This window comes from Notolepis coatsorum (assembly GCF_963971535.1).
Source record: "Notolepis coatsorum genome assembly, chromosome: 15".
In the NCBI taxonomy this organism is placed as follows: domain Eukaryota; kingdom Metazoa; phylum Chordata; class Actinopteri; order Aulopiformes; family Paralepididae; genus Notolepis; species Notolepis coatsorum.
The window spans coordinates 33,307,216-33,451,394 of record NC_140179.1 but is presented as its reverse complement, the minus strand read 5'-3'; the positions used below and the strand labels follow the sequence as shown (position 1 = coordinate 33,451,394).

Below are 144,179 nucleotides of genomic sequence, written 5' to 3'. Positions count from 1 at the left end.
TCGGCTATCATTGTTTCAAGGATTTCCACGGACAAAAGATTTCAGAGAGGCATTGTGTTTCTCGCAGTACCTCGCCTGTAGTAATAGTTGGGAAAGTTACTTTTAAAGTGTAATCCGTTATTAATCCTGTAATCCTGCTCACAATCAGTAATGTAATATACTGGAGTACACCTACTCAGTAACACAATCTGATTACTTAATCAGTCTAGTTTTGGATCATTTGCCTCCGAAATCCATAGAATATGAACCTCAACAGATAATTTATTCCAATTACATTTAGGTTTAATTCTAAACAGACTGCAGTAACACTAATGTCATCCTAAGCAGTAACATAAACACAATCCTAATTTCAAATGATAAAATGCCATGTTTACTTTGTGTCCCTATAATGGGTCACAGTTACTTTCTTTATGTAATCAAATTGCTATAATGCTGTTAATGTGTTCCTCCCCAACCCTGCAGACAAGGTTAAAAGACTGCACTATGCTGGGAACTAGTGTTTGCAGGGAGACTCTAGGGAAAATCCAATTACAAATCTATTGATGTGCTAAAATGTGATATGAAGCACCTCGTTCTCTGAATCACGGAGTGGCCTTGTTCAATGGGAACGTGGATGTTTGCGGTCAAGTGTGTGTAAAATCCATTGGCAATCTTCGAGTCTGCCAAAGCGAAGGCATCAGAAACCACCAGAAGAATTGTCTCTTCATGGTTTTCCTTAGAATCATCTCCCTGTTTGTTCTGCTGAGAACTTCACGGCTGGATTTGTTGAATATTCCCTTCTAATCACACATTCCACACACACACTCACAGTATTTCATCAGAGGTCAGAGCGCAGGGTCGCCTGCAGTGCAGTGCCACCTGGAGTGGTTTGCGGGTTCGGTGCCTTGCTCAACGGCACTGCCAGAGATGACGGGCACCTATGCCTTGTTTCCATTAGCTACATGTATGTTCAGCCTGGCTGGGGCTAGCCACGGCCAGGTTTGGTATGGTTGGGTTTGCGTCTCCATTGCGTTTCTTGTAAACTCTCCAGTTGCTAGGCAACCTTTCAAACTTCACAAGATTCAAGATTCAAGAGGTTTATTCATCATATGTCTTGTGTATGTGAAGAATAAACCTCTTGAATCTTGTGAAGTTTGAAAGGTTGCCAAGAGTTTACAAGAAACGCAATGGAGACGCAAACTCAACCATACCAAACCTGGCCGTGGCTAGCAACTAGCAACAACAACCGGTACACAAGCTAAACCATGATGACACAACAGTCCGAGCCAGCTTAGGTGGCACGTTGGTGTAGTGTGGTTAACACTGTCGCCTCACAGCAAGAAGGTCCTGGGTTCGATTCCCGCTTGGGGACCAGGTTGCTGGGTTGCCAGGTACCCAGGCGGGGTACAGTATCTCCCGGGCCTTTTTGTGTGGAGTTAGCATGTTCTCCCCTACAGTTCTACAGTACCACCAGTGGCTATTAGGATGTTCGATATTGGCCTTTTTACCCATATCCGATATACCGATATTGTCCAACTCTTAATTTCCGAAACCGAGATCAACCGATACCGATATATGCTGGGTTCCCCCCCCCCCCCAAAAACTTAATAATTTCAGGTAATTAACATTACATATCTCTTGTTGTGGCATTAACACAACATTATGCATACTTTTGACAATAAATAAAATAAGAATTTGTTCTTACTTGCTTGCCTGGGTAAATAAAGGTTAAATAAATAAATGTAAAAAAAAATATATATATATATATATATATATATATTTTTTTTTAAACTACCGATATTTTCCGATATTACATTTTAATGCCAATATCGGACGATAATATCGGACATCAAAGCCAAAACCACTATGAAAACGGGGCAGTCGTACTATAGCCTCATCATAGACTGGTTCACGTGGGGCAGCCTACTTTCTGACCTTCGAACCAGAGAACATGGGGGTCCCCTCACCTGTCAAGATAAGAAAGCCAAGGAGGGCCTGCAGTCGACACAAAGACATGGGACCAGGTCCGTCTGGAAACCAATTTGATAAGGATGCGTATGTCTAGATGGACAACAACGTGAATTACATTATTAACCGGATGCACCTTTACTTGTGGGTATGTGAATTTCAGTATATTCACACATATACTCATCAAAGAGCACCTGTCCTTTCCCAGTGTAGTGCTCCGGTTCTGCTGTACTTTAATACATTTTTGGAGAATGAGAAAAAAAAAGTTGGGTGCTATAATGGCAATGCTATACTCCCACCCCCTTTATAAGGAGCACGTTCAGCCATAGACTTATCCCCCCACGACACACCACAAACTGCCTTGGACAGTCCTTCCTGCCAGTAGCCATCAGGCTCCACAACCGTGGGCACGGACTGCTGGAGAACTAACGTCTGGAGAACTTGAGAACTGTTAAAAATCGGACTCTTAATAATAAACACTGTTAGGACTATCTGACTCTTAATAATAAACACTGTTAGGACTATCTGACTCTTAATAATAAACACTGTTAGGACTATCTTACTCTTAATAATAAACACTGTTATGACTACCTGACTCTTAATAATAAACACTGTTATGAATGCCTGACTCTTAATAGTAGGGGCGGCACGGTGGTGTAGTGGTTAACACTGTTGCCTCACAGCAAGAAGGTCCAGGGTTCGATTCCCGCTTGGGGACCAGGCTTCCGCAATGCCAGTTACCCAGGTGGAGTATCTCCCGGGCCTTTCTGTGTGGATTTGGCATGTTCTCCCCGTGCTCGCAAGGCCCCCCCCCCCCCCCCCCCCCCCCCCGATAAGACAAACCCAATGGAAAAACATGCAAAACAACAGATTGCTAACGCTGTCGTGTCCGTGACGAAGACGGGCAGGAGCACTTGGATGGTCCCCGGGCGTGGCTCACGTTGCGCCTGTCTGCTCCCGGCTGCCCTTGGGGGGGAAGGACGACGGGATGGGTTAAGCGCAGAGGAGTATCGCATCGGCGATCCTACAAAAACAATGCATGTGTGTGTGCTAACCGCTAACATTGAGGATAATTGCATGCCAATTAAGAGTCTTTAAAGACCTCTGCGACAGGTCCTGCATTATTTTAATTATAATAATAATAATAATAATAATAATAATAATAATAATAATAATAATAATAATAATAATAATAATAATAATAATAATAATAATAATAATAATAATAATAATAATAATAATAATAATAATAATAATCACTGTTAGGACTATCTGACTCTTAATGATAAACACTGTTAGGACTGTCTGACTCTTAATAATAAACAGTTAGGACTATCTGACTCTTATAATAAACACTGTTAGGACTGTCTGACTCTTAATAATAAACAGTTAGGACTATCTGACTCTTATAATAAACACTGTTAGGACTGTCTGACTCTTAATAATAAACACTGTAAATATTATGGTTCTGACCGTCTAAAAACACACTTCTTCAATCAATATCTGAAATGAATAATTAAAATAATAAAAACACTAACCTTCTTACTGTCTTATACTATCATGCACTCATCCTACTATACTACTATGCACTCAACACTGCAGCACCCACGTTTCAGCACTGTTTGATAGTGTTACTCAGCTGAAAGAGTTGTACGTACCCTTCCTGCTGACTTGTCGTACAGAACTTGTAAGTCGCTTTGGATAAACGTGTCAGCTAAATTACTAAATGTAATGTAATGTAAATGGGACCATGTACTGTATACACAGTACATTTTGCAGAGTACATTTTACTCAAACTGAGTACAATTTTAGAGACCCTATGGCAGTAATTCATGATTCATACTCATCTAGAAGGGTGGATTATCCCTACTTTATGAGAGTAGATGTACACTGTCACCAGGTAGTGGGAACGCAGCAGATCTGGGTCCGGCTGAGTCCCCGACTGTAGTGCAGGAGTATTAGAGTTGAGATTTAGCCGAGGGAGTGGATGGGGCCTAGGATTTACTAACCTAGGGGTGGTGCGCTGGTCCTTCTTACCCTCCAGGGCGACTCGCAGTAATTCCCCACACACCCACACTTCCCCTAATACTTCCCGCACCCTCCCACACCCGGTGGCAGTAGTGATAGATGATATTCTTTCTCCCCAAAGCAGTACCTTTCCTTGTTGACGAGCAGAGACCTGTCCCAATGATGCATAGGCCGTGGGTAAGAAGGGGTTAACCGATAATATACCTTACCCAAAAGGAAGGGGTTAAACAAGACAACACATTAACGGACACGCACACAGTGATCCCATTTATACGCCTCTCTTTTATATCTCTTAGGCATATATTTACACAAGGCACAATGAATAAAGCTCTTCCCACTTACACAAGGCACAATGAATAAAGCTCTTCCCACTTACACAAGGCACAATGAATAAAGCTCTTCCCACTTACACAAGGCACCATGAATAAAGCTCTTCCCACTTACACACACGTGCGGTCTACACACCTTTACCGCACAACACATTTAACCAAAAATACAGTGAGCCCACAATCAAAACAAAAGTCCTATCTAAGCCGGCATTCCCCAAAATAACAAACTTCGGGGTGCCCCTAGTCTCTGGTACCAGTGGCTGAAAGTATCTATTCTCTTCGCCCTTAAAGGGCACGCTCTCGAAAAGAAGAATGTTCGCTGATAAAGTTCCAGCGCTCGGAGCGCTAACTGTACCTGGCTTGAGTGTACCAACCAAGTGCCGGCCTGCTCTCGTACCGAACGTACGTGTGGTGAGATGGCCGTCGAACTGTCCCGTGCTTGTCACCTGTGACAGCAAGAGGCGGGCTGGGTTGACGTTAGGCAGGTGACGGCTGGAGGTGGGTGTAGTCCGGCGATGTCTGTTGCGGCGTCCGCTGCGGGGCTGGGGAGGTGGAGCGACACGTGGGCTAAACTGTGGTGCTAGGCCTAACTGAAGCTAAGCTGTGGGTCGGGACGACCCCCTGTCCTGTCGCTTATACTTTAACTAGAACGCAACGTGTGCAATATCTACAGCATTCTTTGGCAGTAGCACGTCTGCTTCTTTGTTCACAATGTCTCTTTAGCATTAACTGGAAGCTAAGCTATCGCATACTACATTACTAACCCGCCTCGTGACTGGGTTTATATTCCGCATGCTTAATGTCTAGAGCTCCGGCTCTACGCGACCGCTTGCTTCTGTGGAAAAACGATGAAGAGGAGGTCCCGCTGTAAGAGTTCCACCTTCACCCAGCCACTTCTTCACCTGTTGTCTCCCCTGCCCAACGTCGCACCAGCTCCCCCTGGCGGCAGTCCAGTATCATGTCCCACTATTAAATGTCAATATTAGGAGGTGAGTTTACACAACGTTATCCTGAACACAGCAGAGTACAAGGAATTAGGTTAGACACATTGAATTATTGTTAGACATATTCAGGTGCAGGGACGTGCACAGGACTTTAGAAAGGCAGGTGCCCGATATTTCATAAAAGGGCATTTATTAGCAAATGTAATGCGAGCGCGCGCAGCGTGCGAGCGCGATTTTTGGGGTTAATACAAGTCTATCATGGTACATTCAGTTTCACCGATAGATGCCAACAGCTGCGGGAGAGAGAGAGAGAGAGAGAGAGAGAGAGAGAGAGAGAGAGAGAGAGAGAGAGAGAGAGAGAGAGAGAGAGAGAGAGAGAGAGAGAGAGAGAGAGAGAGAGAGAGAGAGAGTATGCTGCGTGTTTTCCTGCACTAGCAGCAGGGAGGGAGGGGCTGGGGACTGGGGAGGGCTGATCTGCCGACGTGTTTCACGAAAATATACAGTGCACTGCAAACCCGACATTTTATTTTGTTGGGCAAATACCTTACCTGATGTGTACTCTTGCTTTGTTTTAGTTGAAATAGTAACTGTAAAAAAAGAGGTCTCGACTCGAGTGTGAGGGCACTGTGAGCTCAACAACAGCTGGATATCAATTTCCTGTTCAGTGCACTTGATCATCCCCACCCACGTGCTGCTATGCCTATGCGTAATAGGTCCTTCAAGGCTGGAAGGACCTATTATTTACGAGAGGGGTGGCATTTCTCTCTCTTTCTTTACCTAATATTTAGATTCTATCGTGACATCTTTCATTTGGAAGGGCAGGGCAGTATATATATATGTGCAACAGTAAAAAAAATAAAATAAAAATAGGGTGGCATAAAAAGGGCACTTTCTAATGAGAAATGAAAAAGGCAGGTGCCCGGGCACCCCTTCACCCCTATGTATGCACGTGCCTGTAATCAGGTGTCTACACTCAGTTTGAGTAAAATTACTACTGTATGATTTAATCCTGCCACTCACTATATGCACTACTACAGTACTAACTACTACTGGTATCGCTACTTTTGCACTTTGTTCTATTGTTATTGAGGGGGGGGGGCTATCATGGTCCGATGATGTAATTCCGGGTCTCCTATAATAAACACATCATAATGCATCCCTTCCGTTTTAGAGCGTGTCATCAGGACCCTGTACGGTAAATTCGGTTCATCCACCGCCGGCCCACGGTTCGTCCACAGCAATTTGTGTTACGTCTTGTTTCATTTTCTTTCACCCTGAAAACGTGTTAATGGGTAACTTACATCCTGCAGTGAGGAGATGAGATCGTGCTTGTAATGGCAATAGGGTGACCAGATGCAAAAAGTCCAAAAGCAGGACAACAGTAAGATTTTGGTGGGACAAAGTGGGACAGATAGATAATGTAAATTTGTTTATTAGAATAACTTGTCTTCACCGAATAGATAAAGGTTAAATCAAAATAAATACAAATTAAATACAGAATTATATCTCTCCACATTCATCTTGGCACTGGCAGCCGGCTTGTTACCACCTAACATCTGTTTTAAATATTCAAACTTTATCACTTGACAGGAATGTCTTGTGTTCGATTTAATTTTTTTGCTTCGAAAAGAGGGACATCCTCTCAATATGTGGGACGCGGTCTCAAATGGTGGGACAGTACAACCAAAAGGGGGACACCTGGTCACCCTAATTGGCAATGGTGAGGCTGACGTCGAGTCGAGAGCTGTAAGCCTTTTCCTATCAGCACACCGCCACCTGCTGGGCACATACAATAGACAAGCCACAAGCCGGTGACGTCAGGCATTTTTATTTATTTATTTCGCACCATTTCAGGAAAAACAGTAAAAAAACATTGACCATGACAGAAAGTGTATAAAGATGCTGAGTAGAGGCAAGAGACCCATATGGGCCTATACGGGGCCTCAACTCATTAAATCATTGGATTAAAAAAAACACAAAAACAAAAGTAAAGTGAAATAAGTTCATAAAATAATTTTCATAATATTAAGATAATAATAATAACAATAATAATCATCATCATAATTTATTTATTTGTACATGGAATTACCACAGTCCAACAGTACATATTCATATAATTCACCAAATCCCATGGCCGAAAGGAACAGGAAGAAGAACAATTCTTTATATATACCTGCCCCTACACACACACAACACACCGATAGACGTATTGCGTAAAACCAAACAGAATATACCCATTTTGCAAAATGCACGCACGCACATACACACACACACACACACACATATCTATACATTTATCAAATCAAATCAAATCAAATTTATTTATAGGGCCCGACAACACACGTTAATGTCCCCATGGGCCGTACAGGTCTTCTTTAAACAAGTCAAGAAGACAACATAACAATAAGTCAAGAACAGAACAAGAACACCATAGGGTCCAAACATTTTTTAGATGAATGCAAATAAATGAAAGAATGCAAGCACTCCCAGACATACCCCACGCGAAGGTAAGGAAAAACTCACTAAAACCTAACAATAGGGAAAAAAGCTCCACAGGCAATGTGGAGGAGAGAAACCTTAGAAGGGCCGTTCAAGGGGGGATCTCCCTTCTTAGATGTCGGTGATAGTAGTGTTGCAGACGGACAGTTGGTAAGCATGCACTCATGTGTGTGGTGAAACACAGATGAGTGCATGCAATAGCAACTGTACATTTTGAAAAATTAAAGATAGAGTTGATAGCGGATCTATTTGAAGCACAGGGGCGGCGCAAGAGGGTCACGTCCTCCCCGTCTTAGTCACGGGACATTCAACACTCCGGTCGTTGCTCAGGGACAGCCGGAGACAGGGGGAAGGGGGGGTGGCACAGAGAGGGTCGCGAACTCCCCGACATCATCGCGGGACATCCGGCACTCCGGTCACCACTACGAAACCTCCGAAGACAGGGGGGCACGCAGAGGGGGTCGCAATCTCCCGGCCTTCGTCACGGGACGTCCAACACTCCGGTCAACACTCCAGGACAGCAAGTCATAGGAAGACAGGGAGACGGGACAGGCGTTAGACAGCTCATGAGATTGTAGTAGGCGGACATAGCAATAGATACAAGTGGTAGGCATATATGTGAATGGAGTAGATATATGAAGTAAGCGTATTATGTGAATAGAATAGAAGTACTTAACCCAGCAATGAAACCGCGTTGACTGTTAATCTGTTAACAGTCTGTTAATCAGTTGACAGGACCACGGACAGACGGCGGTGAATAACTGATCCAATGCCTCGGAGGTGCATGTAGAGCAGTCACTACAAGCTTGGCCAAGACCCCGAGGCATCCATCACCTTGGTCAGCGCCAGGAGACGGGTACTCAGAGAGAAGGGGGAGAGAGAAGGGGGAGGGAGAGGGGGGGGGGGGGGGAGAGGGGGGGGGGGGGGGAAGAGTTAGAGAGTTCCCATGTTTGTGGTGCTGCAAAGGAGCAGACATGTAGTACCCTGTAGTGCCATGTAGTACCCCGTAGTGCCATGTAGTACCCTATAGTACCCCATAGTGCCATGTAGTACCCCGTAGTATCCTGTAGTACCCTGTAGTGCCATGTAGTACCCTGTAGTGCCATGTAGAGCTGTGTAAGCCATGTAGTACCCTGTAATGCCATGCAGTACCAAGTAGTACTCTGTGGTACCATGTAGTACCCTGTACCCTAACTAAACTACCCTATAGTAAACTACCCAGTGGTACCATGTAGTACCCTGTACCATAACTAAACTACACAGATTAATCTAAAGGTCAGTCCCCGACCAGGTGAGATCAAGGTAGGTTGAAGGAGAGAGAGAAAAGATGAGTCTTAAGCAGGGATTTAAAAGCTTCGACAGAGCAGGCGCCCCTGATGACGGCAGGTAATTTGTTCCACAGGTAGGGAGCGCGGTAGACAAAGGCTCTGTGGCCGGCGGATTTCTTTTTAACCCTAGGGGTCGATAGAAGCCCCGCATTTTGTGAGCGCAGAGCACGAGCGGGCGAGTATCGGGAGATGAGATCAGATAGATAGAGCGGTGCAAGCCCATTTAAAATTTTGTAGGTGAGGAGTAGCACTTTAAAGTCAGAGCGGGCTTGGATAGGAAGCCAATGTAGGGCGGACAAAACTGGTGTGATGTGATCAAATTTTCTAGTTCTAGTTAGTATCCGTGCAGCCGCATTTTGCACGAGTTGAAGATTTTTGATGCTTGAATTAGGTAAGCCTGAAAAAAGTGCATTACAGTAGTCCAGACGTGATGAGACAAAAGCATGAATCAGGGTTTCAGCATCAGCCAGAGTTAAAATGGGGCGTATTTTTGCGATATTACGAAGATGGAAGAATGCAATTTTGGTGACGTTTTTTATATGTGCATTAAATGAGAGGGAGGAATCAAAAATGACTCCGAGGTTTTTTATGGTGGAGCTCTGGGATACATGACAGGTATCAAAGTTGAGGGAGATGTCCTGAAACAGGCCTCTGTGGTTTGGGGGGCCAACAATTAACATCTCAGTTTTATCTGCATTAAGGAGTAGAAAGTTTTGCGACATCCATTTTTTGACGGCAAGCAAGCAGGCCTCAAGGTTTTGTAGTTGGGAGGAATCATTTGGCTTAATAGGTATATATAATTGGGTGTCATCAGCGTAAAAATGAAAGTTTATGCCAAATTTGCGTATGATATCGCCGAGGGGTAGCATGTAAATCGAAAATAGCAAAGGGCCCAGGACAGAGCCTTGTGGGACACCACATAGCACTGGGAGGGTCTCAGATGTTAAATCATTATAGACCACGCAGTGTGTTCTATCAGTTAAATAGGATTTAAACCAAGCTAGTGCGAGACCCCGAATGCCAACATGGTTCTCAAGCCGACCTAGAAGAATCGAGTGATCGATAGTGTCAAAGGCTGCACTGAGATCAAGTAATAAGAGCACAGAGGTGAGGTTTGAGTCAAGAGAGAGCAGTAAGTCATTTGTGACTTTGGTAACCGCCGTTTCGGTGGAGTGTAAGGCTCTAAAGCCAGATTGAAATGATTCATTAAGATTATTGTTTGATAAATGGTCAGTAAGTTGCGTTGCGACGATCCGTTCTAACACTTTGGATAGGAATGGGAGATTGGAGATAGGTCTGTAATTTTTCAAGATTAGAGGGTCGAGGTTCGGTTTTTTAAGTAATGGTTTAATGACGGCTGATTTAAAGGCCAGGGGCACCACGCCAGTAGACAAAGAGGTGTTGAAGATATTGAGTAGGGCAGGGCCTAGAGTTGGGAAGAGTTTTTTGATGAGAGTTGCTGGGAGAGGGTCAAACAGACAGGTTGAAGGTTTAGCCGCGCCAACCAGTTTAGAGAGGGCACTAAGTGAGACGTTTTCAAGGCAGCATAGCGTATGACTGGAATCAAAGTCAGGGGGAATGCCCGTCAAAGGTTGGGAGGGACTCTGATTGTTGAGTAAAGCAACAATTTCATCTCTAATGAGGTCAATTTTCTTGGTAAAAAATGTCATGAATTCGTTAGCCGAGAACGCATGGTTTAGGGCACTTGGTTGTTTCTGCGTAAGTTTTGCAACTGTGTCAAACAGAAACTTTGAGTTGTTTTTGTTTTCATTTATGAGCCTGGAAAAATAAGAGGTTTTGGCAAGTGAGAGTGCCTTTTTGTAGTTACGTAAACTATCATTCCAGGCGAGGCGGAATACTTCGAGTTTGGTCGAACGCCATTTATGTTCAAGTTTGCGACAAGCCTTTTTAAAGGAGCGCGTTTCCTCCGTAAACCAGGGAGTTAGTTTTTGCGGAGCACGTTTAATTTTAGGTTTAAGGGGAGCGACAATGTCGAGGGTGCTACGAAGGGCGGCATTAAGTTTGTCTGTAAAGAGATCAAGGGGGCCAGAGTAAGAGAGGAAGGGAGAGAGGGTGTCTGGTAGGCAGTTAACTAGAATTGGGACAGTTGAGGCGTTAATACGACGGCTCATGTAGGATTCTACACTGTCTGGGCGAGAAACCGTCAGATCAATTTGAAATTTGATGAGGTAGTGGTCTGAGAGAGCAGGAACATAGGGGGAGACGGTCAAATTTGACACAGTGAGACCGCGGGCTAGGACTAGGTCAAGGGTGTTCCCACCACTGTGAGTGGGTTGGTCAACGATTTGAATGAGACCGACAGAGTCAATGATGTCGGTAAAAGCCTTATTTAGGGGATCTAGAGTTTTATTGGAATGAATGTTAAAATCACCAACAATTAAAATGTTATCTGAGCGCATAACAAGCTCAGAGATGAAAGTTGAAAATTCATCTAGGAAGAGGGTGTAAGGGCCTGGGGGGCGGTATAGGACAGCCATTACAAAGGATGCAGTGGAGGTAGGAATCAGACCGCCACACTTTCTGTTGGGTGGAGAGGGATGCAACAGGAGCACCTCAAACGAGGAAAACGTACAGTTTGCGTCGGATGTAAAGTTGTGCTTAGAGTCATAAATTAGAGCAACTCCGCCTCCTTTCTTGGAGGTGCGTGCGATGTGGGAGCTACTAAAATTAGGGGGTGAGGCCTCGTTTAAGGGCAGAAAATCATTAGGTTTAAGCCATGTCTCAGTGAGGCCAAATAGGTCGAGACTATGGTCTGTTATCAGTTCATTTACCAAAAGAGCTTTGGTTGGCAGAGAGCGGATGTTGATAAGGCCAACCTTCACACTCTCTGTATACTTAGCAGCGCGGTTTTCAGCCATGCGGGTAGGTTTAATCGCAATTAAGTTGGCATGGTTTATCGCACAAGGACGAGCTGGGTAAAGCGGAGCGTAACGGGATATTCTAGTTTTGATTGGGTATACAGGTTTAGGGGTAGAGATAGAAAGAGAGGAGTGGGGAGCCTGGTGGAGGAGGGACCGAGCAAGAAAGGTATAAGGATTGGCAGGGTCCATCAGTTTAGCATGACTAGCAGGCTCGCTAAGAGCCTGCACCCTGGCATGCTTGTGGGGTGGCTGTCAGCCCGAAGCTATAATCTTGTCTATATTGCGAGATAAGAGAGAGGCGCCTTGCATGTTAGGATGCACGCCGTCCTTTCTCAGCAAGCCAGGGTGCCCCCAGAAAGAGGACCAATTATCCACGATCCCTAAGCCCTGTTCTTTACAGTATTTTTCCAGCCATCGGTGTAGAGAAGCTGTCCTACTCACGAACTCATCATCATGCCGGTTTACAGGCAGGGGGCCAGAGAAGATTACTCGATGCCGACTCATCTTTCTGGCGAGGTCAGAAAGCCTAACTATGTTGATCTTTGTGACCTCAGAGACTTTCATCCTACAGTCATTATTTCCGACGTGTATAACAATATGGTCGAATTTATCTTCAGTGGGTGTGATACGTGGGTTACCTTTTGCCTTGACTATGCTATTCGCCAGAAATCTCAGGTTGGCTTCAATGTCGGTAGCTCTGGCTCCCCCATAACATTTGATCTCGGCTGGCTTGTCTAGCAAAATATGCCGGGTGATGGAGTCGCCAATCACAAGGACGGAACGACGGGGTTGCAGTGGAACCGGCTGCGTACTGGGACCGGAACCCGCAACACGTGTAAAATCATGTTGCGGAGCAGGTGCTGTTGAGGCCGAGGCCGGGCGGTTACACTGCCGCTTCGTAGTGGGCGCAAAGGCCTTGTCCTGAGCACTATGTCTGGGACTCTCCAGACGAGAAGACCCCGCTAGAGGCTCCTCAGAAAAGCCTATAGTGTCCAAGACGTCTAAAGCTGACTGTTTTCCTGACTCAAGTTCAAGGACACGACTCTCTAACAGAGTTAACCTTTCTAGGAGAGAGGGACAGACAGGACAGACAGAACACATAGCCATGCTTACACCAGGTAGAGCAGGAACAAATAAAGATACGAAGTACTATGGATCAACTGCTAAAGGCTATGTGTATGAAGCCGATTGAAGGTTTAGCTAATGAGCTAAAACCAGTGGGTCGAGTAAGTTGACAAGCTAACAAGGCAAGACCAGAAAATGCAGGTACAAAGGAGTGGCCTGCTAGAGGAGGGCAGGTGAGGGGCAGTAGATACTCTAGTGCACTCGGTTGCCTCCTCGGAAAACTCCAGCAGGAAAACTCCAAGTCTTTGTCTGTCTTAGTCGGTCGCCGGCGCTCTGCTGGCGCTTCGATAGACTACACTTAAATCCCTATTGGCTGATTGGACTAATTACCACAGGCTGCTCAAGTCAAACCCAATGGGGTTGCACAGAGCCTGATTGATTAACAACAAACAATTATCAAAATATACAATGGATTGAGTAGTAACTTACATTACTCAGCAAGAACACAGTGAAGTCAGCTCAGGTTTTAGAGAAATGAGTGCACAGGCAAATGTATTTAAACAAGCTTTGCCTCTGACTGATTGGACTAATTACCACAGGCTGCTCAAGTCAAACCCAATGGGGTTGCACAGAGCCTGATTGATTAACAACAAACAATTATCAAAATATACAATGGATTGAGTAGTAACTTACATTACTCAGCAAGAACACAGTGAAGTCAGCTCAGGTTTTAGAGAAATGTGTGCACAGGCAAATGTATTTAAACAAGCTTTGCCTCTGACTGATTGGACTAATTACCACAGGCTGCTCAAGTCAAACCCAATGGGGTTGCACAGAGCCTGATTGATTAACAACAAACAATTATCAAAATATACAATGGATTGAGTAGTAACTTACATTACTCAGCAAGAACACAGTGAAGTCAGCTCAGGTTTTAGAGAAATGTGTGCACAGGCAAATGTATTTAAACAAGCTTTGCCTCTGACTGATTGGACTAATTACCACAGGCTGCTCAAGTCAAACCCAATGGGGTTGCACAGAGCCTGATTGATTAACAACAAACAATTATCAAAATATACAATGGATTGAGTAGTAACTTACATTACTCAGCAAGAACACAGTGAAGTCAGCTCAGGTTTTTGTTTACATTTATATAATGTATTATTCTATATTATACTTCTATATAATTTCTATTTTATTATAATATAACTAAATCATACTATTTATACTACACCATATTGGTGCAGTATTATACAATATTTTAATATATTATTATTCTATGTTACGCTGCTATATACTATAATACTGTACTCATACTGGCCTACACTGCCATCTCTCTTGTCCCCCAACCAGGACGGATGAGAGTAAGTGAGCAACACTGGTCTTTTTGGGGCAAACAGATTCATACCGGCTGCAGTATCCGAGCGAATAGGGAGGGAGAGAAGAGGGAGAGATGGAAGAGGGGAGAGTACTGTCCAGAAAGATGTATTTTTTAATAAATACAGAGGATGTATTCATTATTAGCTGTTATACAACTATGTGGCATTTATATAAATATACTCCCAACTCTATATCCTCCTAACTCTGTATGATATCATGTACAATAGGGCTGTATACGTTACATTTAAATATTTACATTTATATATATATATACAGTATATAATTTTTCTTACCATATATATCTATCCACATCTGTCTGTAGCCTACATACCTGCATATAATCCGTTTTACATATCTGTAGATATCCCTTACCTCTTACTGGTTATGCTGCTGCTGGCCAGTATGAATTACTGCCATATGTCTTTATACCTGTATCACTGTACATATTAATACTACAACTCTGTACATACATCTGCACTATTAGTTACTTAGTAGTACTAATTTATATATTGTATACCCAGTTTAATCACCTGTAGGCTACATTGTATAATTGAATGTCAGTGTGTTCAGTTGAAAGTAAGCCTCTATAGCCCTACATGGCACTTCACTGGGTGACATAGCGCTGTGTCACACTGTCCTGCTAGTCACTGTCCTCTAGTCACTGTCCTGTTAGTCACTGTCCTCTAGTCACTGTCCTCTAGTCACTGTCCCCGAGTCACTGTCCTCGAGTCACTGTCCTCCTAGTCACTGTCCTCTAGTCACTGTCATCTAGTCACTGTCCTCTAGTTACTGTCCTCTAGTCTCTGTCCTCTAGTCACTGCCCTCCTAGTCACTGTCATCTAGTCACTGTCCTCTAGTCACTGTCCTCTAGTCTCTGTCCTCTAGTCACTGTCCTCTAGTCACTGCCCTCCTAGTCACTGTCCTCTAGTCACTGCCCTCCTAGTCACTGCTCTGATTTTATTTTATTATGGATCCCCATTAGCTTGTGCCATAGCAACCAGCTAGTCTTCCCGGGGTCCACACAAAAAAAACAATTATTATTGCAAAACAAAATGATTAAAAGTCAGTACTCAACACACAATGCATAATGAAACTAACAATTAAGATGGCTAAAATTACATGCAAGAAAACAAAAAAAATAAACAAAATACTTTACAGTGTCAAATACAATTTAAGATTATTTTAAAAAGTGAATCTACTGTAAATGCAGCAGAGTTTTTGAGGCAGGTTATTCCAAAGAGTTAATGCTCTAAAAATAAAATATCTCCTTAAAGCGTTGGTTTTTGGGCCTGGCAAATCAAGCTGCCCACTACTGGAACCTCGAGTCTAGTGTAATGCTGCATGCACACTGCACAGTATTACTAAAAACAATCTGTTTATGTATAAGAACCACCAGGGTAAAAAATCGCGCTGAGCCGTGGATGCACTCCGAAATACTGGCCGCTATGAAAACCTGAGACAAAAAATGAGTTTTGTAAAAGTCAGTCAAAGCTTACCAAAAGCACGAGCAGTGAACTCTAAGCCCACGTGACTGAACTCAAACTGGAAAGAAACAGACTAAGAAACGACGTAAACTCCATGATCAAAACTGCAAAAAAGAATTTCATCAATGTCAAAACTGAGGAAAACAAAAACAAACCACGTGAACTTTGGAAATGACTCAATAATCAACTAGGCTGCAGTAAAAAACTTAAAACCAGATTCTCAAACATAAACATAAAAACGGACAACACGCTCATCACAGACAAGCTAGATGTAGCCAATTACTTAAAAATTTTCTTCACAAACATAGCCACAACACTGGTAAAAAACTACCCTCCCACTCAGGGCTTTATGGGGTAGAACACATAGTAGCTTACTACAAAAACCTAGGGGTCCACAAGGACGACTTCAAGCTGGAAATGGTAACAACAGATGAGGTACTCAAAAAACTGAGCGTCCTCCAACCTAACAAGGCCACTGGCCATGACAACATCCCCTCCAAATTCCTCAGAGACTCAGCAGCCGCCATCACCCCAGTCATCACACACATAATAAACCTCTCCATAAAACAGGGACACGTCCCCAAGGACTTAAAAATTGCGAGGGTAACCCCTCTGCACAAAAAGGGCAGCAAATTAGACCCAGGCAGCTACCGCCCTGTTTCTATTCTCACCTCCATCTCGAAAGTCATGGAAAAAATAGTCTACGAACAGGTCGAAAAGTACCTAGCGGAAAAAATCGAATCTACGAATTCCAATCTGGCTTCAGAACATCCCACTCCACTGACACATGCCTTCTCTATTTGAACGACCACATCAAACAAGAGGTGGATGCGGGCAAATACTGCGGCATGGTCATGCTGGACCTACAAAAGGCCTTCGACACTGTCAATCACTCCATTCTGATTGACAAACTAAAAGCAATTGGTTTTGATAGTCTATCAGTGAGCTGGATGCAATCCTACCTTGAGGGGAGCGAACAGATGGTGGAGGTAAACGGTACCCTATCCCCCCCCCCCCTCACAGTGAGCTGTGGTGTTCCACAAGGAAGCATACTAGGACCGCTACTGTTCCTAATTTATGCAAATGACATGTCGTCAGCTTGTGACTGCAACTTGTTCCTGTTTGCGGACGACTCAGCCCTGCTGGTCTCTGACAAGAACAAGTTACAGGTTGAAAAAACCCTCAGCTCAGAACTAGGCAAAATCTGCATATGGCTCGCTGATAACAAACTATCATTACACATGGGCAAAACAGAGTCCATTCTCTTCGGTTCAAATAACAAACTCAGCAAGACCAACGGCTTCTCAGTTACAGTGGGTGACAATATTGTCACAAGGAAAGATGAAATTACCTACCTGGGTTCCATCCTAGAGGCTAATCTCTCCTGTGACAAAATGGCATCCAATGTAATAAAAAAAAGTCAACCAACGAACTCGATTCTCTGGTAAACAAGAATACCCTGAAAACTCTGGCAGGAGCACTCATTCAAGGGTACTACGACTATGCTTGCACCTCATGGTACCAAAGCACCTCAAAGGCGCTAAAAACAAAATTACAAATATCTCAAAACAAACTGGTCAGACTACTGCTTGACCTTACTCCTAGAACCCACCTCACCCCTGCCCACTTTGACAACCTAGGATGGCTTAGAGTAGACGACAGAGTACAGCAACTTGCAACTTGCCTGGTCTACAAGATACACTACACGACCAAGGTACCAATGTACATGTTAAAATACTTCCCAAAGGTCAGTGAATACCACGATCACAACACCAGAGGGAGCTCCACAAATCATGTTAAACCCAGATTCGGCTCAAACAAGGGACTAAACACGTTTTGCAATTATGCCACATCAATGTGGAACGCCCTACCCAAAGCTGTAAAGGAATGTGAATCTCTACCCACTTTCAAAACCACTCTCAAGGAACACCTACGGGAGACTGCAATTAGAAACTGGCCCCTGTAAATGTCCTAACCCAACCCCCTCCAATGTACAGTAATTTACCTAGTATGGTTGTCAATATTCCAATGTACAGTTTTGCTTGTTTGTACAGTGTTTCCCCCGCCCCCAACCCCCTCCAATGTAAATTACCTAGTATGGTTGTCAATATCCCAATGTACAGTTTTGCTTGTACAGTTGTACAGTGTTCCCCCCCCCCAACCCCTCCCTACCCAACCCCCCCCCCACACAACCCCACCCAACCTCCTCCAATGTACAGTTTTTACGTCAAATGTATATACTCCCTTTTCTGGACTATTTTTGTATCACAAACAGTACTGTATTTGCAAATCTGGTATGTCATAAATGTATAGATGTAGCAGTACTGTCTATCTGTATGTCATGTATGTCATATATGTCCTGATGAATTGAAAATGGGGGACCCTGATGTAAACAAGACGAAAGTCTTTCTCTGGTCTGCATCCCCTTAACAATTGTGTGTATTGAGCTGTACTGTATTGTACCCATTCTGCAATCTGTTAATAAAGTTTCCAATCAATCAATCAATCAATCAATCAATCAATCAATCAATCAATCAGGAGCCTTTCACTACAGTCTTGATGCAACCCCCCCCCCCCCCCCCCCTCTGTTTCTTCGTATGTGGCGCCCTCTTCTGGTAATACATGGATGTAACTTATTGAAACACTTCAGATACCATTCAGAGAGAACATTTGAGACAACCAATGAATAAGGATTTCAAAACAATAGGGGAAACAAATGTATCTTATGCTGTTAAACTTTAATTTAGTTAAATGTCATTAGGCCTAAAATTGAAAATGTTGACGCGGTGCTGCTAATCGAAACGGCCACACGACGTGCGGAACTGTATGCACGAGCAACTGCATTGCACGGGTTTTTTAACAGGAACGGACCTTTGGTTGGCGTTAGAATCCATCTTCTACAAGTACAACAGCAAGGGCATCATTTTATTTACATGTGCATTGACAACTACGTTGTAATTATTTGATGTACATAAATGCGCTTACATTTAAAAAAGCATATGTACTACATATAAAACAATCATATGTACAATTGATTTAAAGCATAAAAGACTTAGACTTAGTCTTAGACAGCTGGCCAATCAACCTTTTGGAAAATGCGTCATGCGCACTAAAGCTTACTTTCGGTGTATGCGATTTAACACTGCGTCAACGGCGTGTGCGTGAAGGTTAGCTAACCTCCTTATAAGTTATAACAAACATAACAGTCAATCAAATTAAGGATTTAGACCATTACGTTTCCCTGAAATGTTACATACTGTAAATGTAAGTGTCTTGACCCTTGTATAACTGGCTACAATCATCTCGGGATACAGGTATGTGTCATCAACTCGCTGTTTCTAAATTTCTATAAACCCTGTCACTCATGCAATTCTAAATTGAGACCGTTACGATATTTCTGTGGCTGGCTAAACGTTTTTTGTTTTTTTTTGCAATGCAATGAATCCTTGGTACACCTATTTAAAACATAGGAAAATGCCGTAGATACAATATTACCGCAGCCTCAGAGCCAGGTCCAGCAGGCTCAAGGACTCGTACTTTCATCAAGCCACCAGACTTTAGTCATTCAGATTTGATTGTATATTTATGTATTTTAAGTACTTTACGTTGATTGTATTCTACAGTTGCACTTTTTATTAACCACTCAGCACTGTCACCCTTTTCATACATCATTAATTATTATGCTTGTTTCTATTGTGTTTTTGCTGATTGGATTGTTCTATTGTTTATTTTATTGCCATGCTGTAGGTCGAGGGGGCAATACCCAGGAATCTTGCTCTTTTTTTGTACGAGAAATATGACAAAGATGCAACAATAAAGCTGAATCTGAATTTTCAGAGATGGCCAACCTCTCCAGTTACGCTATCCGCATGGGGCGTCTCAGTGCCCGCATCTTTGGGGAAGTTGTACGTCCAACGGATTCCAAATCTATGAAGGTGGTCCAGCTGTTCAAAGAGCCTCCCCGGGCCCAGCGGAAGGAGGTGTACGACTGGTACCCCCAGCACCAGATCTACTTTGCCATGACCCAGAAGTTGAGGTTCCTGGGTCTATTTAGGTAACCATATTATGCAGTTGTTGTAATGTTATTTCAATGTTTTCAAACCCCATGGTTGCAATTCGTTTTGTGGATATCTAGAAAGATCCATCACATCTCGGCCAATAGGCATCAGATTTGCTATATTACAACTTAAATGATAGGACAGTCTGTTGACTCTGTTCTTGCCGTCAGTGCAGGTGCAGCCTGCAGGTACAGTACCTGAATGAATGAATGAATGAATGAATGAATGAATGAATGAAAACATTATTTAACAGATTGCAGAATGGGTACAATACAGTACGGCTCAATACACACAATTGTTAAGGGGATGCAGACCTGAGAAAGACGTTTGTCTTGTTTCCATCAGGGTCCCCCATTTTCAATTCATATAGACATTTATGACACACAAAACATACATGACATTTATGGCATGGGGACATATAGGTATTTAGTACTGATACATTTGACATAAACGGTATTCAAATATACAGTACTGTTACCCCTAGATCCTGACAGAGTATATACATATGATGGGGAGGGGACTGTACATTAGGAGGGGGTGGGCGGGTGGGAGGGAATATATACATGCGGTGGGGAGGAGACTGTCTATTAGGAGGTGGTGGGGGTTTTGGGCATTTACGGTGGCCAGTTTCGAATTGCAGCCTCCCGTAGGTGCTCTTTAAGAGCGGTTTTGAATGTGGGTAGGGATTCACATTCCTTTACAGCTTTGGGTAGGGCGTTCCACATTGATGTGGCATAATTGCGAAACTTATTTAGTCCCTTGTTTGAGCCGAATCTGGGTTTAACATGATTTGTTGAGCTTTGGTGTAGTGGTTGTGGTATTCACTGACCTTTGGGAAGTATTTTGACATGTACATGGGTACCTTAGTCGTATAGTGTATCTTGTAGACCAGGCCCATTGCAAGTTGCTGTACTCTGTCGTCTACTCTAAGCCATCCTAGGTTGTCAAAGTGGGCAGGCAGGGGTGAGGTGGGTTCTGGGGGTAAGGTCAAGTAGTAGTCTGACCAGTTTGTTTTGTGATGTTTGTAATTTTGTTTTAAGCGCCTTTGAGGTGCTTTGGTACCATGAGGTGCACGCATAGTCGTAGTACCCTTGAATGAGTGCTCCTGCCAGAGTCTTCAGGGTATTCTTGTTTACCAGAGAGGAGATCCGGTACAAGAATCTAGTTCGTTGGTTGACTTTTTTTTATTACATTGGATGCCATTTTGTCACAGGAAAGATTTGCCTCTAGGATGGAACCCAGGTAGGTAATTTCGTCTTTCCTTGTGACAATATTGTCACCCACTGCAACTGAGAAGCCGTCGGTCTTGCTGAGTTTGTTATTTGAACCGAAGAGAATGGACTCTGTTTTGCCCATGTGTAATGATAGTTTGTTATCAGCGAGCCATATGCAGATTTTGCCTAGTTCCGAGCTGAGGGTTTTTTCAACCTGCAACTTGTTCTTGTCAGAGACCAGCAGGGCTGAGTCGTCCGCAAACAGGAACAAGTTGCAGTCACAGGCTGACGACATGTCATTTGCATAAATTAGGAAGAGTAGCGGTCCTAGTATGCTTCCTTGTGGAACACCACAGCTCACTGTGAGGGGGGGGGGGATAGAGTACTAGTATCATTTACCTCTACCATCTGTTCTCTCCCCTCCAGGTAGGATTGCATCCAGCTCACTGATAAGCTATCAAAACCAATTGCTTTTAGCTTGTCAATCAGAATGGAGTGATTGACAGTGTTGAAGGCCTTTTGTAGGTCCAGCATGACCATGCCGCAGTATTTGCCCGCGTCCACCTCTTGTTTGATGTGGTCGTTCAAATAGAGGAGGCATGTGTCAGTGGAGTGGGACGTTCTGAAGCCAGATTGGAATTCGTAGATTAGATTTCTTTCCGCCAGGTACTTTTCGACCTGTTCGAAGACTATTTTCTCCATGACTTTCGAGATGGAGGTAAGAATAGAAACAGGGCGGTAGTTGCCTGGGTCTAATTTGCTGCCCTTTTTGTGCAGAGGGGTCACTCTCGCAATTTTTAAGTCCTTGGGGACGTGTCCCTGTTTTATAGAGAGGTTTATTATGTGAGTGATGACTGGGGTGATGGCGGCTGCTGCGTCTCTGAGGAATTTGGAGGGGATGTTGTCATGGCCAGTGGCCTTGTTAGGTTGGAGGGCGCTCAATTTTTTTAGTACCTCATCGGTTGTTACCATTTCGTGGTCATCTTTTTGGACCCCTAGGTTTTTGTAGTATGCTACTATGTGTTCTACCCCATAATGCCCTGAGTGGGAGGGTAGTTTGTTTACCAGTGTTGTGGCTATGTTTGTGAAGAAGATGTTTAAGTAATTGGCTACATCCAGCTTGTCTGTGATGAGCGTGTTGTCCGTCTTTATGTTTATGTTTGAGAATCTGGTTTTAAGTTTTTTACTGCAGCCTAGTTGATTATTGAGTAATTTCCAAAGTTCGCAGGGTTTGTTTTAGTTTTCCTCAGTTTTGTCGTTGATGAAATTTCTTTTTGCGGTTTTGATCATGGTGTTTACGTCATTTCTTAGTCTGTTTCTTTGAATTTTTAGTTCAACCACGTGGGCTTGGAGTTCACTGTTTGAGCTTTTGGAAAGCTTTGTCTGACTTTTATGAAGTTCAGAGCATTTTTTTCTCTGGTTTTCATAGCGGCCAGTATTTCAGTGTGCATCCATGGCTCAGCGCGATTTTTAACCCTGGTGGTTCTTATGGGTGCCATGTTGTTGAGTATTGCTGTGAATTTTGTTTTGAATCCAAGCCATGTTTCTTCAACCTGTGTACCACTGAGTTCATCTGACCAGTCCAAGCTCCCCAGTTCTAGGTTAAAGGCCTCTCTAGAGTAAGTTTTGAGGTCTCTAGATGTGACTGTTTTGTGACAGCCGGCCTTCTGTTTTAGCTTTTTGCGGGTACAGAAAATCATATAATGATCACTTAACCCGCATGCTATCACCCCTTTATTGGAGATCATGGACTTGTCAGAGGTCAAAATGAGGTCAATGGTGGTTTGTGTCGAATCACATACCCTTGTGGGTTGGGTGATTAGCTGGCTGAAACCGTGCAGATCAGAAAATCTACTGAAGGCCTTGAAGACGGGTGCTGCGATAAGATGAGATATATTGATCCCCTTGGGGAAATTTGGGCATCATAGCAGCATGGGGGAGGGGAGGTATAAAGATATAAATATAGGCAATAAAATCAAATCTGAATATACAAATATAAACTGCATACACAAGGTGCAAGTGAGGGTCTGTACCCTAACTGGCATGATTTACGTCATACGTTGTAGTCCGTGCAGGTTTTGGTGTTAAGAGTCAGACACACTTAGAGGTCAGACTACATTCCTAATAGTTATCGAGTTCTGCAGCTGTTGGTTCTCCAGCTGCTGGCATACAAGAACTACGGGGCACGGGGCGGCTGGGTGGCGCAGCAGAGATTGCGCTCGTCACCAATGCAAGAGACTCCGGTCTCGAATCCTGGTGTCAGCATTGCCTCCGGCTTAGGCCAGCCGTCATACTATCTCAATTGACAGAGGTAGCGGGTGGAAGTCGATGGGTGGGGATTGGACGTTGTGGACAGCGACCCCTACAGGTCGGTTGGGGGACGCCTGCACAGCAGAGACGGGAAGTAGCAGGGGTAGTGTGAGCCTCCCATGCGTTACTCCTCGCCACTGAGAGTCCACGCTGTCTGGTGAAAAGATGTGACAGGCTGCCTCCTCGTGTACCGGAGGGGACATGTGATGCAAGGCTTCTATCCTCACTACAGCCGACCAGTGGGAGGCATAGTCGAGCAACGTTCAAGACAGGGGAGGGGAGAATTGGAAATACAAAATTGGGATGGGAGAAAAATAGAAAAAATAAGGAGAAAAAGTCGATATAAAATAAAAACTACAGGGCATGACTGAATTGTGAAATATTTGCCTTCTACATGTACACAGCCTGCCTACAGTGGGATGTAAAGCCCATTCGTTTTGTGGTGCTCATAAAAAAAAAGGGAGGGATTCTGGTTATTCAAGGTAAAAAAATATAATAAACTAAAAGATTTCAGGAGAGGATTTACACCAAATCTTTCTGTCAAACACAATAGCCGATCAATACTGTGATAAAGTGAAAGTGTACACAGGAATACTACTGGCATACACACCCAGCAGGGCTTGGGCTGGACCTTTTCATTCATTCATTTATCCAATCTTTATTTAATCTTGATAGATCGTTGATGGCAAGGCCTCATCTACAATGGTACAAGCAGGCTATTCTCGGTCCTCGCTCCACAATGGTGGAACCAACTTCCCACCACAGTCGGGACAGCCGAAATACGGCCAATTTTCCACTGCCAACAAAAAATGCACTTCAATCAATATCTGAAATTAAGAAAGCAATGTATCAGATAAAAACCACTAACCTTCATACTGTCTTTTACTATTATGCACTTTGCTACTAAATAATCTTCCTTGCCTACATTACTACCTACTATGCTAATATGTCTAGTCTACTACTATGCACTCAATACTATAGCACTCAAGCTCCACACTGTTTGATGAACAATGTTACTTACCCTTAGCTGCCAGAGTTGTACCCTTCCTGCTGACTTGTACAGAACTTGTAAGTCGCTTTGGAGAGAAGCGTCAGCTAAATGACAAAATGTAAATGATGTTGAGAACATAATACAGCAACACAATGAATGCAAAAACAATACAAGGGAGGAAAATCTATTAAAAACAACTGCAGAGCGGTTAAAGATTGAAAGCAGATAACCCATTCGTTTTTAGAGTGCGTTGTAAGGCACTTCATCTGTCGGGGCTCAAGCTAAAAGCAGACCGCGTTCAGTGGGAATTCTAGGTTCGAATTGACACCGTTTGACGAGCAATCTTACTTACCCCTTAGCTGCCACCCTTCCTTCGTGCTCATGAATGTAGATGGATGGGTTGATGTTACATAGTCATTGAGAATCCTGATGGCCTGGGGATAGAAGCTCCTTTTGAGTCTCTCTGTACCGGCCACGAAACAACGGTAGCACTTGCCTGACCACAGCAGTGCAAAGAGGCAGTGGTTTGTTACCCCTTAGCTGCCAGAGTCCTTCCTGCTGACTTGTTCTACAGAACTTGTATAAACCGACGGATAAAAGCGTCAGCTAAATGACTAAATGTGAATCTTGTTTCTATGATGATGCAGCCCATAATAACACTAGCTTCTCCCTGATTCTCACCAGAGATGAACACGAGGACTTCAAGGAGGAGATGCGGCGGCTGAAGAAACTGAGAGGGAAGGGGAAACCTAAGAAAGGAGAAGGAAAGAGAGCGAGCAAGAAGAAATGACCCAGACGAGATCTTTAATGGGCATATGGGACTGTTGTTTGTTTATTGACCTTACCCCGTCCACGGCTGTGACCGCCAGACGCCCACTGTCCGCAGAGGACTGGACATTCTCCTGAATGCAGTTTGATCCATCAAGGATAATAATACGGGTGACCGTCAAGCATCGATATTAACTTTACCTTCGACAGTCTCAGAGATTCAACGTTTATTGCCGTACCAACTGCAGACCGTTAGGACCGTTTCTTGGTACTTTATATATAAAAACAGATGCCAGTGCTATATCACATCTCTCTGCCAGAGAGGACGACCCTAGATCTTTGATCGGGCCCCAAAATAATCACTCCCGATCCTACATGAACCGCATGTAGGTTCTGTCTGCGCCCGAACCACGAGCCTGGATCCTGGCGGGTCGGGTCAGATTTGTTTGGGGCCCAATCAAAGCTCTAGGGGCCTGACAGAGATGTCGTATAGCACTGGCATCTGTTTTTATATAAAGCCATTGTTGGGAGATCTTCCCCCTGATTACACTTCATCATTAGACTGGACCAAGTGACACGCGTACGCCTGAGTGGAAATGTGTCCGTTCGTTATTGTTTGACGCGGTCGCTGGATGAAAGTGTGAATATTATCAAATCTATATGTCTTTCCTGTCATATTTAGCAGGTTTGCAACAATAAAAGGCAAATCTTAATAAAAATAAAACTGCAACATGACAACACATCATCGTAGTAACGGCAGCATTGTGTAATTATGGAAGAAAAATGTGTTGTAGAACAATCAAGTTCAAGTTCAAGTTCTTTAATAGTTGTCATACAGAAGTACAGAATACTTTCATACAAAATGCTTCTTACTGTTACGCTCCAGAGACTGTGCTAGACAAGATAGTATCAAATAACATAATAACATAATATAGCATGTAATTTAGAAGAAGAAAAATGAGGTCACAGTGTTCGGTATAGACATATGTACAATGTTCTGAGTTACCATATAATATACAATACTATGCCGTGTACTAATGTACAGTACTATCTAGTGCAAAGCAGAAATGGGATGAGGTACAATTTTAGGTACAATTTACAGTAAGGTGTACGAGTTGTAGTGCAATCCTTCATCCATAAATATAAAGTGTGGGGAGTGGGTGCTACAGTGTGTTTGTTTAAAGTGGGTGTGTGCTATAAAGTGTGTGGGGTGGGTGCTACAGTGTTTGTTTAAAGTGAGTGTGTGCGTGTGGATGTATGTGCGTTTGGTGGTTGTTGTGTAGTGTTCATTCATTGTTCGTTTAGCAGCCTGATGGCCTGGGGATAGAAGCTTCTTCTGAGTCTTTCTGTGCTCGCCTTGAGACTCCGGTATCGCTTGCCTGACCGCAGCAGTTCAAAGAGGCAGTTGTTCGGGTGACTGGAGTCTTTAATGATTCTCTTAGCCTTGCCCTTGCAACGCTTGATGTAAATGTTCTGGAGGGTGGGGAGCCCCCCTCCAATTGTGCGTTCGGCTGAACGTGTCACTCTTTGTAGTCTGCTTCGGTCTTGTGCAGTGCTATTCCCAAACCAGGAGGTGATGTTGCCGGTCAAGATGCTCTCTATTGTACATGAGTAGAAGTTCTTAAGGATCTTCTGACTGACTTGGAACTTCCTTAGGCGCCTGAGGAAGTAGAGGCGTTGTCGTGCCTTCTTCACAACACTGTCAATGTGTGTGGTCCATGTCAAGTCCTCGGATATGTAGGCTCCGAGGTACTTAAAGCTGTTGACTCTCTCAACCGGTGCCCCGTCGATGCTGAGGGGGCTGTAGTCCTTGACCCCCGACCTCCTGAAGTCCACAATCATCTCCTTTGTTTTGCTGACGTTCAGGGAGAGGCTGTTTTCCTGGCACCATCCCGCCAGGACCTTGACCTCTTCCAGGTAGGCCCTCTCGTCGTTGGCAGAGATCAGGCCCACCACCACTGTGTCGTCAGCTAATTTGATGATTGTATTGCTACTCCGCTGAGCCACACAGTCGTGTGTGTACAGGGAGTAGAGGAGGGGACTCAGAACACAGCCCTGGGGGGCCCCTATGTTGAGGGTGATGGATGAGGAGGTGCAGTTGCCTGCTCTCACCACCTGGGGTCTGCCAGTCAGGAAGTCCAAGACCCACTGGCAGAGGTCATAGCCCAAGCCCAGGTCCCTGAGCTTGGCTATGAGTATGGAGGGGACTATGGTATTGAATGCCGAGCTGTAGTCGATGAATAGCATTCTCACATAGTTCCCCTGCCTCTTGTCCAGGTGTGATGCTGCTGTGTGCAGCACATGGGCTATGGCGTCCTCCGTGGACCTGTTGGGGCGGTATGCAAATTGCAGGGGGTCCATGTTGATGGGGAGGGAGGAGCAGATGTAGCCCTTTACTAGCTTCTCAAAGCACTTCATGGCTATGGAGGTGAGAGCTACAGGGCGGTAGTCGTTGAGGCAAGCAGGCTTGGATTTTTTGGGTACAGGGATAATAGTGGACTTCTTCAGGCAGGTGGGGATGACAGCCTGTTCTAAGGACAGGTTAAATATGTCAGTGAATACTGGGGCCAGTTGGTCGGCACAGACTTTTAGGACGCGGCCGGGGATGCCGTCCGGACCTGCTGCCTTCCTGATATTCACTTTTTTAAAAGTCCGCCTCACCTCATGCTCTGTTACCCTGAACACTGCGCCTCCATCAGCAGCCGACCCCCCCCCCCCCCCCATTGCCGTGGCTTGTGAGCTGGTGTTGTTATTACCAGCATCAAACCTCGCATAGAAGGTATTGAGGTCATTTGCTAAGGAGATGTCACTGTTCAGTTTGAGGGAGGCGCCTTTGTAGTCTGTCATCGTTTTGAGCCCCTGCCACATAGCTCTAGAGTCAGCTTGTTCAAACTGGAGTTCAATTTTATCCCTGTAGCGCCGTTTGGCCTCTGACACTGTCCTCCTTACGTTGTATCGCGCCACCTTGTGGTCATTCATGTTGCCTGCCACTAGGCCGTCGTTGTATGCTTTGGTGCGCTCTCTCAGAGCTTCACGGACGGATTTCTCTACCCAGGGTTTTTGATTTGGGTAAACTTTCATTTTGGTAGTGGGGATTGTTTCTTCCACCCTAGTACAAACATAGTCCAGCACTGTTTCCGTGTAGACATTAATGTTATCTGTGTCGCGGAACACATTCCAGTCTGTAGTGAAACACAGACCGGAGCGTCTCCTCTGACGTCAAATCCCATTTCTGCACCTCTCGCGAGACTACAGGAGTACTTTTAATTCTCTGTTTGTACTTTGGTGAAAGAAAGATTGACGCGTGATCTGATTTACCAAAGCCACTATCAGAATGAGCCTTGTAGCCACCTTTAAATTGCGTGTAACAGTGATCTAGGATGTTACCGCCTCTGGTGTTGCAAGTCACATGCTGATAGAAGTCAGGTAATACCTTTCTCAGATTGGCGCTGTTGAAATCGCCCAGCACTAAAATGGCGGCGTTAACGTTTTAGTGCATTTGAAAGTATAAAAGTACTAAAAAAAGTTTAGTGCATTTGAAAGTATAAAATGTATCTAATGATGTCATAATTCTAAATTATGATGTACACAATTTACTACTTACCAATTATGTTGATTGGTATGGATTGTGCTGAGAAAGGATTCTCTCACTGATCAACATAATTGGTTAGTAGTATACTAGTAAATCGAATACACTATCCCTTTAAATTAGCCAGCTAAATAACTGGTAGATTTTAAAACGACTGCCACTTTGGGGGGTAAACCTGCTTGCCAACCATTTTTTAAAGTCCAATTCAGGATTGTTTTGACCATAGAAACATGGGTATCTTTGAGGCAGTGTGAAACAAACATCTGCCAAAAGGATTCATATATAGCAAATATCCCATTTCTGGCTAACTAATTGTATCTTTCTAAGTAGCATTCTCACACCATACAAGCTCCCAATATGTTTTCAAGTTTTGTTTTATTTGTCACATATAAAGTACATGCACATTACAGTGAAATGCTTGGTTCTGTATGAGCCCCTGAGAATGTGCTTCATACAGTAAAAAAGAAGAAAGTCCCAACACTACAATATAAAAACTAAAGTACAATGAAGTGCAAAAATGAGGTATGGATGTAGTGCAAATATTTTTGTAATTAATAAAATGTGGTGTAGTGTTAAGTGTCTAAACTAAAGTGAGTGTTATGGGTGAGTGTTTGTTTAAAGTGAGTGTGCATGTGGATGTGTGCAATTAATACAGTAGATGGGTGGGTTGATGTTACATAGATTCATTGAGCATCCTGATGCCCAGGGCCCAGTTGTTCAAAAGTAATCCGATCGGATTTCGGATAACAGATTTGATCAAATCCTGAAAATGGGTTGTTCAAAAGAAAAAAAGGATTCTGAAATCGGATTGGATTACATAATCAAATCTTGGTTTTGATCCGGATCAAACCTTCAGTATGCGTTATTCAAACACTTTTAGTAGGATTGGGATCACTTTGATAAAAAAAATCAGGATTAAACTGATCCCAGTAGAACGGTGGATTTCAGTCACAAAATGTAATGAAACTTTAAAATTTGTATCCAATATTTGGATTATACAGTATATACATTTATTCATAAGATTTTCACTTAATTTGTTCATCCGCTACAGTGATCAAATATATAAAGTAGACATTATGCTACGTATTCAGCCTTTCAGTACAGCAAATTCAAAAGATTTTGGCCTTGTAAAAGAATCCCCCAAACAGCTGTCAGTATTGAACACAAATAATATATAAATTATAAACTGTCACTTATCACTGTATATTAATCACACTGACATGGTCATCAGTCATTTGACTTTGACTTGTGTTCAATTAAGGCAATCATAACCAAGGCCTATAAATGATGAACTATGTTCACTACACCAAAGCGATGGGACCATGGACTCAAAAGGCCCTAATTTCACTGTTGCCTGCGCTAGAGGGTGTTAGGTGCCATTTTTACTCAATAGTAGGGAGCTTTAGTTCTGCTAAGGGTGGAGAACTTACCAACAAAAAGAAAAATTATATTTGGGTAGAAATCACCCAGAATGTGAATGCCATGGGGTCGGGCCAGAAGAGGACCACAGAGCAAGTGAAAGCTAGATGGAAGAATCTTATAGGACAACTATAACTTATAGGGCAACAAAGGACCACGCTGAAGCCAAAAACACCCAAACAGGCAACAAGCCCTTTAAGAGGGGTGATTACACATGTGTGGTACTTGACATTATTGGAGGTGAGACGTCATGGGATTCAAGGTGTTGTAGGGGATGGTGAGCCTGCGATTGGAGAGGAAAGTGAGCCAGTTCCTCCTGATCCAGAGGACACATTTATTGAAAAAGGCTAAATGTCCAATACTTACCAAAAATAAATAACTTTAGAGTTCTTCATCATCTGCTGTGGAGAGCCCAGCTTGTACAAGCTTGGCTTTTAGGAGGCGGATCTCAAGTCTAGCCTTGCTTTGCTGTAGTCGGGTAAGAGACTGTTGTTCCTCTGCCAAACGAGTCTGTACTTCCGCCCTTTCAGTCTCTCTTTGCAGAAGTGCCTTATAATCACCATCTCCGTTTGCCAAAGGACACTTCAAGCCTCTTTTCTGAGCTCCTGTGGCAACTACTGGCTCTACCAGTGAGGATCCACCTTCTTCCTCAATGATGGGCCCGAGATCCAAAATAAATGTGTCCTCTGGATCAGGAGGAACTGGCTCACTTTCCTCTCCAATCGCAGGCTCACCATCCCCTACAACACCTTGAATCCCATGCAGAGTTTGTGACTTCTCACCTCCAATAATGTCAAGTTTCTTTAATAGTTGTCATACAGAAGTACAGAATACTTTTGTACAAAATGCTTCTTACTGTTGCGCTCCAGAGACTGTGCATGACAAGGTAAGTATGAAATAAAAACATAGTAAAAATTAGAAGTAAAAAAAGAGGTCACAGTGTTCAGTTTAGACATATGTACAATGTTCGTAGACGTAGTTACCATACAATATACAATACTGTGCAGTGTACTAATATACAATACTATATAGTGCAAGGCATAAATGGACGAGGTGCAGTTTAGGTACAATTCACAGTAGGTGTACGAGTTGTAGTGCAAATCCTTTATCAATAAATATAAAGTGTAAGTGTGTTTGTGTGATCTAAAGTGTGGAGAGTGGGTGCTGCAGTGTGTTGTTGTTTGAGTGAGTGTGTGCGTGTGGGTGTGTGTGCTGTGTGCATTTGATGGTTGTTGCATAGTGATTATTGTTCGTTTAGTTTAGTTTAGTTTAGTTTAGTTTAGGTCAAGTACCACACATGTGTAATCATCACCCCTCTTAAAGGGCTTGTTGCCTGTTTGGGTGTTTTTGGCTTCAGCGTGGTCCTTTGTTGCCCTGGCCCTATAAGATTCTTCCATCTAGCTTTCACTTGCTCTGTGGTCCTCTTCTGGCCAGACCCCATGGCATTCACATTCTGGGTGATTTCTACCCAAATATAATTTTTCTTTTTGTTGGTAAGTTCTCCACCCTTAGCAGAACTAAAGCTCCCTACTATTGAGTAAAAATGGCACCTAACACCCTCTAGTAGCGCAGGTTTCGGCAACAGTGAAATTAGGGCCTTTTGAGTCCATGGTTCCATCGCTTTGGTGTAGTGAACATAGCTCATCATTTATAGGCATTGGTTATGATTGCCTTAATTGAACACAAGTCAAAGTCAAATGACTGATGACCATGTCAGTGTGATTAATATACAGTGATAAGTGACAGTTTATAATTTATATATTATTTGTGTTCAATACTGACAGCTGTTTGGGGGATTATTTTTTACGAGGCCAAAATCTTTTGAATTTGCTGTACTGAAAGGCTGAATACGTAGCATAATGTCTACTTTATATATTTGATCACTGTAGCGGATGAACAAATTAAGTGAAAATCTTATGAATAAATGTATATATTGTATAATCCAAATATTGGATACAAATCTTAAAGTTTCATTACATTTTGTGACTGAAATCCACCCTGAATCCACCGTTCTACTGGGATCAGTTTAATCCTGATTTTTTTGGATCAAAGTGATCCCAATCAAACTAAACGTTTTTGAACAACGCATACTGAAGGTTTGATCCGGATCAAAACCAAGATTTGATTACGTAATCCAATCCGATTTCAGAATCCTTTTTTTCTTTTGAACAACCCATTCTCAAGATTTGATCAAATCTGTTATCCGAAATCCGATCAGATTACTTTTGAACAACTGGGCCCTAGGCCCTGGGGATAGAAGCTCCTTTTGAGTCTCTGTACCGGCCATGAGACTCTGGTAGCGCTTGCCTGACTGCAGCAGTGCAAAGAGGCAGTTGTTTGGGTGGCTAGAGTCTTTGATTATTCTTTTAGCCTTGGCCCTGCAACGCCAATATGCCTCTTCGCACTGTTTGGTTATTTCATAAATGGAACATATCTCTATGGTTTATTCAATTTATGAACATATTCAATTCAAACCTTTATTTATTCTCGAAAGGACAATTAAGGTCACCCTCATTTTCAATGTCGTCGAGACAGACATTTCAATGCATACATATTTACAATATAATAATAAATATGAATAACTATATAGCACTTTTAACTCATGGACCGCAGCCCAGAATGCCCCACAGCAATTAGTATAAAATTAACATAGACATAAAATCAGCACACAATTTACGGAATAAAAAACAATCCATAAATTGCAGACATAAGGATAGGTATAAAAGTAGTGCAACATAATCGTGCAGACATAATAATAGGCATAAAATAAGTACAATAGTACAATGTTGCTCGAAGGCATGTGAACCCCCCCGGAAAAGCCAGTTCCCCAAACACCCCACACATCAATCCCTACCACATCCCCATCCAAGACACACCCCTCGATAAAGCACGACCATGACCGAAGGAAAACACAAACAGCCCCCCCCCCCCCTTCTGTATTCCACAGGACCCCCCCCCCCATGGGCGTTGTTTTCCTCCCAAAACAGCATAGAATAGACACTGATATAGTTCAATATTGAATATATAGCTTTTACCTACTATGCTAAAGTCTGTAGCACTCAAGTTCGACACTGTTTGACGAAAAATCATACTGAGTTGGTACAGAGTTGTACCCTTCCTGCTGACTTGTTGTACAGAACTTGTAAGTAGCTTTGGATAAAAGCGTCAGCTAAAAATGACTAAATGTAAATGTATTCTCATTGTGTACTGGTAGTATGCAGCATTGTTTATGAGGGTCCCCATTAGTTGATGACATTAGCTAGTCTTCCTGGGGTCCTGACACGGCATTCACAAGGTATGTTTACATTACACACATTCAGACATTACATTACAGACAAAAAAATACAACAAAATAATTACTTAAAGACACATCCATCATTAAACCAGTAGATACTACAAACTAAAATAATCTGCAAGCAAGATGAATGGTTTACTGTTCGGTCACAGTTAATTGCATTAGGTGCTCTATCATTGTTTTCTTGAAGGTGTCTCTAATATATGTTTTAATGACATGATCCGGTAGAGAGCTACATCCCATAATGGTTCTGTAAATGACGGTATCTGAGGAGATTTGTCCTAGGTGTTAAGAGATATCATGAACTGGCCTGTCTGGTCAGATAGTTATGTTCGATACTGATGTACACAACTTTGCCACATATTGTATATTTACTACTTACGGTATAGATTGTGCTGAGAAAGGACTCTCACTGATGAACATAATTGGTTAGTAGTCAATAGAGCTGAAAATAAAACATTTGAATAAACTATCACTTTAAATTATACCAGCTACTAAATAACTGGTCGATTTTAAAACGACTGCCACTTTGGGGGGTAAACTTGCTTGCCAACCATTTTTAAAGTCCAATGCAGGATTGTTTTGACCATAGAAACATGGGGTATTCTCAGGGCCAGACCTAGCACATTTGGTGCCCTAGGCAAGCTTTACCCCTGGCACCCCCCCCCCACAAAAAAACCTCCTTAACACTTCTACAGTTAAGTACTGCACCTTTATTTACTACAAACAACATTTAAAAATATTGGTGCAATAGAATTTATTTAATATTAATAATATATATATATCTTTTTTTGGCTGGGCGCAGTTCTTGATGTCCCCCTCTGGGCGGCGCACTAGGCAACCGCCTATGTTGCCTATAGGAAGCTCCGCCCCTGGGTATTCTCATAGAGCAGTGGTTCTCAACTGGTCTAGCCTCGGGACCCAACATTTTCCTTAGTCATTAAGTCGCGACCCAAAATTTTTAACCACTATGATTTATGTAAAAAAAAAAATTGCAGTAATACGCAATCTTTCAAAACATGAAATAAACACAAAAACGTGCAACAAAAGTGCAACTATTGCTAAAAACCCAATGAAATAAAAGAATAATAAATTATATATGCTTCTTAGCAGATTTCTTAGCTTAACATAACATACCTAAATTTGGGGGAACTAATGGGATAACTGGGGTGCAACAAAAGTGCAACTAGGGCTAAAACCCAATGAAATAAAATAATAATAAATAATATGCTTCTTAGCAGATTTCTTAGCTTAACATAACAGACCTAAGTTTGGGGGAACTAATGGGATAACTGGGATTGCAATAAAAGTGCAACTAGGGCTAAAGACCCAATGAAATAAAATAATAATAAATAATATGCTTCTTAGCAGATTTCTTAGCTTAACATAACAGACCTACGTTTGGGGGAACTAATGGGATAACTGGGGTTGCAACAAAAGTGCAACTAAGGGCTAAAAACACAATGAAATAAAGTAATAATAATAATAAATAATATATCCTTCTTAGCAGAATTCTTAGCTTAACATGCAGGGGACTAATGGGATAACTGGGGATGATGTTTGCTCCTGACAAGAGTCTCAAAGTCTGGGGTGATTGTAGACAAAGCAACTCTGAGGTCATGCTCAATGTCCAATCTGTTCCTCCGCTTTGTCTTCAGCTGACCAGAGCTGAGAAGCCACTTTCACAAAGATAGGTAGTAAAAAAAAAAAAAAAAAAAAGTAAAAAAAAAAACTTTTTTTTACTCTTTTTTTTTTTTTTTACACACATCCGCGACCCACTCAAAATGGCCCCGCGACCCACTTTTGGGTCGCGACCCACCAGTTGAGAAACACTGTCATAGAGTACATTCTTGAAGAGTTCTATTTATAGATCAAGAACAAGGTTTCCCCGCAGGGAATCACAATTTAACTTTGTTTTACTCCCATCTTGACAAAGATTTCCAAGTTAAACAAGCCTATTATCTGTATAGCCCTTGCATTGGGAGCTTCTCAACTATAGAATGAAAACACATTCATTCCTATATTATTTTTGGCGGTGGGACTACACCCATTTGTTCATAATAGAAAACAATATTATAATATAATATAATATTATCTGGATCCCAGATCTGGCCTTTAAGGTTATTTTCTATTCTCAACATCACTTTTCCTGGTAGTGGGGGTTTTTGGAATCCACCAGCGACTGTTGGCAGTTGACAAAAAGTTATTTCTCTGCCTGGGTTTAGGAATGCCTACTATTTTCATCAGGGCGCCATTGATGCAATGAATGAACAATTGTTCCTGTTTCCAAGACACACATGAATCAATTCTCTGTTAATAAAACTGCCACTTCAGACAGTATTGAGTGGCTTGCCAATTCAACATTGATACAAGATTCAAAAGATCTGCATCATGTGCTTCGACCACTCGTACTTGGTATAAATCTACCGGTTTCTCATAGCCTATGTAGTTCCTGGACAGTAGACTGGTGATATGCAGTGGTCATATAAGTCTACATGTAAACATAGTTATTACTGTAGGCCACTAAGGCCAGTATAGTTTTTTGTGTAATTTCTTCCTTTTCTGTGGACCCCTGAACACATTAGCCTGTGGACGCTCATCTGAGAAGATTTCTGTTGGTAAATATGATTAATAGCTGAGATGCCAGTGGATACAGTGAAACCTATAATCAGAATAGTCACTAGTTATCATTCTATTTAGTAAATAGAATAGTGAAATTAGATTATCCTACATTTTTCTGGGGACCCTCTGGAACCGTCTCAAGGACCCCCACCACTGCTGTTAGCTATATAGGTGTTAGTTTATAACATCACTGGCAGAGAATGGTGGTTATTTGAATTTGAGCCACAGGACTTAAATGAAGATCAACGAGGAGGCGTGTAGGCTATACCATAACGTTGTAGATAGTTCTACTTAGAAGTAATAGTAAAGTTATTTCTGGATTATTATTCATTAGATAATGTCCATGATAATGCTGGCCAGTATGACTTACTACCATAGTGTCTTTATACCTGTATCACTGTACATAATAATACTACAACTCTGTACATCTAATTAGCACTATTACTCAGTAGTACTCATTTATATATGTTATACCCAGTTTAATCACCTGTACTGTATACATTGTATATTACTATTACACTTTACGTGTACATTTACTGTTACATTTGCACTCTGGTTGGATGCTAAACTTATTTGCGTTGTACTGTACTTGTGCGGTGACAATACATTTGAATCTAATCTAATCTAATTATTACTATTATTACTATTATTATTATTATTATTATTATTATTATTATTATTATTATTATTATTATTATTATTATTATTATTATTATTATTATTATTATTATTATTATCATTAATTGATGTAAGCTTCTTTGTTGCAGCTGTGAGCCACTTTAATAACCTTGTTCCAGAGTTTATTCTCTGTTGTAGTTACCATGTTAGGTGTCCTGCATCAAAATCATGTAAGGATGAAAACTAGACACATTCACACGCACGCACACACTCACGCACGCACGCACGCACGCACACACACACACACACACACACACACACACACACACACACACACACACACACACACACACACACACACAGTGTCTATCTATCCCAGTGTGGCTCCCCGTCCTGCGCCTCTCTCTGTCTCCCCCTCCTGTACAACCAGCCCCTGCGCGCCTCTCTCTCGCCTCCCCTCCTCTGTTATTTCCCACTCACTTTTCCTCTCTCGCAGTTCAAAATGGCGGCAGCAGCCGAGTCTCCACCGCCGCCCTCCTCCTCCTCCGTCTTCAACGGAGACGACACCATGACGGACCGCGACCGGGAGGAGAAGAGCAGCAGCGAGGAGCAGCAGCAGCACCGGGGACCGGAGGAGGAGCAGCGGCGGGGCGCCACCACCGGGGCCGGGCTCGACGACTCCTCCACCTGTTCCGCGGCGGCGGGGAGGATGATGATGCCCGAGTGTCCGCAGGACGAGGAGGTATTATTATAACTTGCAGCGGGGCGCAGAGCGCGTCGTGGTACCGGGGGTACCTACCGTCCTACCGGGGGCTCGAGAGCTCGGTCGTACCGGGGGTGGTGGTGGTGGTGGTGGTGGGGGGTAGGGGGGTGGCTGGGGGAAACGGGGCTTTGGAGCAGCGGTGGCTATGATGCGCGTCTTCAGGAAACACCGGCTGTAACGTGGACCTACTTGGGGGGGGGGGGGGGGGGTTGCAGGGGAGACTATGGTTATTTATATTATGAAATATGAAAGGGGTACGTGGAGTTTTTTTTAGTGCGCGGAGCCACAGTGTTTATTTCAGGCCTCTCTCTGCTTTATGTCATTCTGCTCCTCTCCTCTCCTCTCTCCGTGTTTCTTCCTCCAGGAGCTCCCGTACTGCAGCTGCAGAGAGCTGCTGCTCGCTGCTGGGCCACAAAGCTCATCATGTCGCTATATGTTGATGACACCGAATCTGTGAAAATAATATAACTTGCAGCACGTCGTTATACCGATTCCCCGAAATCAATTAAATTATAGGAGGCGAGCTGCGCCTAATTGAATTGATTTCGGGAATCGGTAATGTGATGCAAGTTATATTTTCTCACAGATTCGGTGTCCTGTCTGTCACCCCCCTTTGCCTCAAAGAGGAAAGAGGAGGATGATGATGATGTTAATGAGTTTTGATGATGGTGATGGCTAACTGAAAGTCAAGTGTCTTCTTGTATACGACTACATTCGCCTGCTAATACAGAGACAACCGTATCTTTATTATAGATCATATTTAGATTCATCATTGTATTGTCATCGTACAGCACATAGTACAGTACAACGAAAAGAAGTTTGGCATCCAACCAGAGTGCAAATGTAGCAGTAAAGTGCAACAGCAATATACAATGTACAGGTGATTAAACTTGGTACAAAATATAAGTTAGTACTACTGAGTGTAGTGCTAATCAGATGTACATGTACAGAGTTGTATTATATAAATAGAGACAGTATGACTAATATGGCCAGCATATTCAGTTTATATTCAGTTTATATTCAGCGTAATGGCTGCCCTCCTACAGAACAGCCCGGTCAGGCAGTGGCCACACACTGACCATGCCGAAAAATCATGACTACAACATTAAACTACTAGCTTTAGTCTTATTGGGTCACAGAAGGCCTGTTAGTGAAGTTTCCGAGTGCGTTACTGTTGTGATGAAGTGTTGCAACACATATCTATCTAGCGAGTTGCACACCTCATGACAGCAACACAAACACGATCACACCCCATGTGAGGTCGACATTTGAGAACTAATGTCTAATGACGATGTCGCAATATTTCAAGATGGACATTTGAGAAGGCATATGCCAAAGGAACTCTGGCTAGGCCTATATACCCTTGGATAGGGTTATTTAATAAGTACCACGTTTGCTATCCTCTGCCGTATAGGCAGTGAGGTAGACGCATGTTGTTGTTTTTCTTCAAGTTCAAGTTTTATTTGTCAGATATAATAATGTATGAGCCTCCTGAGATTGTGCTTCATACAGTAAAAAGTCAAAAGAATAAAGATCCAACACTATACAAACTAGGGGTGTAAAGGTACACGTATCCGTACCGAACCACACCGAACCGTACCGAACCGTTCAGTACGGCTGTGTACCGAACGAATACAACGCTATGTTAACCACTAACAACCGCCCACCGGGGGCTGTTTTTTCCCCACAATCTAATATAATAATTTTTTTATTTAACAAATCTATTATTAATTTCAATATAGAATATTCGTTGACAGCCCTACAAGTACAATTAGTTAATGCACACTACATCACCCCTGAGTGGAACATGGAAAGCCAAACTTTCACCCCACTGTACCGAAAACCCGTACCGAACCGTGACTTCAAAGCCGAGGTACGTACCGAACCGTGGTTTTTGTGTACCGTTACACCCCTAATACAAATGATACAATATACTAACTAAAGTACAATCTAAAGTACAAAATGCAAACTTTTTAAAATGCAAAAATGAGGTAGGGATCTTACGCTTGCCTATCGAGAACTATTAAAAGACTTAACGAGAATCCTGTACGAATCTTTCCATTGCAGTGCTCCCTGTAAAGTCTTAACGCCACCCCACATTGCAAGATAACCCCCCCCCCCCCCCCCCCCCTTCAATATAAATCGCAACTGGCTTGTTACCAGCACGACGACTGCTAAATGACCGCGTTGGCGGAGGTCCCATAGTGTCGCACCGAAAGACACTGGGGGGGGGGGGGGGGGTGACAGCAGGTGTGCTCCTCCGAGCAGCCGCACGGATACGACCTGGGATTATCACAGAAGTCATTAACATTTAGTTGCAGACTGCGAAATGATTGCCTTTGTCCATTTAGTGCACCGTAGGCAGTACACCGCCACCACCAGCTTCCCACCTACCCGTCGGCCTCCTCCGGTTTGTGACACGGTGTGGCTTGTGGTTCAGGGACGCTCTTTAGCCGAGGAACGTCTGTGTCAGAAGAAGAGCGTCACGTTATTCGTTGCAAATCTAACGTTTACCAAAAATAACGTCTCTTTTGAGCAGTTTTTAGAATCTAGGCTATAATTTGATTCGATCCCAATTTGTATTGTCATCACACAGCACAAGTACAGTACAATGTGATTAAAATGTAACAGTAAAGTGTGTAACAGTAATACACAATGTACAGGTTGGTATAAAATTTATAAATCGGTACTACTGAGTCATAGTGCTAATCAGATGTATGTGCAGAGTTGTATTATTAATGTAATAATAATGAATGTACAGTCAGTGATACAGGTATAAAGACACTATGGTAGTAAGTTATACAGGGCAGCAGTTTATACTCTAGTAAGAGTAGGTAAGGGATATGTACAGATATAGTATCTACAGATATGTAAAAGGATGTTATGCAGGTATATACAGATGTGGATATATATACGGTAAGAATAAATATATATATATATATGTGGTATAAAGACACTATGGTAGTAAGTCATACTGGCCAGCAGTGTAACTACTAGTAACAGTAGGTAGGGGATATGTGCTGCAGTGCAAACATGTTTTTTGCTTAAAAATACCCTTTTTGTCTTTTTTTTTGTTTACTTTTTTATAAAGCAACTCTATTCCAAAGTAAGTTAGAAACACGTGGAATAGACCTCTCCATTGTGCCGTTTGGACACATTTAATTCTAAATGAGTTTTAATTCAAACCTACGTAGGCCCATACAGTCTGTGACTCTGGAGACCAGACAGGATCCGGGGGCCAAACTTTCCTGGCATGAATGGGACATGTAGACCCACCAGCGGGTCTCAAGTGGCCCATTAACCCCTGGGAGGCCCTAAGGTGTGAACCAGGTGGTCCTCAGGTGGTCCCCAGCAAACAAAACAAGCGGTTAGATTTCACCGCTGTTAGCGACGTCAGGTCTCTTTTTAGAGCACAGCGTCGTATTGTACTGAGGTACAAACCGTTTACTGTCCGGTCATAACAGTTAATTAGGTGCTCTTTTATTGCTTTCTAGTATATGTCTTAATAACATGATCCGATAGAGGGCTCCATCCCATAATGGTTCTGTAAATGACGGTAGATCTGAGGAGATTTGTCCTAGGTGTTGTTAAGAGATATAATGAACTGGCCTGTCTGGTCATATAGTTACTATGTACGCTACTGGTCACATGTACACAACTTGGTCACGTATTTACTGCTTTTTAGTTCCAGATTTTAGAATAGAGTTTTACTAGGCTGCTGCTGGATGGCAATGACTTGTACTAAGATTGTAAAATCAAATATATAAAAATATTCTCAGGGGTCCTGTAACTGTTACAATTATATTTTTCCAAATTGGGGGTCCACAGAATAATGGCCCTGTTTGGCCTAAATTATTGAGAATCCTTAGAGTTGGCTTTGAGAAAGCTTGATAAGATGAGATGTTCCTTCATTGATCCCCTTGTGGGAATTCGGGCGTCATAGCAACATGGGGGGAGGGGAGGTATGGGCAGGGTAATGGTAGAAAGACATAAATATAGGCAATAAAATTTGATCTGAATATAAAAATGCTGGAAAAATAAACTGTAAACAAAGCGGTGCAGATGAAAGAGCCCTATCGGTTATTTTATACATTACAATAAATATGGCAATAAAGAATTTGAATCTGAATGTATACTATGAGTAAAAGTAAATAAACGGTATACACAAGGTGCAGTATGTACACAAGGTACCCTATAACTGGCATGGTATATACCGGTAGGTCATATGTTGTAGTCCGTGCAGGTTTTGGTGACCACACTTAGTAGTCAGACATTCTTAATAGTTATCGAGTTCTGCAGCCGTTATATCTGTTATATAATTATTATCTTGAAAACTGAACAAGTTGCTGCCTAATCTGTTTTTAGAAGAATATAATTAATAATCCAACATATGCACAGGCAGGTCAGTCTCCCAAGCGGCTCTTACATGCAGTGTGCACGGTTCGCCTACTTCCTTGACTACTTCCTGGACTACAGGATGAGGCCTATACGGCTGCGTTCACACTGCAAGCGGAGTGGCCCAAATCTGATTTTATTACTCATATGTGTGACTTGGATCTGATTCTTTCATGACACAATGTGAACAGATTCAGATTTTCAGATTCAGAGTTTTATTTGCAACATGGAAGTAATATAATCATACGTTTTCATAAAAAACATAAATACAGTTCTACCATGGGCAAAAGGAGCAGGAAGAACTTGAATACATCTTATAATTACCTGCCCCCTATTCATGAACTAAACAAGTATCGCATGGAATTCAAGCTTTTCAATTCTGATTCGGGCCACTTTCATATCTGGTCCTAAATCAGATACAGGTCTGATAATTCTTTTTGCAATGCAACCTACTCTAGACAGTCATGCGACTTTCTTGCAACTTTTACATCACTCTAGATTGACATTTGTCACAATTGTATGTTCTTTATTATTAATTTGCGCATGCAGGTCAGTTCAGGAGCGTGACCGGTTCACACTGGAATCTGATATTGGGCCACATTAAAAAAATTATGTAAACAGCCGAACAAAAAAAAAATCGGATCTGAGCAATAAATCAGAATTGAGCTCTAGGCCTGCAGTGTGAACGTAGCCTAAGCCAGTTCATCTACTAGTAGCCAGTTAATTGGATCAATTAGGAGACTTAATATTAACACTTTGATTACCAGCCATGCGGTGCGCCTTACCCCCGTTAAATGCCACCACCCACTTCAATGATAGTGTTGTGAACGCATAATCTCTGTCTTAAATTATGGCTATGTGTCTAATCTGCCCGTTGTTTATCAATGACTTGTTTGCAGTCAACATTGTCGAAACGGATTGTTTTTGAATCGCTTCATTTCCGTTTTATAGCATTTTGAAAAGCCCTCGTTTTCAAGGAAAATATAAAGATTCTGTGATAATCGGCATTTACTGGAATATTCTGGCATACACAAAAAAGTTGTCATTTTTCGGCCTATTTATGAATAGTTTTCAAATAAACGCTAGATTATCGATAGTATGTGTACTTATGCACGTTATAGAAGCGGGCTGAAATATCGATTCTCTCATTTCCTGATCACTCGCACAGCCACACACACACACACACACGCATAGGGCAAACGCTGATATATCTGTGAAAATAGCTCTGATTATCCTAAGACTGGTAAAATAAATTCCTTACCTCAGATCAGATGTTATCCAAAAAGATTATTCCAATTCCTGATCGCCATTCCAAATATCGATTTGCGTTTATTGATTCAGCGTTGGGTACTGTAAATACATAATCCACGCGTTTTCCGGGCCGGCGATCACTTGGTCTCTTCAGTTGGCTTGACGGAAAAGTAAAATGAGGAAACTGCCCCCCCCCCCCTTCATCAGTCTAAAGTAATGGGGTGCAGTTACACAGGGAGAGACGATAGGGGGCGGCATCTTCCCAATTGAGCTCAGAGAGAGTCTGCAACACTAACCTGAGGCTCGATTGATGAAATATGAATTCAAATCGCCAATAAAAAGAAAATATGACAAACAAACGCTATATAGCGTTGGCGGGCACTCAACGGTCGGCATGAACTAACGACAAAACGCGTGGCTGGCATCCAAAGTGTTAAGAGGACTGAGCTAAACTAGGTCCGTATTTCTTTATGTTTTTAGACAAACTCACACAGTGCCTCCTAAATCCTCTTAATCGGACAGAAAAAACGTTTTGAAACAGCAAGACTATAGGCTACAGCATGTAGGCATGTCGGATAATAGTAAAAGGACAATTGTGCCTGTATTGTCTTATCTACTGTAGCCTCATAAAAGCTACTGACAACAACTGCAATATGGCTGATGATGGTTCAACGACCCAGGCCAACAGGGAATTCCACGAGTGTTATTGTGTTGCAGACTTGCAGTAGACCGTGATTTGGGAGACGAGACGTTTCATTATTATTTCATCATCTTTGCGTCGGACAGATTCATTTATGGACCATCGGCTTGTTATCTTTGAGGCCCCGATACCCTGTCACTCACTGTTGTTTTTAAATCCCCTTTTTTGCATTGTAAAATAGGCCTAGCTGTAGGCAGAGCTGAAGTTGCTCGCGATTTATTAGTAGGCTAATGTATTCAGTAGGTCTATAGCCTGTTCCTGCTTCGACTACCTGCAGAAGCTAACCGCTAACCGCAAAATGTAGTTATGAGTGAAACTGAACTTCTCAATATCAGTTTTATCTTGTGACAAAGTTTCAGAGTTCAATCTTGCTCTGTTTTGGAGAAAAAAGGCTATAACGAATTGCAGTGACCACAAAATCACTGGATAGTCAAAGAACTTTAAAGCCATTTTTCTCAGTTTCACTGTTTGCGTAGTTACTGCGGTTAGCTTCCACAGGGCAGTGTAACTGTAGCGTTTTCCACCAGATTAACCTAAAGTTCTGCTCCTATATCTACACCCTGGGGGGGGGATCTGGGCCCGGTTCCTCAGCTGACAATGTGCAATGTGTGAAAGGCTAATTTGATCACGTGAAAAGCAGAGAGGACCATCGCTGCATAGTTCAGTGGTGAGAGGAAGAGAGGTGCTCTTTTGTTTAGACATACTAATAATAATAATAATAATAAATTGCACAATTGGGGACGGGGGTTGAGGGGAGCGCTGTGGGGGACGTAGGGACATATCCACCCTATACAGTAGGTTAGGGCTGAGCCCGAAGCCTGTTTTTGGGCTTTGAACTTCGTCAGGGTTTTTCGAACGGACGTTTGAACCTTCGTTTAAAATATTTCTTTATTTAATTTTTTTTTTACATAAATATCCTCAAACTAAATCCTCAATTTTAATAAAGGGGTTAATCTGATTAAATTAGTCTTATTTTTCTATTAAATCAACATGAATATAACTCATCAGTTTTAATACTATAATATTAGTGTAGCCTAATCTTTATCTGCAACTGTGAAGAAAAACCCCATTGGTTTAAACAGAATGAATAGACACATACAACATATATACAGTATATATATACTTACATTTTTATTATTAAAAATAAAAAATTCAAATGTTAATTTAGAATTCGAATGCCAACGTAACGGACGAAGGTCCGAACGTTTGGGCTCAGCCCTATCTGTCTGACAACACAATATGGATGATGTTCATGATGATGATGATGGTATTTTTTTTATTTTTATTACAGATTTGGAATATTAAACAGATGATAAAGTTGACACAAGAACACCTGGAGGCTCTTCTGGATAAGTTTGGGGGGGAACACAACCCCCCCTCCATATATCTTGAGGTAAGTGTGGTTTTGCTTGTTTTGCTTTCTGTTGCAACACCGTTTTATTGAGACTATATTAGATTAGATTCAAATGTATTGCACAGCACAAGTACAGTACAACGAAAATAAGTTTGGCATCCAACCAGAGTGCAAATGTAACGGTAAAGAGCAATAGTAATATACAATGTACAGGTGATTAAACTGGATATAAAATATATAAATGGGTGCTACTGAGTAATGGTGCTAATCAGATGTATGTACAGAGTTGTAGTGTTAATATGTACAGTGATACAGGTATAAAGACACTATGGTAGTAAGTCATACTGGCCAGCAGCGTAACTAGTAAGAGACAAATAGTAAAACTAATATTTAGTTTTGAATATAGTTTCAAGTTTCAAGTTTCTTTAATAGTTGTCATACAGAAGTACAGAATACTTTTATACAAAATGCTTCTTACTGTTGCGCTCCAGAGACTGTGCAAGACAAGATAAGTATGAAATAAAATAACATAGTAAAATTAGAAGTAAAAAAAATGAGGTCACAGTGTTCAGTTTAGACATATGTACAATGTTCGATGCAGAATAGACGTAGTTACCATACAATATACAATACTGTGCAGTGTACTAATATACAATACTATATAGTGCAAGGCAGAAATGGAGAAATGGGACGAGGTGCAATTTAGGTACAATTCACAGTAGGTGTACGAGTTGTAGTGCAAATCCTTTATCAATAAATATAAAGTGTAAGTGTGTTTGTGTGATCTAAAGTGTGGAGAGTGGGTGCTGCAGTGTGTTGTTTGTTTGAGTGAGTGTGTGCGTGTGGGTGTGTGTGCTGTGTGCATTTGATGGTTGTTGCATAGTGATTATTGTTCGTTTAGCAGCCTGATGGCCTGGGGATAGAAGCTTCTTCTGAGTCTTTCTGTGCTCGCCTTAAGACTCCGGTATCGCTTGCCTGACCGCAGCAGTTCAAAGAGGCAGTTGTTCGGGTGGCTCGAGTCCTTAATAATTCTCTTAGCCTTCCCCTTGCACCGCTTGTTGTAAATGTTCTGGAGGGTGGGAAGCCCCCCTCCAATTGTGCGTTCGGCTGAACGTGTCACTCTTTGTAGTCTGCTACGGTCTTGTGCAGTGCTATTCCCAAACCAGGAGGTGATGTTGCCGGTCAGGATGCTCTCTATTGTACATGAGTAGAAGTTCCTAAGGATCTTCTGACTGACTTGGAACTTCCTTAGGCGCCTGAGGAAGTAGAGGCGTTGTCGTGCCTTCTTCACAACACTGTCAATGTGTGTGGTCCATGTCAAGTCCTCGGATATGTGGGCTCTGAGGTACTTGAAACTGTTCACTCTCTCAACCGGTGCCCCGTCGATGCTGAGGGGGCTGTAGTCCTTGACCCCCGACCTCCTGAAGTCCACAATCATCTCTTTTGTTTTGCTGACGTTCAGGGAGTGGCAGTTCTCCTGACACCACTGTGACAGGTTCTCTACCTCTTCCAGGTAGGCCCTTTCGTCGTTGGCAGAGATCAGGCCCACCACTACTGTGTCATCAGCAAATTTGATGATGGTGTTGTTGTTCCGCTGTGCTACGCAGTCATGTGTGTACAGGGAGTAGAGGAGGGGGCTCAGAACGCAGCCCTGGGGGGCCCCTATGTTGAGCGTGATGGATGAGGAGGTGCAGTTGCCGGCTCTTACCACCTGGGGTCTGCCCGTCAGGAAGTCCAAGACCCACTGGCAGAGGTCATAGTTCAAGCCTAGGTCCCTGAGCTTGGCTATGAGTTTGGAGGGGACTATGGTATTGAATGCTGAGCTGTAGTCGATGAACAGCATTCTCACATAGTTCCCCTGCCTCTTGTCCAGGTGTGATGCTGCTGTGTGCAGCACATGGGCTATGGCGTCCTCCGTGGACCTGTTGGGGCGATATGCAAATTGCAGAGGGTCCAGGTTGATGGGGAGGGAGGAACAGATGTAGCCCTTCACTAGCTTCTCAAAGCACTTCATGGCTATGGAGGTGAGGGCTACAGGGCGGTAGTCGTTGAGGCAAGCGGGCGTAGATTTTTTGGGTACAGGGATGATGGTGGACTTCTTCAGACAGGTGGGGATGACAGCCTGTTCCAAGGACAGGTTGAAGATGTCAGTGAATACCGGGGCCAGTTGGTCGGCACAGACTTTTAGGACGCGGCCGGGGATGCCGTCCGGTCCTGCTGCCTTCCTGATATTCACTTTTTTAAAGATCCGTCTCACCTCATGCTCTGTTACCCTGAACACTGAGTCTCCATCAGCAGACCCCCCCCCCCCCCATTGCCGTGGTTTGTAGGCTGGTGTTGTTATTCACAGCCTCAAACCTCGCATAGAAGGAATTGAGATCATTTGCTAAGGAGATGTCACTGTTCAGTTTGAGGGGGGTGCCTTTGTAGTCTGTCATTGTTCTGAGGCCCTGCCACATGCCTCTAGAGTCAGCCTGTTCAAACTGAAGTTCAACTTTATCCCTGTAACGCCGTTTTGCCTCTATTACTGCTCTCCTGACGTTGTATCTTGCCATCTTGTGTTCTTCCATGTTGCCTGTCACCAGCCCGGTGTTGTATGCTGATGTGCGCACTTTCAGAGCGCTTGTTCAGAGACTTGATAGCCAATAAGAATGGGTTACCAGCAGACAGAGATGAGGGCAAAGGCTAAGTAGCCTGTCATCCACATCCAAATGCAAGGCATTCTTTTTAACAGAATTTACTATATTATTGCGATATTATTTCCACTGACCGCTTTGAGCCCGGCCTCCTACTTCCCCCCTGGCCCCCTGCTGGGGGAAACATAGTTTGACAACCACTGTTTTAGAACCACAACCGGGTTTCCCTTGAGCGGTGATGCTGGTAATAATCGTCATATGAACGATCCAATATCGAATCCTGAAATCCAGATATTGATCTTTTATTGGATGCCTTTGTCGGTGGATGTGTGATAACAGATTTAACAGTGTTTATTATTATGAGTCAGATAGTCCTAACAGTTTTTATTATTAACTCAATGGCTGCCAACAACGAGTATACTTGTTACAGCCCGCCAATCGAATAATGCCTGCAACGAGTTATCGTTATTGGATCATTATTTCTTTTATTCGCTATTTCCATTCATAAATCATCCAGGTATGCTGTGGTACTGTGTGGCAATGTGTCTGAGATCGCAACGGTCTGATACCGCCGCCTGGTGGTATGCGGCCGGTATTGCACTTCCTTTCTGACTCTGTATGTGGCTGTGCGTCATTGAAAGTCATCCGGGCGGAGTTTTCTTGTAACGTGGATCAAGATCTTCACTCGATCGAATTGAATTGCTTTCGGGACACCGGATTCATTATGCTGTGGGGGGTTATGGCGTGGGCCAAATGGACATACATGTCATTAATTGCGTGCATGATTGTGTGCGAGAAGTCGATCAGTGACGACACTTAGGTTAGCCAGTTAATGTGAGCTAGATGGAAAGACAATGTAACGTTACTAGGGCTGCACGATTAATTGTTTTTTAATCGAAATCGCGATTTGGAATGATGCAATTATCAAATCGCCAAGCCTGCAATTACATTTTTTTTTTTTTTTTTTTTTTTATTTAACCAGGAAGTCCCATTGAGATACAAGATCTCCTTTGCAAGGTAGACCTGGCCAAGATGACAGCAATAACATTTGCAATACATCACACAGCAATAAAATGTGCGATACATCACACAAGAACATAATAAATGTGCATGTATACAATACATCACATGTAAACACAAAGCAGAATAGTCTACATGATAGTAAAAGTCTATAATACAGGGTAATACAGTAATTTTGCAGTTGGGACCCGACTACAGAAAGCAGCAACATGCTTCTTGTAAAAACTTTTTAAAATATGTTATAATCGCATCGCAAATCGCAATCGCAATATCTGTCAGAATAATCGCAATTAGATTATTTCCCAAAATCGTGCAGCCCTAAACGTTACTGGTGAAAAGGTGATTTACCTTGGAATACTCCTGTGCCAACTTGCTGTACTTTGCTTGCAGGTCTGCAGCCATTATTGCTGGATTATGAATAGCCCCAACTTTAGCCAAGGTAACGTTAAAGCTAAAACTAGCTTTTCAGCTAGCTCTTCAGCTAATGCTAATAACACCAGCAAGCGAACACATCAGAGCTCCCCGTCACACCGCTCTGTCGGGACGATGGCATTTAAGAAAGTATCTGCTGTTAAAATGACAAACAGCATTGACACTTTAATTCACGGTCGATATAAAACACGTTTCTTTTAATGCTCACTCGCAGCAGGAGGATACTGCACGTGTTGTTGATAAATTACGTCATATGGGATCGGAGCATAGCTTTGACGCGTACTCACCGATACCAGCATTTTAGGCTGTATCGGAGGCATTTCCGATACTGGTATCGGTATCGGAACAACTCTAGTTTTCATAGCCATCGCCCTGATCAACGAATGCCGTTATTGACAATCAATTAATCAGAAACGCCCCCCCCCCCCCCCCCCCCCCCTTTCATGCATGCATGATGGAACATAATATACCGATCATATGCATTTGAATTTTTTATTGTAGCATGTATAGGGACGAAATGCCAATGGATTAAGTATAATATGCATCGCAGGCTATTACTAGCCTTCCAGGAATTACCCCAGACCACTCTAAAACCATACTTATATTCACCACGGTATAAAATGAGAATCTATGGATGGAAAAAATATTCCTTTTTCACATCTTGAATGATAGATACTCGATGTCAAATGGGCCATAGTATTGCATATATTTTTTTTAATCCTCTCTTTCTCAGATTTTTCTCTGTTTTTATCCCCGTCCCAATTTAGTCGTTGTGCCAATTCCCCCCTCCCCTACCTGGTTGTTGTGCGCATGTTCTCCTACTGGTCGGTACAAGGGAACCCTGAAGTCATCCGCACGCTTCCTCCGACACGTGCGGCGACAGCGAGGACTCTCATTGGTGAAGTGTAACGCGTGGGAGGTCACGCTGCCTTCATCAAGTCCTGCCTCCGCTGAGCAAGGGCCCAGACCTGACCTGTAGGCGTCGCTGTCCACAACGCCAGTTTCCCACCCTCGACTTGCCCTCCCCCTAACCGGGTTAGTATGACGATCAGCCCAAGCCGCAGGCAATGCTGACTCCGGGAGTCGAGACCGCAGCCTCTTGCATTGGTGACGAGCGCAATCGCCGCTACGCCACCTGACCGCCCGAGTAGTATTGCATAATATAGCTATAATATTTAAATAGTTATAGCCCTGCAAACTAGGTGAGCGACTCCCACCATTTACAGCGGTGGCGGTAGCTACTACAGGATGAGGATAATAGCTGGCAGTCAATGAGTTAAAGGGCCAACCACGTATATATACGTGGCAGGGTTGTTTTGGCTTTTATTCCATTGTAATATCCTACTCAATGTCACCGAGCGGCACTGCAGATTTACCCTACTCTTGGAATTCGGAAAAGTGCATTACCGGCCAGATGCTCACAGGGGCGCTGTCTCGATAATGCAGTGTTCCCTGTTACAGGCCGTTTTTAATTTTTTTTTATTATTATGAATGGACTTTTCTGTTAGCCTAAAGCTATGCGTGTAGCCGATGGCCTGGAATAGTTTTTGGGACGCTGAATTCAGTATGCAGTAAAGGAATATATCATCAGCCAATGGACATATGGATCTACCAGATGGCGATCGATAACTGGGAAATCCTTTTTGCAGTCCAACCGGCCACAGGTAAGAGCAATTTGACGTCAATTACAGCCCGATCGGGACTTGCTCTCATAGCCATCCACCCGGTCAGCGTATGAGGCTACTGAGGCTAATGCCGTTATTGGTAATCAATAATCAGAAACAACGTCCCCTGCCCCCCCCCCCCCCCCCCCCCCCTTTCATGCATTCATGGTGGACCATGATACAGACGATTTGCATTTTGAGTTTTAGCTCTAGCTTGTGTATAACCGAAACGCCATTCGATTTAACGTTATTAGCTTAGCACCCTATATCTCGCGTTCCAGGGAATACCCCAGACCATTCTGCTATAACGCTCATATTCAAGAGGCTATAAAATGGGAACGTATTGATGAAAAAATTATTTATTTAAGGCATCTTGAAGGGACGGTTTATAGTGTCAATTGACAATGAGAATGGACAGATATCACTAATATAAAGTATAGATTTAGCTCTACAAACAGCCTCACGGACAATGAAAGTTTGTTTTGAAATGCTGGCCGTATAGAGTGGGATTAGACGGATCCCAATGGCCCCGAATGTGTTAACACATTCGGGCCATTGGGATTAGACAGGGCCCACTCTATACGGCACGCATATCAAAACAAACTTTCATTGTGCGTGAGACAGTATGTATCTTCTTGTCTAACTCCAGGGAAGATGTTAAATAAGCTAATTTCCCAAAATGTTGGAGTTTTCCTTTAAGAGTCAGATAGTCCTAGTACTGATCCGACTTTTTCAGTCCCGATACCGATCCAGCTATTTTAGTCATATCGGGGCCGATATCGGATTGGTGCATCCCTAGTCCTAAATCCTAACAGTGTTTATTATCAACACTTTCCGTGCGAGCCATGCCAGACAGTCCTATATACCCCGTTGCGTGCCACCGCTCTATTCAATGACAGAGCTCTTACATTTGTGAACGCATAAACTATATCTTAAATTATGTGTCTAATACGACCGTCGCTTATCAATGACTTGTTTGCAGTCACCATTGTCGAAACGGATTGTTTTTTAATCGGTTCATTTCCGTTTTATACCATTTTGAAAAAAAAAAAATTCTGCAGGAATCGCGCTTTACTGTAATACACAAAACACGTTGTCATTTTTCGGCCTATTTATGAATAGTTTTCAAATAAACGCTAGATTATCGATAGTATATGTGTACTTATGCACGCTATAGAAGCGGGCTGAAAAATCCATTATCTTATTTCCTGATCAGCTACACACACTCACAGCCACACACACACATATGGGACACGTTGATATATAGGTGAAAACCGCTCTGATTATCCCAATACTGGTAAAATAGATTCCTTACCTCAGATCAGATGTTCTCCAAAAAGATTATTCCAATTCCTGATCGGCATTCCAAATATCGATCGCGTTTATTGATCCAACGCTGGGTGGTCAAAAGACATATTCCACGCTGTTCTGATGGTGGGCAATGACTGGGATCGTCTCCGGTTACTTGCCTGACAAGTAAAATGTGGAATCCGGACTCTTTTTTTCCCCATGCGTTTCATTCAATCCAATCCAATGGGGTGCAGTACCATCCGGAGAGACGATAGGGGGCGGTATTTTCCCTGTTTGAGCTCGGACAGATCCCCACTGGTAACGTGAGGCTATATTGATGAAAAAGTTATGGAAATCGATAATAAAAACGATTAAACGACAAGATTTCTCGTCGTTGGCACTGAAAGTGTTAAGAGTCAGATAGTCCTAACGGTGTTTATTATTAACACTTTGAGTGCCAACGACGCTATGTCGTTAGTTCATGCCGACCGTTGAATGCCAGCAACGCTATATAGCGTTTGTTTGTAGTTTTTTTTTTAATTAGCGATTTGAATTCATATTTCATCAATCTAGTCTCACGTTAGTGCAGCAACCTCTCTCTGAGCTCCATTGGGAAAATACCGCCCCTATCGTCTCTCCCTGTGTAACTGCACCCCATTGGATTAGACTGATGGGGGGGGGGGTCCAGTTTCCTCATTTCTCATCCGAAGTGATCGAAGTGATTGCCGAGCCGGAAAACAGTGTGGAATACATATTTCCAGTACCCAGCGCTGAATCAATAAACGCAATCGATATTAATGGCGATCAGGAATTGGAATAATCTTTTTGGAGAACATCTGATCTGAGGTAAGGAATCTATTTTACCAGTCTTAGGATAATCGGTTCTGTTTTCACAGAGATATCAGCGGTTGCCCTATGTGTGTGTGTGTGCTGATCAGGAAATGAGAGAATATATTTTTCAGCTCGCTTCTCTAGCGTGCATAAGTACACATATACTATCGATAATCTAGCGTTTATTTGAAAACTATTCATAAATAGGCAGAAAAATTACGTTTTTTGTGTATTCCAGAATATTCCAGTAAATGCCGTTTATCACGGAATGTTTATATTTTCCTGAAACTTTTCAAAATGGTATAAAACGGAAATTAACTGATTAAAAAACAATCCGTTTCGACAATGTTGACTGCAAACAAGATTAGACACACCATAATTTCAAGATTCAAGATCTCAAGATTCAAGAGTTTTAATTGTCACGGCATACAGGTATACAATGAAATGCGGCTGGTCTTGCCCGCGACGATGTGCAATACAGTGGTACAACATATAATAGAATCCAATAAAATACAGTGGTACAACATATTAATAGAATCCAATAAACAGTGCAATAAACAGGTACATGGTGTGCCATCTCGGTATCTGTACATTAGTATTTACAGAGCATATAGGACATGCTAGTTAGCTTTAGTAGTGCAATACACTGTTCCTGATGTTATACTATTTTAAGTGGCCTTTCCTCTGGCCATAAGTGTGCGTGTGTGCGGCATGAGTGTTAAAGTGGCTGCTAGTGTGTGAGCGTGCTCAGCGTGCGTGTCGTGTATGTACTTGTGTGTGGATAGTTCAGTTTCTGTGTCTCTCGATGTTCATTGTTCAAGGCTCTGATGGCCTGGGGGAAGAAGCTTAGCCTAAGCCTCTCCGTCTTAGTCTCTAGAATTCGCAGGCGTCTGCCTGACCTCAGCAGCTGGAACAGGCTGTTATAAGACATAGATTATGCGTTCACAACGCTATCATTGAAGTGGGTGCTGGCATTCAACCATGTTTTGACCATGTTCACCAGTGGCATCCAAAGTCAGACAGTCCTAACAATTCTCAAGTTCACCAGCTGCTAGTTCTCCAGCAATTGGTTGTGTGGAGCCTGATGGCTACAGCCCGATCGAGTGGGGATCGAACCCCCCTAACCCAGATGCCTGTGTTTGTGCCATGCCCTAACCCCCCCCCCTCCTCCAGGCCTACGAGGAGTACACCAGTAAGCTGGACGCCCTGCAGCAGAGGGAGCAGCAGTTGCTGGAGGCCATGGGCAACAACGGCACGGAGTTCTCCTCCTGCCCCTCCCCCACACCCCCTCCCACCCTCCTGGACGTCACGGCGGCCTGCTGTGGCGCCGGCGGCGGGACCCCGTCCTTCTCCTCCTCGGCCCCCAACACCCTGGCCGTCCTGCAGACCCCCACCGACGGCAGCGGCCGGGCCAACCCCCGCTCGCCCCAGAAGCCCATCGTCAGGGTGTTCCTGCCCAACAAACAGAGGACCGTGGTACGTCGTCGGGGGGGGGGGGGGGGGGGATCGAGGTTTCAGTTGAACCCTTTCACTGCCACACTATAGAAGGTTTAACCCTTTACTATCACACTACCGGCGGTTAACCGTCGGTAGTGTGATAGTAAAGGGTTAAACCTTCTGTAGTGTGGCAGTGAAAGGGTTAACCTGCCGTCATGTGACAGTGAAAGGGTTAACCTGCTGTGTGTTGTCTCAGTGAAAGGGTTAACAGTTTGGTAGTGCGGCAGTGAAGGGGTTAAATTGCGATTTTGTGCTTTCTAAGTGGTCATTACATATCATCATTACCCAAAAGTACATGAGTTAAAATGAGCACATAATAAAGAACAGTGACATTCTTTACATTATCATACAATATCTTCTTCCTCTTCAATCGGTGCACCCGTTATTAATTATTTTGAGGTTATTTTGACACATAATCAGCCGCCAGAAATGTTATTAAATATGCAAAATCCAGGAGCTTGTCGAGACGAGTTCAAGTAAGAGCGCAGTAGGCTTCAGTATAATAATAATAATAATAATAATAATAATAATAATAATAATAATAATAGATTTAATTTATATAGCACACTTTAATCTCAGTGAGCTCTCAAGGTGCTTCACAGCAGAAGGAAAACAAAATAAAAAATATAATAAAAAGGTTTAAAATAGCAGTAGGTTCAGTATAGCAGTATGTTCAGTATAGCAGTAGGTTCAGTATAACAGCAGGCTTCAGTATAGCATTAGCTTCAGTATAGCATTAGCTTCAGTATAGCAGCAGGCTTCAGTATAGCAGCAGGCTTCAGTATAGCAGCAGGCTTCAGTATAGCAGCAGGCCTCAGTATAGCAGTAGCCTCAGTATAGCATTAGCTTCAGTATAGCAGTAGCTTCAGGATAGCATTAGCTTCAGTATAGCAGTAGGTTCAGTATAGCAGCAGGTTCAGTATAGCAACAGGCTTCAGGATAGCAGCAGGTTCAGTATAGCAGCAGGTTCAGTATAGCATCAGGCTTCAGTATAGCAGCAGGTTCAGTATAGCAGTAGGTTCAGTATAGCAGCAGGCTTCAGTATAGCAGCAGGTTCAGTATAGCAGTAGGTTCAGTATAGCAGCAGGCTTCAGTATAGCAGCAGGCTTCAGTATAGCAGCAGGTTCAGTATAGCAACAGGCTTCAGTATAGCAGCAGGTTCAGTATAGCAGTAGGTTCAGTATAGCAGTAGGTTCAGTATAGCAACAGGCTTCAGGATAGCAGCAGGTTCAGTATAGCAGTAGGTTCAGTATAGCAGTAGGCTTCAGTATAACAGCAGGTTCAGTATAGCAGTAGGTTCAGTATAACAGCAGGTTCAGTATAGCAGCAGCAGGCTTCAGTATAGCAGTAGGCTTCAGTATAACAGCAGGTTCAGTATAGCAGTAGGTTCACTATAACAGCAGGTTCAGTATAGCAGCAGCAGGCTTCAGTATAGCAGCAGGTTCAGTATAGCAGCAGGTTCAGTATAGCAGCAGGTTCAGTATAGCAGTAGCTTCAGTATAGCAGTAGGTTCAGTATAGCAGCAGGTTCAGTATAGCAGCAGGCTTCAGTATAGCAACAGGCTTCAGGATAGCAGCAGGTTCAGTATAGCAGCAGGTTCAGTATAGCATCAGGCTTCAGTATAGCAGTAGGTTCAGTATAGCAGCAGGCCTCAGTATAGCAGTAGGTTCAGTATAGCATCAGGCTTCAGTATAGCAGCAGGCTTCAGTATAGCAGCAGGCTTCAGTATAGCAGCAGGTTCAGTATAGCAGCAGGTTCAGTATAGCAGCAGGTTCAGTATAGCAGCAGGTTCAGTATAGCAGTAGCTTCAGTATAGCAGTAGGTTCAGTATAGCAGTAGGTTCAGTATAGCAGCAGGCCTCAGTATAGCAGCAGGTTCAGTATAGCAGCAGGTTCAGTATAGCAGTAGCTTCAGTATAGCAGCAGGCTTCAGTATAGCAACAGGCTTCAGGATAACAGTAGGTTCAGTATAGCATCAGGCTTCAGTATAGCAGCAGGTTCAGTATAGCAGTAGCTTCAGTATAGCAGCAGGCTTCAGTATAGCATCAGGCTTCAGTATAGCAGTAGGTTCAGTATAGCAGCAGGCTTCAGGATAACAGTAGGTTCAGTATAGCAGCAGGCTTCAGTATAGCAGCAGGTTCAGTATAGCAACAGGCTTCAGGATAACAGTAGGTTCAGTATAGCAGCAGGTTCAGTATAGCAGCAGGTTCAGTATAGCAGCAGGCTTCAGTATAGCATCAGGCTTCAGGATAACAGTAGGTTCAGTATAGCAGCAGGTTCAGTATAGCAACAGGCTTCAGGATAACAGTAGGTTCAGTATAGCAGTAGGTTCAGTATAGCAGCAGGTTCAGTATAGCAGCAGGTTCAGTATAGCAGCAGGTTCAGTATAGCAGCAGGTTCAGTATAGCAGTAGGTTCAGTATAGCAGCAGGTTCAGTATAGCAGCAGGTTCAGTATAGCAGCAGGTTCAGTATAGCAGTAGGTTCAGTATAGCAACAGGTTCAGTATAGCAGTAGCTTCAGTATAGCAGCAGGGTTCAGTATAGCAGCAGGTTCAGTATAGCAGCAGGTTCAGTATAGCAGCAGGTTCAGTATAGCAGCAGGGTTCAGTATAGCAGCAGGCCTCAGTATAGCATTAGCTTCAGTATAGCAGCAGGTTCAGTATAGCAGCAGCAGGTTCAGTATAGCAGTAGCTTCAGGATAGCAGTAGCTTCAGTATAGCAGTAGGTTCAGTATAGCAGCAGGTTCAGTATAGCAGCAGGTTCAGTATAGCAGCAGGTTCAGTATAGCAGTAGGTTCAGTATAGCAGCAGGGTTCAGTATAGCAGCAGGTTCAGTATAGCAGTAGCTTCAGTATAGCAGCAGGTTCAGTATAGCAGTAGGTTCAGTATAGCAGCAGGCCTCAGTATAGCAGCAGGTTCAGTATAGCAGCAGGTTCAGTATAGCAGCAGGTTCAGTATAGCAGCAGGCCTCAGTATAGCAGCAGGCCTCAGTATAGCAGCAGGTTCAGTATAGCAGTAGCTTCAGTATAGCAGCAGGCCTCAGTATAGCAGTAGGTTCAGTATAGCAGTAGGTTCAGTATAGCAGCAGGGTTCAGTATAGCAGCAGGTTCAGTATAGCAGCAGGTTCAGTATAGCAGCAGGTTCAGTATAGCAGTAGGTTCAGTATAGCAGCAGGCTTCAGTATAGCAGCAGGCCTCAGTATAGCAGCAGGCCTCAGTATAGCATTAGCTTCAGTATAGCAGCAGGTTCAGTATAGCAGCAGCAGGTTCAGTATAGCAGTAGCTTCAGGATAGCAGTAGCTTCAGTATAGCAGTAGCTTCAGTATAGCAGCAGGGTTCAGTATAGCAGCAGGGTTCAGTATAACAGCAGGCTTCAGTATAACAGTAGCTTCAGTATAGCAGCAGGGTTCAGTATAGCAGCAGGCTTCAGTATAGCAGCAGGTTCAGTATAGCAGCAGGTTCAGTATAGCAGCAGGCTTCAGTATAGCAGCAGGCTTCAGTATAGCAGCAGGCTTCAGTATAACAGTAGCTTCAGTATAGCAGTAGCTTCAGTATAACAGTAGCTTCAGTATAGCAGTAGCTTCAGTATAACAGCAGGCTTCAGTATAGCAGCAGGCTTCAGTATAGCAGCAGGTTCAGTATAGCAGCAGGCTTCAGTATAGCAGCAGGCTTCAGTATAGCAGCAGCAGGCTTCAGTATAGCAGTAGGTTCAGTATAGCAGTAGCTTCAGGATAGCAGTAGCTTCAGGATAGCAGTAGCTTCAGTATAGCAACAGCAGGCTTCAGTATAGCAGCAGGCTTCAGGATAGCAGCAAAAGTTGCGGTGGAGTCATTGCAATCCTATCTGAGAGCCCTGTTAGCTACGACCGCCTCAAACGACCCCCGTAACGCGTAGGGCAAGCTCACCGTCCTGTTCCTGGCTTCTATAGAAAGGTGACATTGGCCTCTCATTGACATTTGACTCGCATTGACATTGGACTCAAAATTGGCGCTCGCTTTTCCTTTTTCTAAGACGAGGGTGTTTTTTTTTTAAAGCCGTTGACACACTGGCGCACCGGTGCGCGCGGTAAGAGACCAGGGGAGATGAGTGAATGTAGGTGACCCCCTTTGCTTTGATTAGCTGCACAGCGGGAAGCTGGCGGCACGTAGATATTAAAAGAAAAAGAGAAGCTTCGATGTGAGCGGGACGGCAAGCCATAAAATCCTCTGCAAATACTATGTTTAAACATCCAAAGTCGTTGTGTTTTTGCGACATGTCGTTTCCTCGTTGTTAGCTGTTGCTAGTTCCATCAGCTCATGGTCGTTATCTCTCTGATGATTGCGTTGCCCTGTGTGCCTCCTCTATTTTTCTCCCTCTCTTCTCTCTTCTCTCTCTCTTTCTCTTTGTCTTTCTCTCTCTCCTCTCTCTCTCTCTTTTCTCTCTTTGTCTCGGTCTCTATCTCTCTCAGGTCCCTGCCCGCTGTGGCATAACGGTGAAGGACTCGTTGAAGAAGGCTCTGATGATGCGCGGTCTCATCCCAGAGTGCTGCGCGGTGTACAGGATGCAGGACGGGTAAGGGTTAATGCACACAGTTATTTTTTTTCTTTTTACCCTTATTTAACCAGGCAGATCAATTAAGAACAAATTCTTATTTTCAATGATGGCCTGGTGAGGGGACAAAAGTCCTCTCGAAGGGTAACGGGGAAAGAGGACACAAAAACGTTTAATAAAATAAAATAGAAAAGAGACAGATGATACATACATCAGATGGATGAGGGAAATAATTAATAACTAATAAAATAGTTTCCATGGAGGCGGATAATAAGGTCTTATTGTATCGAATAGAAGAGTTTAGAAGAGGCCGTACAACTGGACGGAGAAGCACTGGACGAGGTGGACACCTTCACATACCTGGGAAGCATCGTGGGGAAGGACGGAGGCAGCGACAAAGACATCAAAGCAAGAATAGGGAAGGCAAGAACAGCATTTTTAATACTGAAGCAAACATGGAATTCAAACCACATCTCCACAAAGACCAAACTCTGCATCTTCAACACCAATGTCAAATCAGTTCTATTATACGGAGCAGAAACATGGAGAACCACAAAAGCAACCTCAAACAAACTGCAAACCTTCATAAACAGATGTTTACGACACATCCTGGGAATCTACTGGCCAAACACCATCACAAACGAACAGCTCTGGCAAACCACTTTTGAACCACTTGAAACCCTAATCAAACGCAGGAAATGGGGCTGGATTGGACACACCCTGAGAAAACCATCCTCCAACACAACCAGGCAGGCCTTAACCTGGAACCCACAGGGGAAGAGAAAGCCAGGAAGACCCAGAAACAGCTGGAGAAGGTCTGTCGAGGCGGATATCAAGGAAGAAAGAACATCATGGAAGGAAGCAGAGAAAATCGCCCAACACCGAACCAGCTGGAGAGATTTCATGAATGACCTATGCTCCCCAAAGAGCAAAAGAGTTTAAGTCAAGTAAGTCAAGTATCGAATACATCCATTGAAATATGGCACCACATAGTATAAATGACCCAGTAAGAACTGTGAACTGGATGAGAATTTTTTATTTCAGCCACTAGGGGGGAGTATTGCGTCACACCCCGTCCTCTCCAGGTTGGTTTGCACTCATTCTCGGTCGCCGCCCTGAGTCACCGTCATACCCACACACAAGCCCAGCGGGACACTCCCAAGAAAGTACACACAAAGATCTGTCTGAGATGTGTGACACTCCCAAGAAGGTACACACAAAGATCTGTCTGAGATGTGTGACACTCCCAAGAAAGTACACACAAAGATCTGTCTGAGATGTGTGACACTCCCAAGAAGGTACACAAAAAGATCTGAGATGTGTGACACTACCAAGAAAGTACACACAAAGATCTGTCTGAGATGTTTGGAACGTGGTTCTCCTAACGTGGCACCACGTCAACAGTGCTGCATCAGATGATTATGTAAGATAAGAAAGATAAGATGAGATATTCCTTCAGCAATATACCGGGCTATAATGACCAGCAAGGGACACACGACCGATTATATAAGGGAGAAATGGGAGAGAGAACTAGAGATAGGAATAACAGGGAAGGAATGGGGGAACATATGTGAGGTACAACATTCAACAACAGGATCGAGAATATGGAAAGAATTTGGATGGAAAAACATAATCAGATTCTTTATAACCCCAGAGCTGAAGGGAAAATATGCACCAACACAAAAAGCATGCTGGAGGATGTGTGGGAAGGAGGGGGCAAATCACACGCACATATTCTGGGGATGTCAGAAGCTGAAGGGGTATTGGGAGGAGATAGGGGAAGCAATGATCAGAATATTAGGATACGGGCTACCACAAACAGGACTGGTGCTTTACTTAGGAGACCTGACACACGAGGGAATACAAGGGGGGGACAAATATTTAATAAAGATAATGTTGATAGCGGCCAGAAAAGCAATAACGAGACTGTGGTACAAGGAAGACCCACCGACAATAGCAAAATGGGTAGGAATAGTGGAAGAAATACAGGATATGGAAAGGATAACACACATGCTGAGGTTACAGGAAGAGAAATTTGGGGAAAGATGGGGAAAGTGGGAGGATTATAAAAGGAACGAGAACGACATCACAGAGGTAGAACCAAATGCAACACAAGAGAGCGAAGGGTAAAGGAGGAAAGATGTTCAAGCAGGGTCTATGAACCCATGTCACACACCTGTACTTTAGTTAATATTTTCTAATTTGTTTTTGGGATATTACAATTGCTGAATGCTTTTATACCTTATTATTTATGTCTGTTTAACGGTGTGATATTAAATATTCAGGGATGATGTGGTTTGTGTATGGGTGAACCAAAAGGCAAAGTGAAAGTTAATAAACAAGAGAAAAAAAAAGAAAGGACGAAGGAGAAGGGAAGAAAGAAGTTAAAGGAGGGTCTCTGGACCCAGATCACACATACAAACCTTAGTCAGCATTTATTGTCTTTGAGTAGGAATTACCTGTTTATGCCTGTTTAAGGGAGATACACAATCAGCCTTTGTATCAAATACCTAGAAAACAACAGTAGGGGAACCAGACAACTAACCATGTGATACCCATGTAAATATTTATGTGCACTGTTTTTTCTTTTTGTTTTTATTGTGATGCTAGTCTCTTCATTTTTTATTATTTATTTTTTGTAAGTGCTGTCTGTCTAAATAACTGTTAATAAAAAATTTAAGTTAAAAAAAAAAAAAAAAAATAGATATTCCTTTATTGATCCCCTTGGGGAAATTGAGGCATCATAGCAGCATGGGGGAGGGGAGGTACAGGTAGTAGAAGACATACAGGTAGAAGAAGACATACAGAAGAAGAAGTATATTTGTACGCAAGGCAATTTAAATGTCTTTTCGGTAGTTACACACACACACACACACACACACATACACATACACATACACATACACATACACATACACACACACACACACACACATGCATGCACAGTCCTCATATCCCTCCTAGTTACATACACAGTCCTCATATCCCTCCTAGTTACACACACATTCCTCATATCCCTCCTAGTTACACACAATCCTCATATCCCTCCTAGTTACACACAATCCTCATATCCCTCCTAGTTACTAGGGGTGTAACGGTACACAAAAACCACGGTACGGTACGTACCTCAGTTTTGAAGTTAAGGTTCGGTACGGGTTTTCGGTACAGTGGGGGAAAGTTTGGCTTTCCATGTTCCACTCAGGGGTGATGTAGTGTGCAGTAACTAATTATACTTGTAGGGCTGTCAATGAATATTCTATATTGAAATGAATAATTGACTTGTAAAGGGGGAAAAAAAAAATTATTATATTAGATTGTGAAAAAAACAGCCCCCGTGGGTGGTCGTTAGTGGTTAACATACCGTAACTTACCGTTGTATTTGTTCGGTACACTACACAGCCGTTCGGTACGGTACACACTGAAACGGTTCGGTTCGGTACGGATACGTGTACCTTTACACCCCTACTAGTTACACATACACACAGTCATCATACCCCCCTAGTTACATACACACAGTCCTCATATCCCTCCTAGTTACACACACACACAGTCCTCATATCCCTCCTAGTTACACACACGCAGTCCTCATATCCCTCCTAGTTACACACACACACACACACACACACACACACACACACACACACACACACACACAGCGGGTACAGGTATGGGCAGGGTTTGTATAGGCAATAAGATTATATCTGAATATAAAAATATGTGAAAAAATAAACAAAGGTGCAGATGAGGGTCTGTATGCCCTCTCGGTTATATTATATGTTACAATAAATATGGCAATAAATAATTTGAATCTGAATGTATACTATGAATAAAAGTAAATCGTATACACATGGTGCAGTATACACAAGGTACCCTATAACTGGCATGATATACGTCATACGTTGTAGTCCGTGCAGGTTAGGTGGTGAAGAGTTAGACACACTTAGTGGTCAGCCATTCCTAATAGCCCCAGAGTTCTGCAGCCATTAGTTCTCCAGCTGCTGGCAGCAGTCCCAGTGCCAACCTGTGCCCCCTGCACGCGCGTCTCGTAGGCGGTAAATAGACACGAACGGCCGCCAGGAGCCTTTTTCTTTCATATTTTATTTAAATTTGTATACCCCTCCCTCTTGTATATGGATTCATATTATTAATATTAATATGCCCTCATTTCCACCCGTCTAGATTACTGTAATGCATTGCTCATTGGCTCAACATCTAAATCCCTCCATAAACTTCAACTAGTTCAGAACACCTCAGCCCGCATCATCAGCCCCACCCACCAGCTAACAGCATATGTTGTTTAGAGCCTACCTGCTGCGACTGTGGTCAGGACATAGGATTGATTTTAAGATCCGTCTCCTCACTTACAAAGCCCTCCACTCCCTAGCACCTGCTTACATCTACAACCTCCTTCAACACTACACTCCCTCTCGCTCAGGGAACAAAATTTACTTTTTGACTTACCAGCCATTTGGCTGGTAGATTTGAAAAACTACCAGCCAGGCAGATTTTTTACCAGCCACAAATTATAAATAGCTTTTTAGTATATCGCCATGTGTTATTATTACTCATATGCTATTTTAATATCATAAACAACATAAGGAATATTAGCATAATTTTGAGTGGACTGAAGGAATGAGTCAGCGTTAATAGTTTTAAATGCAAATAATTTATTGAAACATAGAAGTGGGGTCGGGGCACACACACACACTGTTTCAACTCACCACCCCCGCATCATATTGTAGTCTAGTCTGTCTTCAAACTTCCACTCCTCTCGAAACTTTTTTATATTTGAATATCAACATTATCTGTCCATCCTCAGTAATCCTCAGTTTACTATAATATACTCCTGTCCTGAGTCCTGACTAGTGACTTCATCGTCTTTCTAAACGCACGCACACACACACACAGGGAAAGGGAGAGTGCCCCCCCCCCCCCCATTTCCCTTTCCCCAGTCCACACTGTCTGCTGTTCTCTATGGCTCTGCACCTCTGCCTCTGATCAGGATTAGCTTGTTAGCTTATGCTAACGTAACGTTCATTTCGGGCGATGTGGGCATAAAGGAATGGCGACGATGCAACGCATGTTGGATGCATTTGACCCGTTGTGAGAAAGAAAAAAACACCACAGACTTATTTCGGCTCGCAAAATAGGCGCACTGCTGTGTAGCGCTGCTCGGCTTTAATGCGAGCAGAAGCACGGACAGGGCGGATATGACTTGTGGAGTTGCCACGGAGATTATCATATGAACCGAACGTTGCTAGCTGACTGATATTATGACTGGAGCTGCGCTTGGGGCGAAAATGAGACCCGCACAGGATTTTCAAAATAAGAGTATCGATATGAACTACACGCCAGGTGGCGGGCAGACCTCTCATTGTTAGTCGCCAAACCTTAAATCTGCCCGCCATTGGCGGTTTGCGGGTACTTATTTTGTTCCCTGCTCTCGCTCATTCCTCTTATCCAACTTAGCCCTTCTGAGCACACCACACTACCGCCATAGGTCCACAGAAACCAAATCATTCTCCTCCATCCGTAGAAACATTTAAGTCCCACCCAGGGTTTCCGTTAGAAAAAACTGTTGCCGGTCTCCGTGTCCTGCAAGATTTCAATCTCCCGGACAAATGGGAGAAATTCCGGTCAGAGTTTATTGAGCTTAAAAACAATTGATAGGCAGGCTATATAAATAATGACATCCTCAAGGCATGTAGATTTATAACATTTTAAAACTAGGCTACTTTTGCGTATACAGTCATTATATTCCAAATAAAATAAGTCCCTCGAGACTCCGTGCTGCTGCTGACTTGAAATCAAATAAATGTCTGTGGGCAGTCGGCCCGACATTAAACAGCAGTCTGTTATAATCACATTTTTATGAGCTAACGAATTCCGTTATATTGGACATTTGTATTAATTATATCAAGCGAAGAACTGAGAAATTTGGCAGCGAGAGACGGCAACATTATCGTGGGGTTCACTGGAATCTCTCCGCCTCCCAACGAAGCGATAAACGAATCCCAATAGTATGCAACTGCAGAGCCGCAGAGCCAGCGGCGCTTTCAGGTCCGGTCTGGGGACCGCTCAGCAGCGCCACCCACCCAATGGCTGAATTGCCAATGGCTGAATTGGAGTATTGCACTGTGCGGGCACAGCTGTGAGCTCTGCGGCTCTGCAGTTGCATGCTTCTCGCTAATCCAGCACCAAGCTCCCGCTGCCTAACCCAAATTAATTTCGACATCGCTTCACCAATAGTCCTTATCAGAACACTACACACATATCATAATGTTCACAGCAAATTGTAGTTGATCACCAGGTATTTTTTATTAACGTAGGTTGAATAATTCATATAAGAAAAACGATAGGGAAATCTCTCTTACCTTTCTCCACTGGTTAAAAATGCCAGGAACTGAAATTGAAACTTGCTGTGCGCGTGATATGATATAGGAACACACATCGTACATATGATATGAACGTGGAACTCTTCACCTCCTTGTTTCAGAGAGAAGAAGCCCCTCGGCTGGGACACGGACATCTCCTGGCTGACGGGCGAGGAGTTACACGTGGAAGTGTTGGAGAATGTTCCGCTGACCACGCACAACTTTGTGAGTAGGACTCGGGGTCACGGTGGGAGTCCATACTGCTGAAGGTCCAGGCGAATTGATTGATTGATTGATTGATTGATTGAAAACTTTATTAACAGATTGCAGAATGGGTACAATACAGTACGGCTCAATACACACAATTGTTAAGGGGATGCAGACCAGAGAAAGACTTTTGTCTTGTTTACATCAGGGTCCCCCATTTTCAATTCATAATGAATGAGGACAAACCCATACAATAGACCACTGCACTTCCGTGTTACATGGAGCTCATGAGGGGGGAGGGGGGAAGGGGGGGAAAGATGAATGAATGAATGTTGATTAGAGTCTTGACGTAAGTGGTTGTAGCTACGGCTGTGGGGGTGCTGGAGACATGATCCATTATACTTTTTTTTATACGCCCGAGTCTCCTGAACACTGAGAAACTCTTCCGCACCTACTCCCCAACCGGCACATGCGCAGATTGTCTAGAGAGGCCCTGAGGAGTAGGTGCGGGAAAGTGACTATAGCTCGGCCGAGAAAGTGCTGATCGACTTGGGGTTGGTCTCGCTGTGTTCAGGAGACCTGGGCGAATAAAAAAAATGATATTGGATCATGTCTCCAGCACCCCCACAGCCGTAGCTACAGCCACTTACGTCAAGGCTCTCATCAACATTCATTCATTTTATTCCCCCGCGCCGGTCCGGAGGGGTGGGCAAAAAATTCAATAAACAAAGCTATTTGCTGTCATTTCCTACAACTTGAAAACATAATGTCAATAAGATGGCCACACGGTTAAGTTCCGAATAAGTATAATATCTATTTAAGTAAAGTCTACAAGGTTACACAATAGTTTAATGTTGAACACGAAAACACATACAGAGGAACAGAGGACGGAGCAATCAAATATTAAACAATGACGCATCTGTTTTTAAGCTGGCCCCAAGCTTTCACTGCAAATATATATATTCATATTTCTTTAACACATAGTGGGGCTGCGCCCCTATACCATTGTCTAGGGAAAGCCCTGATTTGAATTTGTAGTATCGTAGTGAAATAATGTAGCATTACCACCAACCTAGGGTGGCACAGTGTTTAGCACGGTTGCCTCACAGCAAGGAGGTCTTGGGTTCGAAGGCGATGGGGGGGCTTTTCTGTGTGGGGTTTGCATGTTCTCCCCGTCTAACCATAGATGCATAATATTCACGAAGGAATGTATTTTTTTGCGCATCCCTGTGCGACACACACACACACACACACACACACACACACACACACACACACACACACACACAGCTAGTGAAGCTACAAGTGAATTCACCTGCGATAGAGAGCTGGCTGGAGAGGCAGTGCCAGTGGCTCAGGAGGAGGTAGAGGGGTCATCTGTTAATCGGAGGGTTCCCAGTTCGATTTCGGCTCCTCCCGGCAGCGTCTATGCCTTCTATGTACGCGTTTCGCCAGAGTGTGCGGCCAGTCACTTGCAGCAGTAGACTGTAGCACCCAAGTTTAGCACTGTTTGACGAACATTGTTACTCAGCTGAAACGGTTGTACCGATTGTGCTGACCAGAACTTGTAAGTTGCTTTGGATAAAAGCATTCGGCTAAATTACTAAATGTAAATGTAGGGCTTTAGTGCCTTGCTCCGGGGCACATCGACAAGGATGCGTACATTTCGCCGACCTGTTTATTTGACCCTGTCTGGTTAGGTATTTATCTGACCCTGTCTGGTGTTTATCTGACCCTGTCTGGTGTTTATCTGACCCTGTCTGGTGTTTATTTAACTCCGTCTGGTGTTTATCTGACCCTGTCTGGTGTTTATCTGATCCTGTCTGGTGTTTATCTGACCCTGTCAGGTGTTTATCTGACCCTGTCTGGTGTTTATCTGATCCTGTCCGGTGTTTATCTGACCCTGTCTGGTGTTTATCTGATCCTGTCTGGTGTTTATCTGATCCTGTCAGGTGTTTATCTGACCCTGTCAGGTGTTTATCTGACCCTGTCAGGTGTTTATCTGACCCTGTCTGGTGTTTATTTAACTCTGTCAGATGTTTATCTGACCCTGTCTGGTGTTTATCTGACCCTGTCAGGTGTTTATTTAACTCCATCCGGTGTTTATCTGACCCTGTCAGGTGTTTATCTGACCCTGTCTGGTGTTTATTTAACTCTGTCAGGTGTTTATCTGATCCTGTCTGGTGTTTATCTGACCCTGTCAGGTGTTTATCTGACCCTGTCTGGTGTTTATTTAACTCTGTCAGGTGTTTATCTGACCCTGTCTGGTGTTTATCTGACCCTGTCGGGTGTTTATCTGACCCTGTCTGGTGTTTATTTAACTCCGTCTGGTGTTTATCCGAACCCTGTCTGGTGTTTATCTGACCCTGTCTGGTGTTTATCTGACCCTGTCAGGTGTTTATTTAACTCCGTCCGGTGTTTATCTGATCCTGTCTGGTGTTTATCTGACCCTGTCTGGTGTTTATCTGACCCTGTCTGGTGTTTATCTGACCCTGTCTGGTGTTTATCTGACCCTTTCAGCTGTTTATCTGACCCTGTCTGGTGTTTATTTAACTCTGTCAGGTGAGGAAGACGTTCTTCACGCTGGCCTTCTGCGACTTCTGCCGGAAGCTGCTGTTCCAGGGCTTCCGCTGTCAGACGTGTGGCTACAAGTTCCACCAGCGCTGCAGCACCGAGGTGCCCCTCATGTGTGTCAACTACGACCAGCTAGAGTAAGTCCAACACACACACACACGCACACACACACTGCAGCACCGAGGTGCCCCTCATGTGTGTCAACTACGACCAGCTAGAGTAAGTCCAACACACACACACACACACACACACACACACACACACACACACACACACACACACACACACACACACACACACACACACACACACACACACACACACACACACACACACACACACACACACACACACACACACACACACACACACACACACACACACACACACACACACACACACACACACACACACACACACACACACACACACACACACACACACTGCAGCACCGAGATGCCCCTCATGTGTGTCAACTACGACCAGCTAGAGTAAGTCCAACACACACTCTTGAACACAGACACCTCTTAAAAACTCTTGAACACACAAACACACACGCACCCTGCACTGCACCTTAACACATTGACCGCCGGGCATTGTGCCCATCTCATACCCCTCTCTGCCACCGTTAAAAGCCTATGGAGATGTTTACCTTCTTTGCAGGGCTATAACTTTTAAAATTGTATTGCTATATTGACATTACTATGGCCCATTCAACATCGATTATCTATTGTTCAGGATGTGGGAACGTTATACTTTTTCATTCATACATTGTTGTGTTAATACCTTCGAGAATATGAGTATGTTTTTAATCTTTTCTGCTGTAATTCCAAAAACGCTAGTTATAGGCCCAAACGCATATGATAGATTATCGATTGCCGTTTCTTTCCCATACACGCTATATTAAAAAATTCAAATGTATATGATCGGTATACATTATGCTTCATCATGCGTGAAGGAAAGGGGGGGGTGGGGGTCGTTTATAATTCCTTGATCATCAGTAACGGCTTTATCTAGTATGGGTGATATATTGATCAGATGGTTTGCAGTGAAATGAATAAACAATCGGGCTGAAAATAACGTTATATTCCCCTTACCGCGGGCCGATGAGACTGGCGGTGAAAGATCCCAATTATTCGACGCCGATCGCCTAGGTCCATTTCCGGTTTGTATGGCGCAATAAACGCCGAAATCATATCGATTATTAAGTTTAGAAAGCGATCCATATGTACTATAGTGTCTGTCAGGAGTCCCGTAGCGAGATGTGACTGCCGGAGGAATTTCATTGATGCACCGATGGCACTTCCGGTTTTTGCGAGAGTGTAACTCGCCCGACCATCCACCAGGCGGCGGTATTGAGCCGTTGCAGTTACATCTAGGGTCCAGCTAGGGCAGGGGTGGCCAACCCGCGGCTCGCGAGCCGCATGCGGCTCTTTGCCCGTCAATGTGCGGCTCTTCCATCCATAAAAAAAAATAAAAAAAAAAGATTTTTTTTAATTTTTTTTTTAATTCTTTTTTTTTTTTACTTTTTTTTTTATGTCACTCATTCCATAAGGACGTAGAATAAACATTTACAATTTTTTTTTAAATGGTCCATTTGCATGTTCTTGGTATCTGAATCTAGGGACATATATGGATCAGTGTCAGAAATAGTGTGTCTGTTACTAGGCTTGAGTAAATTGTAATGAACCAAAGGAGAATATCAATTCTATTTAAAAAAAATATATATCTTTGACTGTAAATAACACCATGCTAAAATTGACCAGACCTGAAAAATCTAAGCAAATGAATAAAGGGAAGATGATTAAACAGAAGGTTTTGTAGATACAGTACTGAATTCTGCCATCTTTTTTATAATGTAAATTTCTCCACCATTCTTCATCATATTGCAACACCGTTTTTTGCAAGACGTTCACAGAAAGGTAGAGAAACTAACTGCGTTCTGTTTTATGGCAATAACGTTCAGGTTTGTGGGAGATAATCCCAAAAAATAAGAGAAATTAAAAAGTAAATCCAGAAGTCAGATGATTGACAGGGGCTGGGTAGGGTAGTTTTTCGAAATTTGAAAGCCCTGAGTCTCTTCCTTCAAAAGACTACACTCACTTTTGGCTGTGCCACTTCCTCCTGTCAATATGCGCCGGTTTCCGACTCAATGCCCTGAGATTTCTATAATCTTATATTTCACTAATAACAGTTAAAATAATTGGTAAACAAACATAATGCTGAAAATATACACTTTTACTGTATATCTTGGGCTTTAGAGGTTAACCCTGTGAGGCCCAAATTAAAAAGAAATTAGCAACTTCAGAGGCCAGAGGGTGGGACATATAAACACATTTACTATCAAATAGCATTGTGAGGCTGAACAACAGGACCAATTGACTATACATGTGCTTAAAGGGGAACTATCTTATAAATTGCTTTTTTCAGTGTTTACCATTGTTTCTTAGCTATGTGGACTTATATTAATAGGATATATGTCTCTAATTCTCATATTGGCGAATTCTTCCAATTCTCCTCTCACAATATTCACCCTCACTGAACTGAGTCATCTGAAAATGTGCATATCTGTGATGTCAGAGATTTCTCAGCTGCATAATAATGTGGCAGTTGATGTGGCAGTTGGCACCAGGCCACACAGTGGTTGGAGCCCAGCCTCAAAACGGTTTGAGGTAGAAAAATGCGGTTTTTAGTACTTGATTAGAAATACAAAACAATGCATTTAAAAAAAAAAAAACCTAGGTGTTCCATAGACTCACAGGAATTGTGTAAAAGTGCCCAAATAGTGAAAGAAATAGTAAAATAGTTCCCCTTTAACATTTTTTAAATAAACATTATTTTTTTAAATGGCTAAAAGTGATTTTGTAATTTTGCAACCGTGGGTCTCACAGGGTACTTTTAACCCTGTGAGGCCCAAATAAAAAAGACATTAGCAACTTCAGAGGCCAGAGGGTGAGACCTATAAACACATGAAGGGTGCCGTGACTGAAAAAAAAGGTTGAGAAACGCTGGTATATGGTGTGGCTCTTTGTGGTACCACAGTCATTTTTTGTGGCTCTTAGTCTCTGACTGGTTGGCCACCCCTGAGCTAGGGCATCGGGGGTTGGCTGGATGAATTATGAATGCCATGGCATAGCTACACTACAAAGAACGCTACTTGGTTAAAACGAGCAACACTATTGAGAAATGTAGTTAAGCTATGTGGCGTTGCTAGTGCCCCACGGAGCTCCCGTGCTGTACTCTGTAGTAAGGCCAGCGGCCCCCCACACGGAGAGTAAGGGGTACTGGTTCCGCCTCATTAAAACAAACGCGCAAATAGCAATTAATCGCACCCGTCAAAATCATTGCATTCATTTTAATTATCGCGCAGATTAATTGATTTATTGCTTATCGCGGCAGGCCTAGCTGTCAGTATATCGCGTTAATTAGATTAATTAATTACACAGCAAATTATCGCGTTATGAAAATTAACTCACATTTTTTTTTTTTTTTTTTTATACTTTTTTTATCTCATTCATTCCATAAGAACGTAGAATACACATTTAAATACTTTTTCTTAATATTCCATTTGCATGTTCTTGGTATCTGATTCTAGGAACATCTATGGATCTCAGGGAATGTATTCCCAGTATCAGAAATACTGTGTCTGTTACTAGGCTTGAGTAAATTGTAATGAACCAAATGAGAATATCAATACATTTTTTTTTTATCTTTGACTGTGAATAACATCATGCTAAATTTGACCAGACCTGAAAAATCTAAGCAAATGAATAAATGGAAGATGATACAGTACTGAATTCTGCCACATCTGGACACATGCAATTTTAAATATGATTATAGAATATCAGGCCTAAAATGGTTATGCGATTAAAATGTGATTAATTCGATTAATTAATTACAAATCCTGTAATTAATTAGATTACATTTTTTAATCGCCTGACAGCACTAGTCTAAAGTGAATGTTAAGGTCAATGAGTGTGTGCATGTGGATCTGTGTGCAATGAATGTAGAATGGATGGGTTAGTGTTGCATAGAGTTATTGAGCATCCTGATGGCCTGGGCATGTTTTGCAGTAGATTTGTAAATGGGTTTCATTTAAGTTTATTTTTAGTTTTTTTTATCATTGGTGTCCGTTTTGCTGTTGTGGTTGCCTTCATAACTCTCATTCATAAGCTGTGGCTATTTTGCTGAATTTGGTGTATTGATTACCAATGAACCAAACCATGCATTTCTGCTCCTATTTTTATGTTGAAAAATACATGAATAAAAAAAAAATACATAAGCGAAAGACAGGGACGCCCCCTGTCCCCTCCCCAGTTGTTATTTAATTCTAATAAAAAATGCCATCCCTGAACGGCCTTGAGAGGTGCCGCTTGTGTGTGCGCGACCTAGATAGTTTGAGACTGAATTTGCATCCCATGTTCTGTCGGCAGCTTGTTGCTGGTGTCCAAGTTCTTTGAGCACCACCCCCTCACCCAGGAGGAGGAGGCGACCACCCCGGGGTCCGAGGCCTACCCGCTGCTGCCGCCGTCCGACTCCACTGGGTGAGTTTGACTCCGTTTCCACCACTTCCTTCCTTCCTCCCCTCAGTCAAATGCGGGGGATTCCCAAACTCCTTCTATGGCAGGTGACTAGTGTTGGGCATCGTTTGGATTTGAACGATTCCGATTCCGATTCTCCATTTCGATTCCTGTTCTAAACGATTCTCGATTCAGATTATTTGAGGTGCAGGTCAAAACGGGTCACAGCTTATTTCACAGGAGAGAATTTTTATTTGAAAAATCCTTTATTTGTTTCATACTATTCACATTGTCAGTTGACTTGATACAGTTTAATTTGGTTGCTGTACTGTAACTAGGGTATTAATTAACAAATTAATAAAAAAAAAAATCTTCTTAACACTTTGAGTGCCACGTCACAGCTTTTCTCTGGTTTACGATAGTGACGTTGAAAGTAGAGATGTTCCGATACCATTTTTTCCTTTTCGATCCGATTCCGATACCTAAGCTTTGGGTATCGGCCGATACCGATACTTATCCGATACCAGTGCATACATTAAAAAAATTACAAAATATTATATAAATTATAATTTTTTTTTATTTTTATTTTTTTAATATAGCTACTGTTTTATATATACTGTTTTTTTAGTAATAACTATAAAGTAATGGTATTTATTCAACAACAGGTGATTGTATAGATTAGTATTAGTATCAGTAATTGAAAACTATCTCAATGAGTTCACCCACGGAAAGGTTGTTGGCACATTAGTTCCACACGGACATTATTCGTTGCTGCACTTGCTTCCACAAGGCTCCGTTTAGTACCAGAGGCTCTGTTGTTGTGATTTTTGCACAATAAATATTCAACATTCTCTTTTGAGACTCCGCCTCAGACTCTTATCATTTGGCACTAAAAGCTAAACATTGTCACCGATATGGCTGTCCGCAACATGTCATTAATTGTGTACGCGACGTGCAATTGTGCAATGACGACGTTAACGTGAGCTAGGTTAGCTAGCATGAGCTACTGGTATATGGAAAGACTAACGTTACTGGTGACATTGTGATTTAACTTGGAATACTCCTTTGCCAACTTGCTGTACTTTGCTTGCAGGTCTGCAGCCATTATTGCTGGATTATGAATAGCCCCAACTTTAGCCAAGGTAACGTTAAAGCTAGCTTTCGGTTAGCTGTTCAATGCTAATAACACCAGCCACCAAGCGAACTCATCAGAGCTCCCCGTCAACAGCGCTCTGTCGGGACGATGGCATTTTAAGAAAGTATCTGCTCTGCTGTTAAAATGACAAATGGCAATTGACACTTTAATTCACGGTCGATTAAGCACACGTTTGTTTTATAATGCTCACTCAGCGAGTAGGGTATATCTGCAGAGCCACAGAGCCCAACGTCCGCAGTGTTGTTGATAAATTACATCATATGGTATCGGAGCGCAACATTAGAGGGTATTCGCCGATACCGATACCAGCATTTTAGGCAGTATCGGCGGCATTTCCGATACTGGTATCGGTATCGGAACAACTCTAGTTGAAAGTGGTGCCGGCAGGCGGCAGTGGCTACCTTCTATGATTTGTTTACCTCAAGGTTGAAGAAAGTGCACTTTTAGGATGAAAGAACGGCCCTAATCTCAACGTGTTTCAATATAAGCAAGCGTTATGTATGGTGATAATGAGTATATTGTTAGCTGCGCTGCCCCCCCCCCCCCCCCCCCCCCCCCGATCTGAAATCATATTGCATCACCCGAGCCTACCGTTGGAAATCCAGGGGCCGCCGGCCATCAAAAAGCGCCCCCTATCGTCTCCCAGATGGTAAATCACCCTTTTGGAATGGATTCAATGCAAATGGATGGGGGGAAAAAAATATTTCAGTCCACATTTTCCAGTCCACTGATGCAGCCGGAGTTACCAGAGTTAATTCTGGATCCTCTGAGCCGCGGCGAGCATGGGTTATAATGTACACACGTCGGATCAATATACTTATCGATTTTTTCTAATGGTGATCAGGAATTGGAATATACCATTTGGATACCATCTGATATCAGGTAAGGAATCTATGTTATCAGTGTTAGGATAATCAGACTAGTTTTCGAGGAGATATAAGCTTTTTGTGATATGTGCTCTAGCTGTTTCACTGTAAAATCCATGAGGAAATGAAAGCAGCTATTATCAGCGCGCGGCTTGAACGTGCATGCATGCACGTATACTATTGATTAGGGCTGGGCGATATAACGATAACGATAAATATCCCAATATATTTTAATAATCGATATCGAATATCGAGAAAAAAAAAGAATATCGAAAAATTATTTTTCTCTTGTCCATTTATTTTGTTTGCTTTCTAATTTAAAATACAGTTTTAAACCGTCTGTACACAGTAGGCTATGTGTGCTAGCAGAGCTAGACTCCAGTCACGAGTCACGGTGCACATGTGCGGTGGTTTGTCCACCAAAAAAGCGCCAAAAGATCGAAAATAAACTAGCAGAGCCAGAACTGTTCAACTCCCCTGGAGCCACAGCCAGCAGAGAAGCCGGTTTACTTTAGCTTTTAAACCAGCTGCAGCCTGAGAACTGGAGTGTGAGGGGATGTAACACTAAAGAGGGCGGCAACGACAAAGAATTGCTGCAAAATAAACATACATCTGTTGTTTAAAAAAATATATATATATATTTTTTTACTTATAACAATTTCGATAATTATCGATATCGAGAAATATGATAACATTATCATATCGTTATCGCGATATGATTTTTTGCCATATCGCCCAGCCCTACTATTGATCATCTAGCGTTTATTTGAAAACGATTCCAAAAAATAGGCCGACAAATATCAACGTTCTGGAATATTCCAGTAAAAGGCGATTATCATAGAATGTGTTTTTCACCTGAAAACGGGTGCTTTTCAAAATGCTCTCAAACGGAAATGAAGCGATAAAAAACCAATGTGCCTTGACAACACTGACTGGAAAATGATTCTTTGATAAGCGACGGGCAGATTAGACACATAGCCATAATTTAAAACATAGATTAGGCGATATTAACGTTAACATTGGGAGTGGACCGTGGCATTCAAGGGGGTAAAAAGGAAAACACAGCGTGGCACTCAAAGTGTTAACGGTTCCGGAACCGGAAGTTAGGAACTGGTTCTCGGTGCCCAACCCTACAGGTGACCCTAATTCGGTTGTGAAGTCGTGACATATCGACCTTCCAATAATGAAAGAACTGTATAATGAGAGACGGCATTGTGCTAGGCACTGTGAACGGTGTTCGCTCGAGTTAAAAACGTTTTCAACATGTCTTGGTGCCGGTAGGGTTGGGTACCGTTCACATTTCAACCGATACCAGTAGCAGTTACTGGAGTTTCGGTATCGGTACCCAATGTTACCTTTTTTTCCGTACTTATCTCTCTCTCTGTAATAACAAAGAATGTAATTTCAGAATGTAAAAGAAGTCCAAAATTCTCAATTTCAATATTGTTATTTATTTAGAACACTTAGTTATTTATTGTTGTAACACACCACACAAAAATGAATTGCATGATCATGTATTATGTTTTTAAATATTTAACCCATTGAAACCGGGAAACATTTTGTGTGTATATGCAGGCTATATAATGCATTATTAGTAGGGATGTCCGATATTATCGGCCTACCGATATTGGCATTAAAATGTAATATCGGAAATGATCTGTATCAGTTTTCAATTGTTTTTTATCTTTTAAAAAAATCTAACCTTTATTTACCCAGGCAAGCAAATAAGAACAAATTCTTATTTTATTTATTGTCAAAAGTATGCATAATGTTGTGTTAATTCCACGAATGTAATGTTAATTACCTGAAATGATTCAGTTTTTTTGGGGGGGAAATCCTGCATATATCGGTATCGGTCAGAGCATGTGAGCGGCGCGGAGCGGCCGAGAAATCCGCTCTTCGCTCTGGGCGGCTTAGTTCCGCTCTCATTCGCTCATGTTGCCCCCCCCCCCCCAAGCCGCTCTACGCTCGTTCAGTGCTCAACTTCATTTGCGCATCAAGCGCTCCGTGCTCCGGCCCGCTCAGCAGAATTATTTTGGAGCATGATGTAAATTAGCTTGATTTGACCAAACTACAACAGTCTGCACCCCCTGGGCCCCTTAACAATTGTTTGTATTGAGCCGTATTGTACCCATTCTGCAATCTGTTAAATAACGTTTTCATCCATTCTACTATGCTAATGAACGCTAGCCTAGCCGCAATGCTAATGTTTATACTGGCAGATCCCATTCACGTTAGCATGTAAGCTAACAACATCAGCGCTCTTTTTGTGAGATTAAACTCTGCTCTTGGTGGTGGTACATTGTGTTGATGTTGGTTTCGTTTCGTTTCATCAATAAATGAGGCAGAACACAGTGAATGTATCCTTTTTTTTGTTGCACTTTGTTTGTTTCATCCTGAAAATAAATGTTGCTAAATAGTTCACCGAGGTGATTTAAAGATGGCGGATTTCTGTTTTGACTTAGCAGGATGTGGAGTGACTCGTTCACCCTTCTGATTGGTGGAAAATGGCCTTCATGTTTGAACTACATCGCCACCTATTGCTTTGGCATTGTACTACATGTATATTACATCAGTTTAAACCACTGTGTGATCGTGTGCACTGAGCGGCTGGGAGCGGCTCGGAGCGGAGGAGAGTTCTGACCCATTTTAAAGCCCACTCCGCGCTCACTTCAAAATCCACCCGCTCCGCTCGTGCTCCGCTCCGCTCACATTCTCTGGTATCGGTTGATATCGGTATCGGAAATTAAGAGTTGGACAATAACGGTATATCGGATATCGGTAAAAAAAACAATATCGAACATCCCTAATTATTAGCAGGTGTTTTAGGTCTAAATGGGTTAAATATCAACATTATCTGGCCATCCTCAGTAAATATTATCAAACTCCTCTGACCTCGTCTGGTCTTTCCAAAGGCCCAAGAGACAGGACAGTTATATATATATATATTTGTGGAAAAGGCTCCCTCTTGTCTAGTATATTAAACTCTTATACTACATGTAAAGGTACCGAAATCAGTACTGTCTTTCGGTCGGTACCCTTAAATTAACTCTTTCAATGCCACGCCTGGTTTTCCGTTTTACCGCTTGAATGCCACCATCGGCGCCAATGTTAACGTTAATATCGCCTAATCTATGTTTTAAATTATGGCTATGTGTCTAATCTGCCCATCACATTATCAAAGACTATGTTCCAGTCAGTGCTGTGAAGACAGATTGTTTTTTTATCGCGTTGTTTCCATTTCAGAGCAGTTAGAAAAGCCCCCGTTTTGATATAAAAAACAGCTCATTCTGGAGCATTCTATGAAAATCGTCTTTTAGTGGAATATTCCACAACGTTGATATTCGTCGGCCTTTTTATGAATCGTTTTCAAATAAACGCTAGATGATCAATATTATACGTGCACGCAAGCACATTACGGCCGCGCACTGATAATCGCTCCGTTGATTACCTCACAGAGTTTTACAGTGAAACCGAAAGAAGACATTTCACAAAACAGCTTATAACTTCATCAAACTTACTCTGATTATCCTACCACTGATAACATAGAGTCCTTACCTGACATCAGATGGTATCCAACTGGTATATTCCAATTCCTGATCACCATTCGAAAAAATCGATACGTGTATGGATCCAACGCGACACAGTAGATCTCTATGATCCGCGGGGATCTGAGGCTCCAGAATGAACTCTGGTAACCCCGGCTGGATCAGTGAACTGGAAAATGTGGAGTACCGGATTTTTTTCCCCATTCATTTTCATTGAGTCCATTCCAAAATCACTTATGTCATCTGGGAGACGACAGGGTGCGCTTTTTTCCACAGTGATCGTCGGCGCCCCTCGGCTATACTCGGGTAGGCTCGGGTGATGCAATAATTTTTCAGATCGCAAAAAAAAAAAAAAAAACAGAGAAATCTCGTGATTGGCTAGCAACCACCTATAAAAAAACACGAGAAATCTCGTGAGTGGCACTGAAAGAGTTAAAAGCAGCGAGAGTACTTCTTCCCTTTGTGCGTCGTATCTGAACGTACTGTGAGATTAAAATAACACATCGGTGTTCCAACGTCCCGGCGGCGTCTTACTTTTTAAAAGGGCATTGGATCCGTTTAACCCTTTCACTGCCACGATACAGAAGGTTAACCCTTTCACTGCCGCACGACAAAGGGTAAACCCTTTCGCGCCCACACTACAGAAGGTTAACCCTTTACTATCACACTACCGACGGTTAACCTTCTGTAGTGTTGCAGTGAAAGGGTTAAATGCCCTTTTAAAATGAAAAATAGGGCTTGTAAAAGTCCTTGAATTTCATTCTGCAATGTCTGTGGGAACCCCCCCCCCAGGTCCCTGTGCCACGCCTCCGTGTCTCCGTCCAAGTCCATCCCCATCCCCAACTTCCGGCCCGGCGAGGAGGACCACCGCAACCAGTTCGGCCAGCGGGACCGCTCCTCCTCCGCGCCCAACGTCCATATCAACACCATCGAGCCGGTCAACATCGACGTGAGTCTGGGCCTGGCACACGCACACGCACACGCACACACACACACACACACACACACGTTGCTCCTTCTGGTGGCTGTTGGAGCAGATGTTTTGATCTTTCAGAGCTGTGGTCCTAAAGGAAAACAACGGGGGAAAAAGGAGGTTTGACAGGAAAGAAAGCTATGAATATGATCACTGAATATGATACTAAAATGGTAGTGGGGTGTACCCCTGCCTCTATGATAGTTATGATATACCATTCAGTTTAATAACGGACCAATTGACTTGGAAATAGTTTGATACATACACTCTAGAGGTGTTCAGCCATATCTGTTCCCTGTATTGTTGATATGGACATCTCATATATCTGTTATAGTATAAACCTCATATCTGTTGATAGTGTTGATATATAAACCTTATATATCTGTTCTCTGTAGTCAGTGTAGTGTTGATATACAGTAAACCTCAATCTGAAAGAGTAGCCAGCAGTTCCCATTTTTTTTATTTTTTTTATCTGCATGATGGAGAAACAGAAATCCCAAGACTTTCTCAGGAATAGACAGCGATATTTTGTGATTTTGTGATACTTTGTGATTTAAGTCCTTGGTGATGTTTAGAAGCCGGGGCCGCGGTGGCCTACAGGTCACAGAGGAGGGCTTGGTGACCAGCCCTTGAGCAAGGCACTTAACCTCCCAGCTGCTCCATTGGGCAACGGTGTCAAAGACTGGTTGTACTGAGCGGTTCCCAGGTGTGACTGTGTGTAACAAATGTTACTCTTCATATAATTAAAGGTGCTATAGCAGGGGTTCTCAAACTTTTTCATACCGTGACCCCATTTTATTTAGGAATTTTTTTTGGGACCCCACACCGCGTAATTTCAACGTGGAATTAAGGAATATCAAAATAAAAGCACACGTTGTTGAACTTGATCATGCATATTTATTAGAACATTTAATTACAGCACTATGTTATCAATACACATTTCTAAAACGAGGCATATTTAGCCAAAATATGTTGCCAGAAAAAATATATATATACCGTATATGTTTTTATTTTTTTCATGCGCGACCCCACTGTCACCTACCCGCAACCCCAATTTGTGTCGCGACCCATAGTTTGAGAACCACTGTGCTATAGATAACATTCAGCCACTAGATGTCGAACTAGACCACCAGCATGTAATTGATCCAATCAGGTGAATGTATCCACATGGGGGAATGGACTGCATTTATTTATGTCTTTTATCCAAAGCACTTTACAACGTATGCCTCACATTCACCCGTTCACTCACACATCCACACATCCACACACCATGCAAGGTGCCAACGTGCTCAGTTAGGGTGTCTTGCTCAAGGACACTTCGACAAGCTGCCGGGAGGAGCTGGAATTGAACTGGGAACCTTCAGGTTACTCTACCTCCTGAGCCACTGCACGCAACATGTAAACAACAACATTAATCTTGGACCCGCACATTTTCTTTCAATTATAAATTCATTCATCAATAATCTTTTTTGGGGGGAAAAGCAATACTTTTAATCTGCACCTTTCTAAAAGCTCTGTGGATTTATTTTATTTTAAACAATTACTCTACATGAAAAAAGATTACTCTTATAGCACGCTTACCCTTCCAGGGTATCTGCAGGAGTGCGGGGTATAGAAAAGTCTTTAAAAGTATTAAATTTAAATTGCACAGGTATTTCTTTTTTGCTAGTATGGTTGTGAAATTAGTATTTGATTTTGCAGAAGTGTTAAAAAGTCTTAAATTTAACTTGTTGAAGCCTGCAGAAACCCTTTCTAAAAGCTGTGTGGATGTGTTCTTTTATTTTAAATGACTACTCATATATTTATTCTCACCGCATATACATCTATCCACACCTGTATGTACTTACCTACATAGTCCTACACATAGTTTACACATCTGTAGATACTATATCTACAGTACGTATATCTGTACATATCCTACTCTTACTAGTTACGCTGCTGGCCAGTATGACCTACTACCATAGTGTATTTATACGTGTATCACTGTACATATTAATACTACAACTCTGTACATACATCTGATTAGCACTGTGACTCAGTAGCACTAATTTCTATATATGTGTACCCAGTTTAATCACCTGTACACATTGTATATTACTATTACACTTTACTGGTTGGATGCCAGACTTCTTTTCGTTGTACTGTACTGCTGTATAATGACAATACATTTGAATCTAAATCTAATCTAATCTTTTTAATATCTCATTGCTTTCCACCACACTTGGGACAACCGAAACCCTGTCATCTCTCTCAATCTTTTGCCGTCGACTAAAAACACACTTCTTCAATCAATATCTGAAATGAATAATAATAAATTAAAATAAACTAACCTTTTTACTGTCTTATACTATCATGCACTCTTCCTACTCTACTAATGTCTCCACTACTATGCACTCAACTCAACACCGCAGCACCCAAGTTTCAACACTTTGATGAACGTTGTTAACCCAGCTGATAGAGTTGTACCCTTCCTGCTGACCTGTCGCACAGAACTTGTAAGTCACTTTGGATAAAAAGCGTTCAGCTAAATGACTAAATGTAAATGATCTCGTTCACTCCTTCTTGAACCTTCTCCCCGCCCCCCTCCCCTCCCCCCACCCCTCCCTCACAGGACTTGATTCGAGATCAAGGTCTCCAGCGGTCGGACGGAGGTAAGGAACGTCGCCGGCACCGGGGCTCCTCCGCATTTCACCCGACAACCGGGCCCCCCCCCCCCCCCCCCCCTCTTTCTCCCTCCTCCTCCACCGTCCTGCGTAGTCCCTCTGTGACCTGTGACCTGTGTCCTCAGGAGGCCTTCGAGGCCCAGCCAGCTCTGTCACGCCTCCCTCCTAGACCTGTTTCACTGATACAGTTTAGACTGTGTGTGTGTGTGTAGGGCCGTTCGCCCTTAGATCTGTTGCTCAACAGCCCATCCCCCTTTTTCTCTTTTAATAGCCTTTTCATTTTCATATTTTAGTCATTTGCTTTGTGTCTCGACTTACCAACTCCCGTTTCTCTTGAGGCGTGTGTTTTATAATGACTACTACTAGTGAGTGTTGGGGGGGGTCGGTTGAAAGAATATATTTTTTTAAAATATATATTTTTTAGCTGGTCTTCAGGGCCGGTGATCCTGTCTCTGTCTCTCTTCCCACCCTGCAGCCCCCCCGACCCACCCTGCCGCCCCCCCGACCCACCCCGTCCGCGGGTTGAGGAAACACCGAACGCGGACCTCGAGTCCCCTCCTATACACCTACCCCAATGACATAGTGTTTGATTTTGAGCCCGAGCCTGTGTTCCGAGGTAGCTAGGCCTCTCTGTGTGTGTGTGTGTGCATGCGTGTGTTCATGTGTGTTGTCCTTACACCCCCCCCTCTCAAACCACCTGCCCGTCCTCTTGTTTCACATCCACTGTGTTTTCACTTTGTGTGTGTATGTGTGTTTGTTTCTCTCTCTCTCTCTCTCTCTCTCTCTCTCTCTCTCTCTCTCTCTCTCTCTCTCTCTCTCGGTCCTCACATGCTCTCTTACTCTCCCTACCACTGGGTGCTGGGTCTCTCTCCCCTGACATGCTGGTTTCACTGGGATCTCACGTGGGGTTTCACCGGTGTGGCCTGAATCGGAGGTCATAGGTTGCATTCGTTGCTTTCCCCTTTTCGAAAAGGTTTGCTAGCTGCAGTTTCCTTTTTTGATTTGGTAACGTGGAAGTGTTGATCCCTCGGTTAGATCACAGTGTTCTAATGCAGTTATATCATCGTTGATTATTCAGAGCGTATTTTAAACCAGGGGCGTCCATCATGAATGTAATGTGGGTTGTGGGCTCTAGGACTAGACATTGATCATATTTTTTTTAACTAGGGATGGGCATAGTTTTTCGGATAATCGTTAAATTATAAAATAAATTGAATAGTTCATGCAAAGTATCGTTTTGTCTCAAAGATATATATTTTGTCCCTTGTTTTTACCGGCAAATACATTGTGTAGTACTAGTGTATTGAGAGGGGACCCTATTAACTGTTACACCGCCGAATGGCATGCTGGGTACAGCTCGCTAGCTAGCCAGGTAGCATAGCGGTATTAACCGCTGGGAGAACAGAAAAGATACCGGAGATGTTACATGGTAGCAACGTTTTGCCATGTTTCGCGATTTTCAATTAGTAGTCGGAATAGTTCCCACTATCGAATTTTGTGCAATTTTGTAAAATGTGTCCATTCCATCCCTAATGTTAACAGTGCCATAAGTCATACATCGAATATGATTAAATTGCCACAAAACCGACCAAATAGAATCTTACCACTCAGTTGAATCTTTCTGGGGCCAAAGTTTGGCCCGTGGGGGCCCTCCTATTGGCCAGCCCTGATTTAAAGGATCATTCTCCATTATCCAGACGACATCCACTACGCTCGATTCAGTTTGCTTGGCCTCCTGGTGCACCGTTGCCTGGTCCCAAACACACCGTCGCCTGGTCCCAAACACATCTATAAGCCCTAGATGCTCTCTAACCTGCGAGGGAATTCGACCGGTTCAATCAATGTCTTAATGACAACTTCATACTAAGGCTTCTAGCGGTCGAGGTTGCCCTCCCTACCCTCGCAATCTCGACCGACGTTCAGATTTGGGAAGAGACGAGGCCATCGCAGCAGGGCTCGAGACTAACGATGTCCCGTCGTCCCGGGGACGATCAAATATTGATTTGGGACGAACAGAAATCTTTTTTGGGACGCAAACGGGACGGAGAGGATTTCATTTTTTTCACAGGAAATGTCAATTAGCCGACTGTCAGTGCGCGCATATATATATATGAATTATTCTACGTTAATAAAACATACCTGGTGATCAACTACAGTTTGCTGTAAACATTATGATATGTGTGTAGTGTTCTGATAACGACGGCTGCAGCGGGAGCTGGCTCATGCTGGATTTGCGAATAGCATGCAGCTGCAGAGCCGCAGAGCCAGGGGCGCTTTCAGGTCCGGTCACAGGCCCGCTCAACAGCGCCCCCCACCCAACGGCTGAATTGCCAATGGCTGAATTGGAGTATTGCACTGTGACCTGAAAGCGCCCCTGGCTCTACGGCTCTGCAGTTGCATACTATTGGGATTCGTTGGGACTTGGGAGCAGCACGGAGTCTCGACTCTGGACTTATTTTATTTTATTTTAGCAGCAGTTATCAATATCGACCAGGAGGACAGCGCGATCTAAGGGACATGTTTCATTACTAGTCAAGTGTCATTACTTTAGTTATCAAAGGTGGAATCTCTGGACGCAATGACATTATATAGTTTAAAGCTAAACTACGTTTTTCTTTCTTGTTAGAAGAGGGATAACTTATTCAGTTAGATTTGATTTGATCTTTATTTATCTCTAACATTTTCAACCATAAACACACACATTTGTAATAACAAAAAAAACTAAAACGAAATAAAATACAAATACATTTAAATATATTTTCCTATGGAAGGAATAATCAACATGGCTCCAATTGGTTGACTATAACAGCACTGTGACCAAATATCCCTATACTAGCACCTTGTTAAACACTTTTTTTTTATATATATTTATTTATTTTTAATCATAATTATTCTTGTGAAATCTTTCCACCTGGGAGCCTTTTGACTAAATCAATTTATTCTCCCCTTCTCTGAATGGTGTTTCTTATGGCAATAACAACTATAGACGACAAAACCAAAGTAAAGAAACGGCATTTGATTTTTGGGACGGTTACATTCACTTTGGGACGGTTAAAATTGTATTTCGGGACGGTTCTGGGACGGTGGTGAAAAAAGTTAGTCTGGAGCCCTGCATCGCAGACTGAGAGTTCACACTCATTTCCTCTTTAGTTGTCAGATGACGCCTGGCGGTCACGCACGTCACCGAACCCAAGCGCATCGCTCCTCACTGCATGTGGCGTGTGTGTGTGTGTGTGTGGCCTCGACACAAACATCCACAAGGGCACAACGAGACACTGCACCTCAATCCCACTCCTCCTCCTTCTCCTCCCGAAACCTTCTCTCTCTCTCTCTCTCTCTCTCTCTCTCTCTCTCTCTCTCTCTCACTTCCTCGCTTTCTCTCTCTCACGTCGCCTTTTTTGACCCCTCCTTTTGTCCAATCAACCTCACCGTTTCTCTCGCCCATACCTCCTTTCTCTCTCCTCCCTCTCTTTTAAACCCCCCCTCAGGGTCCACTCCGGGGCTCTCGGCCACGCCCCCCGCCTCTTTACCCGGCTCGTTGAGCAACCATAAGGTCCCTCAGAAGTCGCCGTGCCAACAGAGGGAGCGCAAGTCCTCGTCCTCGTCCGAGGACCGCAATAAGATGGTGAGGGGCTTGCACGGGGTCGGCCATGCGGGTCCTCGACCTTAGTCGCACGGCTGGCCGTTTTTTTGGCTCTCGTGTCATGCTCAGGTCGGGTGCCTTTTCCCACCCTGTTCCCACCCGTGGGAAGGAACCCAACCTGAGCATGACATAAGAGCAAAAAAGGCCGCCGTGTGAATATGGTCAATTGGATAATAGTGTGGATGAGAAACCAATGCACCCCCCCATCCCATGTATCATTCACTTTAATGGAATCAGAATCAGAAAGGTCTTTATTGCCAAGTAAGTTTGCACATACAAGGCATTTGTCTTGGTAATTTGGTGCATCAGACAATTAAAGTAGAATTAAATCAAATGTAATATATAAACTAAATTAGAATACAAATACAATAGAATATAATATATATAACTACGTCACATGTTGTCCTGGTCCTTGGTCCTCACTCACAAACCCTTCGTGAAATACAGTCGGGTCCATAAATATTTGGCCATTAACATTTTTCACAAAAAAGGGAGAGGCATACATAGACATTTGTACACCGCTCACCCGATTTGAATGTAAATACCCTCAAATCAAAGCGGAAAGTCTGCACCTAAAGCACATCTTGATTGTTTCCTTTCGAAATTGTGAAAATTGTGTCAAATGTCCAAAATATTTCTGGACCTGGCCATTGATGCAGAGAGAAAGGAACATATTTCTACTTCAAAAAGATGTAGGTTACCACAGTGCAACTTGGCATCAACCAAATACGTAATTATTAGTGCTGTCAATAGATTTAAAAAAAATTAACGAATGAATCTCGCAATTTTCTGTAATTAATCTAGATAAAAAATAGCATTTTTCTACTTAAGACCAAAGCTTGTAACCGATATTTACTTGAGTAAAATCATGGAATTAATGTAAAATCAACACAAAGTATATTTCGATTCAAACACTAATTGAATAGCTTTCTTTGAATAGTTTCTCTCCTGTGAAATACAAATGTTCAACAAAACCATCAACATTGACTCAGCTAGACCTCTTTCTTATATCCGCGGCGCTAAGATTGAAGATTTTTCACTCCATAGATTAATCTAGATTAATTTATTTGAATGCTTTAAATATTTTAAATTAATCTCAAGTTAAAGCTTTAATTTTGACAGCCCTAGTAATTAGACATTTGAGTGAATAATCTAAAATATATCGGCTACTGCAGTGCTATAGGCTGTTCTCATCAACCAAAGTGAAACTCCTTTGTCATGTTGTGGTAACCTGTTCACTGTTGCTGCCAGGTATATTTTATAGATGTCAACTTATAGATAGATTTCACATGTTATTAAAGGAACACCAACATCACGGGAAATGCGCTTACCATCTTCTCCATAGTCAGACAAGAAGGTTGATACCAATTTCCTTTTTGTGCGTTCCATAGAAAGCTATCCGGCTGCAAGCTAGCCTAGCTTAGCACAAAAGAATGACCAGTTAAGATATTCCTTTATTGATCACCTTGGGGAGATCCGGGCGTCATAGCAGCATTGGGGAGGAGGGAGGGGAGGTACAGTTATGGGCAGGGTAATAGTAGAAAGACATCAATATAGGCAATCAAATTTGATCTGAATAAACGATAAACAGTGTAAACAATATAATTAACTCTGAATATAAAGATATGAGAAAAATAAAGGTGTAAACAAAGGTGAGGCAGATACTAGCCTAGCTTAAAACTCCGGGAGAGGTGTTTTTGGCCGACAGCTAGGCTAGTGGTCCATATCTGCTCCCGTTCATCTGTGCTAAGCTAGGCTAGCTTGCAGCCGGATAGCTTTCTACTGAACGCACAGAGAGGAAATTGGTGTCTACCTTCTTGTCCGACTCTGGAGAAGACGGTAAGCACCTTTCCTGTAATGTCGGCGTGTTCCTTTTTAAGTCTAGGCACAAGACCCCCATCTATTTCTAACTGTACACAGTGTTCTGTCATTCTGGTGGGCAGTGCATTTTGGATGTAAGTCTGGTTGTGTTGTTCCGTGTCAAACAGAAAACCCTGGGTAGACGAGACTCCAGTGACGACTGGGAGATCTCAGAGGGTCAGATCACACTGGGCCAGAGGATAGGCTCGGGTTCCTTTGGAACGGTCTTCAAGGGAAAGTGGCACGGTAGGTCGAAAACTCGGTTTGTCTGATCCCTTTTTAAAGGGCCACTTCGCCCCAAAAACAATGCTGATTTATTTTGCTCATAATCCCACAACTCTAAGCTGTTTTGCACACCTTTCATTTAGGTTTAGGCCACCAGTGATGTCATCGGGGAACATTGAATCCTTGTGTTGTGTTAATTACAGGTCATTTTCATGGACATCCACAGTGGTTTTAGAAAGGTGTGGAATAAAAGTATTGAGATTTAGGGACTCGACTACAACACTGATCCGTAGCATCTCTTTTAACGCGTTAAACGTTTCTCCCAGGTGACGTGGCGGTCAAGATGCTGAACGTGACCGCTCCCACCCCGCAGCAGCTTCAGGCCTTCAAGAACGAAGTAGGAGTCCTCAGGTGAGTGGCAGCCCACGCCGTCTTCTTCACATCACTGGTTTAGATAACGTTTGATGTTGATTATTATTATTATTGCTTAGCTTTAAAGGTGCTGTAGGCCTAAGTGGTATTTCTTTTGTAAAATTAAGTGGTCTACATGTTGAATAATAGTGTGTGTGTGTCTGGTAGAGTGTCTGGTCAGTAACATCTTCCAGTCCCTCCACTCTGCAGTAAACAGGAAATACATTTCCTGGTATCCCGTTCCCACTTTATCCAATCAGGAGAGAGAACTCCACACTGTCAAAAATAATAAATAAAAAATAGTTTTGGGCACATAATGTGAATAAAATAAAAAATGCATCAGTGATGACTGTCGGAATGTAGAGCTACCAGTATATAACAAACAAAAGTTGGTGAATACCTATTACCGATTCTGTATTGCCATCCTTTTTTTTGGGCACCAGAAATATGATTGAAATACCATGATATTACCAATGGTACCAGGGTTTAAGTTTTAAGCGCCAAAAGTGGTTCCATGGCTCTACAATACCCAATGGTAAATTATTAATACAATGCCCAGTAGGGCTGTCTTAAATACTTCGAAGCTTCGTTCGATGGGCATGGGATTCGAATATGAAAGAAAAAAAAATTGATTATTAAATGTATATATATACCGGTATATGATTTTTTTTAATACATTTTTTTTTGGTTCAAAATCAACTCTGCCTCTCTTTGTTAACTATAACAAACAATGCTGTTTGTTATTTAAGATGAGGCACTGACAGATTTGTGTTCATTGTGCTGCTTTTATTAAGCCTCAAATGACGGCTTACAATATTTCATGAAAGCAAAGTGTTTTGTTTGTCTAAGATTCAAAAAGGTTTAAACTTTATAGCACTGACAAAGTTGAACAAAGTGCTGTACAAGTCCCAAAAAATAAATATATATATATATATATATATATATATATAAAATGTTTTAATCTCGAAGCTTCGAATTAGTAAAATCGAATCTCGGCCCCGAAGCTTCGAATTCCAAAAAAAAATTCGAAGGTCAGCCCTAATGCCCAGTGCCACGGCAAAACTGAAATGGCACGATAGTGATGTATTACATATTTCTACATTCGAGAGATCTATGTGTGAATGAGACAGAAAATCCAGTTTTGATACATTTCTGATATGTGGTTCTTGGTATAGGATTTTATATATATATTGAGTCAATTCTCCCGATATGCTTTAGCCTGGTGTTTATGGTGTATGGTAATCCTTTGCCCTGTAACTGGTGACCTCTACTCTCTCATCCCCGACAGGAAAACGCGTCATGTGAACATCCTGCTGTTCATGGGCTACACCACCAAGCCTCAGCTGGCCATCGTGACTCAGTGGTGCGAGGGCTCCAGCCTCTACCACCACCTGCACATCATCGAGACCAAGTTTGAGATGATCAAGCTCATCGACATCGCTAGGCAGACGGCCCAGGGCATGGAGTGAGTGGCCCTGATACATACATTTCATCATTCATTCATTTAGTCATTTAGCTGAACGCTTTTATCCAAAGCGACTTCCAAGTTTTGTACAACAAGTCAGCAGGAAGGGCACAACTCTTACAGCTGAGTAACAATGTTCAGTGTTGGTTAGTATATTAAGACAAGTGCCTGACAGTAAGGTTAGTTAGGTATTTATTTATTATTATATATATAAAAAAAATCAGATATTGGTTGAAGAAGTGTGTCTTTAGTTGACGGTGAAATAATTCATAAAACATACAAACAAACTAACTCTCACCTCTCTCTCTCTCTATCTATCGCTCTCTGCCCTCTCTCCCCCCTCGCACCTCTCTCTCTCCCCTCCCCTCCCCCCACCTCTCTCTCTCTCTTTATGTACCAGGGACCGTTGCATAAGATAATATATTCCATTATTCCCCTTGGGGAGATTGGGGCGTCATAGCAACATGGGGGAGGGGAGGTACACAGGTATGGGCAGGGTAATAGAAGAAAGACATAAATATAGGCAATACAATTAAATATGAATACAAATATATATAAACAGTGTAAACAATATAATTAACTTTGAATATAATTTTTTTTTTAAATGTTTCCCCTAACTGGCATGATATACGTCATACATTATAGTTTGTGCAGGTTTTGGTGGTGGTAGGAACATCACTTGTTTCATTACAGCTTTCCATGTTCTCAATGCACACATGCGTCCGTTTTGTATTTTGAAAAGTATGTGGACTATTGCGATCCTATTGTTTGAATTGTCTGTAATTGTTTTGTTTGTAACATGTTTCTTTATTTGTTTTCTTTTCAATTTCTCCCTAGTTACCTGCATGCCAAATCTATCATCCATAGGGATTTGAAGAGCAACAGTATCCTTTTCCATCTCACCTACACATGATCCATGACTAGTGTCAGTGCTCTAAACGTTAGGGGCATGACTGCACACATTTTTCAGAGATTTTGAGGTTTCGAATATATATATATTTATTTTTTATCCACTTTTTTTCCCCATTTTCAATTTTTCTCCCATCCCAATTTCGTATTTCCAATTCTTCCCTCCCCTGTCTTGAACGTTGCTAGACTATGCCTCCCACTGGTCGGCTGTAGTGAGGATAGAAGCCTTGCATCACGTGTCTCCTCCGGTACACGAGGAGGCAGCCTGTCGCATCTTTTCACCGCAGCAGCTCAAACTCTCAGTGGCGAGGAGTAACGCGTGGGAGGCTCACGCTTCCCCTGATACTTCCTGTTTCCGCCCCACCGGCGTCACCCAACCGACCTGTAGGAGTCGCTGTCCACAACGTCCAATCCCCACCCACCGGCTTTCCCACCCCCTAATACTGCCAATTGTGTTAGTATGACGGCCGGCCAAGCCGGTAGCAACGCAGAGAGCTGGGCTCGATACCAGCATCTCCTGCGTTAGTGGCGCGCCTTGCCCACTGCGCCACTCAGCCGCCTGTTTCGAATATATTTTTTAGAGAATCGTCTATATAGTATTACAATTTGAATACACTATATTGAATGTAGAGTTTTTTTTTTTTTTTCACGTGGCCATGTTAACACGTATACAAATTATGTTTATTTAGTTTATAGTTATAGTTTCTATAGATAGAATATACGTTGTGTATTATGTTTAGTTTATAGTTTTAGTTTATAGTATTTATAGTTAATTTTGTTTGTATTTATAGTTTATTGTTATAGTTTATTGTTATAGTTTATAGTCATAGTTTGTATAGATAGAATATACGTTGTTTACAAATCTACTACGGTTGAGGAGCCGGGAAAAACAAGCATCTCACGTTTTTAATCAAGTGGATTGATAGTCATAGTAGATTGATAATCAAGTAGATTGATCTCTCGCAGATGAGGAGAGGCCCTTTCCTTAACCCCTCCCCCCAGATATTTTCCTCCACGAGGATCTGACGGTGAAGATTGGCGACTTCGGCCTGGCCACGGTGAAGTCTCGCTGGAGCGGCTCGCACCAGTTCGAGCAGCTCTCTGGGTCTATCCTGTGGATGGTGAGTGGAGCCTCTCACCAGTTCGAGCAGCTCTCTGGGTCTATCCTGTGGATGGTGAGTGGAGCCTCTCACCAGTTCGAGCAGCTCTCTGGGTCTATCCTGTGGATGGTGAGTGGACCCACGAGTTAGAAACCGGAGCGGCTCTCTGGGTCTATCCTGTGGATGGTGAGTGGACCCACGAGTTAGAAACCGGAGCGGCTCTCTGGGTCTATCCTGTGGATGGTGAGTGGAGCCTCTCACCAGTTCGAGCAGCTCTCTGGGTCTATCCTGTGGGTGGAGCCTCTCACCAGTTCGAGCAGCTCTCTGGGTCTATCCTGTGGATGTTGAGTGGAGCCTCTCACCAGTTCGAGCAGCTCTCTGGGTCTATCCTGTGGATGTTGAGTGGACGCGCGCGTTAGAAACCGGAGCGGCTCTCGGGAAGACGCTACGCCCCCCGCCGCACGCTTTGCTACAGACGTCGTCCCGTAAATGCGTCCCCCTTCGGATATCAGTCGTCAGGACGGCATTTTATAGGGATCCGCTTACATTTATTAAAGGAATGTTCGGTCAAGGAAAGGGAGGACAACTCAAAGCAAGAGGTAGAGGAGCATTAAAAAAAAAGACATACAGGAAGGTGTGGAGGAAATTAGCCGGAGTCAAGGATATACTCAGTCAAATAGACTTATTAACCCAAACAGATGTATCGAAAATACAAGTTAGTCAAGAGTTATTGGCGGATGACTCCACGAAGATACAGGCCTCGTATCCCCAATAGAGCTCCCAGAATCATGTTATCCGTATACCTTTATACCTGGGTATAGGGTGTGGTTGGGTGACCAGGTAGGAACGAGATAGGAGGATTTATGGGGGGGGGGGGGGGGGGGGGGGCTGGAGAAGGGACAAAGAGGGGGAGACGCAAATGGGTCAGAAGGGGGGAAGGTAAAGGTAGGTGGTATAGGGTCAAAGGGGACGTGTATTGAGGGGGGAAGCCAGACGGCCTTCCACCACAAAGGAATGGAGAAATGGGCTTCCTCGAGTCCAGAGATACCACAGCGAGGAGAAGTAAGATAATACCATGGATATTAAGGCGCTGATTATACTCGAAAACTGACACGACTGCGCACATGGCTCTGTTTATAGTAAATTTTTGGGGTACGTGATCCACACATGCGCACTAGGATCACACTCCGACACCGGAAGGTTTTCATCTGTTGGACATTTACACGGAGAAGGATCACACTCCAGGCTCACAGTCCGCGCACATGCGCAGTCACAAGTCTGTGCGCATATCCATGGGGGTATCCGCGCGGTCACGAATTGTGGGAGGCACACGGACACCTGTGCGGACGTCCGTGCTGACGAGAGCAGTGATGAAATTTACGACACGCATACCCACGCGCACCCGCGGAAACTATAATTTGCACCCAGGTGGAAGGAAGTGGAAGCTGTAGTGCCAAAGGCTCCTTCAGCCCCAGGGCCAAATGGAGTCCCCTACCGGGTTTATAAAAGTGTGCCTGGTGTACTTGGATTATTGTGGATGTTATTGAGAGTAGTATGTGATAAACAATTTATACCAATAGTGCTTGGTGTAGAGCAGGAGGAATCCTAATTCCTCAATTTTAATGCAGAGCATGCAGAGTAGAATTTCATCTCTGACCTGCTAATATTTGCACCTGACAGTCTGTGGTTTTCCCCCCCACTTGGTTTATTCAGATTATTTGCTTCTAGGCAAAGGTGTAAAATAATGAGTGTTGAATCTAGAAGGTTCAAAACGTGAAAGGTCTTGAAAAGTATGTAATTTTAAAATGGAACATGTATAGAAGATACTAGATAGATAGATAGATAGATAGATAGATAGATAGATAGATAGATACTTGGCAGAGTGTGATAATTTAAATTGACGCACCAGTTGTTTTGTTTTCTTTGCTAGTATGGTTATTGAAATTGGTATTACATATTGTTTTACAAAATCGGTATTACAAAGTGTTATGAGCGATGCACTGCTCTGTTGTAAATGTTATTGTATCTTATTATTTTATTGAACTATTTTATCACACTACAGTACTGCATCATTTTACTGTGTTATTTTATTACTGCCTATTTTAAAACTGAATCAAACACAGAGGTCAATTGGGATTTTAGATCCTAATGTGAAAAACTGTGATTTGTCTTACCTTGCTCCTACCTTTTTAACCAATGATGTGTCTGCACTTTATGCTCATCTTATGCCTGTATCTTTTACTGCACTTTGAACTGCAATCTCTGTATGAAAGGTGCTATACAAATACAGTTTATTATTATACTTAAAACGTGTCTTCTCCTCTCTCTTCTCTCTTCCACAGGCTCCAGAGGTCATTAGGCTGCAGGACAAGAACCCCTATAGCTTCCAGTCTGACGTCTATGCCTTCGGCGTCGTGCTGTATGAGCTCATGTCTGGGACGCTACCGTACTCCAACATCAACAACAGGGACCAGGTGAGAGGCGTCGCAGTGACTCCCAAACACAGGCGCTCCCAAACACGGGCGCTCCCAAACATGGGCGCTCCCAAACACGGGCGCTCCCAAACACGGGCGCTCCCAAACACAGGCGCTTCCAAACACAGGCGCTCCCAAACAGCCAGGGTTGAGCGTAGGGGTGGACGGTATGGTCTAAAATGTATATCACGGTATAATTTGAAGCATAGACGGTAACGGTATATATCACGGTATCATCGTTTTTGATAATTTTTTTTTTTTAATTTTATATACCGTACTTTTCGCACTATAAGCCGCACCTGACTATAAGCCGCAGCAGCTAAATTGAATGATGTGTACATATATAAGCCGCACTGGACTATAAGCCGCAGGTGTTTTAATGTTTAATTACCATATGTAATTACCATTGGGACACAATACTGTCGGACAAATAACAAGAATTAACTCATTTACAAGTTGTATTAAGTTTAGCAAATAAGGGAACAGATAAATAACATTTCAATGCAGTCAAAAAAGCAATATTTTGATTTTAACATTTTCGGGTTTGGTCACGTCGAGTCACATATAAGCCGCACCGTTATATAAGCCGCAGGGTCGAAAAATGGGGGAAAAAGCCGCGGCTTATAGTCCGAAAAGTACGGTATATATATATTTTTTTATAAAATATATATATTATATAATTAGACTTGTACTGGTATTATCTGCGAGACATCGCCACCACGCAACAAGCTCCACTGTCTGTGTGTACTCTAGTAGCCTCCAGCTACGGCCAGAATTCTCCGGAGCTGCACCTGGACCTATACTCGAGTAGCCTCGAGCAGAGCTACGGCCAGGATTCTCCGGCGCTGCACCTGGACCCTATTGTATTGGTATTATAACGTTAGCAAGCCCTCAGCTCGAATACGCATCGAATCAGTGTTATAAGACATTGATATCATGAGCTATCTGTAGCTACTGCATATATAACGTTAATACAACGCCTCAGTGAATTATTTAGTTCAATGGGACATTTCGTTTTGAACGGTGAACTAACTTGTGTTAACGTGAGCTAACAGGTAGCATACACGTCTCTAGTACTAGACTTTGTGGAGCGTTTGTTGATGTCAGGAGCTATCGGTAGCTGGCCGACTAGATACCGTTCGGTTAGACAATGCCCCATCATGTATTAAACTAAAAGTGAATAGTTGACTGGGTCATTTTGTAACGGTAGCTAAGCTAACGTTAGCTCAGGGAGACGCCGACAGCTCCCGTGTCCCGTCCCACTAGACTACTAGACCCGTGTTTACATGCGTGCGGTAGGGGCTGGCACGCCCACTGCGCGAAGCCTCCTAAATAACTTTTTCCAGTTCGCACATATCTATTATCTATGACTAATTCTATCTATTTTTAGGGGCAAATGCCAGTGAAATAGTCGCGCTGTGGTTACATGACGTCATTGCTATTTTAGAGCTGCACTACCGGTTACACGGTATACTCAAAATCCATACCGTAGAGCAAATTCATACCGTTTATACCGTATACCGTTTATACCGTCCACCCCTAGTTGAGCGGGAATCTAACTAGGAACCTTCCGATCACTGGATGACCGATCTACCTCCCAAGCCACTGTCGCCATGTGCCGCACTGTGCTTGATTAAACACAGTCTTCTGGCTTGTCCATGGTAGATCATCTTCATGGTGGGCAGAGGGTACCTGGCTCCTGACCTCAGCAAGGTGCGGAGTAACTGTCCCAAGGCCATGAGAAGACTGATGGCCGACTGTCTGAAGAAGAAGCGAGAGGAGCGACCCCTCTTCCCCCAGGTACGTTCTCTTTCTTTTTGGTAAAAAAAAAACAAGAGGAAGAAAAATCCTAAATAGACATCTCACTAGGGCTAAATCAACATTAAAATTTTATATTTTTAATAAAGAAAATATATATTAAATCTTTTTTTCTATTCCGTTTAAACCAATGGGGTTTTTCTTCACAGTTACAGATAAAGATTAGGCTACACTAATATTATAGTATTAAGTATTAAAAGAAACTGATGAGTTATATTCATTAAAGAAAGTTGATTTAGTTGGGCTGGGGCTTCTCCCTGGGCTGGGTCTGGGGCTGGAAAGTTGATTTAATAAAAAAAAAAAAAACTCATTTAATCAGATTAATCACTTTATTCAAATTGAGGATTTAGTTTGAGGATAGTAAAAAAAATATATATATATATATTATTAAAAAAGATTTCCTTTTTTTTTTTTTTTTTTTTTTTTTAATTAAAAACGAAGGTTCGAACGTTCGTTCGAAAAACCCTGACGAAGTTTGAATCCCAAAAACAGGGTTCGGGGACAGCCTTACATCTCACAGGTCCCTATCACTACCACACTACAGAAGGTTAACCTTTCACTACCACACTACAGAAGGTTAACCTTTCACTACCACACTACAGAAGGTTAACCTATCACTACCACACTACAGAAGGTTAACCTTTCACTACCAGACTATGAGTGTGCTGCTGGAAGATTTGGAATCATTGACAGAAAGAGGGTGGAGAGATCGCAGCCAGTTGGGTCCAGACGCAGAGAGAAGTTAGGAAAGCAGTGGAGATAGGCGATGGTTGATGAGAGAGAGCGAATGAATGTTTTTCAGGAAGAGCTATGAACAGGGGTGCAGTCGTAATATCAGAAGTGCCTGTACGCTGTTTAAATGACGCCACGTGCACATGCGTATGCGCATACATGTTCCCTCGCGTGCGCACAGAACAGATGATTATTATACATAAATAGTAGGAAACATGTTTGTATAGGAAATTACTAGTTTTAGTTTAGTTTTTGTAAATATTGCCTTGAAATGGACTCGAGAAGCTGAAAAAGGTAGCAGGATGTAGCCTTCAATATATAAAGAAATTATATTGTCAACAGATATGGTTGAAAAACAAACAATGTTTTAAATGTAATTGTAGATACAATATTGTAGTTACAATTTCTTTAATTGAATTAACTTAAACTAGAAAAGTAAATACAAACTAAATTAACAATGTAACTTAAGGACAGTTTCCTTCTGAAGCACAACTTAAGAAATGTCTCATCCTTCCAGTCGGGACCATTTGGTTCCACAGCTCAAGCAAACCCCCACCAATTGGTACAGGGCTTGTATTTTGGTTTTGCACTTCTCGTTCTTTGTTATGCTATTGTTATGCTATTGTTATGCAAAGACTATGTCTAGGGCTGTCTTAAATACTTCGAAGCTTCGTTCAATGGCACGAGCTTCGAACATAAAAAAAAAACGTAGTAAAAAAAAAAGTTTATTATTATTTTTTGCCTCCAAAATCTTGCGCCTCCATTCCAATGAAACGAAAGTAAGCGGCGCCTTCCCGCCTCCATTCCAATGAAACGAAAGTAAGTGGCGCCTCGACTCCACCTCTCGACAACAAGCATGTGGAGATTATCTGTGTTGAAAACTACAAGGACATGTGCAGCAGACATGTCGACGAAGAAGTCATCAGACGTGTGGTTACACTTTAAAATATGCAAAGACAATGCCCAAAAAGCCGAGTGCCAGATATGCCAGAAGAAAATGGCATATCACAACTCTACAACAACTTTGTCAAATCACCTAAAAAACGTAAGTATCGTTGTACACTACGGCGACGCCACACAAAACATTAATAAGGCTATGCCTATGCTGCTATGACTAATGTGTTACTAATTGTTAGTTGGCTAATTTAATTGTAATCATCTGCTTTTGTAGGTGCATTGTCTGATATAATTATAAATTAAATATAATATAATTGTTTGCTTGATAGATGAAGGTTGCAACATAATTATGTAATGTCATGTCGTTGGCTGTGAGAGCAGCCCCACTGCACCCAGGCAGCGCAGCCGAGTGAAACCTTGTTGGCTGCGTCACAGTCACGAAAGGGGCTACTTAATTAATTAATCCAATCCACTTTATTTATAGAGCACATTTAAAAACAACAAAGTTTACCAAAGTGCTGTACAAGTCCCACAACATAAGATAAAAAAAAATATATATATATTGTTGTGGCTGAGTAGTCGTTAACACAGCAGGAGACGGTATTTCCAGTTTCAACAAGCAATTTATTTAAGGAAAGAAGGTTTAACAGAAGAGCTATGGATCAGTAGACGGTCACCACAGTTTGAAGAAAAACACTCTAACCTCCCAACCCCCGTGCCCCCCAGATAATACCTTCCCAGCCCTGCCCCAACATGACAGATATGATGACGTGACATATTATATCAGATATGACATGACGTACATTAAGATGACACATAGATTTAACATCGAAGAGAGATAAAGCTGGAGTCTGGAGTCAAGATTAGTGAAAGAGAAAATGAGTGTGTGTGTGTGAGCGAGTGAGATGTGTGTGTGTGTGAGTGTGAAAGAGTATATGTGTGTGTGTGAATGTGAAAATGAGTGTGTGTGTGTGTGTGAATGTGAAAGAGTATATGTGTGTGTGTGAATGTGAAAATGAGTGTGTGTGTGTGTGTGAAAGAGAGAACAAGATGTGATGTACAAGATTAAAGCAACAGAACAAGATGTAATGTACTCGAAATGTCTATCTGTCCCTATCTGTCCCATACTTAAAGTTGTTTTAAGAACATCAGCCGGACTGTCGCCCTAGCGTTTTTTGAGCACTGCTAGTTGACCTATATTAAACTAGTCCACCCCATATACACATTTTCCACAACAATATATATATATATATATATATATATATATATATATATATATATATTATAATAATAATTTTTTCTCTCTCTCTCTCTCTCTCTCTCTCTCTCTCTCTCTCTCTCTCTCTCTCTCTCTCTCTCTCTCTCTCGAAGCTTCGAATTAAAATCGAAGCTCGGCCCCGAAGCTTCGATTGCCAAAAAAAGCTTCGAAGGTCAGCCCTAACTAGGTGATAGCTGAGTACCGGTACTTAAATACGGACGACGAGTCGAGTGAAAGTTGTGAACGCATTTTTGTGTGCGTGCACGCGTGTGCACATCCGTGCGCATACTTCTGCTCAGAAAAGTGCTGGGATGGCGTGGTACCGCGTGGCACCACCACTGCACCACTGGCTATGAAGTCGGTCAGCAGGACTCAGGAGGGTAGAACAACTTAGCGGGAAGAGAAGAGAATCCCCTACCGGGTTTATAAAAGTGCACCTGGTGTACTTATATTCTCGTGGAGGTTAGTGAGAGTAGTATGGGATAAAGGGGTTATACCAAGAGCTTGATGTAGAGCAGGAGGAATCCTAATTCCCAAGGAGAAAGAGTCCTCAGTTTTAAGCTACAGTATATCCCTCCTGACTATAGAAGGTAAGGTTTTCTTTAGCATAGTCGCACAGCGGCTATCAAACTATTTAGAAAGGAATAGTTTCATGAATACCACAGTGCAAAAAGCAGGAATCCCAGGGTTTGCAGGGTGCATAGAACACACAAGCATGATATGGCACCAGATTCAGCTAGCTAAGATAGAGAAAAGAGATTAATTTATTTTTTTTACATATTACGTATTTTTAAGTGCCAGGGTTGATTGGTAAACTTGGTGAAAGCATACTTCCACGATATTATAATGTGTTTTAGTACTATAGATTGTACAGAGATTAAAGATGGGCATTATGGCTGGGTGTACTATTTCCCTATTAGCATTCACAATGATAATAATAATAAATAACTTAGTTTTATATAGAGCCTTTCAGAAGACTCAATGTCGCTTTACATAGGGGGAAAAAGTTACAAACATAGTGGACAGACACAACATACAAAGTGAGAAATTAGGGGTTAAAGGCCAAGTTGAAGAGTTGGGGCGTTGCAGAGTTATGCAGGGAGGGAGTTCCAGAGGGTGGGAGCTGCCACACTGAAAGCTCTGTCCCCAAAGGTCCGCAGTCTGGTTCGGGGAATGGAGAGCTGACCAGTGTCTCTGGATCGCAGGGACCGGAAGGATAGAGAAGTCAGGGCTTCCAGGTTGAAGTTATGGTGTTTGCAGTTTGGTTTATTCCCTAATAGGCCGTATGGTGAAGGCTGAGAAGTGGCTAGAAAACGATTCTCGTTCCCACCTCGGCGAATTACACAATTTTCACTCTGGGTGAAAGATATATTGGTGTAGATTTAGGAACAAAAAGTTCTCCATTGACAAAATAGCCCATTTTGCGCAATCATAATTTTAAAGTCTGGACTAGATCTTTCCTCGCAAACGGATATTTTGTCACCAGAGTTTTATTTGACGCAATTGGTGCTAGTTCGGTCACGTATCTTGCACTCGACCAATGGCAGCTCTCTTTGTTGCGAGGTCGTCGCAACAAAGAGAGCTGCTATTGGTCGATCCGGTGTCAACAAAGAAATTGCATCCCCACTCTAACGTTACGGACTAAAATTGACAGAAAAGCACCTTCTAAAGTTATCAAAAAGGTTTCTAAACAATGTTATATGCATCTCACGTCCGTTCAGAAAGAACGTGTACAAGATTTTACACAGACACGGTGGGATAGATATAGAAACTGCGTCGAACGGTGGCCTAACCTACCAGGCCAGAATCATACCATTGTGGACACATACAAAACATTGTTTAGAGATCGATTTGTGTCATAAATGTCATGATATCTGTATGTCGTGTATGTCATAAATGTCATGATGAATTGAAAATGGGGGACCCTGATGTAAACAAGACGGAAGTCCTTCTCTGGTCTGCATCCCCTTAACAATTGTGTGTATTGAGCCGTTCTGTATTATACCCAGTGGCGGACTCAGGCTGTTTGAAGGGCAGGGGCGAAAAGAAAAAAAGGGCACCTACTGCACAACATGGGACCCCATCATTGAGAAAAAAGCTATGATGCGTCATGTATGGTGAAATAGTCTTCATCCTTGATTAAGATTAACATTAGAATAACATAGACAATCCAGATTAATAGTATAACCACACCTCTATGATAAAAACACAGGGAACAATACACCTTTAAAATGTTTATTTCACCTCATTGTCATGGTGTTTGAAAAGTAGATTATCATGGTGTTTGAAGGCCTGCCCTAAACCATTGCTGCAGTGATACATTTCTCAATGCTAAATATATCAGTGAGGAATATAACTATTTGGGAAAGAGCATTTTAATATGGTCTGGGTTGAAAATAGTAAACCTATTCTTTAAAAGCTATTTACAACATATATTTGACAGGATATAAAACAGTTTAACAGTTGAAGTTAATGTGCCGTTGAGCTTCTTCCTTTCTCTCCTTCTCTCCTCCCCTTCTCTCCGCCTGTACTCCCCTTCTCTCCTCCTGTCCTCTCCTTCTCTCCTCATGTCCTCTCCTCTCCTTCTCTCATCATGTCCTCTCCTTCTCTCCTATATCTCTATCTCTCCCTCCCCCCCTCTCTATCTTCCCCATTCTCTCCATTAAACGTAATATATTGTACCTGGATACTGGCTGGATCAGTGGGATATTTTAATGGCAACAGGAGAGCATTCAAGTTATTTGTTGTTTTAATAATTTCTCTCCCTATCATCATTTTCATCCTCGCTTTCTTTAGCATCTCCATGACCGTCGTCTTCATCATTTCTCTCCATAGCATCATCTGCATTCTCTCTTTCCTCAACTTCTTCATCATTTCTCTCCATAGAATCATCTGCATTTTCTCTTTTCTCCACTTCTTCACCATCTCTCTTCCTGATATCATCATTTCCCTCTTGAATATCTCCATCTTCATTGTCTGTACTGTCTTTATCTAAGGTGGAGCAAATAATATTTGTTTTATAATAGTAATATAATTGTACTGTATATAATATTCGTACTGTAGCCTACAATGTTATAATTGTATTATAAAATAATATGTCATATAGCACTACCACTAGCCCTCTTGCCTTGATTGGAATAAAAAGGGTCTATGGTTGGTAAATTTAAATGTTTAAGACAGAATTTTCTGTCCAAAATAAGCATTATTGACCATGTTAGCACAAGATGCTCAGTTATAATCCAAACTATGGCTCTGTGAGACAAGCTTGTACACATAGCTAGTAGTGAGGACTTACAAATACATACCTGTATCCTTATCTCCTCCCTTACTATTGGACTACATTTTTCAAAGAAAAGCTGCTTCTCGTAGCATTTTCAGCTACTTTTTAATATTCGTCCGATTTCTTTCTTTCTCTCCTTGGCATTCTGTAATCATAGAATATACCGTAATTACTCTAATAGTGACCGGTATTCAATTACAAACCGGGTCTCTATTAATGGCCGGGTGCGCTCTTGAGCTAAGCAATTATAAGCCAACCTCCTAATACAAGCCGGGTTACTAATATACTGAGCTGCATACTGAGCTGCTAAGGTAAAGTTACCGGTACTTGATTTCACTTTGAAAACGTTGAAATGACCAGTGACCACCTGTAATTGCACTGTTTACTATTTCATACAGTACTTGGTTTCAATAAATTAACCCAGTACATTTTACTGGGTTCAAACTGACACAAAATGTTGATTTATTCATTATGATCTGTTTGAAAATTAGAAATATAGGCCTCTCTCTTATACATGCCTCCCCCTAATAAAAGCCTGGTACCCGCTACAGTTTAAGTAAATACAAGCCCGGGTCACTATTAGAGGAATTACGGTAGGCCAATGCTAAACCCACATTTAAGTTTACTACCACTCTTAAGTTAGCTTTAAAAAGCAATTCACACTGAACTTTAAAGTGCTATGGGTATATCTTGTGCAAATGATCCTAAAATAATTTGTACACTTTATTTCTAAATTGAGAACACAGGTTAGCATAGAATCAGCTAAGCAAGGTACCTGTTTAGTTAGCTAGCTACAGTAGTAATACATACTAGCCTACAGTAGCCTAGGCTAAAACATACTGCCATCAATAAAAGCACTTGCAGTGTACATACATTAGTATACTATTTAGTATTTAGTAATGCATAATTGGTCAAACAAACTCAATCTTTGCAACTTCAAAGAAAGCTTGCTGTATTACCTACCTCACACACAGCAGTAGGATGCAGGGTTACAGCTCAGACTGCATTAAGCCCTCTGGCATCTGACCATTCAAGAGGGGATGTGTCTAAAACTGAAAACTTAAATGGATGGAATATTGTAGTGACAGGGCTGCTCAGAGTTGTGCCTCAAGTTCCCAGCATGCTTGGACTTTGTGCCTCAGTTAAACTAATTTACTCTAACCTAACCTAAAGGATACATTGGGGGGGAAATAGGGACAGTGCAGATCGAGAAACATCTAGATCTGCACTGTTAGCTAGATATTAGCCCATCGGTTCCTTGCAAAAACTCAGAAAATATTTGCTAATGGCCATATAATGTCTTTAGAATATAAGCAGGGTTTAACTACCGGTATTTTGCAACACCCCCAGACTGTCTTCATCATGGCACGCACTTTGGGAAAGCCTGCCCTAGTAAGCTGCATCACATTTTATCCACTAACAGAGCAGTCATTAAGACACGTTATTTCATTTTCTTGCTATGTTTTCACCACTCAATAGGGCACTTTAGTATGACGTTTTTCAACCGTGGGGGCACAACATGGTCAAGTTTAGACCATTGGAGGGGCACCAATAGGGCACATCCTCTAATTGTTGCCACTCAAAAGGGCATTTTAGCGTGATGTTTTCAACTGTGGGGCACATGGTAAAGTTTAACCATTGGAGGGGCACCAATGGGCACGTCCTCATTTTCGCCACTCAAAGGGGCATTTTAGTGCGATGTTTTCAACTGTGGGGGCACATGGTCACGTTTAACCATTAGAGGGGCACCAATAGGGCACGTCCTCCAATTCTTTTCACTCAAAAAGGCACTTTTGCCTGACATTATTTAACCGTCAGGGCACATGGTCAAGTTTAGACCATTGTAGGGGCACCAATGAGCATGTCCTCTCATTTTCGCCACTCAAAAGGGCATTTTAGCGTGATGTTTTCAACTGTGGGGCACATGGTAAAGTTTAGACCATTGGAAGAGCACCAATAGGGCACACCCTCTCATTTTTCGCCACTCAAAAGGGCACTTTAGCGCGCGTTTTTCAACCGTGGGGGCACCAGGGGGGGGGGGGCACCAGTGATTGTACCCATTCTGCAATCTGTTAATAAAGTTTTCAATCAAGATAAGATATTCCTTTATTGGTCCCATTGGGGAAATTCAGGCATCATAGCAGCATGGGGGAGGGGAGGTACAGGTAGTAAAAACAAGCAGTGTAAACAATATAACAAGTCAATATAATTAACTAACTGAAATATGCAGTATTCACATAAGGTGTATGCATGCATACGGTAGTGTTATTGTCCTTTTTAGGTTCCTAGTAGTTGTAGTTGGATGTCTGGCAGCAGTCCCTGCCCACTGTTGTGGAGCCTGATGGCCGCTGGTATGAAGGACTGACCGGAGGTTATTCGTCACATACATACACAACTAACACAAGTTTAAAGTTTCAAGTTTGTTTATTATTTATCACAATAAAATACAGGTACTTTACGATGAAATGCTTGTTTCTGTATGAGCCCCTGAGAGTGTGCTTCATACGTAAAAGAAAGTAAGTAAGTAAAGAGGAATATACAATATACAATACAGAGTAAAATGAGTAAACAGTGAGGTGTGTGGAGAGATCAGTGTCAAACTGATCTCGACAAATACAAACAAATCACACTACTACTGTATAATCCTAATCCCCTCGCCCTATACATCCCAATCCAGTCCACACTCTCATCCACCACCACACTTCCCAGGCAAGACTGATGTTAATCATCCTCACCACTATCATCTGCGTCATCATCCCATGTAGCCCTATCTTCGGTTTCCTTAGAAACATTTGCACGTTTTGGCATTGACAAAGATCTGTACATGGCAGTTTTGCAGACACACATGAACATCTCCCTGTCTCAAATTGTCCTTGTTTGCAACCTTAGTGGACTACCTGCAACACACTATCAGAGGCCGGATTTGTAGTCATCCGTCATAGTCACTGTTAACTCCCCATCCTCGACATGCCACCCATTGCCAACAGGTAAAGGGGCACACATTATAGATTTCAATGAATGTCTCATTATAGCTGCTTGGTAATTTGCCCTTTTGCAGCGTTGGTACAATGTGCCACTTGTCTGGGGCATAGAGAGTTCTGGCAAAGCCAATGCCATGCAGAATGCTTTATATCTGGCATCATTCACATTCTCAGCTGATGGCTGGCCATACAGGTGGCACACATATTTTCTAAGACCATCAAAGGTAGACTGGTCTAGGGTAATTCACCTTTCCCCCTCCTCCCACACTGTGCAACATCCTGATGTACAATATCCACAGTGCAATACCCACCCACTACCGTCTGACACTGTGATTGTTATTTGTGTATTGCTATTCTTTATATTGTTGTTATTTTGTATATTGTACATGACTAACATTGTCTTATTGTATAGCATTTAATGTTTCTGTATAGGATTTTATGTTTCTCTTTTATTACTTGTGATTTTATTACTGCACCTTAGGTTTGAGTCCCAAATCTCGTTGTATGCAAATATAATGACAATAAAGTACAATCTAATCTAATCAGGGTCCCCCATTTTCAATTCATCATGACATTTATGACATACACGACATACAGAGATCATGACATTTATGACACAAATCGATCTCTAAACAAAGTTTGTATGTCTCCACGATGGTATGATTCTGGCCTGGTAGGTTAAGCCACCGTTCGACGCAGTTTCTATATCTATCCCACCGTGTCTGTGTAAAATCTTGTACACGTTCTTTCTGAACGGACGTGAGATGCATATAACATTGTTTAGAAACCTTTTTGCAAACTTTAGAAGGTGCTTTTCTGTCCATTTTAGTCCGTAACGTTAGAGTGTGGATGCAATTTCTTTGTTGACACTGGATCGACCAATAGCAACTCTCTTTGTTGCGACGACCTCGCAACAAAGAGAGCTGCTATTGGTCGAGCGCAAGATACGTGACCGAACTAGCACCAATTGCGTCAAATAAAACTCTGTGGTGACAAAATATCCGTTCGCGAGGAAAGATCTAGTCCCGACTTTAAAATTATGATTGTGCAAAATGGGCTATTTTGTCAATGGAGAACTTTTTGTTCCTAAATCTACACCAATATATTTTTCACCCAGAGTGAAAATTGTGTAATTCGCCGAGGTGGGAACGGGATGAAACGATACAGCCTTCACCATACGGCCTATAAGTTGATGTGGCCATTATCAGTATGTAAAGTGGAAAAGCTTGAGAAATTTATTGAAATAGTTCCTCAAAGATGGCACCAAAAATGCAATATACTGTACTACTGAAAATGGCCACATCCCTACACAATTTGCCCTCGAGTTTGAATGCATTCCTCCTCTGAAAACGTAAAACAGACTGATGTGGTTCTTCGTCTGAGGTACTCAAATAAAAATATCTGTATAATTTGTAGGAAAAAAACACCATTTTGGAGGGGAGGGGAGCTTTAAGAATACTAGCCAACTCCTTTGATGTTGAGCTCACATTGCATCCGCTCTACATGACCCCTCGCTGACCTGTTAATGAGCTTGTCCGTGTCAAAGGGTGACTGGGGTCAGAGGTCGCTGTATCTTCTGTGTAGGCTCAGCTGGTACCTCTCTCTCCTGGTGCAAAGGGCTCCGTTCTAATTCAGACGGTGGAGAAGCTGGTGGTACCGTGATTTATTGACTGCGGGCTGAACTCGGCTCAGGGGAGGCAGATGTTTGTCAGTGAGATGGATGACGCCGACCGCCTGCTTTGTACTCAATTGTTCACACTTTATGATAAATAAAGGTCATGATAACTACAGCACAGTGCAGCCACTGGTCCTCTGATCGTGTTAGGATGTTAAGTGATAAAACAAGCGTAACACACATTATCTGATGACAATATTGCCTTGTCCCCGTCTGGCCCGTGTCTCTGTTCTCACCTGGGAGCAAGGATCATACAGCTCGAGATTCAGCTGCCTCCCTTCGATAGAGAGACGCTTCCTGTATATGCATCTGCATGGAGAGAGAGAGAGAGCAGGGGGGGGGGGGTGAGAGAGGATGCAGAAAGATAAGATATTCCTTTATTGATCCCCTTGGGGAAATCATATGACATCATAGCAGATAGGGCTGGGCGATATATCGAGTATACTCGATGTATTGCGGCTTGTTCTACATGAGATGTAGTAAATTACTATATCGTGAACATCGAGTATATGTTGTCACGTTGCGGCTGAGATGAGACTTTAGCTTTAGCGCAGAGCTGTCCTCTCATATCATTATAGACACAGAGCAGCGCGGATCTTAAATGACATGCAATTGTAATTTCATTAGACACAGACTAGCGCGGCCCTTTTAATGACATGCAATTTAATTGACGTGAGCAATGGGCTAACGTTAGCTGCTAACCAAGTTATCCACGATGACTATGCTAAGCTAACTAGCGTTAGCTGCTAACCCTGGAAACGCTCAAAGCGGACTCCACAACACTAGCTCCATTCGTGAGGAAAGGGGGTGTGGTAATATTGATGAGGCTTGACAACAGAAGTTTAAACATAACTTCATATTTATTGGTTATTCGTTTCTTTATATCATCCAGTTTCCATCTCAGTGTGTTAAAACTCTTCCTGTTTACATTCGAGTGTGACATCATCACCTACGGCAGCTTAGACGATCTAAACGCAAACCTAGAACAAAACTGAGTTTTTCTCTCTCTCGCTCTCTCTCTGTCTCTGTCTCTCTTTCTTTTTCTCTCTCTCTCTCTCTCTCTCTCTCTCTCTCTCTCTCTCTCTCTCTCTCTCTCTCTCTCTCTCTCTCTCTCTCTCTCTCTCTCTCTATTCAATGATTTAAAGTAGCCAAACGTTACAGTATACATACTAACTGGATAGTTGATGATATTAACATTTAATTGCATTATCTGAAATATTCTAAAATCATTAAGTCTGCTATAAGCCATTATCCCTTTGTGTGTGATTATTATTTTCTCACAGTAGTGTATATATATATATATATATATATATATATATATATATATATATATATATATATATATATATTAGAGGTGGGCATAGATTAATTTTTTTAATCTAGATTAATCTATCTGCAATCCTGGATTTAATCTAGATTAATCTAGATTAAACCTGCCGAAGGCATTCAAAATATGTGTGTTATATCCAAATAATGACCAGAAGTAAGTCCTTACTTTTTCTTCCCTCCTTATGTTTCTCAGGCCAGGTGGCCCATTACACCATGAGCCCATCTCCCGTTTCCAAAATGCATTACAGACTGTTTGAAAAAGAAAGAATCATTTCAAACTTGAACTATGTGACATGGCTTGAATCAACTGCTCCAGTGGAGTTGCTCAGTGGCCAATGGTGTCAACTGTGGTTGTACTGGGCAGCTCCCAGGTGTGAATGGAACTGTGTGAATGTGAAGCAGGGCGTTCCTGAAAAAGAGCATCTGTGCTCAGCGAACCTACCCTGGGTAAATAAAGGTAAAAAAAAAAGAAAATGTAAAATTTTTTTTTTTTTTTTTTAGATTAATGCGTTAATTATATTATCGCACGATACTAGTATAGCATATATATATATACACACATGTGTGTGTGTTTGGCTAAAGTGGATAGAAAACACAGTACTGTGCAAAAGTCTTTTATATAAATTGTCTTGGATGTAAATTTTTTTTTTATTAGTGTGTCAGTAGACTACTCTTAGTACATTTTAATTTAATTATTTTTTAAAGCATCTTCATGGTTTAATAATGAAAACATATGTTGCAGGGACTTATTATAATCATCATATTGGCGTGACTGTATGCATCAAAGGGTTAAATCAAGCATTTTTAAGTGCTTTAGAGGAAATGTCAAAATATCGCGATATATCGTGATATGGCCAAAAAATAGCGCGATATTATTTAGAGGCCGTATCGCCCAGCCCTAATAGCAGATCTGAATATAAATATAATATAACAATCTGTATAGTCAAAGCCGTGCCTCCAAAAGGAGTTAACGGAGTGTAGGGGACCTTTAAATCACATTAATGATAAAATGAGGCGTTACCTGATGATGAGGCTCTCATGAATCGCCTCGTTAGGAATCGAACGATGAGCGCTGCAATTAAAATAGAGCGATGGTCGGGTGAATGGGAAACGGTTATGTCTTTCAAGTTAAGTCACACAAAAAAGCTACTTCTTTGTCTGTCCTACCTGATTTCCCAACTCCTTCACTTCCAAGAACCGCAAGTTTTTATCAGAATCAGAAAGGTCAAATGGAATATAAACTAAATTAATCATTCATATTTGCGGCAGTCTCTCTGGTTCCCAAAAATAATCAACGTAGGCTCGCCTACTTACCGGTCGAGAAACGTTGTTTCGGTATTGAAAAAGAGGGATGTCAAGATGCCAGATACGCATTGTCTGCACCCCTCTGGTCTTCGCCGAAGCGGCACTGTGCTGCAGTCATGGAGAGTCCTGTGCACCTCTTACTGGGAGAGTAGAGCCTCTTACTGGGAGAGTAGAGCCTCTTACTGGGAGAGTATAGCCTCTTACTGGGAGAGTAGAGCCTCTTACTGGGAGAGTATAGCCTCTTACTGGGAGAGTATACTGGGAGAGTATAGCCTCTTACTGGGAGAGTAGAGCCTCTTACTGGGAGAGTAGAGCATCTTACTGGGAGAGTATAGCCTCTTACTGGGAGAGTATACTGGGAGAGTATAGCCTCTTACTGGGAGAGTAGAGCCTCTTACTGGGAGAGTAGAGCCTCTTACTGGGAGAGTTTAGCCTCTTACTGGGAGAGTAGAGCATCTTACTGGGAGAGTATAGCCTCTTACTGGGAGAGTATAGCCTCTTACTCAGAGAGTAGAGTTCCTCTTACTGGGAGAGTATAGCCTCTTACTGGGAGAGTGGGAGAGTATAGCCTCTTACTGGGAGAGTAGAGCCTCTTACTGGGAGAGTATAGCCTCTTACTGGGAGAGTATACTGGGAGAGTATAGCCTCTTACTGGGAGAGTAGAGCCTCTTACTGGGAGAGTATAGCCTCTTACTGGGAGAGTATACTGGGAGAGTATAGCCTCTTACTGGGAGAGTATAGCCTCTTACTCGGAGAGTAGAGTTCCTCTTACTGGGAGAGTATAGCCTCTTACTGGGAGAGTGGGAGAGTATAGCCTCTTACTGGGAGAGTAGAGCCTCTTACTGGGAGAGTAGAGCCTCTTACTGGGAGAGTATATCCTCTTACTGGGAGAGTAGAGTTCCTCTTACTGGGAGAGTAGAGTCTCTCACTCGGAGAGTAGAGTCTCTTACTGGGAGAGTAGAGCCTCTTACTGGGAGAGTATAGCCTCTTACTGGGAGAGTAGAGTTCCTCTTACTGGGAGAGTAGAGTCTCTCACTCGGAGAGTAGAGCCTCTTACTGGGAGAGTAGAGCCTCTTACTGGGAGAGTATAGCCTCTTACTGGGAGAGTAGAGTTCCTCTTACTGGGAGAGTATAGCCTCTTACTGGGAGAGTAGAGTTCCTCTTACTGGGAGAGTATAGCCTCTTACTGGGAGAGTAGAGTTCCTCTTACTGGGAGAGTAGAGCCTCTTACTGGGAGAGTAGAGCCTCTTACTGGGAGAGTAGAGCCTCTTACTGGGAGAGTATAGCCTCTTACTGGGAGAGTAGAGTCTCTCACTCGGAGAGTAGAGCCTCTTACTGGGAGAGTAGAGCCTCTTACTGGGAGAGTATAGCCTCTTACTGGGAGAGTAGAGTTCCTCTTACTGGGAGAGTATAGCCTCTTACTGGGAGAGTAGAGTTCCTCTTACTGGGAGAGTAGAGTTCCTCTTACTGGGAGAGTAGAGTCTCTTACTGGGAGAGTAGAGTCTCTTACTGGGAGAGTAGAGTTCCTCTTACTGGGAGAGTAGAGTCTCTCACTCGGAGAGTAGAGTTCCTCTTACTGGGAGAGTAGAGCCTCTTACTGGGAGAGTAGAGCCTCTTACTGGGAGAGTAGAGTTCCTCTTACTGGGAGAGTAGAGTCTCTTACTGGGAGAGTAGAGTCTCTTACTGGGAGAGTAGAGTATCTTACTGGGAGAGTAGAGTCTCTTACTGGGAGAGCAGAGCCTCTTACTGGGAGAGTAGAGTCTCTTACTGGGAGAGTAGAGTCTCTTACTGGGAGAGTAGAGCCTCTTACTGGGAGAGTAGAGCCTCTTACTCGGAGAGTAGAGTTCCTCTTACTGGGAGAGTAGAGCCTCTTACTCGGAGAGTAGAGTTCCTCTTACTGGGAGAGTAGAGTTCCTCTTACTGGGAGAGTAGAGTCTCTTACTGGGAGAGTAGAGTATCTTACTGGGAGAATAGAGCCTCTTACTGGGAGAGTATAGTTCCGCTTACTGGGAGAGTAGAGTCTCTTACTGGGAGAGTAGAGTTCCTCTTACTGGGAGAGTAGAGCCTCATACTGGGAGAGTAGAGTCTCTTACTGGGAGAGTAGAGTATCTTACTGGGAGAGTAGAGTTCTCTTACTGGGAGAGTAGAGTTCTCTTACTGGGAGAGTAGATCCTCTTACTGGGAGAGTAGAGCCTCTTACTGGGAGAGTATAGTCTCTTACTGGGAGAGTATAGTTCCGCTTACTGGGAGAGTAGAGTCTCTTACTGGGAGAGTAGAGTTCCGCTTACTGGGAGAGTAGAGTCTCTTACTGGGAGAGTAGAGTCTCTTACTGGGAGAGTAGAGTTCTCTTACTGGGAGAGTAGATCCTCTTACTGGGAGAGTAGAGCCTCTTACTGGGAGAGTAGAGTCTCTTACTGGGAGAGTAGAGTTCTCTTACTGGGAGAGTAGATCCTCTTACTGGGAGAGTAGAGCCTCTTACTGGGAGAGTAGAGTCTCTTACTGGGAGAGTATAGTTCCGCTTACTGGGAGAGTAGAGTCTCTTACTGGGAGAGTAGAGTTCCTCTTACTGGGAGAGTAGAGCCTCTTACTGGGAGAGTAGAGCCTCTTACTGGGAGAATAGAGCCTCTTACTGGGAGAGTATAGTTCCTCTTACTGGGAGAGTAGAGTCTCTTACTGGGAGAGTAGAGTCTCTTACTGGGAGAGTAGAGTTCTCTTACTGGGAGAGTAGATCCTCTTACTGGGAGAGCAGAGCCTCTTACTGGGAGAGTAGAGTCTCTTACTGGGAGAGTAGAGCATCTTACTGGGAGAGTAGAGTCTCTTACTGGGAGAGTAGAGTCTCTTACTGGGAGAGTAGAGTTCTCTTACTGGGAGAGTAGATCCTCTTACTGGGAGAGCAGAGCCTCTTACTGGGAGAGTAGAGTCTCTTACTGGGAGAGTAGTGCCTCTTACTGGGAGAGTATAGCCTCTTACTGGGAGAGTCTCTTACTGGGAGAGTAGAGCCTCTTACTGGGAGAGTAGAGCCTCTTACTGGGAGAGTAGAGCCTCTTACTGGGAGAGTATAGCCTCTTACTGGGAGAGTAGCGCCTCTTACTGGGAGAGTAGCGCCTCTTACTGGGAGAGTAGAGCCTCTTACTGGGAGAGTAGAGTTCCTCTTACTGGGAGAGTAGAGCCTCTTACTGGGAGAGTATAGCCTCTTACTGGGAGAGTAGCGCCTCTTACTGGGAGAGTAGCGCCTCTTACTGGGAGAGTAGAGCCTCTTACTGGGAGAGTAGAGCCTCTTACTGGGAGAGTATAGCCTCTTACTGGGAGAGTAGAGTTCCTCTTACTGGGAGAGTATAGCCTCTTACTGGGAGAGTATAGCCTCTTACTGGGAGAGTAGAGCCTCTTACTGGGAGAGTAGAGCCTCTTACTGGGAGAGTATAGCCTCTTACTGGGAGAGTAGAGTTCCTCTTACTGGGAGAGCAGAGTTCTGTGCACCTCTTACTGGGCCTCTTACTTCTTGACTAGACTTGACAGACATCATGAAGGTTCATTAGGTAGCCAAATAGATTCAAAGCTTTGCCAAAATGTGGCTCCTGTATTAAATTGATTGAATTGAAAAATTAATAGATTGTAGATGAAAACATACCAATGGCTAAGCCCACGTGTTGACAAAGAAGGCCAGTTCACTTTGGAGTACAATGTACAGAGATGAGTGAGCGCTCTACAATTTGTAATGAAACCTATAGTTCCAAGCATATGAAGACAATTCAAGAGATTCCAAGATCTCCTTGATAAGAGTAATCCCTAGTTCTACCAATAGATGGCGGTAGAGTTTTATTAATCTGCTGCAGCAGAGGGCTGAGGAAATGACTTGTAGAAAGAGTTGTAGAAAAGGATATGTTGTTCTTAGTATTGTTCAATGTATTATGTACTGTACCTTAGATACTATGTATGTGTATATATGTGCTTCATTACATGTATATATACATTCATTCCAATTATTCGCCTGTTCTATTCTTCATCCATCTATCATCCATTGCAACACTATATTATCACCGACATCCTGTTGGGGGATCCCCTTTGAACAGCCCATCTGAGGTTTCTCTCCTCCACGCCGCCTGTGGTGCTCCCCCCCCCCCCCCTCCCCTATTGCTAGGTTTTTAGTGAGTCTTTCCTTATCTTCATTGGGGGGAAAGTCTGGGAGTGTCGCATATTTGGATTTTATGGTGGTGGTTCTTTGTTTTTGATCTATTGTGATTGTAAGAAGACTTGTACAGCCCTATACAGGGCTATAATATGTGATCTCAGGCTATACAAATACATTTGATTTGATTTCAGATTCAGAGTTTAATTTGCCACATGAATACAATCATACAGTTTTCATTAAAATCATAAATAACGTTCTACCTATTCCTAAGCTAAGTATTACTTGATGGTCGGCGTACAACCTAATTTACACAAAATAATAATTCATACCATATACAAAGAAACAAACAATCCACAAATTAAACAAGAAAAAGAAATTTATAATAATAAACAAAAAAAGCAAATATCTCACTATTCAGATTCACATTTGAATTTCATACTGACTAAATATTCTTTTTTATAATTCTTTTTGAATTGACAAACAATTTGATGTTGGCATGTGTGTGTTTTTAAGTAATGGCGAGGAAGATGACCTGCGATGACCCTTGTTAACCACGTGCGTGTCCCCTGCCCTCTCAGATCTTGGCGTCCATCGAGCTGCTGGCTCGCTCTTTACCCAAAATCCACCGCAGCGCCTCGGAGCCGTCGTTGAACCGGGCCGGCTTCCAGACGGAGGACTTCAGCCTGTACGCCTGCGCCTCCCCCAAGACCCCTATCCAGGCCGGCGGATATGGTGAGCGCACCGTTAAAGACACACCCAATAATACACATGGACACACTCGGACAACACGGAGACTAGGGATGCACCGATCCGACTTTTTCAGTCCCGATACCTGGCTTTGTGTATCTGCCGATACCGAGTACCGATCCGATACCCATTGTTCAATTAATAAACTGTATGCCTCACTGTGTGGAAGAGACTGGGATAATTATTTTGTGCAAGGAAACATCAGGCTTGACTTAAAACATTACTTTCCTAACTTGGTGAAACAAAATGTAACAAATGAACACATAGATATAAATGTACTGAATTTTTATTTCTTATTGTATTTATTATATAATTATAAAACACTTTTAAAATCCGATAATTTTTTTTACCGATACCCGATCCACCTATTTTAGTCATATCCGATATCCCATATCAATATCGGATCGGTGCATCCCTAACAAAGACACACCCAAATACACACGGACACACTCGGACAACACAGAGACACACCCAAATACACACTCTGACAACACAGAGACACACCCAAATACACACTCGGACAACACAGACACACTCAAATACACACTCGGACAACACAGAGACAAACCAAAATACACACGGACAACACAGAGACACACCCAAATACACACTCGGACAACACAGAGACACACCCAAATACACACTCGGACAACACAGAGACACACCCAAATACACACGGACAACACAGAGACACACCCAAATACACACTCGGACAACACAGAGACACACCCAAATACACACTTGGACAACACAGAGACACACCCAAATACACACTCGGACAACACAGAGACACACCCAAATACACACCCAAATACACACTCGGACAACACAGAGACACACTCAAATACACACTCGGACAACACAGAGACACACCAAAATACACACTCGGACAACACATGGACACACTCGGAATGTAGTTTTACACATACATGGAATTTGATTTGGTGCGACATTAACAGACAGACAATTAGGGTAGAATAAAATTAAAAACATAGAATAAGATAAAATGGAATATAAACTAAATTATAATAGAAGTATAATATCTCTCTCTCTTTCTCTTTCTCTTTTACCTCGCAGGGGAGTTTTCAGCGTTTAAGTAAGTGCTGCAGAGTCCACCCTGTCCATCCCTCGTCACTCTCAAAGTCTTTCTTCCTACGGTGGATTCATTCATTACTGACACACACAAACACACACAAAAACAAAAAAAACACAAACAAAACAAATCGTCTCAAAGAATGTGCTGTTTTCTTACTCTCTTCAACCTGAAGATCACAGCCTCAGCGGTGTTTTTTTCTCGACGTGAAAGCCCTCCGACGGGTAACCCGCCAGGCCGACAACAAACAAATTGGATTAAAAAGAAAAGCAGTAACTTGAATGACACACTGGGGGGGGGGGGGGGAGAAAGAAACTAAACCAAGGCAAGACACAAAGATTTCCAAACCAAAACCGAGTTTTGAGTACACCTAGGAGGAGACGGAGAACTCCCGTGAGACGGAATCCGCGCAGCCACGTACTGCCCGTGTCCTACGCGGGTCGGAACCGAGGGGACGTAGTGAAGGGAACGGATGAGAGGAACGGGTGGGAGAGAAAGAGGGGGAGAGAGGGAGAGAGATACGGAGGTCAAAATGGCGGGAGGGGTTTCCGAGGGGTTCGGGGGCCAGGCAGGGCAGCAAGCGCCTCGCCATTTGCCCTCCCCACCGCGCAGAGGGTCGGTCGGTCGGTCGGTCAGTCGGTCGGTCCGACGGCCACTAGAACCGCACTTTGACCGATGGCAAGAGAGGGGGGCTGTGGGGGAGGTGGGGGGGAGGAGGAGGAGGTGGCCTCTCTCTCCCTCTGCTGCTCGTTGGTCACATGCCGATGGGAGCCCGGGCGTATACGAGCCAGGCCCTGAGATGAGGTCACAAAGGGGTTATAACCCCTTATGGAAAATGACTTGAAAGATAATTTTTTTCATTCATGATTTTATCTAGCGGGGTATGCTGGTGTTTTGAAGCTTGTATGGTTTTTCTTTCATTTGGCGAGGTGTCTGTCTTTGTGATCACTGAGGATCACTCCTTCCTTGTGAACTGCAGGGCCGCATATTAATTCTCTCGCCTCAAGCAGAACAGGACTGAAAGGTTGGGGAGTTATTTATTTTCTTAATTTTTTTGGGCCCTTAGCTCTTTTTTCATTTGAGTGAATGAGCTCCAGGCTCCTCCAGCGCTGTATCTTGCCTTCTCTTCTGCCTCGGCCAAAATCCTCACTTGGGGATTAAACAACCATGTTGTATTTCAGTTCTTTTTAATTTTTTAATTTTGAACGACACACTTTTCTTTCTTTTTTGTAAAGAGCGTTCAGTTTCAGAGCAGGGCAGGCCCCCCCGCCGCCTGTGGGGCTTTTAAAGAGGAAGGTTTATCCCTGCCCTAACGCAGGTCCTCCTATTATTCGGGAGGGAAAAATGCAAAGTGTGTTTGTTTTTGTACATGAAGGCTACGGCAGGGTGGTCCCCTCGCCCCACTCACATTTCCAAGTCCCGGGCCATAGTGAAGCTTCTAGGAAAGTTGACGTTTTTAATCGCAGCTGCTACTCCGGGGTTTACATTGCATCGTGCCGTAAGTAGTGCTTACTTGTGGCTTCTCTAAGCTTTCGGTTGCGTTAACACGGTCATTACACAGCGCCGTTGCCGATATCACTGCAACAGAGCTTTTCCCTGGTTGATTTTATCTTTTCTTTTTGTGGCCACAAACCCCCAACCTCAGATCGTCTTGGTGATACCAAGTGCATATTGTCTCATCTGTATTCGTTTTCCTCTCGTCATTGTGGCTTTAATATTGCACTCGGCTTCACACACAGAAATTATTCGTCGCAACCCACTTTAAAAAAAGACTGCGACCTACCTGCAAAAAAAAAAAAAAATAAAAATACTCACAATCTTCTAGAGAATGATGTACGGCTTGACGGTTTGAAAATGTCCCTTCAAGTCACACTTTTCCTTTGTATACACATGCACCTGTACTTTCTTTCATTCCAATGTGTGTCTTGAGGTTCTAGGTATTCTTTTTTCTTTCTTCTTTGTCGTCATCGTCGTTTGCCTTTTTCTGTTGACAGGCAGGCCTGCGGATATTGACTTATTTATGTGAATTCTTAGTTTTATTGACATGTTTTTTTCTTTCAAAAACGCTTTATTTTAAGCTATCAAGCCTTTTTTGTTGCTTGTTGTTTGGTCTTTCGTGACTCGTGTACTTGCACTTTGTAGAGATGGAGCGAATGAGCGACTTGCCTTTTTTTTATCGAAGAATCAACTTGCGTCACGACCGGCATCGAGTTGACGACCGCTCCCCCCCCCCCCCCCCCCCCCCCCAAAAAAACTCTATTTCCAATCGCATGACTCATCTGCAAGAGCTGAACTGTGAATCCCGCTGGGTAGGCCGAAGTGTAGAACCAAGGAAAATACAAAAGAAGGAAGGGTTGTCACCATCGTTCTACGCTCTGCTTGGTGCCAGACTCTGGTGCCAGTTCTATTGAAGCCTAAAAATAGACAAGCTATCTGAGGAAATATACATCAAACAATACATCAAACATTAGCTAGTTAACAAGGCAAAAAAATCGCAGATGATTTTGGCATCGGATCCCGTTCAACTCAATGTCTGCCGAACTGAACGTTTCCACACGCCAAGGTGCGTTCACCCAGTGACGTAAATAATGACCCTTCCTTCTTTTATAGATTCCTTGTGTAGAACCAGGATACAGCATCCATCCAGTCCTCCTTTATAAAGCCACCAGGATACTTTTTTTGGGTTGTTTTTTTACTTTCAGAACTATATCATGAGTGGCAAAGGAAGAGAACGAAGCGCTACTGACTTGACACATCATGGTTGGAGTCACTTCAAGTTTAGATCCCTGACCACTGGTGGCGCACACGTTTGCTGTCAAATAAAATAAAGAAATTCTAAATGGTTATATATGAACCCTGCACAATGCTTCAACCAAGAGCTCAACAGATATATATATATTTAGATGTATGCATGTGTGTATGTATGTGTATACACACACATACGCACATATGCACATACACACACACACATATATATGTGTGTGTGAGTATGTGGATTTTTTAGGTCAACAACAGACTTACTGTTGTCACAACACTCTTCTACTTATACCATGACACAGGGGTGGAGGTATTTGATCGCTGCCTTGACACATTTGTTCTCTGAGGCTGAGAGAGAGAGAGAGAGACATGTAAATGTGTTTCTACCTTTCCCCACTGGGTCTCCAGTTTTACTGTTAAACAAACTTACACTACGGAACTGAGGAATTCAAACTAGTGTCTTTTAAGTGCTGTAATACATTTAATTTAGGAGATCCTTATTTCCTATATGAGAATGCTGTTACACAGGTTTAGTTATCTTTAAAAAAGAATATATATATAAATAAATGAAAAAAAGAATTGCTACAGAACTTGACAGGGACGTCCTTTGCTGACAGTTTCTTTCCTCATTGTTCTTCGCCCTCCACCACCCAACCACCCACCTCTTATCAGGCCTTCTGGGTTACTACTTCCTGTAAAACTTTTAAGTGTAAAACATTTATATCTTTTTGGTGCCACCCTACCCCACTCACCCTTTTTATTTTCCAACATTCAACACCCCCCCAGCCCCACTTTCCTCCTTGCCTGCACCTTAATAACCCACCTACCCCAGGATCCCCCTTCCAACTGAGAACTATCATTCGAAAAACCTTTTGGGAGATTCCTTTCACATGTAAATAACTGTACATAGGAGAATACTGTCCGTTTGCTAGGAGGCATGGAGACTACAAATGAAAAAAACGAGATATAAAATGTTTAAAAATGAAGAAACAAAGATTAAAAAGACATTTTGATAGGTGAACTTCTGAGAAAAACTGTTTGTGTAAAAAAAATTCAATATTTAAGGCTGTATTATATGGAGGAAGAGCTTAATGTATTTGTTGTGAATATGAGAAACTGATATATTAAAGAAGTGCATGAAAACTGTAGTTTTGGTTTATGTGTGGTTTATGTGTGGTTATTTGTTGCCTTACCGCAGGAACCAGTCAAACCATGTCCCCAGAGCCAAATAATTTTGTATTTATTGAAAATGTTTTGGCCCTGCAAAGGGATTTGAGTTAAAAATGATTGTATTTTAATAATTTGTCACATTGGCAATAATGTGATCCGCTCTGAATTTTGATCACCACGCCTCTATTTTGACCGTAACCTACAACTTTAAGACAAGTTATAAATCAGAGGTACTTGGAGATTCACAAGCATGATATTAATTGTCCAGGTAGGGAAATGAGGAGGAAATATCCTGCAGCTGAAAATAGCTGGGAAATAGGTTTAAAAACGGATCAACCATAACTTTTCAAAATGGTGTGAACGCTCAATGGTGGCCAGTGTTGGAAAGTAGTCAATTAATCAATCAATCAAATCCTTTATTTAACCAGATAAGCATCATTGAGATTAAAATCAATTTTTTTCGATCTGGCCAAGCAAGGCAGCAGAAAGTTTCAACATAAAAAAGAACATCACAATAAAATACAGATAAAACATTCACAGCAAGTTCCAATTTCAAGCAAGTTATCAAACACATTTACACAGTGTAGTGAAACATGCACCAACTAAACAAATCATTCTGCCAACAGTTTTAGTTTAGACTTTATTTGAACAGGGACAGCACACATTAATGAACATAAATGTAAATGTGTGAGACAGTGTTAGCCAAAGCAAATTTTTAGGGATGTCCGATATTATCGGCCTACCGATATTATCGGCCAATATTGGCATTAAAATGTAATATCGGAAATTATTATTTAACCTTTATTTACCCAGGCAAGCAAGTAAGAACAAATTGTTATTTTATTTATTGTGAAAAGTATGCATAATGTTGTGTTTTTTGGGGGGGAAACCCTGCATATATCGGTATCGGTTGATATCGGTATCGGAAATTAAGAGTTGGACAATATCGGTATATCGGATATCGGTAAAAAAGCCAATATCGAACATCCCTACTGTTGTCCCTGGGCCTGGTGTTAAAAAGCAGCTAAAAAAGAAAGCATAATATATATGGCATACAGGTAACAGTTTAAACAGTTTTAAAAACACATCATGCTAAATATGTACAGCAGACATGCACAGACAATGTACAAACAATGATACAACATAACGCTGCTGGCGGAACAAAACCTCGTAACTCCATTTTTTTTTCAACTCAGTAGATCATCCTCCATGTGTGTGTGGTTTTACAAAGTCTACACAATGGGAAAGCATTAAACCAATCATCTGTCTAAACCTCGTAACACTATTCGCCCTCAAATCTGTGTTTGTTTTTTTCATCTGCTGAAAAGTTGGGTTTTTGGAGTTACAAGGTTTTGTTCCGCCAGCAGCGATAATTAGGTACACACGATCATACATGTACTGTACATGTGGGCAAGCAAGCAGACATGGTTATGGTTCTGAAGGGCTGTTGTGTTCACATGTGTAGTTATTTCTTAACCATGTTTTGAGATTGCGCTTGAATGATTTCTGTTTCAATATTGCGGATGTAAATTGGTATGTAGTTCCAGGTCTTAGCAGCTCTCACGGAGAGGGCTGACTGACTAAATGTGCAACAGTTCTGGTGAACCTGCTGCTCAGAGTGAAAAAAATCTGAAAGTGGAGGTGGGGCTAAATTCTGCCAACAGTTTTTAAACATAATGGTGGTTCAAGTTTCAAGTTTCTTTATAGTTGTCATACAGATGTACAGAATACTTTTATACAAAATGCTTCATTCTGTTACGCTCCAGAGACTGTGCTAGGCAAAAATGGGTGTCTGTGTTTTCCCCAAAAGTACTAGGATGTGTCGTTTTAATGAGTGATACTTAAGTAGTAGCTAGTTGAGTAGCTCATTACCAGGCAGTGTAATGATTTGTGATAATAAAAACTGTTCTTTTCTAAAGGAGTTCATGAATGAATGAAAACTTTTATTTAAAATGGACACCACAGCTACATTGGACCAGTCACAGTGGACAGACCAGTGTTGTTTTGCGTGTTTATAGCACAAGTGCTAGTTTTCAACACTAGTCCATTGAGGCTTTTCTAAAAGATAGAATAAAATTAACAGTATACCGGTAATACAGAATTAAAATCACAAATCCGAACAAATAGTTACCAGAACAAGAGTCCATGATCAAAATAACAAAACCAGTCCGCGTCTACATTATGTGCCATACCTTGAGTCCTCTGCTGAAGACGTTGGCATTGGACTCCAATTTTAAGCCTGAGTAGGCAGAGAGTTCCATAGGTTTGCCCCGTTAACAGAGAGGGCAGACTGTCCAAACAAACTCTTGCACATGGGAACAATACAGTCACCATTATTGGAAGCTTGTGTGTTCAAGCTTGTGTCCAGGAGCCTTTGGTTTTCATCACCAGAATTACTTTGTGGCCCCTGAAGGAACTCATCAAAAGTGTGGGAGTCTTGAGAGCAGTGATTTGCCAAGCGAGCTAGGCCACTACACTGTAGGGTGTTGATGTGGCAGCAGGCTGGAGCTATAGCTGCCGGTACCCACCCACTGTTGTGCTCTGGATGTATTTTTGTTCCTAGCCTCTGGTGAAAATGAAGGTCAGCCAATATATATAATTATACAACGGCATGCAAATTTCTCGATTCTGATCGGCTGAAACAGTCAAGTTACACGTGGGTATTTGTAATAACCCCACGCTCTTGGTCCCAGGACCAGCCCACAACCGAATTACTATCACTCCGCTGTGCAAGTTTTTAGAAATGCAAGCAAGATGGTGGACAGTAAACGTTACGAAAGGATATGGTGACACTGATAGGGTCATAAAGACTAAATGAAAAACGATTCTGTCACGGCGAATGTGTTAGTTTCTTACACAATGTTGGATGATGTAATTGATGGGTCATGAGTCATTGTGGAACAAAATTAAAATCGCGTGAATTGATTGATTAATTGCAATTAAAAAAATATATATATGTTTTACCTACTTTCTATAGAAGCAGCTGGGAGGTGCGCTGTTTTAAGTGAGCTTGGATTATTGAATTGATTGATTGATTGATTGATTGATTGCTAATTTTATTACTGTCCGCCTTGTTTCCAACTGGTTAAGTTTAGGCACTCTTTCGAAGTCGCTCTCTTTTGAAGTTGGTTAAGGTTAGAGTTTGTCTTTAGAGCAGGGCGATAGACCACCAGCCCTGATTCCAAACTCTAACCTTAACCAACTTCGAAAGAGAGCGACTTCGAAAGAGTGCCTAAACTTAACCAGTTGGAAACAAGGCAGACAGTAATAAAATTAGCAATCAATCAATCAATTCAATAATCCACGCTCACTTAAAACAGCGCACCTCCCAGCTGCTTCTATAGAAAGTAGGTTTAAATTATACATTTTTTAAATCCCCTCTTATAGGGCAAAAAGAACTTTTTTTAATTTGTTTTACCTACTTTCTATAGAAGCATCTAAGAATGAAGTTCTATAGAAAGTAGGTTCAAAACAAAAGAAAAGTTGGATGTGTTAGTTTGTTGGATGTCTAGTTGAAAGACAGTTGGATGTGTTAGTTTGTTGGATGTCTTAGTTGAAAGACAGTTGGATGTGTTAGTTTGTTGGATGTCTTAGTTGAGAGACAGTGAGAACAGTTGGATGCACTTTTGAGCTGCTTCCACATGGAGGCAACCTCTCCTTTATTTTTTTTGGGAACTACTTTTTCTGCGGATGGTTTTTTCAATAAATCTTCAATTAATGTGTATTTATTGTATAGCAATAAGGTTGGATGAATGCGCCAGTTGTATAAAAGCCATTACACCACGTGCGGTTGTGAGAATTAGACCATGCCTAGGGGGGGTCTAACAACCCTCGGCTGCGCCTCGGGCCTAACGACCACCCCTAGGCATGGTCTAATTCTCACAACCCACTCCTGCGCGTGATGTAATGCTTTAATAATCTCGCCTATGCCAGTTAGAAACCCACGGTTCCCAAAGACTGACCAGATGTACAGATGCCCTCACTTGGTGAAACCCGGAAAAGGGTGACTTAAAATGAGGTTGAGACTTAACCGTTTGTCACTAATTGATTTCTATGCCAGCCATAGAGAAAACCAGAGGGACTGGATGGTCTGTGTGGAACTCGAGTGACAAGATACCTCGCCACAGTGTAGTCGAGTCACTAAATCTCAAGTCTGAGTCTAGTCTCGAGTCCCCAGTGTTCGAGTCCGAGTCGAGTCCCCATTACCTTAGTCCAAGTCATCAAGGTTGAGTCCACTCTGGCAGTCAAAGAGCTGACATACAAATAAAAAAAGGTCTACATTAAACATAAATGACGCACCATTTCAAAGAAACTTTGTGACACAATAGCCAAACAAATGCACTAGCCATCAATATCTTATGCCAAATGATTAGGGCCTAAAATAAATAATTATTTATCAATTAACAAGTCCGAGTCTGCACCTTCCGTGTCCAAATGCAGTCAATGCTCAAGTCCAAGTCGAGTCACAAGTCCTGAAAATCAGTCCAGGACTCGAGTACTACAACAATGCCTCGCCCAACGTGCTTTTGTGTTGCTGACTCTGTACAACTAGCCATTCAAATCCTTCAATAGGTTTTGTGATCTGCACGGCCTCAGCCAGCTAATCACCCAACCCACAAGGGTATGTGAATCAACTCAGACTACCATTGACCTCATCCTGACCTCTGACAAGTCCAAGATCTCCAATAAAGGGGTTATAGCATGCGGGTTAAGTGATCATTATATGATATTCTGTACCCGCAAAAAGCTAAAGCAAAAGTGTAACTGAGGGGTACAATTCCCTGACTGTATTACTAGATATGATACTTACTACCACTACCTTTGTACTTAATATTCGGCCACCCAGTACTCGGCATAAATATATTATGATGAACACTGTCACGTAGATGAAACGGATCCAACACAAATGTACGAATTAGAAATAGGTCTTTATTTCTACACAGCGATGGTGTGTAGAGCAAGCACTTAATCAAATCAATCACATTTATGAATGGGAATTAGTATGCACTTTTATGGCAAGAGTATTCGTCGGTATATCAATAGATAATGTCCAATCTCTGAAGGCGCAGGTGGTACATATACGACCTGGAATAGTTTAAGGAATAACAGCAATGATACTTTAATGATTATATACTGGATACACTAGGGGGGGTTAATCCGGTCGCTTGTAAGCCGACAGGAGTAGGAAGGGGGGGGGGGTAGAATCCGGCTGCCTCATCCGGCCAAGGGTATCCCAGGTGAACCCACTGTAGTGCCGTTCAATGCGCCGGCGATCCTTGGACCACAGATGAAAGCAGGTGGACTCTTTGTGGGCCGGCGTCCTCCGGTCCACGGAGGAGAGACGTGAAGCGACCTCGTCTTGCAGAGCGTCTCCTCACCTTGCGTCCTCTCCAGGGGGGGGGGGTTCCAACACACGGCAGTGTCGGGGGTCTTTATCCATGGAATAATCAACGTATACAAAGCATAATCCGTGCCTGGGAAGGCGGGCTGTCGTCGGTAGAATAATCCGGTATACAGGTCCACTCGCTCGTCGGCTCTGGGGCTCCTCGGGTGCAGCTTCACGTGGGGTCAACCACCCTGGATAAGCAGCCAGTTCTCTGTCCGAAACGATGGGGTACTGACTACGGTAGTATTCTCACCGTACGAAGCACTATATATTAACAGACTATTATTAGCTTAATAGACTACGTCCAACTCGACGATATAGTGCCAAATATGACTATTCAAATATTAATATACACGATGTCTCAATACCGATGGTAGGCGAACTTGGCCTTACTCCCACACGTGGCGTCGCGGGGAGGCTTTACGTCTGTGACTCTATTGGAGGGTAAGAAACTGGACTGAAAAGGAAGTCCTACTTTAGTAGCGCAGTATATATACGCACTATGAACAAATAGTCCCATTAGTGGTGCGGTAGCCAGATTCCTACGCGGAACTAGGACTTGTTCGTACATGTTGAGCGGTACGTTTGAACTGGGTCTGGGGGGTATGGCAGCCTGGCACCAAGGTCTCGACCAATAGTAGAATGGAGACTATTATGGGATGTTCAGTAGGCTAGGATGGATATTCAATGCATATTGTACAAGGAATATACAAGGGATATCAGGGAATATTAGAGAATATACAAATACAATTAAATATATATATATAAATAAATATATATATTCGGTTTAATCTGGCCCTTCACAACAGCCACCCCCTGATTGGTCCCAGACCTAATCAGTTAAGCAGAGACAGATTAATCGCGTTGTCTATTTACACATAAGGGTTTGCTGTAGGGGTCAGTCAACTTCACAAAGTCATAGGGTTATAGGGTCATGGTCATCATCGATTGTGTCTGGGAGTCGGGGCAGTTCTATGAGCCTCGCCACGGGACGGGTGTAAGTGCGACCCTGGACGAGCACTTCAGCTGCTCGGACCTTGCCGTCGGCACCGGTGATCACTTTGCTTACGCGGCCGGCCGGCCACATAGCTCTGGGCAGTGATTGATCAATAATCATGACGACTGTTCCTTCTGTCAAATTGTCTCTCTCCTTTACCCACTTCTGGCGGGTCTGTAGAGACGGTAGGTAGTGCAGTAGGAAACTGTTCCAAAACTTGTCGGCTAATACTTGGCTGTACCTCCACATTCGTCGGCCGTTCGCTTCTTCAGGCCGGTACATTGTCTGGGGTAATGCAGGATCTAGCCGCCCCATCAGGAGTGTGTTGGGGTCTGCGGAGATAACAGTGCTCAATCCACAGAACACAGGCTTCTTATTCTCAGCCTCCCCCTGACTGGCTTCCCTCGGGATAGGCGTGGGCCACTCTCCTTCCGGGAGCTTTAGGAATGCGGGGCCGTCACTGTAAGCATTGCGACGGGTGAGGTCATCCAGGGGCATCCCCCGGGTGATGACGTCAGCTGGGTTCTGTTTTGTATCAACGTAGCGCCACTCTGTTTCTCCGGTTAACTCTTCGGTTAAGTCTTGAATCTCGGTGACTCTGACTCCCACGAAGACTTTGTACTTGCATGAGTCCGATTGGATCCAGGCGAGTACTGTCGTGGAATCTGACCACAGGATTGTTCTAGACACCGGTATGGTGAGCTCACGTTGGATGAGCGTGGCTAGGTGCGCTCCGGCTAGGGCTGCGCAGAGCTCTAGACGTGGGATAGATTGTTGCTTGCGTGGGGCTATTCTCGAGCGGGCGAGGACAAATGCTGTGTAGATCTCTCCCCCCTTTTCTTGGGCCCGCAAGTAGGCTACTGATCCGTATGCGACCTCTGAGGCGTCACTGAAGACGTGTAAGTCCATTTTACATGTCTCTGGCCTCACCGTGGGTGGGAAGTAGCTTCGGCGCATATTAACGCCTGGGAGTGAGTGGAGCTCCATCTCCCACTCTCTCCAGGTGGATGCAAGGTGTGCGGGAATGGGGTCGTCCCAGCCCTGGTCCTTGTCCCACAATGCTCGTACAATCATTTTTGCCCTGGTGGTGTACGGTAGAATACATCCTAGCGGGTCATATTGTCGGGCGAGTGTTGTGTACACACTCCGTCTGGTGGTCGGCGCCGCCGCCGGCCTTCCCTGCTCCGTAGTCAGGGGCTTGTGTCTGTAGTGAAGCGAATCTGTTTTGAATCGCCACACCAATCCCAGGGTCATCTCCTGGGCTTCTCCCGGGATTGTAGCCATCCAGGTCTCGCTGCTGGCCGCCTTGTCCTCGGAGGAGAGGCTGCGCAGTACTTGCGGATCGCTGCTGGCCCACTGCCTGAGATCAAAGCCGCCTTTGATCAATGAGGCGCGGAGTTTAATCAGGAGAGCCTCGGCTTCTTCCTGGGTTGAAAGGCTTTGTAGACAGTTGTCTACGTAGAAGCTGTTCTTTACGCTGTGTCGGACCTCTTCGTCCGCTGCTGGGTCCTCTGCTACATGTTTCTGTAGTGCAAATGTAGCACAGCAGGGGCTGCACGTCGTTCCGAAGGGGAGGACTTCCCATTGGTAGATGGCTGGGTGCTCATCTCCTGGCTTCTCTCTCCATAGGAACCGTAACAGGGGCTTGTCCTCCTCTACTAATCTCACCTGCAGGAACATTCCTTTAATGTCCCCGCTGATGGCCACCTTTTCCTGGCGGAAGCGGAGTAGAACGCTGAGTAGGGAGGGGCCGAGTGTGGGACCGGGCAGTAATTCTTTATTCAGATTTTGGGATCCGATCTGGTAGCTGCAGTTAAATACTATGCGGTCTTTACCGTTGTGATGGACCTTGTGGTGAGGCACGTACCACGATTCAGTGGTCTGGTCAGCCTCTTTAATGTCCATCTTTGTGACGTGTCCCGCTGTGATGAGCTTCTCAATCTCAGCGCGGTATACACTCTCTTGGGCGGGGTTCTTGGCTAAGCGCCGCTCCGTGTTCAGCAGGTACCGTTCTGTGGCGTCTGTCTTGGCGTGGAAAGTAGGCATTCCTTCTCGCCGCAGGAGTGGCGTGGCGTATCTCAACACGCCGTTGACCGGGACTCTCTTGGTCCCTGTCTCGAGGAGGTGAATGGCGTAAATGTCATCTTTAGAGCGGATGTCTTTCTTTCCGTTCTTAAAGGGCATTTGTTCCAAGGTCCATAGCCGCTCTACGTGTTGCAGGAGTGCGGTTTCTCCCTCTGTGACTCGGGAGTGGAGACATCTAGTGGCTGTACTTCGGTTGAGAGATTTGGCGAGCGGGCCTTGGAGAGTCCATCCCAAACGGGTCTCGACTGCTGCAGGACAGCCTCGGGGTCCGGTATGAACCCGGTCTATCGGGACAATGAGGTCTGCATGGTCGGAGCCTATCAACAGGGTCGGCATAGCATTGTCTATGAGCGGGATCGGTAACTTGCGCAGATGTACATATTTCTCCATCAGCTTGGCGACGGGGTATGTGTACCGCGACAGTCCTATTTCTTGGCTGGTGAAAGCGTCTGTAATCTGGTACCGTCGCTCAGGCTGGCCGCTTGCTGCGATAGAGAATGAGACATTCTCGCCCTTTATCGTCTTCAAATCTCGTCTTATTGTCCGAATTGTCATTTGGGTTTCGCTTCCCCGCAGCCCTAGCTGGGCCGCAGCGGGGGCGAGCAGAAGGGTCTTCTCTGACCCGTCATCGAGGACGGCGTAGGTGTCCAGGACTTTATTCTGGTAGCTTAGTGTCACACGCACTACTTTTAGGAGTACTCGGGCTCCACTGCTGCTGGCGGGATCGATGTACATGGCGCTCGCTTTGCTGCTGGATGGTGCGGGTGAAGGGCGCCGTCTGTTACTGTCGTGAAGTATGTCCGGATGGGCTCCATCGCACTTGGTGCACCTTTTCTTTAAGCGGCATTCGGCTGCCATGTGTGAGCGCGCACAGCGAAAACAGCGCTTGTTGGACTTTATCCATTGACTTGCTTCCTCCGCGTTCAGCTTGGGGAAGGAGTCACATTGCGCTAGCCAGTGTTCTTTCTCACAGTAGGGGCACACTATCTTCCACTTCTCCGTTCTGGAGGGGGTACTGTGGCTCCTGCTGCTCGGTACTGACTCCGATTGGTGCATCACAGTCACCGATCTTCTTCCATCATTTAGTCGTCTGGTTCCTTCTCTGGAGCCAGGGGTGCTCCGTCCGAATGTATCTAGCCGTAGGCTGCTGACTTCTCTCGCCAGGAAGTCCGCTAGATCGAGGAGGTTCGGTTCGGGGCCATTCGGGTCTCGGTGGTCTCTCTGCCGCCTAAAACGCTCCTGTCGAGCGGGCGGCAGCTTCTCCAAGATCCTTTCCACATTTGAGTTGGCGTAAAGTTCATGCCTCCCCTTCTCTCTCTGCGCTCCCAACATCCCTACCAGGGACTGCACTCTGATGGACAGGTCGTCCAGTGCTCGATTGTCTATTGCTGGGGGTAAGCGGTCGATGTGTCGGATCTCCTGGATCACGTAATCCCATATGCGCCCATACCTCTGGTCCAATGCTACCAGCGCTGCTGTGTATGGAGTGGTGGAAGTCGCGTAGGCGAGCGCTATATTATGTGCGCGGGGTACCTTTAAGTGCTTCAGTAGGATGGCGTATTTATGGCGTTCATCCAATACATCCACCAACATGGTCTCCAGACACATGCGGAGTTCTGTATACTGGGCCCGGTTCTCTTGGGTGAAGTCGGGTACCATAGGCGTGCCAATGTATGACGCTGACTGTGGATACATCGGCGAGCGTTGGGGGAGAGGCCTCCTAGGCGAGTCTCCTCCCGCTCCTTGGTATGGGCTGGTACCGGCAGTGTACCATGGCCCGCTTGTCCAGGTGCTGTTCCTCGGTGCGGGTCGTGCGCCGTGCTCACCCGGGTATAGAGTCGGGGGTCTGTAGCGCAGCTCCGCGGGAGTATAGCCTGGGCTGTACCGGACCTCCTGGTCCGGTAGAGTACTGTGCTGTCGTCGGGCGTGGTTGTCCTCCTCTTCCTCTTCGTCTTCAGTTAGGTCATCCAGTGCTTGTAGTCTCTGGTTTAGCCTCTCCACAGGATATGCTGCTCCTTCCCGGTTGCTAGGTCTCGCTTGGACCGGTGGGGGGAGGTGGTCTGTGGGGGGTATAGACCTCGTCTGTTGGTCAAGTTCAGGGTTGTTTACTCGGCTAGGGGATGCCGCCCTGGAGGTGTGTCTAGACGAGTTCCTGGAGCCTCTGGCGGAGGGAGAGGGTGTTGTCCGTCTGATCAGCTGTTCTATTAGTTGCGCTTGCTGTCTGTCGCGCTCTGCGTCCCGTAGAGCACCAGCAGCTGCTCGCTGGCTGTCTGCTCGGTCTCGGACCACATTCTCTTCCCTCTGAATGCGTCTTATTTCTAGACGTATATGCTCTTCTTCGCTCCGCTGCTGGATCTGCAGTCGGTCGCGTTCAGCAGCGGCGTTCAGGCTGATGAGGAAGGCCTGCTGTAGGGTCCTCTCTGCCTCGCTGGGGGAAGGCGGTTGTATAGGGGAGCCTTCCCTCGGGGTACTCCTTGCGGAGCCTTGGAGCTCTATCTCCACGGTGCTCTCCCCGTCTTCTTCCGTGCCGAGTTCTCTCTCGGTAGCGTTGTATTCCTCCCGGGACTCATCGGGGACTACTTCTTCAGTACTGGCGGGGTGTGAAGTCATGTCTGGTTCCCACTGGTCCCCACCGTGAACTTGGTCAGTTACATTAGAACCCGTAGGGGCCTCTATGGTCGGGGTAGTCTGGGCGTTGGGGTTAGACATACTTTTACTTTCTAGTTTTACCGCGTTTACTGTTAGTAGAAGACTAGGTTGTTGACTGACAGCGTAAGCCTCTAAGTACTGAGGGAGCCGTCGTTCGCGCTGCGGGCGTTGGTTAGGAGGATCGTTTCGTGGAGTGTTCATCATAGGCCATTTCAATATTAATAACACTATATTAATATTACACTGATTACCCTCCGGCTCGAAGGACCAATTGTAACTGAGGGGTACAATTCCCTGACTGTATTACTAGATATGATACTTACTACCACTACCTTTGTACTTAATATTCGGCCACCCAGTACTCGGCATAAATATATTATGATGAACACTGTCACGTAGATGAAACGGATCCAACACAAATGTACGAATTAGAAATAGGTCTTTATTTCTACACAGCGATGGTGTGTAGAGCAAGCACTTAATCAAATCAATCACATTTATGAATGGGAATTAGTATGCACTTTTATGGCAAGAGTATTCGTCGGTATATCAATAGAGAATGTCCAATCTCTGAAGGCGCAGGTGGTACATATACGACCTGGAATAGTTTAAGGAATAACAGCAATGATACTTTAATGATTATATACTGGATACACTAGGGGGGGTTAATCCGGTCGCTTGTAAGCCGACAGGAGTAGGAAGGGGGGGGGGGGGTAGAATCCGGCTGCCTCATCCGGCCAAGGGTATCCCAGGTGAACCCACTGTAGTGCCGTTCAATGCGCCGGCGATCCTTGGACCACAGATGAAAGCAGGTGGACTCTTTGTGGGCCGGCGTCCTCCGGTCCACGGAGGAGAGACGTGAAGCGACCTCATCTTGCAGAGCGTCTCTTCACCTTGCGTCCTCTCCAGGGGGGGGGGTTCCAACACACGGCAGTGTCGGGGGTCTTTATCCATGGAATAATCAACGTATACAAAGCATAATCCGTGCCTGGGAAGGCGGGCTGTCGTCGGTAGAATAATCCGGTATACAGGTCCACTCGCTCGTCGGCTCTGGGGCTCCTCGGGTGCAGCTTCACGTGGGGTCAACCACCCTGGATAAGCAGCCAGTTCTCTGTCCGAAACGATGGGGTACTGACTACGGTAGTATTCTCACCGTACGAAGCACTATATATTAACAGACTATTATTAGCTTAATAGACTACGTCCAACTCGACGATATAGTGCCAAATATGACTATTCAAATATTAATATACACGATGTCTCAATACCGATGGTAGGCGAACTTGGCCTTACTCCCACACGTGGCGTCGCGGGGAGGCTTTACGTCTGTGACTCTATTGGAGGGTAAGAAACTGGACTGAAAAGGAAGTCCTACTTTAGTAGCGCAGTATATATACGCACTATGAACAAATAGTCCCATTAGTGGTGCGGTAGCCAGATTCCTACGCGGAACTAGGACTTGTTCGTACATGTTGAGCGGTACGTTTGAACTGGGTCTGGGGGGTATGGCAGCCTGGCACCAAGGTCTCGACCAATAGTAGAATGGAGACTATTATGGGATGTTCAGTAGGCTAGAATGGATATTCAATGCATATTGTACAAGGAATATACAAGGGATATCAGGGAATATTAGAGAATATACAAATACAATTAAATATATATATATAAATAAATATATATATTCGGTTTAATCTGGCCCTTCACAACAAAAAGGCTGGCTGTCACAAAACAGTCACATCTAGAGACCTCAAAACCTACTCTAGCGAGGCCTTTAACCTTGAACTGAAGAGTCTGGACTGGTCAGATGAACTCAATGGTACACTGGTTGAAGAAACCTGGCTTGGCTTCAAAACCAAATTTTCTTGATACTAAACAACATGGCCCCCCTAAGAACCACCAGGGTAAAAAATCACGCTGAGCCATGGATGCACACTGAAATACTGACCGCTATGAAAGCCAGAGACAAAATGCTATGAGTTTCGTAAAAGTCAGTCAAAGCTTACCAAAAGCATGAGCAGTGAACTCCGAAGACCACGTGACTGAACTCAAACTAGAAAGAAACAGACTAAGAAATGACGTAAACTCCATGATCAAAACTGCTAAAAAAAAATTCATCAATGACAAAACTGAGGAAAACAAAAATAAACCATGTGAACTTTGGAAATTACTCAACAATCAACTAGGCTGCAGTAAAAAACTTAAAACCAGGTTATTAAACATAAAGACAGACAACACGCTCATCACAGACAAGCTGGATGTAGCCAATTACTTAAACACTTTCTTCACAAACATAGCCACAACACTGGTAAACAAACTACCCTCCCACTCAGGGGAGTATGGGGTAGAACACATAGTAGCATACTACAAGAACCTAGGCGTCCACAAAGATGACTTCAAACTGGAAATAGTAACTACAGATGAGGTACAAAAAAAACTGAGCGCCCTCCAACCGAACAAGGCCACTGGCCATGACAACATCCCCTCCAAATTCCTCAGAGACTCAGCAGCCGCCATCACCCCAGTCATCACACACATTATAAACCTCTCCATAAAACAGGGACACGGCCCAAGGACTTCAAAATTGCGAGAGTAACACCCCTGCACAAAAAGGGCAGCAAATTAGACCCAGGCAACTACCGCCCTGTTTCTATCCTTACATCCATCCCGAAAGTCATGGAAAAAATAGTATACGAACAAATCGAAAAGTACCTTGCGGAAAAAAATCTAATCTACGAATTCCAATCTGGCTTCAGAACATCCCACTCCACTGACGCATGCCTTCTCTATTTGAACGACCACATCAAACAAGAGGTGGACGTGGGCAAATACTGCGGCATGGTCATGCTGGACCTACAAAAGGCCTTCGACACTGTCAATCACACCATTCTGATTGACAAGCTAAACGCAATTGGTTTTGATAGTCTATCAGTGAGCTGGATACAATCCTACCTGGAGGGGAGAGAACAGATGGTGGAGGTAAACGGTACCCTATCCCCCCCCCTCACAGTGAACTGTGGTGTTCCACAAGGAAGCATACTAGGACCGCTACTATTCCTAATTTATGCAAATGACATGTCGTCAGCTTGTGACTGCAACTTGTTCCTGTTTGCGGACGACTCAGCCCTGCTGGTCTCTGACAAGAACAAGTTACAGGTTGAAAAAGCCCTCAGCTCAGAACTAGGCAAAATCTGCATATGGCTCGCCGACAACAAACTATCATTACACATGGGCAAAACAGAGTCCATTCTCTTCGGTTCAAATAACAAACTCAGCAAGACCGACGGCTTCTCGGTTACAGTGGGTGACAATATTGTCACAAGGAAAGATGAAATTACCTACCTGGGTTCCATAATGGGGCTAATCTTTCCTGTGACAAAATGGCATCCAATGTAATAAAAAAAGTCAACCAACGAACTCGATTCTTGTACCGGATCTCCTCTCTGGTAAACAAGAATACCCTGAAGACTCTGGCAGGAGCACTCATTCAAGGGTACTACGACTATGCGTGCACCTCATGGTACCAAAGCACCTCAAAGGCGCTAAAAACAAAATTACAAACATCTCAAAACAAACTGGTCAGACTACTGCTTGACCTTACTCCTAGAACCCACCTCACCCCTGCCCACTTTGACAACCTAGGGTGGCTTAGAGTAGACGACAGAGTACAGCAACTTGCAATGGGCCTGGTCTACAAGATACACTATGCGACCAAGGTACCCATGTACATGTCAAAATACTTCCCAAAGGTCAGTGAATACCACGATCACAACAACAGAGGGAGCTCCACAAATCATGTTAAACCCAGATTCGGCTCAAACAAGGGACTAAACACGTTTCGCAATTATGCCACATCAATGTGGAACGCCCTACCCAAAGCTGTAAAGGAATGTGAATCGCTACCCACTTTCAAAAACACTCTCAAAGAACACCTACGGGAGACTGCAATTCAAACTGGCCCCTACAAATGTCCTAACCCAGTCGTACAGTAAATTACCAAGTATGGCTTTGTCAGTATTCCAATGTACAGTGTACAGTGCCCCCCCTACCCAACCCCCCCCCCCCCCCCCCCCCACCTCCAATGTACAGCCCCCACCCACCCACCCAACCTCCCCCAATGTACAGTTTCTACGTCAAATGTATATACACTCTTTTTCTGGACACTTTTTGTATCACAAACAGTACTGTATTTGCAAATCTGATATGTCATAAATGTATAGATGTAGCAGTACTGTCTTATCTGTATGTCATGCATGTCATATGTTATGATGAATTGAAAATGGGGGACCCTGATGTAAACGAGACGAAAGTCTTTCTCTGGTCTGCATCCCCTTAACAATTGTATGTATTGAGCTGTACTGTACTGTACCCATTCTGCAATCTGTTAATAAACTTTTCAATCAATCAATCAATCACAACTGTCATTTAATACTTTGCAGGATTCACTCTTGCTCAATGCAAACAAAACAACGTTCAAGCTGTTCTCTAGAGCCAAAGGTACTGTTTGTGATGATGATTTGCATATATCCACTGTGAAATGCGTCTATTATTGAGAGAGTTAAAGAATATAAATATCTTGGCATCTGGCTTGATGAGAACCTTGCAAGTAAACCGTGACAGAAGGTTGGCTTTTTGTACAGAAACAAACCCTATTTTCCTATGCTTAGCAGGAGGGTCTGTTTTGGATTACGGAGATGTAGTTTATAGACATAAATCAAATCAAATGTATTTTTATAGCCCGAGATCACCTGGAATTGCCCCCATGGGCTTTACAAGTCAAAAAGAAACATCACAATAGATGCAGAACAAAACATAATGCAACACTCCCAGACTTTCCCCAATGAAGATAAGGAACGACTTTAGGCGAAAAAAAGAACCACTGGATCTGAAGCTCCTATGTGAGGGTAGCAGCTGGTATTCTGTGTAATACATGTGATCTGAAGAGTCTATGTGAGGGTAGCAGCTGGTATTCTGTGTGTAATACATGTGATCTGAAGAGTATGTGAGGGTAGCAGCTGGTATTCTGTGTGTAATACATGTGATCTGAAGAGTATGTGTGAGGGTAGCAGCTGGTATTCTGTGTGTAATACTGTACATGTGATCTGAAGAGTCTATGTGAGGGTAGCAGCTGGTATTCTGTGTGTAATACATGTGATCTGAAGAGTCTATGTGAGGGTAGCAGCTGGTATTCTGTGTGTAATACACGCGAGGGATCTTCTGTGATTTTATGGGCCATTCTCAACATGTTTGTAGTGTAACTTTCCAGGAATGTATGGTTGATGGTTTTGCCAATTATCTTGGAGGTGATTTTAAGGAGCCACTCTGGATTGTGCCTGAGTGAGAGGAGTGTGACACACACACAACACAAGCAGGTGCTCCAATCACCAGGCCTCTTCTGTGGGCTACGTCCATGAAACTCACCAGACTCTTAAAAACCTTCTTGACCTTTGACACTCTGCGGGGGCGGGACGATGATTCAGTTCAGACGTTTATCACACGTTTATTACAGCTGCAATGCATTGTGGGTAATGCAGCGAGAGACACAAATGAATGTCAGCGTGTCATTGTGATGAAGGCCGCCGATGAAACGGTGTTTGTTTACAATAGCCTTTCCCTTATTTATTCCCCCACACGGTGGCAGCACCTCCCTCCACAATATCTGATGACCAACAAGCTCTGCTTTGGGCAGTGAAGAGTATAGTCACCCACCACACACAGGAAGTGGGAAAAGCTTGGAATAAGAATGTTTGTAAAGCTTCCACATTATCAAATTAAATGTATTTGTAGAACCCACGATCACATGGAATTGACTCATGGGCTGTACAAGTCAATAATCACAATAGATCAAGAACAAAAACCACCATGAAATCCAAATATGCGATACTCCCAGACTTTCCCCAATAAAGATAAGGAATGACTCACTAAAAACCTAGTAATAGGGGGGAAAAAGCACCACAGGAGGTGTGGAGGAGGTTCAAAGGAGATCCCCCAACTGGATGTCGGTGATAATATAGTGTTGCTATGGAGGATGATAGATTGATGGAGAATAGAACAGGCGAATAATTGGCATGTATCATGTATATATACATGTAATGAAACACATATACATACAGCAATAGTATCTAAAGTACATAAGAACATTTTTACAACAACAACAAAAAAAGCATAGGAAAACAAGCGATGGTATGAAAATAACATAACGTCAAGTCATTATGATTGTAGGGCTGTATAAACACCTTGGATGCAGAGATCCTCCCGACCACACAGAGGAGGAGACTCTCCTTCACCATGGAGGGCTTCCTGCTTTGTACCTTCAGACCTGTGTTCGACATTGAACCAATGTCGTTGTTTTTTTCATTCCGTACAAAGACTGCAAAAAGAGGAGGCGCTCATGGACCTTTTTGCTCTTGTGTCGTGCTCGGGTTGGGATTTCCTTCCACTCTGTTCCCGCCTAGGGACCTCAGGTGGGAACAGGGTGGAAAGAAATCCCCAACCTGAGCATGACATAAGAGCAAAATGGCCGCCGTGTGATATGGTCCATGGAACTAGGCGGTGCCAGACCCCGTGGTCTGTTTGATGGCCACGTCTGGCCCAGGTACTGGACGTCCAACACAAGTAGGTTATGTTCACACTGCAGGCCTTAGTGCTCAATTCTGATTTATTGCTCAGATCAGATTTTCTTCATTTGGCCAAGATCAGATTGACCCGCAAATGAACAATAAAGAAGATGTGTGCTGTTAACTGTCATGAAAATATTTTCTTAATTTCAGATATTGATTGAAGAAGTGTGTTTTTAGTCGACGGCAGAAAATTGGTTTTGGCTGTCCTAACTGGTGGGAAGTTCGTTCCACCATTGTGGAATGAGGACTGAGAATAGCCTGCTTCTCTTTGATGACCCTCCCGGAGCTCCGATAGGAGTTGGTCTGAGGCGGCCAGAAGATACAGAGCGTAGGGGTCTTGAGGGTGTGTAGTTATAAGATGCAGAGCGGAGGGGTCTTGAGGGTGTGTAGTTATAAGATGCAGAGCGGAGGGGTCTTGAGGGTGTGTAGTTAGAAGATGCAGAGCATCGGGGTCTTGAGGGTGTGTAGTTAGAAGATGTAGATCGTAGGGGTCTTGAGGGTGTGTAGTTAGAAGATGTAGAGCGTAGGGGTCTTGAAGGTGTGTAGTTAGAAGATGTAGAGCGTAGGGGTCTTGAGGGTGTGTAGTTAGACGATGCAGAGCGTAGGGGTCATGAGGGTGTAGTTAGAAGATGTAGAGCGTAGGGGTATTGAGCTGTGTAGTTAGAAGATGCAGAGTGTAGGGGTCCCTGCCTGCTTCAAGATGTCTACCATTATCCCGGTACCAAAGAAATCCTCCCCAACAGGTCTCAATGACTACAGACCGGTGGCACTCACCTCTGTGGCCATGAAATGTTTTGAGAGGCTGGTCAAGGATCACATTTGTGCCTCCCTCCCCAGTGATATGGACCCTATGCAATTTGCATACAGGCCAAACAGGTCCACTGATGATGCGGTCTCCCAAGTACTGCACAGCACCCTCTCTCACCTAGACCGCCAGAAGGGGGGCTATGTGAGACTGTTGTTCATTGACTACAGCTCAGCGTTCAACACCATAGTCCCCACCAGACTGGTGGACAAGCTGATCGAGCTGGGTCTGAGCTCCGCTCTGAGCGCCTGGATACTGGACTTTCTGAGTGAAAGGCCCTAGGCGGTCAGGGTGGGGGGTCAGACCGCCAACACCATCACCCTGATCATCGGATACCCCCAGGGCTGTGTTCTGAGCCCCCTGCTGTACTCACTATACACACATGACTGTGTGGCCAAGTTCAGCTCCAACTCCATAGTGAAGTTTGCCGACGACACAGTGGTGGTGGGGCTGATCTCGGACAATGACGAGAAGGCCTACCGGGAGGAGGTTGAGGTACTGGAACGCTGGTGCCAGGACAACAGCCTGCTCCTGAACATTGGTAAAACCAAGGAGCTGATCGTGGATTTTAGGAGGAGACAGCAGGGGACACACACACCACTGAGGATAAACGTGGCTACCGTGGACAGGGTGAGCAGCTTCAAGTACCTGGGGGTCCACATCTCAGAGGATCTGACATGGACAACACACATAGACTCAGTCTTAAAAAAGGCGAAGCAGCGCCTCTACCACCTGAGACAGTTAAGGAAGTTCAGAGTATCTGGGAAGATACTCCAGTCCTTCTACTCCGGAGCTGTAGAGAGCATCTTGACTGGAAACATCACTGCCTGGTATGGAAACAGCACGGCACAGGACAAGAAGGCCCTACAGAGAGTGGTGCGCTCAGCCGAGCGTACCACGGGTATTGCACTACCACCCCTGCAGGTCCTATACAACAAGAGGTGCAAATCCAGAGCCTGCAGAATAATGAAAGACCCTCACCACCCCAACAACAGCCTGTTCAAGCTGCTGCGGTCAGGCAAACGCCTGCGAACACCAGCAACTAGGACAGAGAGACTTCGGCTCAGCTTCTTCCCCCAGGCCATCAGAGCCTTGAACACTGAACTCTCCACACACAAGCACACATGAGCACACACACAACACACACACTGTACACGTTCACACACTAGCAGCCACTTTAACATGAGCACACACACACTCATGCTACACACGCTCACACTTAGTCACTTTACAAAAGGAAAGATCACTTTAAGAATAGTATAGTATAACTTGAGATTGTATAATATAGCATTGTATAGCAGTGTACATAAAGACCCAGTGCCTCATCCGTAGCTAACAGTGTATTGCACTACCACAGGACCTAGCATGTCCTACCATGCTCTGTAAATAACTCATGTACATATACCGATATGTCCTACTTTGTTTACTTGTTTTATTGCACAATGTCGTTCTATTGGATTCTTATTATATATTACTATTGTATTATGCACAATCGTTGCGGGCAAGACCCCCCGCATTTCATTGTATACTTGTATGCCGTGACAAATAAAACTCTTGACTTGACTTGTCTTGATGGTGTGTAGTTAGAAGATGCAGAGTAGGGGTCTTGAGCTGTGTAGTTAGAAGATGCAGAGCGTAGGGGTCTTGAAGGTGTGTAGTTAGAAGATGTAGAGCGTAGGGGTCTTGAGGGTGTGTAGTTAGAAGATGCAGAGCGGAGGGGTCTTGAGGGTGTGTAGCTAGAAGATGTAGAGCGGAGGGGTCTTGAGGGTGTGTAGCTAGAAGATGTAGAGCGGAGGGGTCTTGAGGGTGTGCAGTTAGAGACCATTGACCGGCGGTAGGCGGGATCTGTTCCCTTCGCTGCACGATATGCCAGGTCAAGGACATATCTGAGTCACATAGCCTAAGATGTTCTCGCCCCCTTACCTTTCAAGACAGTAAAAAAGCTGATCCGGAAACAGGGCTTGGAAAGAGAACCACGACGTTACACCATCACTCACCAGAACATCATCTTTAGAGTCCCTGCAGGCTTTCCGGGATGCATTTTTGTATGTTTTTGATAATTGGCTCAACAGTGAAGATCATCTGTCAATGGCTTTACATGAGACGTGTCTCCTCAGATCAACAGTTCTTGTTTTGCAGCTGATGCGGAGGAAAAGGGACGATGAGGAGACAAAAAGCTCTTTGTGGCTGACTTCCAATTACCATAGCCAATATTAAGGGTACTTTGCGGGAAGAAAGAGGCATTTTCACCAAGCGGATGCTGCTGAACAGTTGCAGATAAGTGGGCTTTCTAAAAGTCTACGCAATATCAATTGGAACACTAATGTTCGGCACTTTCCGCGCTCAGAGATGGTTATTGAGCAATTTTCTGAGTCAGAGATTCTGTGATTTGTCTCTTGTGAGAATGTCGACAACAAAGTTTTGTCGCACAATGTGGTGCACAGGGTATACAGTACACAGGGCCTCATATACAGTACATAGTCCCTCATATACAGTACATAGGCCCTCATATATAGTACACAGTCCCTCATATACAGTACACTACCTCATATACAGTACACAGGGCCTCATATACAGTACACAGGGCCTCATATACAGTACACAGTCCCTCATATACAGTACACAGTCCCTCATACAGTACACATGGCCTCATATACAGTACACAATGCCTCATATACAGTACACATGGCATCATATACAGTACACAGTCCCTCATATACAGTACCTCATATACAGTACACAGTGGTTCATATACAGTACACAGTACCTCATATACAGTACACAGTGGTTCATATACAGTACACAGGGCCTCATATACAGTACACAGTGCCTCATATACAGTACACAGTGCCTCATGTACAGTACACAGTGCCGTATATCCGTCCAATATTTTGCCGTCGATTAAAGACGCACTTCTTCTACCATTATCTGAAATTACATTTTAATTTTTTATTTAAATCTAACCCTAACTAACCTTACTGTCATGCACTTGTCCTAATAAACTAACCTACACTGTAGCACTCAACACTTTGATGAACATTGTTACTCAGCTGATAGAGTTGTGCCCTTCCTGATGACTTGTCGTACAGAACTTGTAAGTCGCTTTGGATAAAAGCGTCAGCTAAATGACTAAATGTAAATGTATACAGTACACAGGGCATAGGGTTAGGGTTTGATTTGATTTGATTTGATTTGTATTTGTCTCGAACATAGAAACATAAAACAAGTTTAAAAAACAAAAAGGTAAATAGTCAAAGACTATTTCCATGTTTGAGAAGGAACAGGGGGAAGTAAAACAACTTATAAGCCCTGCCCCTTCCTTACAATATTTGACATTATAATTTAATAAAAATAAAAATATATATAAAAAAAAAAAAAAAAAGTACAGTTTTTTATATATCCAAATGAAAAGAAATTATAGGCAGTCACATTACTGCTCAAGCTCCTCTCTCTTATGTGTCCATAAATGCTTGTTTATAGCTAAATGTATTGATATTTTTGCTTAATTTTATACTCTCATCCAGACCATTCCAGAGTGATACCCCACAAACTGCAATGCACATACTTGAGTTGTACGTACCGTAGGTTGCTTTAAAGCTAATGTCCCTCTAAAATTATAAACACTCTCTCTAGCCATGACATTTTTTTGAATGTTGCTTGGTAATTTGTTTTTTATTGCCAGAAACATAATTTGTGCAGATTTGAATTTGATTAAGCCCATGAATTTTTATGTTTGACTCCTTACAAACAGACTATTTGTGTGATCTAAATATCTACCATGATGTACTATGTATGGCACTTTTTTGCAGTGTGCATATCTTTTGTAAGTTGCTTTTATAAGTATTTCCCCAGGTTTCAACACAATATGATAGATATGGTACACTGAGTGTGCAATATAATGTATATAGAGTTTTCTGATTCAGGATATATCTAGTCTTGCCCAGTATACCAATACTTCTCGCTAACTTTGAACACAAATATTTAGTTAGCCTATAGACGGGTCAATATATGGTTGAACCTCAAAAAATTGCAACAAAAGGTTTTCCAATGGATTCTGGTACCATTGGTCATGCTAAATAACATACTAAAAGTCTACTCAAATCTAACCTTGCGAAAGGGGTAATTTTCAAGATGGCGGCCGCCAATACACTACAGGTGAATAGGGTAAAAAGGTTAACTAACAGATATCACCATGAAACTTCCCAAGTTGATTGCTAACATCAATACAATAATTTTTTGTATCACACGTTTTCTGAAATTGTATGTTTAAAATCTGCAAATGAGGAAATATCTGATTAAATATATGCTGAATTGAATACATTTCCAGAGAGCGAATGTGAATGCAAAAGTCAGCAATTTATAAATGTTTGTACAGTCTATGATTGCTACTGTACACACAGTGTTATTTAGGCTACAGACACTTTTATGCGAATCCACAATACTTTAACAACTTCAGTGTGACTGGTTAATACTCCCTGCAAGTGGAATCAACCACATAACTCTGTAACACTCCTGCGGAATTCCACTTGCTCACAACACTATCCATTCCAGACAGAAAATACAATTTCGGACCAGTCAGAAAACACATCAGGTACAAAACAATCAAGTACAATCCAGAACAACATATCGTCAGACAAAAAATAAAGAATAAAAAATGACAGTCTTCACAATCAAGCATCATGCTCCTTTTCGGCCATGGGTGTATCATGTTAAAAAAAATAAAGATGTTGGTGATATTGTGCAAAGATGAACTGTACCCCCATGTACGAAACAAAATAAAATGAATGAATGACAATGTTTTAAGGGTTTCTTGACCAGTTTTGAGGTGGATCTGCTCAACCCGCTAGCCAGAGTACATCAAAGTATGGAACATGTCACTTCCTGTTGCCAGTAGGTGGCACTATGACTTTAACTGAATATTAACATGTAGATGTGTTCAGGCTGGGACTCTCATCAATCTTTATTCATCCTCTTCATCATCTGATGACTCTAGAAGAAATGTATATGGATTGTCACATTCTTCAAGTTGGCATGGTCCACAGACAGTAGTACATGGTAATCCATATCTTCTACAAGAGCAGCGGAGTGTCTTGCAGCCAGTGGAGCAGTTACAATGAATGACCTTCAAGAGACTGTCTGGAGCAGCATTCATACTTGTCATAAGTGGGACAAACCGATTGTCCTGCAGGTTCCACCCCCAGTTCATGGCATCCATTCCCTTTTCTTTTCCTATCCAGAGTAGACCATGATCTGGTAGTATGCTCTACGACAGTGAAGTTTGGTCGCAGATTCAGTTGGGGGCAGATGTTCGGGTGTTACAAGTGACAAAGCAGAGGCAACTTTCTTGCTGAAGGTGTTACATCTCATTGTCGCAAGGGAGTCTGTGCACTTGCCACCAAAAAGGACAGCCATTACTTGGCACCCAAGGTCATCGATCACCTCTGTGGTCTGGTTTGGGATGGTGAATGAATTAGCACAAGACAAAAGAATAGGGTCTCCTTTTACAAGCTTCTGAAAAGCAGTCTTTTTTCCAACACCAAAAATCCTAGAAGTTGTGTCACAACCTGTCACAGCATGGATAAATAACAACTGAGAACACATGTCATGTCCAAGGACTTCTTTCAGGCGATTTATGTCATACACTTTATGTCATCCGCTTTGAACACGTCCGATCTGAAATAAAGGCCCTTACTACCTTCCTTTGCATAGTAAAGGAGTAAGACACGGAGATCAGTATCTTCTCTAATCAGCGTAGTGGTGTGTAGAAGAGATGCCTCCACTGCAGCCTTTACTATGTCTACATCAGCATCCCCAGATGCATTAACCACAGTGCAATCCTTTTGTTTCAGTTAATAATAATAATAATAATTCATTTAATTTATATAGCGCTTCTCAATAACCCGAAGTCGCTGACAGTAGTCGGGAGCAGGAGTACAAACAAAGAAACGAAAGCAAAGAAACAAAAACAAAAACAACAAAGAAAGCAAAGAAACAAAAACAAAAGGATCATGAGACCATGGGGGGAACAGGGGAGACAGCCTGATAGCACAAAAAAGACTGGAGACAGACATCAATCAGGTTGGACGGGAGGGGGGGGGGGGGGGGGGGGGTTTAGGGGGGGGGGGGGGGGGGGGGGGGTTGAAGGCAAGGGAGAACAGGTGGGTTTTGAGGCGAGCTTTGAAGGTGGAGAGTGTAGGGCAGGGGTTCTCAACCTTTCTGCTGCCAAGGCACCCCTGTGTCCAATAAAATATTCCAGGGCACCCCTACATACGGTCCTGTCTTTTTTGCTACAATGATGACATAGTGCTTGCTTTCAAAATAACGTTTATTTAACCCATTGAAACCGGGAAACACATTTGTGTGTATATGCA

At 43.2% G+C, this 144,179-nt stretch overlaps 2 protein-coding genes across 5 annotated transcripts; both read left to right on the top strand.

Moving 5' to 3' along the window:
* Positions 1-19,021: 19,021 nt before the first annotated feature.
* mrps33 (mitochondrial ribosomal protein S33) lies at positions 19,022-26,140 on the top strand. 3 transcript variants are annotated; one of them, XM_084330224.1, is made up of 3 exons: positions 19,022-19,200; positions 19,634-19,940; positions 25,144-26,140. In XM_084330224.1, the coding sequence occupies exons 2-3, from the start codon at positions 19,726-19,728 to the stop codon at positions 25,247-25,249; spliced, it is 321 nt and encodes a 106-aa protein (XP_084186350.1). In that variant the 5' UTR covers positions 19,022-19,200; positions 19,634-19,725; the 3' UTR covers positions 25,250-26,140. The 3 variants fall into 3 exon arrangements, with proteins under 3 accessions (XP_084186350.1, XP_084186349.1, XP_084186351.1); XM_084330223.1 differs by having other exon boundaries at positions 19,724-19,940; positions 25,144-26,137; XM_084330225.1 differs by having other exon boundaries at positions 19,023-19,053; positions 19,724-19,940; positions 25,144-26,139.
* Positions 26,141-37,326: 11,186 nt separating this feature from the next.
* braf (B-Raf proto-oncogene, serine/threonine kinase) lies at positions 37,327-115,861 on the top strand. Of its 2 annotated transcripts, XM_084330646.1 has the most exons (20): positions 37,327-37,512; positions 45,171-45,272; positions 54,280-54,582; positions 59,048-59,151; positions 65,627-65,729; positions 68,274-68,422; positions 72,719-72,829; positions 79,168-79,324; positions 81,960-81,999; positions 82,487-82,627; positions 85,500-85,636; positions 87,643-87,760; positions 88,066-88,150; positions 89,439-89,615; positions 90,453-90,499; positions 91,527-91,645; positions 93,967-94,098; positions 95,764-95,898; positions 114,081-114,234; positions 115,327-115,861. In XM_084330646.1, the coding sequence occupies exons 1-20, from the start codon at positions 37,339-37,341 to the stop codon at positions 115,347-115,349; spliced, it is 2,511 nt and encodes an 836-aa protein (XP_084186772.1). In that variant the 5' UTR covers positions 37,327-37,338; the 3' UTR covers positions 115,350-115,861. The 2 variants fall into 2 exon arrangements, with proteins under 2 accessions (XP_084186772.1, XP_084186771.1); XM_084330645.1 differs by lacking the exon at positions 82,487-82,627.
* Positions 115,862-144,179: the final 28,318 nt, after the last annotated feature.

Excerpts from the sequence above, each read along its gene's own strand:
- mrps33 (XM_084330224.1), top strand. The coding sequence starts at position 19,726 with ATGGCCAACCTCTCCAGTTACGCTATCCGCATGGGGCGTCTCAGTGCC. Across the intron at positions 19,941-25,143 it reads AGGTTCCTGGGTCTATTTAG|AGATGAACACGAGGACTTCA; the intron begins GTAACCATATTA and ends GATTCTCACCAG.
- braf (XM_084330646.1), top strand. The coding sequence starts at position 37,339 with ATGACGGACCGCGACCGGGAGGAGAAGAGCAGCAGCGAGGAGCAGCAG. Across the intron at positions 54,583-59,047 it reads CCAACAAACAGAGGACCGTG|GTCCCTGCCCGCTGTGGCAT; the intron begins GTACGTCGTCGG and ends TATCTCTCTCAG. Across the intron at positions 59,152-65,626 it reads GTGTACAGGATGCAGGACGG|AGAGAAGAAGCCCCTCGGCT; the intron begins GTAAGGGTTAAT and ends TCCTTGTTTCAG.